Source organism: Urocampus carinirostris, chromosome 15 (assembly GCF_059441175.1).
Source record: "Urocampus carinirostris isolate Australia breed hairy pipefish chromosome 15, RoL_Ucar_1.0, whole genome shotgun sequence".
NCBI classification, from domain to species: Eukaryota; Metazoa; Chordata; class Actinopteri; order Syngnathiformes; family Syngnathidae; genus Urocampus; species Urocampus carinirostris.
Window position 1 is genome coordinate 37,897,440 of NC_142363.1, and position 144,179 is coordinate 38,041,618.

At 42.8% G+C, this 144,179-nt stretch overlaps 1 protein-coding gene and 1 long non-coding RNA gene across 2 annotated transcripts; one reads left to right on the forward strand and one right to left on the reverse strand.

The window, feature by feature from the left end:
* The first annotated feature begins 2,522 nt into the window (after positions 1 to 2,522).
* Positions 2,523 to 92,326, forward strand: LOC148352362 (uncharacterized). Its single transcript, XR_015852847.1, has 4 exons — positions 2,523 to 2,854; positions 5,143 to 5,271; positions 12,435 to 12,593; positions 92,251 to 92,326. It is a non-coding gene; the product is annotated as an uncharacterized LOC148352362 (long non-coding RNA).
* LOC148352363 (heparan-sulfate 6-O-sulfotransferase 1-A-like) lies at positions 5,431 to 88,666 on the reverse strand. The gene is made up of 4 exons (XM_088354155.1): positions 87,918 to 88,666; positions 12,417 to 12,639; positions 11,153 to 11,401; positions 5,431 to 9,379 (listed from the first exon to the last, which is right to left on the reverse strand). The coding sequence occupies exons 1-4, from the start codon at positions 88,430 to 88,432 to the stop codon at positions 9,098 to 9,100; spliced, it is 1,269 nt and encodes a 422-aa protein (XP_088210281.1). The 5' UTR covers positions 88,433 to 88,666; the 3' UTR covers positions 5,431 to 9,097.
* Positions 92,327 to 144,179: the final 51,853 nt, after the last annotated feature.

Below are 144,179 nucleotides of genomic sequence, written 5' to 3' on the forward strand. Positions count from 1 at the left end.
GTCGTCAGAAGTCAACGGAGCCTCCTCTCACTTTGTATTTTCCCTCAGCCCGGTATCCAAAACGTATTAAGCCGTCACGGAACCACGTTGCGAGAAACGGGGCAGAAGAAACACGACCGCGGAAGCGGCTTCACTCGCGAGTGCGGTGAAATCGCCGCCGCCGCCTCGTCTCTCATCCATTTTGCACGCGGCTCGATTCCTGCACGTGTTTTAAAAGCTTTTTCCCCCGCGTCTGCTCGACGTCGGCCGAGCTGCGCCGATGTCGGCGTGACGCGCGAGTTACAAATGCCGGCCGAGCGCTAAACCTGTCGCACGCACGCGAGAGTCGTTATCTGGTACTGTGAGCGCGAAAAAAGAAAATGAGAGGTGCGTCGTCTGGCAAATGAAATCAAGGAAATGAGGTGGAAAATATTGGCAGGATTTTCACTTTCGACCCCCGATTGTTTGAGTAATGTTGGCCTAAAATTCCAATCCGAGACGTACCCAAAAGTGCATTGAATGCCGGTCTTGAACAGGTTTAGAGAATATGGACGCTTTTGGTCTCTTTTGCAAGATAACACTCTGAAGTTCTGTCTGAAACTGGAATCATCACTGCGAGCGCTACTTACATGAAATCATCCGAGTGGGAAAGTTTTTCTTCTCGCCTGAATTTTGTTTGCAATGATATGCCTGCAGACGGGTGTGGCATGGAAAACAGCGGAGACGATAGCTTAAAGCCTTACCTGGTACCTTGACAAATTTGATCACAGTCTGAAAATCTAAACCTTGTATTTTACACATTTTCCCAAGGGTTTCCAAAAGTGGAGACAGCTACTTTACTACACTCAAACATTTGCAAATGTGTATTTGACTTTGGGCGTTTTTTAGCCATCGTGAAAGAATTGTAAATGTTTGACTTCTGGTGCGTGTCATAATGGAGCCTAAATATGAATCACATATTGCCTTGTGCGTATAATTTTCGGATCCGTTTGGAATACACCACCGGAAAATGCCCTAAAGTTATGTTGGAAATTTCATCGGCTAACCGGATTAATCAGATTTCTATTTATCTGTTGGCATTATGGTGTGTTTTGGTGTCAATATCCGACACTGATGGATTCTCTGAATTGTCTTTGATGCAACGAAGATGTTTTCGTGGACACTCGAAGAAGACAGCCAGGGGACGTTAAGGTGGCTCTCTAGTTTTGTGAATCTTGTTTCAGACTGGTCAGAATGTTTCTCTGATGAGTATATTTTGAAATGATATCTCGAATTCCAAGAGTTTGCACTTTCCAATGATATGTGGCGTGACGTATTTCAGTGACTGGTGACATCCTACAGACACGGATTTGTTTATCAAAAGTACAGCGGAACGTTAAGGGTTTAAATCTCTTCCATTTACTGTACACAACATTTAGTTTTTTCCATAGCATTTTTGTGAGACCCTAGGACAGGGGTGGGCAAACTAAAGCCCGAGGGCCACATGCATCTGGCCCGCCAGCCAGAGTCAAAATATGACAATATTAACAAAGGAAATAAAATACTACTAATAGAAAAACTGTTTTTAATGCCAATTTGTCCCATTTTACCCTTAAAAAATGACTAAACAGAAATACTAAAAAACATGGTATTTAATCGCTATAAAACTTAATATCAGTGTTAAAAACAGGGTCCTGATATATTAATTTGCTTTCATTCTGATACATACTGACAGTACTGAAATACCCCCCCAAAAAAACTACTATGGTACAGTATGTTTTTTTTTTTTTATATATAAAAATCTCATTCCCCCTCCCTCTGCATCCACCTGTCACACCACACGACCAGCTCAAGTCACATCACACTTCAGGTAAATTGAGGACAAAAAAAAAAAAAAACTTTGAATCCATATATATGTATATCTTACGCATGTAGTACTAACTATTGTGTTATTTTAATGTTTTTATTTGGGGTAATGGAAGTCCGGAAAGCATGAGCTAAGCATTTGCATTGATTTCTATTCGTCAGTTTCAAATGAATCCCCACTATTCAAAACATATTGATGACGCATCTTAGGGTTAAAAAAATAACTCAAATGTAAAAACGTACTCATGATTTAAGTCGACTTGATATTGAATCGGCGAAGACATTTGAAGTCCGTGCTAAACAGCTAAGTTAATGATCCCATTTGCATCTACACTTTTGCGATTCTTTTCTCTCAAATGAAAATAAATTGACGATTATTCAACAACAACAACAAAATCTAGCCCTAAACTCTTAAAGGGATTATATGATATTATTATATTACAACTCGTACAAACCAGGGCCATTTTATAGAAAAGGTTGTAAACAAGCGTAGCCTGGACTAAAATTGATATTGAGCGCCAAAAAGATCACATTTTTGTCATTTTTAATTGGAATAAATGTTTGTCATATGTGTATATATTACGATATATTTGGAGCAAAATTCAAGAGTATTTTTCTTTTTCTCGACCTAACGTGTATATCGCTGTCAATCATGTGTCAGGTTTCCCGGTTAACCAATCAGATGCCGGGAGGCGTTCCCGTAAATCGTATGTTCGAGTCACTAGTAATTAGGCAACTGGTGCTTAGACACAAGCATTTTCATAATGTGGTAAAAAAAAAAATCTAAAACATGACGAAAGAGAGTTTTTGAGTAAGTGAGGTACTTTTTGTGTAACAAATATGAATACTTCACAGTTTCATTTCTTTGAGTTTAGTCTGACCAAAGACGCTAATAGCGATTAGCATGCTAACGCTAACCCGCTACCCTTGGGTTATGAAGTCATGAAGATGAGAAACGGATTTTCAATTAAAGAGAGACTTTCGATTCGCAGTGGACTGAAGAAAACACCTTTGGAACTTTCATCGCCAGGTAATTATTTTTAACAATTATTTTAGCTCATTATTTCCCCCCAGTAGTTTAACTTGGCTTTATCCAACATGGTGTAATAGTGCCACCTAGTGTTAATCTGTCAACTGCTTTTAAAACTGTATTGACAGATGTGATTGTGATTGAAGACTTGAATCTCGTTAATACGGGTGCTTGAAATCCTTGAAGATGCTTAAATTTAATGTTGTGTTTTGAAATATTGAAAAGTGCTTGAATTTTGAGCAAAGTGCTTGCAAATGCTTGAACTCGTGTTTTTGAACAAGTCTACTTAACCCTTGCGTTGACCTTATTTTAAGGATCAACTTTGTACTTTTTTAAACAGCTTACAGATGTGCTTAAAAACACTATTTTTTTCTACTTTTACGACCAATCTAGGAAAAGTCATTACATGTAACGATAATGAAATATCATTAAAAAAAAATCCTGGGTTTTTAACAACTTAGAGGTGGGTCATTTTGACCCGAAGACAGCAGGAGGGTTAAAATGACGCCAACGCCGCTCTCTGGTGCACTTCTTCCCTCGTGATAAACTGCAGCTGGCATTAGTTTGTATGACATTGTCCAAAGAAGCGCATGCTAAGCCTAAATATGGCACTAAAATGTGAAATAGTACAAGGATGACCTATCAATTATGGACATTTATTATGGGTCATTGGAAAAATGAAAGTAGCATTTCCCAGTTGTGAATTGTAATGGAAGGAACTTCCTGCAACTGAAAATGTAAGCGTCATAATACTGTCATGTTTACCCGACACCTGTATGGGGAGAGATTTACTCTAGATCTAAAAAACATTTGTCTTGATAAATGCACACACAGGATTAAAATAGCATATGTAAATTGCTGATTTTTTTCCTTTCAATGATACTGAAGAAATTGGAAAATAGTCTTCCTTTAAGATTGCTTGAATATGTCCATGAAATAAGAGTACGAACCCTGTACTTATTTCTATCTGCTTTTGACATATTGCCATGTACTTTCAATTAAGATCTGTTTGTTGTGAAAATGATCCTTATGTGAGCAACACGATTGACTTAAATAGAATAAACAAAAAGTGATGCCGATTCACTTTTGTCATTAAATTGGGATTCCCCCCCAAAAAAATCTTCAAGTGAAGCAAATTTCTTGCAATAATCATTAACTTTGATAAGGGTTTTTTGTTTTTACGAACCACCAATGTGACTGCTTATACAGACAAAAAATGATTCTGGGGACTTTTTAAACATTTAGAAAGAGTTGTAAATGTTTGACTTCCGCGTCCCTATCCCTATTGCGGATACTTGCGCATAATAATAGTGCGTAAAATGAATCACCAGTGACGTTGCGCACATTTATTTTGGGGTATATTTTGAATGTACTTCGTACATCTGCGTTTCATTCTATTCAGAATTTCACTGTCTAATCAATGTGTCAATCATCATTTGAATCGGTCACTACTGGCTTATGGTATTCGAAGCTAAAGGAGGGGATATCCGATTTATCAATACTGCCCACCTTAGGCTAATGCGAGCTGGGGAGCAAGAAATAAAGCCTGCGATTGGTCGAGAGTAGTGTCACTCATAAGGTCAGAGGCCAACTCAATTTTATAAGTCTGCTTATTTGTAAATGGGAATTATAGGGCAAAAGGGACTGATTGCAACAAGGAACATCCAACCGTGCGTTTTTTTTTTTGTCTGGAGCGTTTCGGGGTTACCTATTAAATTGTCGCTCCTCTCTTGTATTGTATCGTCCCGGCTATTCCCCCAAAAAAGTATGTCTTTTTTGTTGTATTTCAAATTTTGTACATGAAGGTTTGCAATTACTAAAGTGGAAAAATGCAATGAAATGGAGATGCGTCAACTGAAATACCAGCGACGGTATGTCAATGAACATGTGCTATCGTAAATAACCTATAGTGAGTTAGTGACGAAGAAAATAAAGTATTTGTGTGTAAAATCCAAAAATGTGGGCACTAAAATGTGAAATGGTTTAAGTTATGGCCATTTATAATGGGCCGTGCAAAAACTGAAGGTAGCATTTCCCAGTTGTGAATTGGAATGAAAAGCAATATGACATGACAGAGAGCAATGATATTTTACATTTTTATTTGTTAAATATCGGACCTTATTTTCTGCCTTCAAGTGAAATGTACACTACTTTGATTTTAATTTAATTTAATAGATTTTTTGGTACAATTCAAAAATATATATTTTTGTATAAATGGAATGTGCAAAGAAATGCATTAACATTTTTTTTAAATGCCCAATAACAGGCCTACATTCTTTTTTCCTCAGACCGGGTGGAAACATATGTTGGCCTGGAGAGGACTGGGGGCCACCAGGCTGTACTTGCCCAAGACACACCAGAGAAAATGGTGCCTCCATCACCTGTGTGCTCAAGGATCCAACCAACCAATTGCTGAGGTATGTGATTGCAGACTGGTTTGTATTTTTGATTTTATTGTATTTACCATTCCAATATTATTTTTCCTCCTCAAATTTTTGAATCCATGTGGCCCGCATATGAAAAATGTAACCGACCCTACGATAGACTGTAAGGACACCCCAAAAATCACTCCCAAATTATATAGAAATATCATCTTTTAATGGGTGACTTGTTGATTCACGGACACAATCAGAAAATAATCAGAGGCGGGCAAGAAACAAAGTCTCAAATCACAGAAATATCTATTTTTGTATATCTTTATAAAAAATACATTATTCGAGTAAAGTTCATTTGGGATTTTTATTTTTTGCTATTAGCAGTTTGGGATCACACTGATCCATGCTACCGTTAGAATTAGCCCATTTCCGACAAATCGACGGAGCCATAATTGTGAAAGATGTCTTCGTTCAACCTCATGATTCCTTTTTGGCGCCTCTGGTCGCAACAAAAAGCATTTTAATTCATTGTGATAAAACCTGCTTTCATCTCAAAATACAGTTGTGTGTTTAGCACAAATTATAATAAATATAAAAAAAATTATACAAAAACTTCAAGAAAACGTCATTTAAAAAACAAATTTCAAGTCTAGGTTGGGTTTTGAATGCATTTATCAATCACAATTTAATTTGTCTAAATACACGCCGAAAATGAATAAATGTAGAATTATTAGTCTGTTTAATTATTGGTAATTATTTTATGCCGTACCCCCAAAAACTTTTCTAGAGCTTCTGAAATCATTTGAAATGTGGGACAGTTCAAATTTGCTTCCCGGTCGTAGATTGAATTCATTTCGATTATTTGATCCAAAGGTTAAAACCGAGCTATAATCGTTCTTTTGCTACATTGAAAATCTACATTGTACAATCCCATCAAAACCCAACCCAGTCATTTTTTTAAGACTGAACTCATTGGGGTGTCAAAAGAGTGATTTGGTCGCTACGGCAACAAGGTGGATGAAACAACGAAAAATGTCATGAAAGTCCTCGCTCATTCGGTCAACTATTTACAAAGGCAGACTTGACATTATTTACACACACTACATACAGTGAGCAGTAAAAACAAAACCATTTGAATGCAGAATGTCCCAAAACAAACGTTCTCATTTCTTGAACTCAACCAATCCATTTGATTTTCATGGCAATGATTCTCAATTCAGCATTTGCATAATCCTATGTCCAGTTTTTTCAAATATTTTCTGAGGTACTCGGTTATCCTCACGCAGCGCTTTGTGTATAAGACTCACAAGATGGTGCTACGAGCTAATAGCTTCTACCAAGTTTAGCCTGGGTTGTTCTACCGTTCTACCGAGAGGCTTCAGGGTTCTGTTTGGAACAATAATGTACTCATCAAATGAAACGATGTATTTGCTGCAACTTAAAGGACAATTCAATTCAACGATGAATACATTGGCTAATTAGAGTCTGAAATCCAGAACCAACAGGCTCAAGGATAGCTTCTTCCATCAGGCTGTCAGGATTCTCTCCCTGGACTACTCCTTCCCAACACTCTGCCTTCTGCCAAATCAATCCTAATCTGCTCTATTTAGATATCGCCTTATACTTCACTTTAACCTCTCTGTATTTTATATGCATGCTTTTTTTGGCCTTGTTGTTGTTCGTATTGTCTTATTGCATGTTTACACGTGGGTAAAGTTGAAAATCGTTGAAATGGCGCCATCAAACTATTTTTCTATCAGACTGTTCATTAGCTTCCTAATCAAAAAGTTGACTTTTATTGGTGCATAGTGGCATTTTTGGGTCAACAAATTTAAAGAAACGCGTCAGAAGGGAATCCAGATGGTTAAAGAGATCCCTTGAAATCATTTTAATCACGTTTGCTGCAAAATGTTGGGAATCACCGAGCTAGCGCAATAACATCGAATCGGGACGCGGTGCTCTCGGCGGGGACGCGCAAATGGCCCACACGCCGCACCTTGCGCCCATTTCCCTCTTTGTGTGCCTCAGCCGCCGCTTTCATGCCCCCCGGCCGCCCACCCGACGGGTGCGAGCCCTGCTAATTGGCTGTCAAAAGCCTGCAGGTGAGAACTGGCGCCCGCAACTGCGCCAGGGAAGGCTTCGCTTCAGCTAACTCTGACTGACGCCAACTAAAAAAGAAACCAAAGAAAAGACATGCCAGAATATATTGTCTTGTTCCATAAATTGACGCCGTTCAGATCCCGTTTGTGGTATTTTTGCGCCAGTAGGATGATTAGGATCGACTCTCGTGAGGGCAAACGCTGTACTGGTTGACACGAGCATGCTACTAGAAGTGGCGAGAACATTTTGTTTGTAGTACAGGGGTGCTCCTTATGCAGATCAAATCTATTCCGTGCCTTGTATTTGTTGCAGCACGCAGCCATCCAGTGGTTAAACGCAGCATGAACATCAACGCCGCACATGCGGCGCAGTAACGAATCGGAGACCTTCAAATGTTGAATTATAAATGTTTTTCGACGGAAACTTTTGAGGATTATTTGATGAAGATTTCACATTATATGTAATGAATACATTGTATTTCAATATTGTAAAATGTATGACATTGGAGTTTATCCTTACGCCTTACAAAAATAAATCAGGTACAGTATGTTAAAATCAATTCACCAAACTGCAGTACGCCATTACTTATCATTTTTTGCACGTTTAGACAAAAACATATAAATAAGGTATTGGGTTGATATTTATTAAAATTGGACTATTGTATTATGTACTTTTGGTTAGTTGTATTTATTTAAGCGTGGAATGAGAAATATGGTCAGTAATCCATTCCTCCAATCTTTATCTGTTTTTGTTCTTGTTGTCGTAAAAGAATGTACTAAAAACCCTCGGTACATTTGAAAATACTATTTTTTGTAAGTCGCTGGTATGCTAAAAAAACATGAGCACCCCTGCGCTACTAGCACTTGTAGCACTCAACTATCAACTAATAGAAGTTTTATTCACTATGTAGGCATCGGGATTTCCTCGGTATCAATCCTCAGATTCATGCACTAGTTTACATTTCTATCGCGCTCGTCGAAATGTTTGTTTTTGTTTGCGGTCCTCGTTAAGGCGCTTTTCATTTCATGCTAAACGGTAGAGCCCCCGGATAGGGTCTCCTGCCCTGCGGTATTTTCACTTAAAGGTGTGGAAGAGGCTGTTTTTTCAGCCCCTCTTTAAGGCATTTTCCTCACTATACCACATAAACAAAACAGTATTTTGTGTGTACAAAACCTTATCCCCCTCTATATGGCAATTTTGTCTTGCAAAAAAAAGGCCTGAATGGATTCGCGTCATATCCTGGAGATCTTCTGTACTATTGCTACCATACGAGCAAAATATGAAGTAAGATTGTTTCATATCCGTTCGTGCAAACGAGTGTATCCTTGAACCTCTTGTCAAATCTATTAATACCAAAGAATACAGGATTTAATCGTGTATTTGTGCAATTAAACGATCTGTATTTTGGACATTGCATGAGGTCAATTTTCACCCGGCTTCAGATGGGTCAGGAAACAAAACAAAACAAAAAAAACTTCAGGCAGTCACGTTGGTCTCAGTGTTATCATACATTTGCTTTAAAAAAAGAAACGGAATAAAAAGGACACCAAAAAAGTTCCGACGGTCCCGAGTCGTAGGAAGTAGACGGATCCTCCGCCGTCCGAACGATTCACACATTCCAGGAAGAAAAAGTTCCGAGACGGCGCGTTTAAAAATAAGGGCGAGCGCCAGCCGGTCCCCGGTTGTCATAGCGACCGCTCAGCCCAATCCTTTTCCTTTTTTTCCGTCCGGAAAGGGTCACTTGAAATGCAAGAGCGGTCTCGGCCGGCTACCAGCGGTTGATAATCTGGCTCATGTAGTCCTCGGTAGGGAGCCGGCTTCCCCCCGTCCCGGCCGCCTCCGTCCTGTCCTCCTCCGGGTCGTCGGGCTCCCGGCCCGGGGCCCGACGCGCCGGGGGCCACGATCCGGGACGGCCCTGCTGCATGTGGTTCTTGAGGCGTTGCGAGCGGCGCTCCTGCTGCCGGGTGTACTGGTAGCGCTGCTGAAAAAGATCCCGGGCGTAGTCGTAGAGATCCATGTCCAGCTCGTTCAGCTCCTCGATGCGCTGGACCTGCCGAAAAAAACCACGATTTTTATTCACTTTTGGTATTTTGACCATTAACGTCCGACAAATGTTTCATGATTTCGTGTCCGTCACAAAACGCACGAGGTTGAAGCCCCAGTGTGTCATATTTCACCACCAGATGGCACTGTATTGTTTTATGTTTTATATGAGCACAGCGTAGCAGAAAGATGCCAAAAAACAGAGCAGGTACCTTGGGTAAAAGAACCTATGATTATTTTAAAAATAAAAATGAACTTTGGTTTGGTAATTCATGTACTTTTTCCTAATGTTCAAATCAATGTATTTTTGTACTTCTGGGAGACACTTAATATTACACATTGTCCCTTAATAAACTGGGAGCTTATATTACCTTGCTTTCATTTCAATCTAAAAAGAAAACAATACTGTAAAGATAATAAAAAATACTACTGCAGTAATGCTATCATTCAAACTACTACAGTAACATTACCCCATAAACACAACGACAGTAATATTACAGAAATACTAAAGAAAAACGATAAAAATGCTTCTATGGAAACACTACGGGAAGAAAGCTACAGAAATACTCATAAAATCCCACTACAGTAGAGAAATATTACTACAGAAAAACGACAAAATTCTACTTGCAGAAGTATTACGACACAAAAACTGCAAAAATACAACTGCGTTCATTCTACAAAAGTTCTACTGTCTAAATACTACAAAAGTACTGAAGTAGTACTGCAATAATGAAATGAAATGAAATGAAATGATCTCCATTTCTATAGCGCTTTTTAAGTCAATGACCTCCCAAAGCGCTTCACATTTCCCAATAGCGGCCGTGATCTGTGCAGCAATGTAAGGCGCTAACCTGCTTATTGGGGGTATTGGGGGTTCAGTATCGGACCCAAGGACACTTCGACATGTAATACGGACAAGCCGGGATTCCAACTGGGATCCCTTAATCCTAAAACGATTAAGCTACTGAGCTACTGCCGCATAAAATGTACTATGCATATACTACAGAAAATACCCCAAAAATACGGCTACGGAAAGGCTATGAAAATACTACAGCAGACATACTACGAAAATACTACAGAATGACAACAAAAATCCAACTTGAAAAAATACTATAAAAAATAAAACTACAGTAATACTACAAAACTAAATATCAAACAATGTCCTTCCAACAGGGTCCTAACACATTGTTTTGCTTTAATTGTGATTGTTTCCAAACCAATTTGATGAAACTATCCACCCATCCATCCATTATCTGCACTGCTTATCCTCATTAGGGCCGCGGGGGCGCCGGAGCCCATCCCGGCTGTCTTCGGGCAGTGGGCAGGGGACACCCTGAACTGCTTGCCAGCCAATCGCAGGGCACACAGGGACAGGCAATTCGTTCGTTCATTCACACCTAAGGACAATTTGGAGCGGCCAATTCACCTCTTTGGAAAGTGGGAGGAAACTCACGCAAGCACGGGGAGAACATGCAAACTCCACACAGGAGGTTCAATCTCATGACCTCAGAACTGTGCTGCACACGCGCTAACCACTGTCCCACCGTGCTGCCCTTGATGAAACTAATCTATTTCAAAAGAAATATAACCTGTAGATGTCTGCATGTATTTTGAACCCAATGGGGGCCCCGACTACAATGAGTTGCCCGCCACTTCTTTAGCAGCTAACATGATATTTTTGGTGGTATCTTTTCGCCCAATCGTTATCCCCTCGACGAAATGCAGAACAGAGAATGTTTTTTTTCTGTTTTTCTATTCCTCCGAATGACGCCGTCCTCACCGTGGCGTTGTCCAGGTCCACGCCGGCGGCACGCGTGCTGTTGTACTGCACGAAGGGCCGAATGAAGCGCAGACGGAAGGTGCGCTCGAAGAGGAACTGGGTTTTTCTCTGGTACTCCGTCAGGCCGAAGAAAGCCATGTCGCGGAGGTTCTTCTTGGCCGAGTCCAGGAGGAGCTGGGCCCGACGCTTCTCCGGGACCGTGGACATGTTGTAGCAGCCCACCAGGCTCAGGTCCGCCAGCATGCGCACCTGAAGCGCAAAAATACCATCCAAATTGCATCCAATACGAAAGGAAGAAGAACAGAATGTGTATCGTTGAATAAATATTCTATTGATATCTTTGAAAATGATTGAAGAAAATTATTTTTTTCGGGTGAGTTAACATGGGAAATAAATATCAATAAAATAAAACAAAATTGCACAATTTATGGCAATGCCGATTCATCAAAAATGTCAGTTTTTTTAAAATACATATAAGATATAAATCATTTCATAAACAATGGCGCTATTTGCTACCGAGAAGATATTTTGTCAGAGTACTGAGTGTTGTGATAGATAAGTGTGCCGGTCGGCTGCAAAAATGGTCGTATGTGTCGCCAGACCCTGGATAAAAATAAATAAATAGCATCAGAAAAAAAAATTGCATTTGCTGGAAAAAATGAGAATCTGCTGGCTGTTGTCGTAAATATTGGTGGATTACATTGACTGAGTGCCGCCTGCGATACAATGTCTCACCCCATCTTCCTCAGTACTCTCAATGGGCTTCACCCACAACCCCTCCAACGGTTTCATCCCTCACAAGACAGTATTTAGTTCATACATCTCAAGTCGTTCTCCTTTAACCTGTGTCCAGTTATAACAGGTGTGCCCCAGGGCTCTGTCCTGGGGCCTCCCCTCTTCTTAACCTACTGCCATATCTTCTGTAAATTTTAACATCTCTTTCCACTGCTTTATAGCTAACACCCAACTTTTCCTATCCGGCAAACCCTTTGTTGTAGTTATTGTCTGTTTTTAATGATGTCGCTGTTTTTATTCTGTGTAGAGCGACCTTGGATGTCCTAAAAGATGCTTTGAAAAGAAATATTATTATTATTGCTGTGCTGACTGGCTGCCGCAATTGTCGTACGCATTGTCAAGCTGCTACATGCTGCTGTGCTAGACATCGAAAAATGAGCATCTGCTGATGAAAAATGGAGGATTTTCTGGCGTAAATCTGATGTTACTTGTATTGTTTTTGTGCATTTCTCCTCACGCGAAGCCTGACCTGTCTGTTGTTGGCCAGGTTGTAGGGGCAGTCCATGAACTGCTGCAGGGTGCAGCCCGACCAATCGGAGCCTTCGTAACAGGAAGGCAGCTCCTCCGGCGTCGGAGTGCGCCCGTCGCACATGTGCAACGAGGTTTTCCAGGTGGCCCCCCGTTGGACGTGACGCCATTCGCTCAGGTAACGAGAAACCGGGTCCCGTAGCAGTGTGATGTAATAGAACTTCCTGCAAAACAAGACATGACAACGTGAGCAGATAACCTTCAAAAGGGAACAGTTTAATCAATAAGAGGGTAAAAGTCAGTATTCAAACGAGCGCTAAAAAATAAAATGCTTCGCAGTCCTGCTTCTTGCCAGGAGGTGGCGCCAAGGGATCTTTTGGCCAACGTTGTGTAATATGTGATGATGCATCAAATAAATGAGAGCTTCAGGCAGGAAAATAAAGCGAGAGGGGCAAAATTTGGCAGGGAAAGCCTCAGTCGTCCAATCAAAAATGAGAAAAGGAGATAAAACTGCTGGCACGATCACATTTTTCTAGCTCCAAAAGAGTCGGGTCGGCCCCACCAGGGGAGATGACTCATCCTGCATGCAACGCTGACTTCTCTTTTCGAGGAGCTGTGCTTTTGTGTGCTCACGTACAAAAAAAATAATAATAATTTGATTCCAAACCGAATAGAATGCATCCTCTAATGGTCACCTATTTGATTCCGTTTTCTTTATTACACAAAAACTACGGGCAGCCGTCAGGAACCTAAAGCCCTTTTCACGCGTACACATCGCTCGGAGTTACAAATATACTCAAGCAATACACACAGCAATTATGATAAGCGCAGAGTCAAGTCAAGACCTGTTTATTTGTTTGGTCCTTAATCACAAAGAGTCTCAAAGGGCTGCACAAATCAAAGACTATTGCAAACCACAGACTATTATGACACCATCCCCTGATCTAGAACCTACATCAGAGCAAGGGAAAACTCAAAAACCTCAAGTCAGGTTATATTTATTTGTTTGGCCCTTAATCACAAAGAGTCTCCAAGGGCTGCACAGAGCACAGATGATTGCAAAGCACAGACTATTATGACACCATCACCCGATCTAAAATCGACATGAGGGCAAATAATACACAGATATTGTCAACATCAAATTTTGGTTATTCATATGGTATAGAATAGAAGTGTTTTAAGCTTAGATTGAAACATTTCCACTGAGGTTGAAGATCGGATCTCAGGGGGAAGAGCATTCCACAGCACCGGGGCCCCCAATGGAAAACACTGTCGGATTTCTTCTTGGCTCTTGGGACACTAATAGACCGGCATTTTCAGAGCGAAGGCTCCGGGCCGAAACATAGAACATATACTTTTTTATATGTACCTTATTTTGTTTTCATGGCACTATTGATACAATGCACTATTCTTTTTTATTGCACTTTTATTAGAACTTCGACCAATCTCCAAAAAACATGTTGCAATTATTATTTTTTTGCCTATTTATCGTGTTAGTCTATTATCTTTTTTCGTCTTCAAAGTCCTTATAAGACGTTTTACCCGAGAGGGTCATGTCTAATCTTATTACATAAAATGTTTCATAACGTTGATATCAATGACAGTAAAGGCAATACTATACATCTATCCATCCATTATCTGCAGTGCTTATCCTCAGTAGGGTTGCGGGGGTGTTGGAGCCCATCCCAGCTAGGGACAATGCCCCTAAAGACATAGCTATATACTTTGTCATTCAGTGAATGATGAAGCCCTCAAGATTTCAGGACACCTAACAGAAGTTTTAAACTCCATCCATCTATTCATTATCTGCACCCGGTGCGCACATAGCGCTAATAGTATGAACTGTTCGGTGCAGTATTTTGTGACACTTCTACAAATGAAGTCTGCTTGCACCTTCTTTTGAAACCACTATTCATACAAAATGAAGGTCAAAAAAAACTTAAGTAATTGTGTAAAGGAGACGAGTTATTTGTGGATATAGGACACAGGCTCCCGCATTATTCTTATTTCGTTAGTTTTATCCAAACATTTATTGTCACAAAGTGAAATAAAATGAGATTTTGTCTGGAGAGCGGGTAGGGTGGTTTTGCTCAATTTTGCCTTTAAAATATATTTTTCTCTCAAAAAATGCAAATATCATCTTTATATGATTCTTTGGGTCAAAAAGGTTCCCGACCCCTGGCCTAGGGAATAAATAAATGTAAAAAAATTTTAATTAAGAAAATGCAATGCTACACACATACTTTAATCCATGAAAATTGTTTTCATGATTTCTTTTTATCATATGCCGATGTTCGTCCGAAAAGGACGCAAGATGATGACATGTATTAAAGTCATATTTCTGGTTAAGTAGCAGTTAGCTGCATAAGCAAAATAGCGTTGATTTGTTAATAACCCAGATCATGAAGGACTCCAGATTGTGATCCCCCAAAATGATTTTGAGTTCCTGGTCTAGATTTAACCGCAAAAACAAAATAAAATCTGTTAACGGGGTCGCTAGCTGTATTAGTAAATAGCATCATGCGAGTAGTGATTACTAATCAGTTTAGTGGCTGCTGCCCGAGTTACAGACAACGAGTAATAATGCAATCATTGTTAACACTGTTGATAATTGTTAATGCTAGTAAGTGTGTTATTTTTTATGGTGAATCATCACTCTAAGTATTTTTTTCAAACGCTGTCCAGAAAGTAGATGCATTTCCGAAAGTTTTTGCAAGATTGGGCTCCAAAATTCGAAAGCTCGTCAAATCATCAGTTGTAGTATTGCTGTAGTTTTTGGTAGTATTTCTGTTGTAGTATTTTGCAGTATTTCTTTAGCATTTTTGTCATACAACTGTACTTGTATTTTTGGAGTCCGCCATACTAATTCTGCACTCGTATTTTTTTATTATAGTATGACTATAGTGGTGTTTTTTCGTATTAATGTAGAAGTATTTTTAAAGTACTCAGTTGTGTTTTTGTACTGCTGCTGAAGTATTTGTAGTATTTCCCTAGTAGTATTTTGTTGTATTTCTTTAGCATTTTTGCAATATTACTGTACTTGTATTTTTGTGTGTTGTAATATTTCTGGAGTAGCATTTTTGTAGTATTTCTGACGACTGTCTTTCCACGGCTGAGTTTTTGCCTTCCTGTCCTGGATACGTCTCCTATATTCGCAGTAGGAAATAGCATCACTTTGGTTGCTAGTTTGGCTTTAGTCACTAGCTTTCACTTCAGCAGTCATCGCAAATACATTTGACAGCTATTGCCCGTGTCACAGACCTTAAGAGTAATAATGCTAGCTTTGTGTGCACAGGGCATAGCTACTATTGCTAGTTTTTGATTTCTTTTGCCTTGATGCATGCTAAATCACGCAAATCTCAATGACATGTTTTGTAATTAAACCTCGCCTAGAAAGTGTATACATTTCCTAAATTTTCATATATATATTTTTGGGGGTAAAACATGAAGGATGGACATAAGGTCTTGCAAACAATGTTTTTCAAGTTGGCAAGGTAAAATGGTCTCAAATGTGCTCCAATGTTTTTCTATTTGTATATCTATATATTAATAATGCGTGTCTTTATTCTTTTGTTGATAGTCTAAAAAAGAAAGATGTTCTTAATCAGCCATGTTTTAGTAAAATAATCCAGATTGTAATTTGATTTTGAAAACAAATCAAGATATGATTCTTTGGTGGACAAAGAGGTTTTTTTGACTAGACGGCAAAACGGGTAGAAATAAAGCTGTCTTTTCAAATAAAGACTAATCGTACAAGATTCTTTTTTTTCTGGGTGAACTCCCGACTCAAAACCCGCCCCAAATCCCATCGATCTCTTCTTTATGTTTCCTGCTGACGCCGGGGGAAGAAGGGCGCATTAAAACGGGAGCCGCCCGCATTGTTGGGATTCCTCCGATGACATTATCACCGTTCCTAATGTTCCCCCGAGTCTGGAGCGTGCACGTGAGAGCGTGCACGTGAGAGCGTGCCCATTAAATCAGCGATGACATTTCCCTTCCCGTTCCCAGCCTGCATACCCCTGCAGAAAGGCTCTGCGGAAGGGGGAGGGGGTCGTTGGTGAAAAGAATCGGGATCTCGCTTCCGTCAGCAGAGAGACTTTTTTGTACATATTAGCTTTCTACACCTACTGAAAAATTTGATGTCGAAAAAGTGTGAGTGAGAATATTCTTCCCGGTGGGAATAAATTCCCCGGTCTGAAGCGGCATCAAGGAAAACACGAAGGAGGCGGAGAAGGCAGTCCTGAGAGTCGCAAAGGATTAGTTGTAAAAAGCGCCCGACGCACCAAGCTCTCTCCTCTTGTGGTTTCAAGTTGGGCTTCATCAGCGCCTGCCCAAACCACCAAAATGACTCTCCACCGCACGCTTGCCCCTTCGGGCGTCGGCTCCTGTCCAGATACGGAAGATCCCGGGATACGACACCAATCCCTTCCGAGTTGGGGATCGCCAAAGTGAAATTGTTGTACAGCGGGGGATAGTAACCTCAAGTGATGCAAACTGATATCTTCTGGACCTCCAGTACCCCAAATTAAAGAAATGATAGTCCATACTAATTATGTGTCATATAGGTGCATTTGATGAAACATTATAAATAGATATACATGTAAAGGAAGAATAACATTTTTTTCAAGTGACGTGACTTGAGCTGGTACAGTGGAGTCTGTGGGTGGATGCGGAAGAGGGAATAGATGCTGGATTAAAAATGAAACTTATTTAAACCTTCCGCTTGTGAGGATTGTCATGCCTTAAGAAGACTTTCTCACTTTGATCGCTTTTTTATTTTAACTTATTGTCCCGGTGATCGACTGGTTACGGCCATACGAACAGCGAACCGGCTTTTTTATACCACCTCAACCGATGGCAGACCTATTTTCAAACAATTTAAATAGATTTAATGTTGTGCATTTTCGGGCATGCAAAATGATATGTCGGAGGGGCGAAAAAAAACGTTTTATTCTACGCCATAAAGTGAAAATGGCGCTGTATCTCAGAGGTCTACTGTGCTGTTACGATGCCGCGACCTTGTGCAAATGAGGCAAATTGTGGCATTAGCATTCTAGCTTTTTTTTTTTTAATACTTCATTTTAGTGGCATCCGAACGCAATTCTCTTCTCCCCTCTTATGAGCTGGACATAAAAAAAGCTGGTCTGCACGGTGAATAAAGGTTTTATGGGGGTGACTGTTAGAGGCTGGCAAATAATTAGCTGGATATTATTTCCAGTGGGAAATGTTTAATGACAATGCACAATAAGCAGGGAGGGATGTCTGCAAAAATCCCCCTCATTTTAATAGCTCAACTAAAAAAAATACAATATTTCGACAAAGAGCGATAACGACCTTCTCCAAAAACCGTAAAATCTCCACATTCTAGAATTGGTGTTTTGAGGAGATATCTTGGGCAATAAATGAGTGACTGACAAGATATTAACACGATTATCGATGGAGGCGTTTCATCCACCGAAGCCTTTGTATTCGCCTATAGAGCCCGCACGATAGCGGCAAAATTCCACAGGACAAAGGACCTTGACCAAATGATTTGAAAACAATTGTGGACTCTAATGGCATTAAGTCATTTAAATCAACAATGAAGCAGAGGTTCCCAAAGTCGACCCGGGCTCAGACCCCTCTAAGTCGTTAAGAAGGTCGCGGACCCCCAAGCTCAACTCTCGCCGATAATGTAGAGCTGGATGCGGCGACTTCACCTCTTCACTGACATTCGAGTTGACACTTTAAAACGACGCGACCACAGTCAGAATCAAGTCCACTCCTGCCTCTTGTGCCACGCCTCTTCTTTCTCTCTTTCAACTAAACTACCGGCACCGTAGGGCTGGTCAGCGGCGCTGTCCGAATCACTCATCTGGGCTGGGTTCAGCAAAGGGTAGCTAAAATGAGAGACATGGCAGGATAGAGGAAAAATCTTTTTTTCAAGTACTTCAGAAAAATATTTTCTTACTACTCCACTTCTTCGCGCAGACCCCCTGGAAACACGTGCCTAATAGATTTACTACTCTCAATTCTAAACCCATGTGATGTAAAGACAGTCAATAAAATCATCATTAATGAAAAATAAACACTCCATTTACTTTTAAAGGACACTAGTCCAAAATTATATTATAAAGGTATACTAGAGTATTCTCTTGATTTTTGTGGATAATCTGTTCCCTAACCCTCCTGCTATCTATACATACATTTTCCCTATTCCCAGACATCTTAATGCTGCAAAGCACCGTGGGACTTGTAGTATGAACAAAAAGATGAATAGATGAATGATACACGCTAACTCTGGCTTACAATCCCAAAAGCCTTGTGTAATTGGTAGATTTCTCCGGGAAATTTCTGTTTTATTTTCTGCTCCGTAGACGAGAACGCAACAGTTGTTTACATCCATATATAGTGTGAGTCTATGCTTCTGGGAATCTTCATATGCTCGTAAACAGACGGGACGCAGCCACGGAGCTCACTTTGGAAGCAAACTTGCACGGTACGTTGTTGATTTTGGTGACATAAATGAAATCATCCTTTTATCAATGTCAGAAGTGAAATGCGCAAATGTCTTTTCCCGTAACGATGTCACTCGTTTTGGTATCGAGGTTATTTGTTATGTTACGGCTCCTGCATGCAAACGCCACGTATATGGAGTGATTCCAACGATGTGAGTCTTGTCAACGATGAATATCGCAGTCAATTTGAAGAGGTAAAATCCCAAATCGAATAAGATCATCTAGACCGCACGAGTCAACGTCTCGCCTTCGGACTCCGCATGAATAAATGTAAACATCGGCGGTCGAGGAGAAGGAAACTGTCGGCGCCGTCCGATAACGAGCACGGAGACGGACGGGTATCGACACCTCGGCCTCCGCCGACTCCGGGGTCGTCTTTTCTTCCCGGCGAGTCGATCGATGCCGGCCTCGGGGCGTAGACGACTCCCTCGCTTCACTTTTTTTTTGTCCGTCTTAAAGACACGGAGCAAAGGAAAGGCCGGGGGCAACGGCGAGTATCTGCCGTACACATGTCGGTGTTTCCTTTCCAGTGCAACGATCGCGGTCCTGACCATCGCACAGCTTTTCCAAAGTTTCATGACAATTACAGTTGGGAAATCACGCCCAAAACAAAGTATTCATTTTGTAGATCTGAACCTTAAGTCCCTCACATTTATGCACAACATCGCCATCAAATGCGATCTGATATTTCTTATAATCACACAAAAAGTTTTTGCTCTAACTAAAAGCACCCAAACATTGTTAGGTTTCCATATCATAGTGACGATGACTGAAAGGAGAGGAATAAGTAACTTAACATGATCCGATCGTTGTCAAAAACCACTCGGATGAAAAGAAATTGTGTCTTAAAGTAAAAATGGGCAGAGATCTATTGGTTTCCATATTTTTATGAGGATCGCATGCAAACAATGAGAGAAGGGGAAGAAACGAATGAAAAACAAAAAACCCAACATGGGGTTTGATGGGCTGGTATGGTCAGTTCTGGACTTGATTTTGTCTACAATTGGCCGTCTAAAATTAGGTTGTGTTGCGTGTCCAATGTGGACCGTCCATCCATTATCTGCACCGCTTATCCTCAGTAGGGTCGCGGGGGTGCCGGAGCCCATCCCAGCTATCTTCGGGCAGTGGGCAAGGGACAACCTTAACTGGTTGCCAGCCAGTCGCAGGGCTCACAGGGACAGACGATTCACCTAGGGACAATTTGGACCAATTAACCTAACATGCATGTTTTTGGAATGTGGGAAGAAACCGGAGCTCCCAGAGGAAACCCATGCAAGCACGGGGAGAACATGCAAACTCCACACAGGAGGTTTGATCTCATGACCTCAGAACTGTGCCGCACATGTGCGAACCACTGCGCCGCCATGGTGCCAATGTGGACCATATTTAGTCCAAATCTACTTGCTTATATTTTTAACTAGTCTTTTTTTCACTAGTCGAATCTAGTCTCCGTTTTTTGAACTGATCCCATTTGATCCAATCCAGTCCAAATATAGTCGTCCTTATTTTTAACTAGTCCAATTTGATCCAAATTTAGTCCAAATATAGTCGATTATGTTTTCAACCTGTCCAATTTGGTTCAAACATAGTTGCTTTTGTTTTTGATTAGCTGAATTTGGTCCAGTTCAAGTCCAAATCGAGTTGTTATTTTTAGTTTGTCCAATTTGATCCAAATGTAGTCGAAATATAGTATATTTCTACGAGTTCAAATTGGGCCAAATCAGTAGCTCAGGAGGTAGAGCGCTCGTCTTGAGATCAAGGGATCCCAGTTCGAATCCCGGCTTGTCCGGGTTACGTGTCGAAGTGTCCTTGAGTAAGACACTGAACCCCCAATACCCCCAATATGCAGGTTAGCGCCATACATGGCTGCACAGATCACGGCCGCTATTGGGAAATGTGTAGCGCAATGGAAAGCGCTTTGGGAAGTCATTGACTTGAAAAGCACTGTATAAATGCAGATCATTTCATTTTCATTTATCAAGTCCCAACCGAGTCACCGTGGTTTTTAAGAGTCCAAACTGGTCCAAATCTAGTCCAAATATAATATACAACTTTATTTATATCTGTACATTCAAGGAAACTGTGGGGGTCAGATGCATCGACATTTCGTTCTGTATACACGTGTACTAGAATGACAATAAAGTAGATCTGAATCTGAATATAACTTATCCAATTGGGTCCAAATGAATCCAAATATAATCACTATTGTTATATTAACGATTCTGTTAAAATCTCGTCCAAATCTAGTTGCCTTTCTTTTAAGTCAAGTCCTGTTTATTTGTGATGCTCTTAATCACAAAGAGTCTCAGAGGGCTGCACCGACTATTATGACAGTATCCCCTGATCTAAAACCTACATGAGGGCAAGGAAAAACTCAAAAAGCTCAACATGAGGAAAATGGAGAAACCTTGAGAAGGGACTGCACGTGAGGTCATCCCCTTCCAGGATGACCAGGCCAAAACACCGATATTGTCATCCAATTTGACCCAAATCTAGTCACTGTTATTTAAACTCGACGAATAATGCTCAATTCTCATCTGTTGTTCTTTGACTCGTCCAATTCGGTTCAAATGCAGTCCAAATTCAATCACTATTGTTTTGAACTCATCAAATGCGGCTCGAATGTCATAGAAAAAAATGCAATAACGGATCAATGTTTTCTTTTGTCCAATCGGGTTTCATCCGAGTCAAACTATCTTTGTTAATTGGCCTTCGTCCGACTGTGAGAAAAAACAATTTTTAAGACGGAGAACCCATTTGAGCAGCGATTAAACTGCTTTTGAAAAGGCATTCGGGTCTTTTCATGGTTTTTGGAGTTTTTTTTTTTCCCGTTTTTAGACGTCCTTTAAAGGAGAAATGAAACGGCAAAGAGGGGGAAGTGGCGAGGAAGGTTGGCCACAGCTCGGGGCCGTTGAAGTCGGGCTGAAAGAGGGGCTAATGAGGAGGATATCGGGGGCCGGGAGACCCCCCTCCCCTTCAATACGGAGGCGCTTTTTCACACACACACACCTGCATCTCCTCAGGCGCCGCTTAAAATGCCAGACACCCGTTTTCTGGCTAATCACAAGAGCGCAGTGTGTCTCGCCCGAGGGGGGCGTGAAGTCCCGCTGATAACCGACGCATATAGAAATTAAAAAAGCAGGCGCGCAATTTTGCGGGGACTCCCCCGTGGCGAGCCTTTCCACTGACCGGCACGCCGGACAATCGCGGGGAAAAAGTGTGAAGCGCGAGACGGCTTTTGTACGCTCGCCTCTCTGCGGAGCGGCCGAGTCGGATTTAGGCTGGCGGGAGGGATGGCCGCGAACGGGGAAACCGCCTTCCCGGAGCATCCTTCAAACGGACATCTTTGAAGATTCCTAAGACCGTGTCGTTAACCGAGCGAGCTGGCAGAAAACTAAAGGGAAAGAAAGATCTGCCGTGTCTGATACTCTTGCTCATTTGAAATAGTCAAGTCCCATTTCTTTCCCTTAATCACAAAAAGATCTCAAAGGACTGCACAGGATTACAATGACACCATGACCTGATCTTAAAGCAACATGCGGGCAAGGAACAACTCAAAACCTCAGCGTGAGGAAAAAGAGAACTTTGAGATTAAATATGATTTAATACTTTTTCCACAATTTTTATTTCAATTGCTTATGTATGTACTTATTTGAGATATTTTCATTTTTAATCATATTCATTGTAAAGATTTTTTATTCTTCACTCATTTTTTGTTTTATATGCAGCAGTCTATATATATATATATATATATATATATATATATATATATATATCCATCCATCCATTATTCGCACTGCTTATCCTCAGTAGGGTCGCAAGGGTGCCTGAGCCCATCCCAGCTATCTTCGGGCAGTGGGCTAGGAACAATTTGGACCGGTTATTCGAGCTGACATGCATGTTTTTGGAATGTGGGAGGAAACTGGAGTGCCCGGAGGAAACCCATGCCAGCACAGGGAGAACATGCAAACTCCATACAGGGGGTTCGATCCCATGCCTGCAGAACTGTGCCCCACACGTGCTAACCACTGTTCCGCTGTGCTGCCCCTATATATATATATATATATAATATATATATATATATATATATATATATATACACAGTGGGACCTCGGTTATTGCGGTTAATGGGGACCAAAACCAACCGCGAAAAGTGCAAATCTGCGAAGTAGCGACGCCCCTTCAAAAATGGTTAATAAAAAATAAATCAATATTTTATCTTATTATTATTTTTTTAGGCCTGCGAAGCTCTGAACCAGCGAACGTCAAACCGCAAAGTAGCAAGGTCCCACTGAATACACACACCCATACACCTTTTTTAAGTATTAGTTTTTCAAATATTTTTGTAGCTACTTATTTTATGTGTTTTCATTTATTTTTTTGAATATAATTTAATATCAATTGGTACGTTGTATTATTTTATTTTCTATGTCTTTCATTTATATATATATATATATATATATATATATATACACTTGTACTTAAAACAATACGTGCCTGTGCCTTTATATCTGGATCTTTTTTTCACAAAACAATTTGAGTTGAGGTTATATAACAGATCTGGGAGTTTTTAAAAGAGATGAACCTTAAAAGTCTTCCCATTTTACATGAAAGGTATTGAGTACAGGCACCATAGAAAATGTTAAGAACTGTGATAAAGTTCTTAACAGTTCTTCCCCAAAGTCGCAACAATTCTCAGGTCTTCGGTTAGACAATCTAGAAACCTCGTTTACCGTTTATTCCTCGGTAAAAATGTCGCTACGTCCATTTTATAAGGTCGGTGTTCCGAGGGCAAGCCCCGAAGCGCTTCATTTCCCCGGGACAATTAAAAGCGGTCCCGTTAAGACGAGAAACGGACAAAGGCGCTTTGTGAAAAGCCAAATATTGTGCGGCGGTCGCCACGACACTTTGAGAATGGAAAACCGCCACTGTGTCGCGTGCAAGCCGGCGCCGCTGAAAGGAGCTCCTTGTCTGGTGAGCTGCAAACCGACTCTTCCGTTCTGCCCGAGCCGCAATGCCTCGTTTGTCCCGGCTGGTGAGACCCGGACGCGTAAAATGCGGTGTTGCTTTGAGCCAGAAGCTATAATAGTCGCCACCTCCACAATGCACATTGAAACCTCTTATATTTTGGACAACATAATGCCATGTTTGTTCTGCCCCAACACCTGACACCGAGAATGCAGTTTCGCCTGAAGCTAGAGGTAGAAGCTGCGACTAAAGTAGTCACTAACTCTGCAATGCTACTCGAAGCCTCCATCATTTGACAATTTCAAAAACCGAATGCGTTTGTTCCCACCCCGATCCTCCGACACAGAGAAGCTCCGGGTGCGACCAACAAACCGCGAGCTCCTCGACAAACCTTGTCGAGTTGGAGAACCCAATGCCTTGTTTGTTTCTCCCTTCAACGCCTGACCCAGAACAGTAGTTTTACTTTCGGCGCAACTAAAATAGTCAAAAACATCCCGTTGAACCTCGAAGGCTCTCGTATTGGGGAGTTTGGGGAACCCGGAGCCTTATTTATCCCGTCCGGAGCTCCTTACTTAGGGGCCGGTCACACAGCCGTTTGCGGCTGAATCACGGCTAAAATTTTGCGTTTTTTTTTTGCCCGTGGTTGCCCGGGATGGAAAATGCGCAAATTTGGCCAACCCGCTGTTCATCTGTGGTATGGCCGGAAAAAAGACGCCGGCGACTGTTCCGCTTCCTCATCGCGTCATTTCTGCGTCATTTTCTCGTGTGGACCACAGGTATAAAAGCTCCCGAGCCGGTGTTGTGCCCAAATCCGACTCCTACGCAACAGGCTCACCCCCCCACCCCCTCGCGTGAATGCGCATTCTGCTGCGATCGCTTTTGACTTTTTCATCCGCGTTAACAAACTCATTTTGTAGAATACGATCGCACTTTATTGTTTAAATTAGGGGAGATTGTTCTATCTTCTTTATTCATTATTCATTATCGATCAGTTCATAATACGTTACAAAGCTCAGGGGCCGGGACTCTTACGGGGTTTTGGGGTTTTTAAGGGTTATTGATCTATCTTCGTTATTCATTATCCATTATCCGTTATCGGTCAGTTCATAATACGCTACAAAGCCTAGGAGCCGGGACACTTACTCTCAGCCAAAAGGCCAAGCTAAGGTCCTAGCCCTAAAGCCTTGCTGCGATCATTGCGAATGCACCGTTCCCGGAGGTACTGCAATACCGGGCCGATGCGTGGAGTGGACAGAGCAAGCTCTTACTCTCAACTAAAAGGCTAAGCTAAGGTCCCAGACTTAAAGTTTTGCTGCGAATGCACCGAAAGATTTATTCGAAATGAAGAGAAACTACGCTGACGGGGATCCATGTTCACCCCCTTGACGTCACGATGACGTGTGCTCGGCATTCGCGCTGTTTATACGCGGAGAAAGGCGTTTGACTGTCACACGCGTAACACGCTAATTTCACGTAATAACACCGCGATACAGGCGCAGAACATGCTATTACCATGCTCCACCCACGATTACCCGCTGAAATTTCCCATCCTACCCATGTGTAAGTACGCCCTGGCCGCGGCCAGAGCACGTCGTTTCGCGTCATTTCTGCGTCATGACCTCGTGTTGACCACGTGTGCGGCACGCGGTTTAACACGTGCTCAAACTTTTGAGCAGCTCAAAAGTTTTGAACGCGGCCGACCACGTGAAAATTTCCGACCGCGAGTAAAGCACAGCTCTATCTCGTCTATATGGCGGTTTCAAAAAGGTCCAATAGCGCCCAACGGCACCTGCTTCACGGCCAGAAATCTCTGGTCGTGGTTCAGCCTCAGTACGCTCGTGAAAGGCTGTGCACCCGCGCTCTGAAGAATTGAGCAGGGTAAAACATTTTCGCGCTGCCACCCGCGCGCGAATTTCCGAACTCGTGTTGAGCACCCGCTGTATCTCGTCTTAATGGCGATCTTAATGCGTCCAATGGCGTCCGCCTCATAGGCAGAAATTTCTGACCGTGATTCAGCCGCAAATGTCTGTGTGACCGGCCCCATAGAGACAGCAGTTTTGCTTTAAGCCAGTGATGGAAGCTGCAACTAAAACGGTCACAAATTCCACAATCTTTGCGCTTCGGACATTTGCCGAGTTGCCTCGTTTGTGTCGCCCCAATTCCCCACAACTTATCGGGGCCTGAGACAGAAAATTTGGCTGGAGGTGGCAGTTGCGACTAAAACAGTCCCAAACTTTGCAATGCATCTTGATTCCTCTAACATTTGGCGATTTGGAGGACTCAAAGCAGTTAAGACCAAGGTGGAGGTGCGACTAAAGTAGTCACATCCTCTGTTATGCATCTTGCAGGTTTAAATATTTAGCAGTTTGAAAAACCTAATGCCTTGTTTGTCCTGACTTAAGCAGCGGACGTAGGGACAGCAGTTTTGCTCTCAGAGCTTGCAGGTGCGACTTACTCGCCAACGGCGCCATTTTCCTTGAAGCCTCTGACATTTAGCATTTTTCTTTTTTGTGTCGTTTTGCTTAACTATAGCTCAGTGGTTCTCAAGTAGTTTGTCCTCGGGGAACCTTTTTTTTAACTTTCTCAAAATAAAGTGCATTTACACCTCCACTACACTAGGGCACAGTTCACTCTTATCCTCCACGCCCTTCATATAGCACAGAGTATAAGCATCGAGTATGAAGTATTGACACGAAGTGTAGCAGACACCCATTGAAGAAAATATTTAACACGCATGAGACAGGCAAAGAGAGACTGGGTAAAGAGACGAACAAAAGTCTCCTCCCGAGAGGAAGGATGGGGACGTTTTGACGACGCGTACGTAGCACTTCACTGTGACCATGGAGGGAGACGAGCAAAGACCGGTGGGCTTGCCTCGTTAAAATGTTGGCAGTGGACAGCACGAAGCCAAATCAACCTATTGAGTGATTTATATAGCGCCTGTGACAGAATATGCGGTCCGGCTTCAGACCAGAGGTGGCGTGAGCGACAAAAATGGTCTCGAACCCCGCAACGCGCCTTTCAACATTTTTCAGTTTGATGAACCGAGACGCGTACGGAACGCTTCGCACAGACGCTCGCCGTCGGCAGCTGCGGACGAAGTCCGGCGTGACGGACGCCGTTTCCCGGCGCATCTGTGACGGGCCAGAACAAACGCGTGCGGGAAAATAAAAAGCCGAGCGTGAGGAGAAAAAAAACGGTGAGCCGGCAAAAGAAAAAAAAAAAAGCAGCACCATCTGCCAGGTGCGACTAAAACACTCCCAGATTTAAAAGGCTGCTTTGAATTCTGCACGGACGGGGAAATGAGGAATGTTTAACCACCTGGGGAAGGGCGGAGTTTGGTGGTGGTCTCGCTCCAGAAAGGGATTAACAAAAGTGCATTTGATCAAAACGGGCATTTAGGCCTGGGCTGAGAGCGAGGATCGGAGAATATCTCCGTTTAGCCCGCCTTTCCATTCGAATCCCCCCCAATGGAATTTGTTTCCGTTTAAACCGGGGCTGTCCGAACTTTTCAGAAAGCGGGCCAGATCTGCTAAGCTGAAAATGTGCAAGAGCCTGGCATTCTTTGAACAGTCTTTCTGATCTCTGTCAAAGGTTTGCAGTGCTCGCCTTTGTAGCATTTTCATTTGCCTCGCAGAGTCGCGTGAAAAAGCACTGCTGTGCCGCTAAAACAGTCTCCGGTTGCTTCACCTTTGTCGGTGTTTGCTCACAGTTCGCTTTTTGTCGTCGGCATGTTTCGTCCGGAAGCGACTTTTTATAGTATATTCTTCAAAAACAGCCACGGTGTCTTGGCAATTTAGGCAAACGCAGTTGTTTTTGGATTTTGGTGTGATTGTCCCGGAAGCGGCGGCCCTCACAATCGACCTTCATTTTTTTACAGTCGCCGTGTCGGAAATGGGGTGGGCTCAAATTCTCACAGAAAGCCAATGGCAACGTGGCCAAAGGCCTACTGCCTACTGCCTTCATCTGGTAAAACGGTGATTTTTTTTCTTTTTGTGAAAATGTATTTAATACTGCGATCAACTGTAATGGCGGGCCACATATGATCAATTTTATGAGAGAGGTTGCGGGCCAGTAAAAATTGGATCACGGGCCACAACTGGCCCCCAGGCCGGACTTTGGACACGCCTGCTTTAAACAAAGAATGAAAAACAGCACTCCATTCGGATCACGCTAACCTTATATTGATGATCTCTTGTCCCGGGAAACGGTGAACCCCCTCACGGCTTTTTCACCTTACTATGTGGGGGGGGGGGATTCGCAAAAACTAACGTCAATTTGAAAAGAAAAGCCCTATATCTTTGGAAAATGATCTTTTATCTTTCCCCCGCCGCATTTATTTTTTTTGAACCAAAAGTAACCCAAAGTGGAGTGACTTATTTTGAACAAACTGCCCTTTTTAAGTTATTTTCGAAGGGAACAGTGTATTCTACCATTAAGATATCACTGAATTGTTTAAAGCAATCGGAAATGAGTGCTAAAAAGCACAAGAAAACAATACAAACTGTGACCAAAACGCAACATTTGCCTACTCATTTTTCATCCCCAGCCTTTTTGAGGATTTTGTCACCCATAGCAGGTAGACGGCGGACAATCATTTTGCTATAGGCGAGGCGCACGGTACGTCAAATAAATGCGCATTTCTCGACCCAAAAATATTTTTAAAAAATGCATAGTATTTGTGCCTATTTTCTACCTTATCCATACAGGTGCTCAAAAGCTTTGAGTCTTGTTAAAATGTTAATGCTGTTTCCAAGGGTTGAATAGGGTTTGTAAATGCTACAAATTGTTGTCATGTTTCTCAACAAGTCTACTTCAAAATCACGCCGACACTGCTCTCTGGTGCCTTCGCTTTGGAATTGCATTTCTTCTTCCCTCGTGATTAACGGTACCGGGCATGAGTTAGTACGGCATCGTCCTATGAAGCGTCATGCTGCACCTAAACGGGGCACTGTGAAGCGTGCAAGGATTACGTATCAATTCTGGACAGCGATGCAAAAAAACTAAGGTCGTGTTCACCAATGGTGAATAATAATGGGAAGATCTTCCTGCAACTGAAAATGGAAGCTCGATATTCCTGTCATTTTTACCCGACACCTATACGGGGAGGGATTTGTCTCGAAAACAAATATTTTCCCGATATGCTCAAGATCTAAAAATCATACGTCTTGATAAATCCACCGACAAGATTAGAAATTGCATATGTGCATTGACGATATCATTGCGGAGCTGCAAAAGACATGATTCACACAAGATTTTTCCGTTTTATGGTAACGGGGAAATGGAAAATGTGGACAAAATCAATATTTATATATTTTTTTGTTAATGAGGTTTTTTTCTACTCGCAGGTGCTAAATAATACTCTCTCAGCTTTGTGGTATTCCTTTTCTCTAAACAACCCATTATCGAACTAACCCAAGTCATGGATCGAGCCATGCTTAATGGGCTTATTTTTCACCTTTTTTTTGTGTTTTTTTACAAATGGACTTTTTTTCTCTCTGGCGAAAGGAAACCCAACGCGGTCACAAAAACAAAGAAAAATAGGAACGGAAACGTACGCTTTATGCGAAGCGGTCCAATTTCCCGGGTGGAGCCCCTTTCCTCGCCCGTTTTTGCATCCTGTTTTCCTTGACTGCCTCCCGCTGAGCAGCGACGCACGAGCGCTGCGGATTGTTTTTGAAGACCAAAAAATCTGCAAAAGCGCTCGGGCCTCCGTGGGGTCCTCCGCATATGGACGAGCATCCTCTGCGTATCCGAACACCCTCCTCGTTTTCGGCGCGCTGGAGCGAAACGTAGCCATCCTGCTGTCCAGGACTGGACCGGGAGAACTCCACTTACATTTAGTCAAAAACACGTCCATAAAAAGACATCAGGTGGATTTTTTGAAAGGGGGCACTTGACGGTGAACGAAATTGGAGATTTTCTATCGAATGTCTTGACTTAGATTCGAAATCACAGGTGTCAAAGAGGCGGCCCGCGGGCCAGATTAGGCCCGCTAAGGGATTGAATCCGGCCCGCGAGACAACACTCAGAGAAGCGCGAGAGAAAAACAAGCTGCAGGTTGAAATAGGTCCACTTGATGTTGCCAAATCCAGGTGCCTCAAACAAAGACACTCTGCTTGTATTTCTCTCTCTGTCTCTGTCTCTCTCTTACTACCCTTCGCGCTTTCTTTCTTCTTCTCCCTTTCTTTCCCCCTCTCTCATAACTTCTCTTTTTATCTCTTGTTTCTCACACTCTCTCCCTCTCTCTTTCTTTGTCTCACCCTCTCTCCTTTTCCCACCCTCTTTTATTTCTTTATCTTTCTTTTTCTTTCTCTTGAATCTACTAGTCCAGCTTATCATTAAGTGCGCCATGTCTCTCGTGCGGAGCAACAGACGTAGACCAGCGTAGTGGCCTTAGGGTTGAGTGCCCGCCCGCCGTGATACTGGGAGGTCACAGGTTCAAGCCTTGGCCAGATCACTGACCTACAATATTTTTGTGAGATTGCGCACATTTCCAACTATATGTTTCGCTTGTGCAGAAGAGAACACGAGACGTCACGTGCAATGCGTCCATTGTTTGCAGAAGTACTCACGGATGCTAGCGCTGTAGCGTATCTAGCAATTTGAAAGTTATTGGTTTCATGAAACGGTGTCAGTTTTCCATCCGGACCGGGACTACGGTGGCACAGAAACTTCTGTCAAATTATAATGAAGATATTGGTTTGTGGACGCTTGGGCTAAGGTGTCCGTTGTTCGCAAAAACCGGCGTCATTTCCGGGGAGCTGCACGGCACAGAAAGTGACTCTGAAAGTGAACCTTTTAACGGAGATTTGGCGAAACTGTTGAGGTCAGAAACGGAGGACGAGGATTTCGACGGTTTTGTTCATGGATTACCGGTAAAAAAAAATCAGAGTTTTGTACCAGCTTTCGTCTAAATTTTGTAATCAATACTTAAAAAAAACAAACTCAGTTTTGCTTCCGTTGTATTTTTCAATACGCACAGTTGTACGCTAGCCTGTGTCATTGAAACGCGGTCGCAACAGAGGAAACCCGATCGTGCGGTGCGCCTTGTGTTTATCTCGGATACAGAAATAGAACCGGCTACGGAGATGAAAGGACGGATTTGTGAACACGCATTTGGGTCCACGGTGCGATTTCAAAATGACAATTGTCTTCATATAGACGAGGCTACCGTTCCAAATTGGACCACAAGACCAGGGCAACTGACCAGTTGAGAAAAAAAAGATCCAGTTCCAGTAGGACATTCCTCCGCCTCAATGGCGTCGCGCTCGGTGATAAAAGTTTAATTATTTTCGGGTGGGAGTAGAAAATCCACTCGGGGATTATCAACCAGAGCGACAGCTGTTGAAGCAAGTAATACGGTTACCACGCCTTCCTCTTCGATCCGTGATGAAGACGAACACTTTCTTTCAGATGCTTTCTAGGCACGTTTTCGTTTGGTTCCTTCTTTAGTAAAAAGAAAATCACACAAACTACATTGAAATGGCAGTTGTACTACAGGTATTCAATCTTTTTTTGGGGGGGGGGAGTAGGGGGGGTCTTGTTTTTATCGCTATGTAGGTGAAAAAAACATTTCTATATGTCATTAGTCTCTCGTACATGTCACAAAGCAGAACCCAATCGCGTAACGCTACTCAGAGTTTATTGGGGAGAAGAGGAACGAGCGCACGCTCGATCCGGGGATCGTCGGTCGCGGAAGTCGACGGATCGGAACGAGGAAGTGGACAAAATCAAACGGATCGGGGTGAAAACAAAACAGGAGCAAAAACGGGGATTCGCAGGGCTTGACGTATCACAACCGAGTTTAGCGGGAGTTAAGCGGGAGTTTCGGCTCATCTTTCCCTTAGGAAAATAAAATGAAGCTTAGCAGCAACGCGTATATAGGATCAAGTTTGTGTTTGGTTCATGGAGTCAGACAACTCATTGGAACAATTTGGTACATTTATAATATGTTTTTTTTCCCCTAACACTTGGAACGAGCGTCATGAAAAATCTCCGTCGAGCGTTTTCGATTCACAGCCGTACCGGCACTTAGGAGTGAGCAGAGAGCAAGACGGTTGTTGACTTTGCCCTAAGATTCTTTTTCCTGCTTCCGTGGCATCGCTCCTGCTCACTTACACCATCAGAAGGCACGGGGGGAGAGAGAGGCTCAGCTTCATCTGAGCCTGAATACTCAGCCCGGCGAATAAATAGAAACGCGGTTACCGATATCCCTCAAATTCCCAAACATGGGTGCCGGGGTCGCCGTATCTCGGGCGTCTACCGTAGACGCCAGTATTTCAAGAGCGAGGTCTGCCGAAACGACATTTTTGAGCTTCGTCTCCCGAAAGAAAACGGGGCAGCCGTCCACAACTTCCTACTCGCAAAGGAAAAGGCCGGCCAATGCAAAGAACGCCATCTGGAAAGGGCGGAGGCAACCGGCCGGACCTTCCTTCTCCTTTTTCACTTCCCTCGACGATAACCTCCGAAGTCGACGGCGGCCGTTCTCTCCGACATCTGCCCCGCTCGCCGGAAGGACAAAAAAAAACAAATTCCGAGAACATTCCAGTCTCATTCATCACCCGCTCCGTGGACCTCGGGCCCCGGGCCTGGGACACCCTTGCCGTTCCCTCCCCAAAGTCACGGCCTCATTTGGTTCCTCCTAGGAAAATCACTCGTGCCGGAGTCTGAGAGTAATATGATGATGGCACTTGGGGTGGGGGGGGAGATGGGGGGGATCAGACCCCCCAAAATACCTCGCCTCTGTCGTGTCACAGAGAAAGAATGGAAAGGACGACTCCGTTTATGTCAAAGCGGTTTTTGGAGGCAATTTAGAATAGAATAGAATCTACCTTTATTGTCATTGTTACAAAATGGGTTGAACATAGGTTCACATGGGTTGTGACAACAAAATTGGACGTGACACTCCAGGTTCACTTTTAACAGTGAGGATGAAAGAAAACAAAGAAGATAAAGGTTATAATTTATGCAATATTTACACAATATTGCTCTATGTAGGAAAGGGCAAAGCCGACTTGACTTCCTCAGAAGGCTGGCCTCTTTCAAAATCTGCAAAAAGCTCCTGAAAATATTCTATGAGACAGTAGTGGCAAGCGCCCTCTTCTATGCGGCAGCGTGTCGGGGAGGCAGCGTCAAGAAGAAGGATGCCTCTCGTCTCAATAAACTGGCTAGGAAAGCGAGCTCAGTTGTGGGCAAAGAGCCGGACAGCCTAACAACAGTAGCTGAGAGACGAGCACTGAAAAAGCTGAGGTCGATCGTGGACGATCCATGGCATCCACTACACAGCATTATCTCCAGACAGAAGAGCAGTTTCAGCGACAGACTGCTGTCACTGTCTTGTACTACGGACAGACTGAAGAGATCTTTTCTTCCTCGTGCCATGAGGCTCTTTAACTCCACCCGGCAGAGTAAAGGCCCACATTAAACCACACCACCTACATTGGATATTACCGAATCTTACTGCAATATGTATTCTGTGTAGCACTATTTAGTTACTCTATATAACACGCTACAGTGGGCATTTGCACGTCACACTGGGTATTTGTATATTGTATTCTTTTGGCTTTATTATTGTATTGTTCTCAGCGAAAGGGATGCTGCTGGAAATGTGAATTTCCCAAAGCGGATGAATAAAGTATCTATCTATCTATCTATCTATCTGCAAGAAATGTGGGCAGCTAGGATGTTACATACAGTTTTGGGATGGTAATTTAGTTGAGTGAGCTGATTTGATTAGCTGATTTCACCCCAAAGCCCGCCCACCCGCCATGCCCGTGTGGGGGATGTCAAAAATGTGGGCCCCAGGCGGGATCAGGTCCGCTAACTGATGAAACCCGGCTCGCATGACTTAATTGAGACGTGCGGGAGAACTATGAGCTGCAATTTAAATATGTCCACTTGATGTTTCCAAAGTCAGAAGAAGACTCAAAACTGGAGCCATAGTTCTTTCGCTTTCTCTCTCAATCAGTCCCTTTTGGTAGAGCGCTCGTCTTGGGATCAAGAGGTGGCAGGTTCGATTCCCGGCTCCTCCGTGTTTTATGTTGAAGTGTCCTTGGGCAAGACACTGAATCGGCGCCTTGCATGGCTGACTCCCTATTGGTGTGTTTGAGTGTGTGTGAATGGGTAAGTGTGAAGCACATTGTAAAGCGCTTTGGGAGCTCTTCATTGACTTGAAAAGCGCTATAGAAATGCAGACCATTTAGCATTTTCTTTTTTCTCTCTAGCTCTGTCTTCCTCTCTGTTTTCTCTTCATTTATTTCTGTTGCTTATTTCGTTTTTCTCACATTATTTATCTTTCTCTCTTCTTTTACTTTGATTCTCTTTTTCTCTTTAACTCTGTCTCCCTCTCTTTTTCTCTCTCACTCGCTGTCTCTCTCTTTTCTCTCTCTCTTTCTATCAATTTAAATTTCTCTCCCACTCCTGTTGTCCCTTTTTCTTTGTATGCATTTCTTTTCCCCAATTCTCGCTCTCTTTCTCGTTCCCTTTCTTTCTCTCCCCGTCTCCCGGCTTATTCCCTAGCTTTCTCCATTTGGTCCTCTCCTTTTCTAGATTTCTTTCTTTCTCTCTTTCTCTCCTCCAGGCGTTGTTGTTTGGACTAAAGTAGCCGTGTGCGGAATTGTGCAGGGACGGATGAACGGCAACGAGAAATGTGGCGTTTTTCGGTATCGGCGCGATCCGCTTTCTCGCCCCCCGCCCGAGCCGAGCGCCCGCCGCTCTTTAAATCAGACGTCTTCTAATCGTCCCCGACTCGCCCGCTCTCCCGCAATCTGCCGCTCCGCATCGAGGCCGTAGAATTGACAAACGGCGCCCGTCGTCCCGGGGGGGTAATTGAGTGTTTATCGGGCGGGGGGGGCGGCGGACATTTTATCTCCATTATCTTCGCGTGTCCCGTAAGGTAGCGTCAAATATAAGCTATCGTACACATTAGACCACAGGTGTCAAACGGGCGGCCCGCGGGCCACATCAGACCCGTTAAGGGATTGAATCCGGCCTGCGAGACAACACCCAGAGAAGTGCAAGAGACAAACAAGCTGCAGGTTGAAATAGGTCCACTTCATGTTGCCAAAGCCAGGTGCCTCTCACAAAGACACTGTACTTGTATTTATTTCTCTCTCTCTCTTTTCCTCCATTATTCTCTCACTGTCTGTGTCTCGCTCTCTTTCACAGTCTGTGTCTCTTTCTCTTTCTTTGTTTCTCTGTCTCTTTCTCTGTGTCTTTTAACTTCTTTTGCTCCAACTTCCTTTTCTCTCTTTTCTCTTTCTCTCTTCATACCCATCGCGCTTTCTTTTCTCTTTTCTCTTCTTCCGTCTTTCTATTTCTCTTTGGATTTCTTTCTTCTTCTCCCTTTCTTTTCCCCCTCTCTCACGCTCTCTCTCTTTTTCTTTTTGTCCCGCCCTCTCTCCTTTTCCCTCCCTCTTTCTCTTATTTCTTTATCTGTTTTTCTTTCTCTTGAATCTACTCGTCCGGCCTCCGACAGAATGTTTGTTCTATGGTGTGCCCCCCCCCCCCGAGTTGAAATGAGTTTGACACCCCTGCAGTAGTCCCTTGGGATACGGTGACCCCGCTTTATGACATTTTCACTTTACCATGTGGAATAAAATAAGGGACCCCCATAACGGCATTTTTCCCCACTGTTTAACAACAAAATCTTTCCCGTGCCCAAAAACGCTGAATTGAATGCTCAACGTTGTATGCAATGAGATGAAACGCGGCACTTAAACGTGTCATAAAGACTTTGAAGAGCAAAAAGATAAAAGACTATCGGGAGAAATAGGCAAAACAGTGACTAGGTAGGTATAATGTTATGCCATAGAAATGAGTGCAATAAGGTTTAGCAGCATCAATCCAAATATGTCAGAAGGTACTGTTTTTTTCCAGACTCGCGTAAGTCATTTTGGATTAGAAGTCGCACCGGCCAAAAAAGGGAATAATTAAGAAGGTAAAAAAAACCACAAGGCGCACCTGAGTATAAGTCGCACCCTCGGCCGAACTATGAAAGGAACGTGCGACTTACAGTCCGGGAAATACAGTATATTTATGAACATTGAGAGAATAAATGAAGATTTACATGGAAAATTGTTTTCCGTCGATCGTGGAATTGCAGTAAATCGGTGCAGATCCGATATTTTGCAGACGGTTCGGCTAGATTCTATGTGAATTGACTAGAGGGCTCAATGTTTTTAGTAGACCTTTGTTTACTTTTGAAAACGTTTCTTTAAGCGACCTTAAATTGCAGCAAATAATCCTAATCTGCAGGGAAATGGGATGTTTTTGCACAAACGCCACCCGTATCCCGTCTCAGAAAGTCCGTCACACCGGACCTAGGCCACATTCGTCCGTGCTCCTAAATCCCACGGATATCTGGACTTTGGCGTGAACGCTCGAGGCGCATGCGACCCGCAGGTCATCGAGAGGCGGAGGATGCGAATGTGAAAACACGGAAAGTATTCGACGGAGGGTTAGGGAGGTTTTGGATCGGATTCATATTTTGGGGGACTACTACTAGCACAATCGCTTTTAAATGGCTAGATACGCAACCCTGTTAGCATCCGTGAGTACTTCTGCAAACAATGAGCGCTTTTTTCTACGCATGTGGGACACTCGTAGCGTTCACCGAGGAGATGGCATACGAGTCGCTTTGAAATGTGAAGGATCCCACAAAAACATCGGATTTCGCCCCAAAAATCGCAATTAAGATCTGCGGTGTGAACCTCGCCTGAGTGATGTTGTGTACGGAAAGCGGAAGAAATGACTCTAGCGCCGGGGTTATAATGAACATCTAATTGCCAAAGTAGAGCTCTTTTGTTGATTTTATTTTGGGATATACGCGGCAACCGAGCCAAAACAACTTTCCAAGATACCATAGCATTCCGGGAAAAAAAAAACCCATGTCAGATTCACGTTGATGTGTTGTGTCATGACCGGGGGCTGTTTTGGCGAGGAACGCCGTTACGCAACTCGTCTTTTCCCCGCTTTCGTCTACGAGACCTGGCCGTTTGAGACAATGTGACACCGACCCGGGTCTGAGAGGCCGGGTCGAATCGGGGTCGGGATCCCTTCCTCTCTAGACCTCTGTCCTTCGGCTTTTAATCTACCCTGCCCGACACGTATAATCCCTCCCCTGCGGTCCGGCGCCGATAGGTGGGGACGGGTCCGGATCAGACGGGATCAGACTGAATCATTCTGAGCCCTCGGTCGTCTGGAGAACCTTGAGAGGGGACTCGCTGCGCTCGCCGCAGGCGATCCCTTTCAGACACTCCCACCTCGAGAACTCGAAAATATAGCCAGCTCACAAAAACCAGGGCTCCAAATTGCTTATTAAAAAGCCAATGAAGTCAAAGTGACGGTGCATGGAGGTCAAAATACACAGGTTCCTCTGACCCTGTGTTCTAAATGCGGTATTTGGAAGTCAATGTCGAAGTAGAACCAAGTAAAGTCAGTAGAGTTTTTCGAGAACGGGCTTCTTCGGCTCGGCTGAACGAAAAAGAACTCAAATGCATCCTTCCATCATTCGGTTCAAGTCTTGGGATTCAAGAAATGCCGACCATTCCTTAGTTTCTATTTTCTTTTTCGCTCACAACTTTACTGTGCATATGACAATAAACACTTGGAATTGAGTTAATTTTAAAAATAGACACTCCATTGCATCCATTATCTGCACCGCTTATCACAGAAACATCGAGTTCAGTCTGAAACTAGATACAGGGGAAAATATATAGCCGGAGTAGCTCACCGAAGTTATTGTGTTCAATAATAATGTGCAACCACGGTCCTCATGTATCCGTGAGTGTAGTAAATCCAGGAGAATAAAATACTTACAAATACAGAAAAGTAAAAAAATGCTTTCTCTATGCCATCAACCCAACGTGTGATTCACATTTATCTTATTCGGCCAATTGCAGGCTTTGTTTTGCCGCTTTAGCCTATGCCAGCCTGTAAATGATAAAAAGGATCCGCCCCCTTTACCTCCGAATAACTTTAGCCAATAGTGATCGATTCAAATGATGATTGACACATTGGTTAGCCAATGAAACGCCGGTAAATAAATCCCAGCATACACCGCGGACTACTTGGGGTTCGGGGGAAAATCGAGTCGGCGGCTGCTGCATTAGTTGCAAGACTTTGCGACTTAATATTGATCCATAAATAAGGCGCACTGTATTATAAGGCGCATTATCAGCTTTTGAAAAAAATAAAGGCTTTTAGGTGCGCCTTATAGTGCGGAAAATACGGTAGTGAAACGCTGAGAAAAAAAAACAAAAAGAGAAAAAAAGAGCAGGAAAAATTCAGAAAAAAACAGAAAAAAAGAATAAAATAAAAGGAAAAAGAGAACAAAAAAGCAAGAAAAAAGTAACAGCTGGGAAAAAATTAACAATGATATTTTTTAAAAGGAATTTTAAAAAAGTAGAAAAAAACAGGGAAAAAGAAGAGAAAGTTTGTGTTTCATTTAAATAATTTCCGATGATATCAAGTCAATCTTGTTGCCAACATTGAACTTCCACTAATTAATGTAATTAAATACAGTGGTGTATGGTGCAACCGACTCAATAAGCCCCCCAAAATGTTAGTATGCGACAAAAGATACCAGGAGTAAAAGAAATGGAAATCTTGTGAAAGAATTGTCAAAACAAATGAGGTTTGTAGGCCATCGTACACGAGTCAATTCATTCAAAAGAGAAAAATCATTTTGCACTGCCGGAAACTCAGCAAAATGTAACGCGATGTCAAGTTTTTGATAATGATTTAGTCGCCACACTCGGGGTCGCCGTTGCTCACTGTTGTTTCGAGCGTCGCTCACCGACTTTGCGCGAACGCTCAGACCCGGGGAAGATTAGAGGGAACATTGGTCTGAACCGACATTCGCTCTATGGAGAGTTCTTGGGAAGTCGATCCGTTTTTAGCAAACTCAAAGACTATGTATATTCCCACTTCCGACTCGTAAGAAACTCATAAAAACCTAAAAACGGGAAATGTAAAAAAAAAGGTGTTAGAAGTGTAAAAAAAAAGGTGTTAGAAGTGTAAAAATCTGGGGAGCGCAACTGCCCCACTTTCTAGATAGATAGATAGATAGATAGATACTTTCTTCATCCGCTTTGGGAAATTCACATTTCCAGCAGCATCCCTTTCGCTGAGAACAATACAATAATAAAGCAAAAGGAATACAATATACAATTACCCAGTGTGACGTGCAAATGCCCACTGTTGCGTGAATATACGTATTTTTGCGAGTTGAAACCCATATCCATAGTCACGCAACCTCCCAGCAGACCAACTTCAACACAACTTCTTCGGCTTATTTTTTTTTAATCTTGATGAAAACGTAACTACGCAAATCAACGGAGTTCAATCTAGAATGAAATCATTTTCCATCCGCGGATCTGAGAAAGTTGCGGCGCCCGCCGTGTCTGTTGACAGAACAGACTGGACTCAAAGATCTGTTAAGGTCTGAATCAACACTTGCTTTATCCAGGGTTTGTGGGAACTTATCGCAGTTTTACAAAAGTCAAAGGCCAGTTATTTTCCCATTCCCAACACGTAAGAAACTCATAAACGCCTGAAACGGGAAACCAGAAAGAAGATTTTTAAAAAAATCTGGCAAGTACTACTGTCTACTTTCTAGCCAGGCGGCTTTAGAGCGGACTCACCTCGACAACATTTCTTGCAAATGGATGTTAGCTACCAAAATTTTCAATCTTAAAGAAAAAGAAACTACAGAAATCAACAGAAGGGAAAACTTCCTGCCAGTGACGAGGGAAATTAAGAATGAAATGATGTTACTTTGAATCGTAGAACTATTTTCTGTAGATTCAAGAAAAACGTCGTTTTTATGACTGACGTTGAGGGAACGGACGCGACCGAAAGACCCGTTAAGGTCCGAACCCACACTCGCTTTAACCAACCAAAGTTTTACAAACTCGGACACGTTTTTTTCAGACTTGTAAGAAACATACACATGAAAAACGCTGTCAAGTGCGACCGCCTCACTTGTCCTAGTCACGCCACATCACAGTAGACTAACATCAACACAACGTCTGGCTAATCAATGGACGGTATTTATTTTTTAAAGAATCTTCATGAAAACCGAGTGAAAACTTCATAGGGACGTCCAACATTTTCCCAATAGGGCAAAATAATTCCACCTTGTTCCGGACGATAAGGCTCACTGGATTACACATTGCACTCTTTCAAAAAAACGAGTTTTATGCACTGTATAAAGAGCACCCGACTATAAGGCAAACTAAAAGTACTCCGAGTTAGGGTCGCATAAAAAAGTCATATCACAGAATTATAATAAAATCTGGTTTCACCATTTAAATCAATCTATTAATTCACAAATGGCTAGTGTGTGTAGTAGCATGTCATTAAGTCAAGTCCTGTTTCTTTGTTTGGCCCTTAATCCCAAAGCGTCTCAAAGGGCTGCGCAGACCGTTATGACTACAGACTATTATGACACCATCCCCTGATCTAAAACCTACATGAGGGCAAGGAAAAACTCAAAAATCTCAACATGAGGAAAATGAAGCAACCCGGAGAAGGGACTGCGGATATCTTCTCGGCTCTTGGGATCAGCATTTTCAGAGCGAAGGCTCCGGAACGGGACATAGGGGGGAAATCAAATCTGAAATATATAAAGGGGCGAGTCCATGCATGATTTTGTATACTAGCAAGAGAACCTTCAAATCACAACTTAAGCGAACAGGGAGCCAATGCAGGTGAGCTCAAATCGGGGTCATGTGATCAAATGGACTTGTCTTAGTTAAAAGCCTGGCTGCAGCATTTTTGTACCCGCTGAAGGCTCTTGATTAAAATGATACCAAATGTATTTAGCAAATGTTTTGGTCTAAAAGGCGCGGTAGATTCTAAAGCCCATTTTTGGGATATTTTGGAGCGCTAAAAGTATGTCTTTACGGTTCCGTTACCAACTACTGGCCTGGAAAGTAAACTCCTTTTTTTTTTTTTTATATATGGATGTATTTTTTTCACATTGTCCTGCGCGTATTGTTGAATTTTTCAACATTTTGCATTCCTAGCTCTCATCTTTGCACCGGCAAATCTCCTTTTTCTCAAGTTTGAGCGGAGGCCCGATGAAATGGCCAACTATTTGGTGTGCGCTAAAGGCGCCGGTGCTAATTGCTTGTAAAGAGCAGCTTTTTTGGCGCAAAGCCCGCTTTGAGAAGGAGTCTCCTCCCAAATAGCAAAACCTGGCCTTCAGCGCGCGTGCCCGACTGCCGGATTCCCGGGAATGCGGAGCGATGGACGCAGAAGAAGCGGAAAGGAACGCGTGCAAAAACAATCTCCGGCGTCGAAAACGCAGCCAAGAATCCAAAACCTCGCCATGTCGACGGAGAGTCGCTCGAGTCGGGTTTATTTGTGGAGCCCTTAGGGGGATTAGAAAACACCGTCCATTTTTCAATCGGGCAAAGAATGTCAAGTCTTCCTCCTCACAATCATGCAGATATCTTTCCCGCGCTGGAGGACTTGAGAAATTCAATCTCAAACTCGAGCGATTGACCTCCTATCCCCGAGAGCGGTGACGTCACCGGATGACAACACCGTGTCCCGTTTCGTCCGGAGGGACGAAATCACGACCGACTCGTTTGGGCGTTTGCGTTGGCCGTGCTCCAAACATTTTTGCGTGCGTGGGTTTTATTTTTGTTGCTGTTTTCTTCCCTTTTTATCTTTTATAATTTTCCTTTCTTTTATTTATTTTTGTATGTGTTGTTTTGCTGTCAGTCCCCCCTCTCAAGGGATATGACCAAGGTAGATAGATGGATAGAACGAACATTGCGAACCGTACATTAAAATTCAAGCATTTTCAAGGATTTCGAGCACCCGTACGAACCCCCGGTATGAGAGTTTCAATGCGTCTTATACAATTGACCGGATAAGGCGTGAAATTTTCCACTTCTCGTGTCAAGATTATCCTCGTCTTCCGAGCGCCCCGTCGTCCGAGAGCGAGTCTTCGAGCCTCGCGGAACCGCAGGAAGTCGCTAGCCGGCCCCGGCCACCATCTCATTAAAGGCTTCCGTCCGCGTTATTCTTCCCGAGGAGCAGCGGGCGGCGTTGGGTATGATTCGATATTCCAGGCGTTACCTTCGGTCTCCCGCCAAGTAAGCGATTCACGCAGCCGACACGAGAGAACGGCTGGAGATTAGAGACGGACTGTAGAATCCTAATTCTCCTCTTCTAATGGCCTCCGGTGGAGGCAGAGTAATATGAAAGGGATTAAGGCCGGGATGAACGCGCAAGAGGCGGCCAGGAGAGCCGGCGATTACAATGAGGGCTTTGTTTCCCGCCGACGATCTGGCTTAGCGCTTGCTCTCGGATCTCTTACTCTTGCTCCGTCTCCGCCGCCGCCGTCTCCGCCCGAGGGGATGTCGGCGGAGCTGTTGAAGTCATTCCGTGATTTTTTGGTTACTTTTTGAGTGAGGTGCGGCTTATAAATGAGTCTGCCTACTCGTCCGTTTTTTACGGTACAGTAGAACGGCTATCAGCTAGTCTAGCACCAGATCCTGCAGGGTATATTCGACACAGAACCCAGGGACTCAATTTCAGGGTTCATACTTGAAATCCTTGAAAATGCTTTAGTGTTGGCTTTCCATGGTTTGGAAAGTGCGTGAATTTTGGGTGAATCGCTTGCAAACGCTTGAAATTGTTGCCACGTTTCTCAGCAGCATGTGCAAGCATGCACATGTTAGATTTGATTTTTATTCGTTAGTAAATAGACGGTTTTATGACAGCAATGAAAATAAATGAATTGGAACCCCTTTGTTTTAAGCACTAAATTTGGGCTGGCCAAGTAGAAAAATCAATAGAATTTGATAAATATCAGGATGAATAAAAAAAAAACTCCATGATAAATCAAAAGCAAGTACATAAACACGTAGACTACTATTGGAAGTTTGGCCCTGAGCTCTATACACATAAATATACGATGAAAAGTAGCTTTTTTTTAATGAGGGTAGACGCACCAAGGAAGACTGGGAACGAGAGTGGCACCGTTTCTCAGTAGTACTTTATTTAATTTTTTCATAGAATCATTTGTAACATTTTCTTTTGGCGGGCTGCATGAAAAAACTCGATGCGGGCCGCCGGCTGTAATTTAGCCGTCCCCGCTATAGATTTTGAAACGAGTGACATGACGATACACCGTCCATTAAGGGAAGAAGCATAAAACCAGTCTGCTGACACGCCTGCTCTGGTGGTTTTGCTTTGCCATTGCATTTCCTCATCCCTCGTGATTAATGACAACCGGCATTAGTTTGTATGGTGTTGTCATGCGAGGCTTCATTGAGCATGGTGTTCTGTTAGACAGCAGGGACAGATTAGGCAGGGCGCTCTCTTTTAGGTGGACGTGACTGCGATAGGCTGGCGTATGCTGTCAGTTAAACAAACCGAGAAGCATAGCGACCGCTCGCTTTAAGCGGCTCGTTACGCGAAGAAGAAATTCATCAATGAAACGGGACTCTGAGGAAAGTCAGAAGAGCGCAACAAAATAGTGATCACCAGGGTGGCTTTGTGGAATATTATCGCGTTCCAGAAGCAACAGCTAGGCTAACAACTCTCCTAAGCCACCTCTGAGGACCTTGTATCTTGCTAACGCCAGCTCCATTAGCCATTAAACGGCTGATCTGGGGCTACAATTTGTGGAAAAAGCCTCTGTTCATAAGGGTTTTATTATTATTTCGAGATCTGGCTCTGAATTGCTTTCTTACACTGAAAGGAGAAGACCTCCAAATTGGTTTTACTTTTGTTTAATGACCATAAAACCATTCGTTCAACCTCAATGTTATTATTTGTACATCTCTAGTTATTTTGTTCTAGTCGTAAACTCTCAGTCAATAACGACGTCATCTCGTGGTCAATTTGAGCCTTTGGGTGCTTTTGTGAAGGTCCGGTGATTTTTACTTTTGGCATGCGGTTCTGGTCCCACTGACCTCCAAAACCCATAGATTTGTGTATTAAATGCGTCTCTTCAGATCTCATTTTCAATCACCGATTCCTTCAAATAATCAATCGATCTCAAAACTCGCTACAACGATGACATCGGCAGAAAAGGCTCAAGGATGGCATTCAACACGCGGCGAAGCAACCGAGCGCCGACGACTCGGTGACGCTCACCGAGAAAAAGGAAGAGACAGTTTCTCGGCCGTCTCCGGGAAAGAAGTTGCTGAAAACGCCCCCGCCCTCCAAACAATGATTTCATTAGCCGATTTCATTAACAGATGAAGAAAGCTCCGTTTCCGCGCCGCCAATAGCGGCCAGCCTTCTTAATCGCTGCGGCGAGGCGAGGAGGCTTCACACCGCGTCGCTCGCTGCCCTACTTTAGCGCCCTAATATATTCTTTAACGCGTACACGATCACGCAACGGTCCCGGGCGATCTACGCAAAGCTGCCATCAAGCGCTAATAAACGAGCGCTAATAAACGAGAGGATCCGACTCCATCTGGCGGACGGACAGATACTTGATACTTTGTTCCAAGCGGTATATCTCTATTTGTGTATTTGTTTCCTACATTTGACGCTCGATAGACTTGCTTCTATTGTACTGTTTGGACCTCCAAAAACGTCTGCCGAAGCTATTTTTTTGGCATAGTTTTGAAGTCGAATAACCAAAGTTCAAGTTCGCTACACGTGCGATCGGAATATGTTCATAGTTGCAGAAATAATCCTTCTTTCTCGTTTCTCTAATCTCATCTGTCAATGGCGTTTCGACAAAATATCTTATATTTTCAAAAATTAGGAGGACAACTTTTTGGTTTGACGGGATTCATACGCAGCACGGCGGCGCAGTGGTTAGCGCGTGTGCAGCACAGTTCTGAGGTCATGGTTCAAATCCAGCGACCAACCTTCCTGTGTGGAGTTTGCACGATATATATAATGGTGGGCAGCACGGCGGTTTCCGGTTTCCTCCCACATTCCAAAGACATGCATTTCAGGTGAATTGGCCGGTCCAAATTGTCCCTAGGTGTGAATGAGCGAGCGAATTGTCTGTCCCTGTGGGCCCTGCACTGCCTGGCAAGCCGTTGAGGGTGCCCCCTCTGCCCACTGCCCGAAGACAGCCGGGATGGGCTCCGACACCCCCGCGACCCTACTGAGGATAAGCGCTGCAGATCATGGATGGATGGATGGAAGGATTCATAAGCCTTTTTCGTGGCCCAATTCAAGCACTTTCAAAGCCCATTTTGCAATTTCTCCAGTACCTTGCATCTTGGTGCACGTTTCAGGTGCGACGACGCTTCACTTGACAAAGCCATACAAACTAATGCAAGCTGTTGTTCATCGCGAGGGACAAAGAGATGCAATGGCCGAGCAAAGCTACCAGAGTAAAGTGTCTACATCTTTTTCGAGACTGCATCGAATGCGTGGTCCATCGAGTCAGAATGCAGAGAACGAGCGCTTCGCCTAAACGGAAGCAACTTTGAAACTTTGAAAACATTCAAATGCGAGGAGTCTAAGCATCCGTAAGAATCCCGGTTTAAAAATATCACGACTGGGATGTAGAAGACCACAGATATTAAGGATTTTCACGGTTATCGTTATCAGCATTTTTATACATTCGACCAGAAAAAAATATTCAGTTTCATGTGTCTCTCGCTCCTACTTCTCCTCTCCTCGCTTCCCACCGTGCTCCATCTGATTGGATAAGCGAATGTGGGCGGAGCCAATAATGCAGAACCACGAGAGTGCCCGCTCAGCTAACATCTCCCGACATGGTCGTGTCTGATAGAAAACCGTGTTTGTTTCATTGAGGTGCGTTGAGGTGGAGACTCATTTAAAAGGTCTTATCGTAAATTTTGTTTTTCAATGAAGTGTTTGTGGTCGAGAGCATAAAAAGTACGCTAAAGCGGAAGTGGCTGAGGAATTAGCTGCTAACATAACATGAGTCGATCTGGCTCTGAATCAGGAGTGTCCAGACTTTTTAATGACGCGGCTCTGTTGAAATTACAATGCACTTTTTGTTTGAAGTTCATTGAAGTTATGACTGTTGTATTTACATTTTTATTTATTTATTGTAAAAACATTCAGGGCGCTTTTTAAGACGGATTTATTACGAATCATCGGTAACGCCCCTGAAAAAACCCCCATCGGTCGACGTTTGGTTTTCGTAGGTAAAGCAAATTGAGCCAACTGAAATGGAATCGCTGAGAGGAGTTTGTCTTTAAAAGAGAGCAGGAAATTACTTTTTGGCGCATTAGTCATGAGCAACAAAAAAGACATTCCCGGGATACATTGACCCCAGCTTATGATATTTTCACTCTACACTGTAGAATGAGATGTTTGCCAAAGATATACCAAATGTCATTTTTTCCTGACGTGACTAATTCACATTTTTGCTCTTTTTGTGATTTCTTGTTTGAAGCGTCCGCTTCTATCTTCGGTGTTTTTCGTCCCGTTTGACAACGACACTTTGGATGACTTTCTATCCCATGGTTATGGCTTTTAACACACAAAAATGCGTTTATTGGAGGAATCGACTCCTTGCCTTGAAGAATTCTCGCGCCGGCGTGAAGAGGGGCCCTATCGTGGATGCAGAGCCGGAGCTAAGGCTAAGCGGCTAGCGGCGTTATAAGCCTTCGGTACCGCCCGTAATCGTGGTACGAAATAAGACCGACAAACTGGCTGCGCCGGTGAAAAACATCAAAGCGTACAGGGAGTGCCGTTTGCTGTGTTTTACGGAAACGTGGCTAGCATCCCGGACGCTAACGTGGAGCTACCCGACTTCGACGCTGTTAGGGCAGACAGAGACATGAAAGCCTGCGGGAAACAGAGAGGAGGCAGACTCGCTATCTACGTGAACAGGAGGCGGTGTCACCCTGGGGACAAAGATTTCCATCTGCCGCAGGGACGTCCAACTTTTGGCCTAGCGTGTGACGTCATCCACTCCGCTGTTGCTAAATGACAACACAGCACCCCGAGGCCATCCTGTTCATCTGTTATTAAACCAAAAAGGGATACTGCTGGAAGTGTGAATTTCCCTACGGGGATGAATCAAGTATCTGTCTATCTATCTGATGTTATCATATACATGCCTATTACACATCAGGGGTTTGAAACGCTTAACTTAATTAGCATAGGTTTCCTCCTCTGCGGCAATTCCACCTCAGAACTTGATTTGGGTCGCATCCCGGGGATCTACTGTACTTATTATTTCATAACGAATCGATAAAACAGATGGTTGATCGCTAACCGTGTAGAGGCAACGGGGAAAAGGGTTGACCCGTCCTCCATTTTTGCGTGTGTTGCGCTTCCAAGTCCTGGATTTTGTTTGTTCTCCGACAAAAGAAAGGAGCGCGTCCCCGTTAAATGAGCGAGTTTCATTCCATCGGCGTTCGTGATTATTTCATGCTTTCCTGAATATTTCATGAGGTGTGAGCGAGCGGGTGTGCGCTAGCGCGTTAGCGATCATAAAGTGCGTTTGCGCACCCGTGTCACGGCATGAAGTATTAAGTCGGCTCGGGGGCCCAGGGACCCCTGTCCGGGGTCTTTGTCTTCCTTTTTCGTGTCTCGTCTTTCCAGGATCCGCGTCTGGGGGGAGGCGTCGAGCCCCGCCGCGCCCTCGTGAGCATTGTCGGACGAGCGCTCCTGCAAAACCCCGATGAGTTGGTCATGACGCGGGAGGGATGGCTCTCGTCTAGGGGTGGAGCCCGAGCCTGAACGGGTTCGCGCCGGGCTTCAATCTCGCTGACTTTTTTTTTTTTAATTATCCGCCCGTCACACAGAGAAGCGGGCAAAAATCATCCTTCTTCCCCCGCGTTTGTACACCTTTTCCATGCCCAAATTCGAACACACTTTTTAAGGACTTTCAAAGCCAATTTTCAAATGTTTCCGATACCATTCATAGAAAAATTCCAGCACTGATCAAAAATACGAGAGCGTAAAGCTTTGTTTCAACCCCTCACTCTAGCCCCACCTTATTTCGGAACCCTTAAATTGGTTTCAAACCCTACGATGCAGCCCAAACTTTAGCTCCTAACCCTAGCCCTACACCGAATCCTAGCTGTAACCCGAGCCCTAACCCGGTTTCAAAGAGTAACGATGACTTCAAACCTACTTTGGAACCGTACACACAGTTTAGAACCCTAATATGGAGTTCAAACCGTAGTTGCCAACCCTACACCTAACTGTAGCTGTAACCCTAACCCCCAACCCAATTTCAGAACCCTAAATTCAGTTTCATACCCAAATACAGAGCCTAATTCTTTGTTTCTAACCCTAGCCCCAATCCCATTTTCAACCATGAAAAAAGTTTAAAACCCTTATTTGAAGCCCAACACCTAACACTAAAAAACATGTCAACAATTTCAAGCATTAGCAAGTGCTTCACCTTAAATGGAAGTATTTCTTAAACTTTGAAAACACAACATTAAAATGAAAGCATTTTCAAGGATTTCAAGCACCTGTTTCCTCCTACCAAGTCTTCAAAAATAAAATATGAAAATTTGCGTTCTCTTTGTCTCAGTATAGATAATATCTATATTTGGATCATTCCAACTCTTGTCGAGCGATGCTGGTGCTCTGCCGAAACGTCCTATTCTAGGACACTCTGAAAGCAAATATATCGAGGGTTGGCGTTGAAGGATTTTTTATTTTATTTAATTGACTATAAGGGATTTTACAAATGACAGTTATTGAATGCAGTGAAGATTTTTCACAGAGGAGGCTGAAGTTCAAGGACAAGTCGCGCCGTTCCGAGCGTGGCGTGTTTTGGCTGGGGAATGTGGATAGCGGGGCGCTGACGAGGGAATTAGGCCTCGTTTTGATAAACGCTTGGCATTGTTTGGAGCCGATACGAGTTTCCTTTAGACATGGCGGCGCCTCTCGGCGAGGAGGTGGTGAAGCTGGCACCTGACCCACCCATGGGGGAGGAGCCAATGCCCCAGCGTGTGAAAAAGACGGAAGAAGGAGAGACAGAAGAGTGATGGGAGATTGTGAGAGGGGGGCTCGACGAAAACGAATTAGACTAATTCGACAATAATTTGGCTAAATTCGATAGAATTCACTTAGTTAAATGCTTTAAGGAAATAAATCTGCCCCTGTGTGGAAACGCCTGTCTCTTGTCAATATTTTTCCCTAAATTAAGAAACGAGCATGCGTTGTTAGGAGAATGAAGTTTGCGTTTGGTCAATGGAGTCAGATAACTCATTCGAACAATTTAGTAAACGATACATTAGTAATATCGTTTTTTCCCCTAACAGCGTGCATAGGCCATTAACTTCAATAAAACGCAAGCTAAAACAATGTTTTGACGCACTGAAAGAGTCAAATAAGACCAATTGAAAACAAAAATCACTGAACGTATGGTTGCTTTTATAGGTGGGACGAAAAGTTTCACGTTTGCCGCGAAACCATTATCGGTAGGGCGTCTCGACGGGTAGGAAGGAATTTCTGAGCGCCGGCCGTCCCTACGCCTTTCCTTTTGTTCCGAGACGGCAAAAGACAAACAGGGAAAGAAGGTTTCTGCGCCCGAACAGGTGTCGGCCCGTAAATCTATCCACCTGTCGCTTTCCTTTCTCCTGGCTTTGTTTCTCTTATCTGGGTCATCCTTTCTTCTCTTTCCCGTGGAGAAAAAGGAAGGCTGGAAATAATGATGGCCGGCGGGGGGGGGGCGCCTCGGGATGTTTGACAAAGGGGGACCACAGGTGGCCCCGGCCCCCCATTAGCGGCAGGCGGGACCCTCCTTCCCTACCCTCTTTTCTACCCGTGCTATCCACCTGCCCACTTATGAGCCCGTTAATATCAAAGGTGATATTCTGACCAATTCAAATTCAGTTCTCATCCATGAAGAAATGGCATCAAAAGCAGGATTATACAGGTTTTTATTTTCAAATCAAAACCCCAAAATCCTGGCCCGAGGACCAATTTTTCCTCACCGTAGCATTTGCAGTCGACTGTGAGTGCTCAAAAATGTCTGTGTCCGAAAATAAACGGGACCAAATACGACATTTCCCACAATCCAAGTCAACGAGCAAGGACACCCAATGCTAGCGATAATGTTGTTATTATTTGTAGGTCTATAAATGTTTTTTGTTACGGGCTTATACTCCGAGTCTGCAATGATGTCATCTCGAGGAGAAGTTTAACCCTATCGGGGTTTTTATGTAAGTGCGACGCTATTTCGTGGATTTTCACTTTTCGTGCGAGAATGATTTAAAGGATGACGATTATTATCTTGAAAATGTTGGACAGAATTTTGTTATTTAGTTTATAACATTATATATGCGTCGCTCAATCCGTGAATTCAGCTATTAAAAATATTGTCTGATTAATCCGTCTGTCATTTTTACAGTTTATATTTAATCTGCAGTCGCCGTCTCCTCCTCCTTTGGCATCCACCCTCTACTCCACTCGACCAGCTCAAGTCACGCCACAAAAAATTAACATTTTGTTTGTCCTTTGTATATATATTTAGATTGTTACGTCATCTCATACAAGAAGTACTTACTATATACTGTTGGTTTGATTTTGTGTTTTTATCGAGGTGTGCCGGTCTAAATACAGAAAAAAAGCTTTGGGCACCTCTAACCTAAATTCTTAGCGAGCAGGGATTTTGTTCCTTACAGGCAAAGAAGAGATAACGTCCGTGCTTGTGCAAGCTTATCAACAAAAACATCCGCATAAAAGGTCACTGAATGAGGAGCAGCACGAAGGCAAGAGAAAGGACAAATACCGGCAAAGGTTCCGCAAGGCCGAGTTCGGAAAAAAACGGTGACCTTCGACCCCCGAACTGGCTTTTAGCAAATCCGCACCCAAAAAAAAAGTCTTACCTGTTGCGAGGCCAGGTCGGAGAGAAGAGCGTGGGCGGAGGGCGACCATGAAAAGAGAAAGAGAGAGAAAACATGAAGGGTAAATAACAAGGCACGCTGATGAGGGGGCGTCCGAAACATCTCCCCAGTAAAAGCTTGCCTTTTTAAATGCGAATCGGAGGAGGGGCTAGCGGATTCCGAACGGACCGGAAATGCTAAATATCGGTCCGTACCGCTAATGGACGCCCTCTCCAGAGATGCGCTTTCATTTTGAAATCTCGCTAAAATAAGAAAAGTGACGTCTAAAGTTTTTTATAAGTCATTTAGTCATCATAAGATCATTTCTTTCTCATGCCACGAGGCTCTTTAACTCCACCCGGGGGGTTAAAGCCCACATGAAGCCCCACCCTTACATTTGCATATTTCCCTATTCTTATGACAGTGGGTATTTTCCGTAGCACTATTTAAATACTCTTTATCGACACGTTATATCGGGGAATTTCTGAATTACATTTCTTTTATTTTATCATTATTTTATTTTTCAACACATGGATACTGTTGGAGGTGTGAATTTCCTGACTGTTTTGAATAAAGTATCTATCTATGGTGTTTATCTATTTCTCTTTATCTATCTCTCATTCTCTACTTATCTTTATATTTATCTCTATATCTCTCTATCTATCTATGGTATTTATCCATCTCTCTTTCTCTACCTATCTCTCTCTCTTTCTCTATATCTATCTTCTTGATTCCTTTTTTACTAATGGGGGCAGAAATATTTCTTAAAACAAGCTTGACTTTCTACGAACGGGGCAGGATTTTGTTGTTCAAATTGGGATTCGGATTCCTATTTCAGTGCAGCGTCGGCAGCTGAAAAGACCGTGACGCGCAGGGAGCCATTTTGTGACGGCGTGCCAAAATCTATAAAAAAAAAAACCCTTAAAAGTGTGGAGTGGGCGGCAGTGTTGTCGCTGGTGATGACGGCTTGACAGCTCATTAGAAATGAACGAGAGCTCCGGGGAAAAGGAGACAAACACGCAGACGTAAAAAAAAAAAAAAAAACGGACGGACAGGTAGGAGACGAAGACGAGACGGGAGAGGGACTCCCGAATGTCCTTAATTGGTCCGGTTCGCAATCCGATTGGCTTACCCAAACCTAATCGGAATTGCCATCGTCTTTATTGTCGTTGGTATCAAACATTGTGCGCAAGGAGATGAGACGTGGCAGTCCGGGGTAAAACATGTCAAATAGAGCCTTCCTGGAAAGTCGAGATCAAAAACTATAAGGATGACTAGGCCTAAGAAATTATATTGACATGGTGCTTAGAAAAGCCATGAAGAATAGTGCTTTTTAACAAGGGTGAAAAGTGAATAACATTTAGAAGCAACACTTCACAAGGTGTGCATCTTTTATATTTTTTTCAGTTTCATTTGGCAACAACAAAGATATGGGGGGGGATTTGCCGCAGGATATTTGAGCAATTTGGTGCGTTCGCTTTGGGAATAAGCCGTCTCTGAGCCCGTTTGTCTTAGTTTTGAGGGAGCTGTCGTGAAAGAGGCGGCGGCCGGGGATGGGAATTGGCCTTCGTCATGTCGACGGCTCTGCTACGGTATCGCAAGCCGGCACCGTCTTCGGGACCGGGCCGAGAGCAGCCGATGATCTTTTGGGCTGTGTCGATGATCTTTAACACCTGCGTCAAACTTACGTGGCCCGCCAGACCGTGCGGGAAGAAGCACAACGGCCTGCAGTTTTAAATATGTCCGCCGGATGTCGCCAAAGCCAGGCGTCACACCGACGCTACCGTTAATCGACCAGAAAACATCGATGTTATTAAAATAAACCTCATAGACGCGCTGAGTAAAGCAATATGGAAAATACAAAATTAAAAAAAAATATCACCTGGGTGTCCCACTACGTATTATTGGAGCACTAGCTGGCACTGTATCGTCTAGTGCGAATGAAAACCAATGTTGTAGAGCACAGCGTAGCAGCAAGTTACCGGACAAACATGGCCTCAACCTTTGGCAGGGATTTCACTATGTCAAAGATTTTTCAACTTAATGATTTTTTAAAATCAAAATTAAAGGTATGTTTTCCTATTACTCAAATCGATGTGTTTTTTTTGTACCTCCAGGGGGCATTCGACATGAAACACTGTTCCTTAAAGAAGCTTCAGCTCTGGCTTATAAAAGGTATGGAAGTTAACAGTGAGGTTCCCGTATTCAGGCAAAAATGTTCACAAAGAAAAGAAGAGCAGTAAGACTTCTAGACCATCCAATCAATCCTTTATGATTAAAATCAATCGTTGAAGTCGATAAAGACTACAAAAGATGAAGTGGAGGGGAGAAAACCCCTCAAGAATCGTTATTTCATCAAAACTGACATCCCGGGATCAAAATGGAATTGCGAGCCTCCAAAAAGACGCCCGACCCAGCAGCGGAGACGCATTGGTTTACCAGTCCGACCCCTGTCAGAATTGTTTTTCCGGCATGTGGCCCAGTTTGACACCACTGGGCTAAATAGTGAGAGAAATCGTTTGTTAATGTTTGGGCCTGGAACATAATGCAGAGTATTTTGTGAATTCAAAAACAAATCAAGTTTCCTGCTCGCTGAGAATGATTTGGAACATGACCCCTGTGAAAAACAAGGTATTTAAGTCATGCTAGCAGCTATTGCCACTAAAACAGGGGTCTTCTACCTTTTTCAAGCCTCAAGCTACTTTTTCTTAGTAATTAGCGAAAGGGGTCCCCAGTGTGATCGCATTTTTATATGGCAACTTCGCCAAATAGCTTGCTAAATAGCTAAAAAGGTAGCCTGATAGGAAGCTAAAAAGGTAAACGGGTTAAAAAAACTAGAGGTGAGCTAGATAGCCAACTAAGAGTAAAAATTCAACTTTTTGGCCGGATAGTACGTTTAAAAAGCTAGATAGATAGCTAGAAAGCAGGCCAAAATTGAGCTCGATGACTAGAAAAAAAAGTAAAATGTTAGCTAGAAACAATGCAAAATTTTTTTTTTTAAAAAGCTAGCTCGATAGCTTGCAAAATAGTTAGCTAGATAGCTCTCAACAGGCAGATAACTACAAGGGAGCTCGATAGCTAACTAAAAAAGTAGCTGGATAGAAAGCTAAAAACAAAGGCTAGATATCAAACTAGAAAGGAGGCCCAAATTGAGCTTGATAACGAGCAAAAACTGTCAAATGTTAGCAGATAGCATTCAAAAAATGTAAAATGCTAGCTAGATAGCTATCTAAAAAGGTAGCCAGGTCGCTAGCTGAAAAAAACTGCGCATTATTCTCTCATTTGCTTTATAAAAGCCATACATTGGAATAGTTTGTTGTACTTCCTGTCAAATCAATCAATAAATGAATACATACGTTGGTTTAATACCCGAATCGATTCTCCTGGTATTATCTCAATTGCAAAAATAATAATTATCAATACTTGTGTAGATTTTTTTGTCCACGAACTGGAGCTCATTTATTTGAATTTCGAACAACGTATCATGTTATCACCGGGTTAATGATTAAATATAGCTTTCGATAAACTCGGTCAATAAAGAAAAAATCATTTTACTGGAAAATTACAATGACCCGGCACTGGTGAGCAATTCCAACGGGGCAGTTGGAACTCCTGTACTCTTGCTAGGGTTTTTGCACGAATGCCGATTTGAAAGTAATCCTTGTCCAAGAAAGTACATTTTTCTCAAATGTTTCGTAAAAACGGAATTGTGCTAACGAGTCCCGTTTGTTTTCAACCCATCCTAATAAGGAATTTTTGCCACACGGTTTCCTTTCATGCCGAGACAAAGGTCTCGGCACCGAAGCCTTTTCATCTCTAGAAAGAATTCAAGGTAAGACACGTAGCCGCGGCGGGAAATGTCAAAACGGGAGAGACGGCTGTTCCCCCGAGACGCCGCTAGCGCTAAGCTGTCAGGAAGCAGATTTTCTACCCGTTAGCAGCGCGAGGTTAGCATACGCTGGGGCGGGGCCGGGCGGGGCGGGGGGCTTTTATTCTCTCCGTCCCGGCATTCCCGAGGTTGGCTCGGCGCTTCAAAATCCTACTTGTTGTGAAGAGGGATTCCTTCATATTTATCACATCTATTTTACAAATATTCTAGATAGAGATAGTTTATTCATCCGGGTAGGAAAATTCACACTTCCAGCAGTATCCTTGTGTTGAAAATAAAATAATAATAAAAGAAATAAAATACAGAAATACCCAATATAACGTGTTGAGTTGGGTTACATGTGGGCTTTTACTCCCCTGGGTGGAGTTCAAGAGCCTCATGGCGTGAGGAAGAAATGATCTCCTCAGACTGTCCGTCTAGTACCACTCTTAAGTGCCACACGATGCACGCTTTACCATTTTTGTTGGTTGGTTCATATTTTTGGCACACCGGCTCACAATTTAACAAAAAATAGCAGCCATTGATTTTGGAGTGACTGCTAATACAAAAGTCACTATACGCTTAGCTCAAAGATAATACTGTGTGAAAAGGCAGAACCTTTAGCTTGCAAAAAGGTCAAATATTTCCCCATTTTGATGATTCTTTTTTCTCCATGCGAAAAAAGTATGCTTAAAATAACCAAAATTTTCTGATAAATTGCTTTGTTTATTTCAAGCTTTATATATAGTATATATATATACTGTACATAAAGCAGTTGATTTGATGACCGGCATATATTTGGCCACTTCTAAATGTTTGTTAAGCTTCAAATATGTCAACTTGAGCTGAAATTGAAGGGAAATGAATTGATTGACATTGTGTGTATGAGCAGCTAAGAGTCTACTTTGAAATATTTGTAGTACGTACGCTGCCCTACTTACGAACCACGATGGTTCGTAAGTTGAATTTGTCGGTAAGTTGCTTCAGTGCTATATTTTGTATGTTTAAGCTTTGTCTAAGTAACTTGTATTGTTTTGTACTAAAACATAAACATTTCATAAAATAATATGCTCTCTAAAGATGAATAAAGTTTACCTCGGAAGAGGAGCTTCAAGAGGTCCTCTTCCGTGTTAGAGAGTGGCCGAAAAAAAGCCATGCGCCCGTTTTCTCAACCGCATCAAGCTTTCTTATTCCACTTTCATTTCAAAAGAAACGGCTCACCTATTCCTCATACTTTACACCAACCGTAATAAATGGACGCGCGCAATATTAAAGAATAAAAACGTTTTCAGCGCGCTAGCGATACAGTACACATTGTTATGTTTACACGCGAAGCAGGAAGTAGAAGCCGGATTTCTTCTTCAAGGTGGATGCTGGGTGACCTCTCACAGCGCCGCTACGGTAATATCCTCTACTCGGAAAAAGGGGCACGCGATACGAAATCGAACTTACGGCAATGTCCGGGGATTTTTCGACATCCGGAAAAAAATGTTCCTGTCTACCTTTTTTCGTAAGTCGAACGGTCCTAAGAACCGTAACCGTATTGAATACAAATTCTGATTCGCCGATGTTATTCTCGGTTTCTTTTTTCATTTTTATTTTTGAAGTATTCATTTTGTTTTTTGCCCCCGTTTTTTAATTTTTCCTCTTTTTCGTAGTTTTTAAATGGATCTTTTTTTCCCCTTTTCAGTTCTTATTTCTGGAACCATTCGTACAATATAGACTTTGTTTCCCTCCCCGATTTTTTTCCCCCTTTTCGCGTTGGACCCCTTTGTAAATATTGACGGAAACAATAAACACTTGTTTTTTTTCTGGCACGGAACAGAACAAACACACAAGAAGCTTTCTTGTTTTGCCCCGAATAAACCAAAACAGGTCGAGTTTTCCCGATTAATAGCGCGGCGGGCCATTATTTATGACACCCCGTTGGTCTTTCTCGGGCCTTCTAGAAGGCATAATTGAAAGAGAACGCCAGAAAGCGGGGCGGGCCCCGTTTTCCCCAAGCTAGAAAGAAAAGTTCATTTTTCCCTGAAAGCTTCACACGCACGGTGTCGGTATATTTGAGGCGTTTTGACTTTATGCCTGTTGTGTGATCTAAAAAGGCCTTTGTCTGCGTGCCAAAGCCCCCCCGAAACCCCCCGCTTGTGAAGGCTGTGGGAAAAAAAGGCCTTCCAAACAGAATTGTTATTGCCCGAAGCATCAATTCACGACGGAAAAGAGGACGACTGCGACCAGATCCACTTCTTGTGAATGTAGTTACGGCGTGAAATCGGATGTTTCAGCGTTTTCTCCGTAAAGATTTTTGACCTCTTTAACATGACTTTCTTTTATCCAATTTCTCTTTTTCGCTTATAATTACGCGTAGATCTCGTTTATCCTGGAATTCCTCGTCGAATCTCATTGCAAACACTGTTCACGACGTTGTTACCCATGAAAAACAAGGTTGGTCTATTTTATTCGTAGTGCAGCGGTTGGCACATAGGCCCGACACACCGACGGTCCCCGGTTCGAGATCGGGTGGGAAACGTAGGTTGGCCTGGAAAGGATTGGGCGCCACCAGGCTGTACTTGCCCTAGACCAGGGGTGTCAAACTCAATGATACGGAGGGCCAGAACTCCAAGCACACCTTTGGTCGCGGGCCGAACAGGATCACTATTTATTGAATATACTCAAACTTTTCTTTAAAAATAAATAAATAAATATGAATTTTAAACAGTCAGGAATATGAATCCAGAATAAACAAACATAAACATGAAATCAATTAAAAATGGTTGCTCTCCATAAAAAGATCTCCTGTCATAACTATGAAAATAAAAATATGAAAAAAAACGGAAAATAGAAATAAAATGTGTGTTTTTTACTTTGGGAATTTGCTTTAGTGATAAACATCTTCATAGTCTTCTTGAACTCTTCAACATTCTGTATCTTTTCTCTGGGTTTTTCAGCTGACTCTGAAGTGTTGTCTTGCCGTGCCGTTTGACATGAAATTCCTTAACGACGGCCACAAATAAGACACACGGGTGTACCGGCAATGTCCGTTAACATCATTTTCTCGGCCATTGTGGTTTTTCGTATCCGAGTATATTTGGAAAGTCATCAGGATTTCATAGACCCGGGCCATTATAGTAGATGTATAGAAAAGGATTTCACGGGCCGGATGTGATTGTACGCCGGGCCGGATGTGGCCCGCGGGCCGTGAGTTTGACACCTGTGCCCTAAAGGCACCACAGGATACGGTGCCCCTAAGACCCCGGTGATAATAGGGTCCAACCGACCGCCCCACCCCTATTATCTACAAATTATTTGGAGTTCCCAAAAACTAGGAAATTGGATCTCGGTAACGTCTGGAAATAATCCACCTCATATCGAATGCTATCCTGCCATTGGTTCTCGTCGCGGCATCATGAAAATGCCAATCTCCTGTTGTCTAAACGAACTCCCACAATGCCTTTCTCTTCTTTCGGTTCAGAATTTTGTGCGCGATGCAATGTTGTCTTTTTGTACTGTATCCATGAGATATGAGTCCCAAGTCCCATGCCAAAGGGAGAAGTAAAACATGATAACCATGAAAAAGAAGCTTGCAATCATCAAGAAATACGAAGAAGGCACACGAGTCATTACTTGCGGTATAAAATAAGACTGACCGAGTGATGATCGGGACAATTAAGAATGAGAAAGCCGTTTAAGAAGGCAATGAAAGCAATAACAATCCTGACAATCCCTGTCCTTGTAGGCTGGGTTTCCTCCCACAGCGGCAAAGAATAACACTTAGGCTCGTCCCTTAATGCAGTCTTCTACAAAAATTCCAATAGAAGAATGTCTAGATCTGGCACTCCATTTTCTGGGGGGAGTGGCTGGAGAGTGCCCACTTGCGCTTTATCAATCTCCACCTTAAATGTACATAGTGTCATGTTTGGTTCCTCCTAGTGGTACAAAAAAAAAAACATTCGTTTGAGGAAAGACAGATTTGAATAATAGGCAAACTTAAATAATGTAAGTTTTCCTTAATGAATATTAATAGGTGGAGAAATTTGTATTTCTTTTACATAGTGGAATCTATACCTAGTTGCGTTGCCGCGTTTGCCAGGTATCTTGCTGCTACGCTGTGTTCATTTGGCTCGTTTTCATTCCCATGAGACAACAGTGCCATCTTGCGGTCAAATTTCAGGCTGCACCGTGTACCTTTAAGGTGATTTGGTGAGAGTCTCCACAGACTCCGCCGCAATTCCGTAAGAGACACCCGCCAGGCGGTGGTAGAAACAGACTGAACCATTTCAAGGAAGTGGAGAGTTTCTCTCGTTGCATTGTTCACATTTTGTTTTACTGTCTTTATGACATTTGACATCATCTTTAAGCTTATCCTGTACTTTATTAAGAAAAACAGTCAAGATTTGTTAAAAAAAAAATGCTATCATTTTTGGGGTGCTTGGGTTGAATTTTCGGGTTATGGACCTGATTATTTAGGTTCCTTCGATCGGCTAGGTCTGACACTTGAGTGATGTTGTTCGTCCACCGTGCAAAACGGCTCCGGTACTTTTCCCAGATAACTCGAGCCGTCTCCCTTTGTCCTGACCGTCCTCCTCCTGTTCCGTCTCATGTTCACGTCCTCCTTTTGTCCGGCTACAGAGCCTTCCCGTAATCCTCACCTGCCTATTGTTGTCGGCTCGCCAGGTTTTGCAGCGTCCCACTCGTATTGACGCAACAGCTCGCTAGTTTTCAGGTCAACGGGAACGGCCGGTACGTTCCGAGCTCACAAAAGATGTTCTGTTTCCGAGAGATTTTCGGGCTTTTTTACGATACCGTTCCGATTCTCTCATCTCGGTAATAAATCGTCTCGTCGCGCTCCTTTTGAAATTCTGCCGGAGACGCGTCTCGCTCGGTGACTCGTTGAGCTCGAGAGCACGTTTGGAGGCTTGCTTTTTAGCAATAAAATTGCATAAAATCCCAAAAAGAATTTGGATCATGGATTTTTCCAAATCATGGAGACAAAATTGACAATAAAAAAGAAAATCCAAGACAATAATCACTGTTTTTTCACAGGGTTGCGTTCCAAAAAGCTATCAAAGTAGATAGATAGATAGATAGATACGTTATTCATCCCCGTAGGGAAATTGACACTTCCAGCAGTATCCTTGTGTTGTAAAATCAAATCATAAAATTAAAGATATAGAATACAAAAAATACCCAATATAACATGTTGATATAGAGTATTTAAATAGTGCTACATAAAATACACACCGTCATAAAAATAGGGCAATATGCAAATGCAGGGGTGGGGTTTCACGTGGGCTTTTACTCCCCCAGGTGGAGTTAAAGAACCTCATGGCATGAGGAAGAAATGATCTCAAGTAGGAAACTTTAATTATTTTTTTAAAGTAAAATAGAAGGCCTTGGTGGTCATTACGCAGTGTCATGAAATCCAAAGCTGCCCCAAAAAGTGCGCTTAATCCCATAGAATTTCAAAGTAGTACAAGTAGCAACATGCAAAGATATATATATCTCATCTCATCTCATCTCATTAGCCGTACCGCTTATCCTCATTAGGGTCGCGGGGGGGCTGGAGCCCATCCCAGCCATCTTCGGGCAGTGGGCAGGGGACACCCTGAACTGGTTGCCAGCCAATTGCAGGGCACACGGGGACAGACAACTCATTCGCTCATTCCCACCTAGGGACAATTTGGACCGGCCAATTCACCTGAAATGCATGTTTTTGGAATGTGGGAGGAAACCAGAGTGCCCGGAGGAAACCCACGCAAGCACGGGGAGAACATACAAACTCCGCACAGAAAGTCTGGAGCTGGATTTGAACCCACGACAGGTTCCCATGACATGAACTGTGCCGCACAAGCGCTAACCACTGCGCCGCCATGCTGCCCGTAGATATATATATATATATATATATATATATATATATATCTCAATGTACACAACACGAGACCGGACACAATATAAAAACTCAGCGATCGATGAGAAAAATTGCTTATTGACAGTACATATACAGATGACTTGAAGTGATCCTGGCATCCAAACCAAAGCACAAACCCAACTGAAGTATTTGTTCGACAAATAAAAGTACTGTACTTTAGAACGTTTTTTTGTAAACAAAAAACAAAAAATACTGTCAAACGATTGCACTACTGATGAAGGACACGATCCACTTCAGTGCTATTTCCTTGCCATTTTGTGGATGACAAAAATGTGGCGCGAAGAGAAGATTTCAAACAAAAATACAACGTATCTTATTTGTAAACATTTTGTTTTTACAAATAACTTTGGTACTGTCACTTTAAAACGAATCTTGGTTCTAAGAAATGGGATCGATGGAGCGACTAAAGCAGATTTCTATCGGGAACCCCATTGAGACAAAACTTTCAATTTCACTCAAAAGGGTGAATGAAGTACTTTTCTTATGACGGTATGTTGCTAGTTTTGTTTTTTTGTCAGGCCGTCGTCCAAAATAATTCTTCACCTTTCGTCCACTTCACATGATATTTGCTTGCCATCATAAGCAGCGTTCCTACAGCTTAAGGCAAGTACAATTCAAGACTTTTTGAAAAACAAATGTCTGTTTTATTTCGAAAGGACATTTCCATCTGGAAAACATAGACACGGAAAACAAAACATAAAAAGGATGTTTAGAGTACATGGCGGATCCCCAGTCAAAACTGCCGGATAACTACTAATTCCATGGAACTCTCCTTTTACATTCATGAAGCATTTTGATGGTGATGCCTGAAAAATCCCTTTTTGACAAATACCAACCTTATTAAGACTTTCTAAAATTGGATTGAAGACATTTTAATGCCAATGAAGGATTGCGGGAACCCTGAGACGGACGTTTAGGAAAACTGCTTTTACCGTCCTTAAGCATATGGTGAAGTCCAACTTTGTTGGCGTTAGAAAGCATCTTCCTCTGCCTTCACCGTGTTTTCTTATCGTGAAGGCTTTTAGAGAAACTTGAAATGGAATTAGATTTGCGTGTGCGTCATCAACTGTTTAGACCACAACAGTATTGACGCAAAGGCAGACGCAGGCTGAAACGAGGCGGGGCGACTGTTAAGCCGATCGGAACGCAGAACGCGGTGCACAATAGCAATGGCGCAAAACATACACCGGGATACATTGGGGGAATACTGTATGGAAAAGACATCAAAGAGACGTCGATATTTTGTCTTTTCGTCGGTTGAAAAGAGAAAGTGGAAAACAATTCTTGCGGGGGTTCAATTTGGAGCAGTCCAGACACGCTCTTAATTTGAGCTGTGAAGGTGTCAATGACTTGATGAAACACCCTCAGAGTCCGGGCCCTTTATTCACAAGTCCATTTTCCTGCTCTGTGCTAGGAACCTATTTGACCCAAAGAGCCATAAAAGAAAAAATATCGAATCAGAGAACACCTTACATTTAAGGACAAAACCACTTCCGGGACTTGCGGCGATGCCAAAGGGAGAAGCAATAGGATGGTAACCATGGAAACAAAGATTGAAAATAAATTGAAAAAAATATGAAGAGGCACTCCAAATCCTGACTTTGGCTAAGTTTCAGCGCCGTCATCAATCGACACTTAGGACTATGATTAAAAATACGCGATTGGGATGAGTTGGAATTGCCATCAGAAACAACGGCGTTTCCAAACAAACACGAAATAAAGAGTTAAAAGATAGATCAAAAGAATGTCAGGTAAATGATAAGAAATGTAGGAAAGAAGAAGAGATTAGCCAGTGAGCAAAGCTTTGGAACCCTTACTAGACGGCAATTTCACCGTGTGTTCTGGGAATCTGGACTTGGGTCCGAAACCTTAAAGTCTCCGTCTTTGGTCTGATTCGAGCTCAGAAAGTCTGTTTTTCGTCTTCCTCCTTTCCCAATTCTTATCTGAAGACTTGACACGATGCTAAAGGGAGAAGCAATAGCTCTATGGGAATTTTACTTCAGAAGAGACTCATGTTAAACCCCGGGGCGGTTTCAAAGTCTCCGTCCGTGGTCCGACTTCAAGCGAGAAAGTCCCGGGTTGGTCTCAATCTCGACGGGTTTCGACCCTCCTTTTGAGAATCTCGGTCTCGAGTGATCCGAGCTTTTCGGGTTTTTAGCCTTTGAGGGACTTAACCCCGCCGCGCATCGGTCACGTCAAATTCCTCATCCGGTCTTCTCCTTTTTGTGACTCTCGCCGACGCCGTCGAGAGCGGACCTTCTTGGGTTTTTCTCCCGCCCCCCTTTTCAGGCACTCAGACCCCCTGGCCAGTGTTTTAATACACTCCATCTCAATCCCCTCCCTCTCTTTTAGCCTCCGACGAGTGACCGATGAATAAAGTGGCGCTTTGAAGTCAAGAGTCGAGGCCCGAGCGGTCAAGCGTTAAGAGACAAAAGACGGAGAAAGGACAGAAAGGGACGCCAACGGGGGGTCTCCGCAAGAGAACCCGGCAAACACAAAGTGGGCCGGAACGCCGGGAGGAGGAAAGAGCACGTTTTGCATGAGCGCCTCGGAGTTTTTGCATCGTAGCGCTCGACGTGCAAAAAGGGGTTGGGGGGCAGCTCGTGTTTTTTTTTTTTTAAAGGGACCCTCGATGGTCGGAAGGGACCGCCCGGAGCTTTTTGGCTTTTGAGGGTTTTGGCATGGTCCCCCCTCCCCTGCAGTTCTTTGGCTGTGTTTTGAAACTAAAGCAATGCATCTTCATCACTTTTGTCTTTTCTAATGAATGAGGACGTTCTCGTGCGCCGAAGAATTCAAACGGAAAGGGAATATTGGATTTCTGGAGCAATCGGAAAGAAACGGCGAGAGAAAAAACGAGTAACCCTTTTTTTTTGGCATTTGGGAGTCATCTGATTACAGATGTCGTTTCTGCAGAGTTATTTCATACAAATTCTACAGAAAAACAAGCGTGCGCCATTGCCGTGTCCCGTCCTTTTAAAAGTGATGCTCGTAAGTGGCTTGCCAGAAGTGAGGATTTACAATACATATGGATGGATGGATACAACTGTTATGTCAGTGGTCACCAACCTTTTTGAAAACAAAAACTCATCGTGTTACTACCATGCTTATGACCATGTTGTCATGTGTTTAGAAATTGGAGTTGAAATAGGCTTGGTCAACCTCTACATCAACATGCCAGTAAATTTCCTCGTAAATCTCAATGACCAACCACGAGCTGTTTTCTAAATCTGTCTGCGGGCCACTCAGGGGTTCTTGGGAGGCTAGTTCAAGGTTCCGGACAACACGTCGGAGACCCCTGCAATATATATAGATACACCTACAACAAAGGGGGCAGAGATGTGCTCGTATGTGGCTAACCAAGGGTATAGACTTACAACGGTGGCCTTATAAATAAATAGACTGGTGGCGTTTTCACGTCAGGGTGGCAAATAAAAGGGAAATTTGGCATAAAATTCAACTAATACGCAAAGCTTTTTGGAGCGAGTAACCCGCAGTCGACGTAGATCATTGGCCTCTGTACTACCAGTCCCAGAGGATATTACTGTAGTGCTTCTTTACACCGTGTGGTGGCGCTGTGAGAGGTCACCCTAGCATCCACCCTGAAGAAGAAATCTGGCTTCTACTTCCTGGTTCGTGTGCAAACATAACAACGTGTACTGTATCGCTAGCGCGCTAAGACATTTTTATGTTTGAATATCTTGTGCATCCGTTCAATAGGGTTGGTGTAAAAAAAGAGACCAGCGGTTTCTTTTAAGGAGGACCTCTTGAAGCACATCTTCCCAAAGTAAGTCTAACTTGACTTTATTGATCTTTATAGAGCATATTATTGAATGAAATGCCTATTGTTTAGTGCAAAACAATACAGGTTACATACACAAGCCTTAAACATACCTATATAAACCTGAAACATACCTCAAACCTACAAAATATAGCACTTACGTCTAATATATCGGTTCCCCGTTTGAAGCACTTCATTTGATGATTTGATGATATTGTTTTTGTGCATTCTGTTAGTATCATTTTTGTCGTATTTTTGAGGCATATCTGTAGAAGTATTTTTGTAGGTTTGTTTCATTATAAAGCAAAATAATAAATCGGCCCCCTGTTTTAAACATTTAAGTTGATATTTTGTTTTTTAGGATGATTGTAGTTTTATTTTTGTAATATTTCTTTAATAAGATTTTGGCAGTCGTTTTGTAGTACTGTTTATGTAGTATTACTGTATTTGTAATATATCCGTAGTAGGACTTTTGTAACATTTCCGTTGAAGATCGTTTGCGGAATGAAAAGATCTCAAATAAGGGGAACGGCGGCCGCACAAGACATTGGATGACTCCGAACAGCAAAATTGCATTTTCGGTTTTGGACGAAAACAAAAACAGAAAATAGACAACGACGTCGCGTCTGACGTGAAGCGAGCCGTAGGAAGCCGGCTTTCACTCGGGGGATGACTTTGTGCGCGACCAAGCTGCTTATTTATTGTTTTGCATACGAAAAGGAAGGAAATGGAGGAAGCTGTCGACACCGACAATATATTTTCCCAAAAGTTGGCTCGCCCCCGTGTTACCACATTGTTTTTTGAGCCGCTAGCTGAACTTTACGTCATGTTTACAAGCTAGCACTACAGAGAAGACTCACTCCAGTTGATTTGTTTCGATATCTACAGTATATGCATACTTTGTGTCTAGAAAGGGGGATGACCACTTGTGAGGTCCCTTCTCAAGGTTTCTCTTTTTCCTCACGCTGAGGTTTTGAGTTGTTCCTTGCCCGCATGTTGCTTTAAGATCAGGTCATGGTGTCATTGTAATCCTGTGCAGTCCTTTGAGACATTTTTGTGATCAAGGGCGTCATAAAAAAATTTGACTTGACGTGTGAACAAAAAAACAAATAGCAAAACATTTTTATTTATGTGTGAATTTTTTTTGGTCCACAAAAAAAGAAATCATCCAAAATAGAAACAAACCCACTTTACAAAACCTTGTCAACAAATGTTTTTTTTTGGGTTAAGTTTTGGAATTTGCTGAATATTCCCAATATAAAAATGATATATGCTCAAGTCAAGTCAAGTCAAGTCATCTTTATTTGTATAGCCCTAAATCACGAAGAGTCTCAAAGGGCTTTGTCCCTCAGGTAGAGTTAAACATGATTTGATTAGTGTCTTGATTTATTTAGAGTTGTTTTGATGAGATTGGCATTGGTTTCATCATCAAACAGTCAAACACGACACAGTTAGAACTCTTATGCCAATGTTGTCAACGGTGTCATGTTTAATATTTAGGATCTAAGAAATGCAACACGTTTTTTATAAAAGCGGTCTTGGCGCCCTCTGCCGAACCAAAGCGGTACTACAAATCCCAGCGTGACAACGGAACAACGCGCGCTCTGATTTGCATGGATTTAACGTACTCGGTCGCTCGTGAATCACTTCGTACGGTGAATGTCGCGAGTCGCCGACGCTTTTAATCATCGAGTTTCGTCGATGAGTTGTTGCGGCCCTAATCGTTTGCGTCCCCGCTGTCACGCAGCGACGGCGCTCTCCCAGGAATGCAGACGCTAGCGTCGACATGTTTTGACGGGCGAAATCGTGAATGATCCCGTCGCGCCTTCCTCGGGGGCCGGACAAGACCGGGCAGGCGGGCAAAACCCTTAGCGAATTCCATCATCGGATGTCGACCGGGGGAAAAAAACAAGGTCCCGTTGTCCTATCAAGATCCCCGATGGACAATCCACATCTAATCCCGAAAGATTCCTACGCTCTGGATGGATCTCGGGGACCCGGCCTGCCGTTTATCAAAAGAGTTAAGCGCTTTGTGCATTTTTCCCCAAGAAAAAAAAAGCTCAGCGCTTTGTTTTTCTCTCGCTCCATAATAGCAAATCCACGGCGCGCGTGCAAATCGGGCGGCCCGGCTACCGTTCCCAGATCAAACTTTTGCAGGTCAATAAAATGAGGAGGGGGGCTAAAAGATTGATTTGATTTCCTTCAAATCTGCTCAATCTGAAACTTCAGCAAGGCGTGAGCAAAACACATCCATTTTTCTGTATTCATAAACAGAAATGCACAGACATTTATATGCAAGATTTATAGTCACTTTTATATCTGCCTATTAACGAATCAACAAAACAGCTCTCTAAAGAAGATGGAAAAATCTTTTTGTTGAAGGAACAGAAAAGGATTGACCCACAAATGTCCTTATATTCCCCACAATAGCCAAAAGTTTCTCCCAAATCCAAGACAGGGATTGTACAAACGATCCAACATTCTTTCCATTTTTTTCTCAATCGAGTCAAGTCCTCTTTTTTTGTTTGGTCCTTCATCACAAAGAGTCTCAAAGGCCTGCACAAATCAATGACGATCGCAAACTACAGACTATTATGACACCATCCCCCGATCTAGAGCCTACATCAGCCTACGATCTGAGAGTGCCGGTCTTCTGGTGATCCCAAGAGCAAAGAAGTGTTCTGCTGGTTGGAGAGCGTTCTCCATCCGGGCACCAGTGCTGTGGAACGCTCTTCCCCCTGAGATCCGATCTGCAACCTCAGTGGAAATGTTTCAATCTAAACTTAAAACTCACTTCTACTCCATAGCATATGAATAACCTACTCTTCTCGTCGGCTGAAAAATAGTCTGTGGAATATAGTGTAATCATCTGTGAAGCCCTTTGAGACTCTTCGTGATTTAGGGCGTCACAAATAAAAATGACTTGACTTGACTTGACTACATCAGAGCAAGGGAAAACTCAAAATCATGTTAAATCCAGTCAAGTCCTGTTTATTTGTTTGGTCCTTCATCACAAAAAGTCTCAAAGGGCTGCACAGATCAAAGACTATTGCCATCTACAGACCATTATGACAGCATCCCCTCATCTAAAACCTACATGAGGGCAAACAATACACATGTTATCAACACAAAATATAGATTATTCATATGCTATAGAGTGTGTTTTTAGCTTAGATTTCAACATTTCCACTGAGGTTGCAGATCCAATCTCAGGGGGAAGAGCACCAAGGCCCCCAATGGAAAACACTGTCTGATTTCTTCTTGGCTCTTGGGATCACTAATAGATTGGCATTTTTCAGAGCAAAGGCTCCAGACCGGAACATAGGGGGGAATTCAATCTGAAAGATATGAGGGAGCGAGTCCATGCATGGTTTGGTATAATACCAACAGAACCTTCAAATCACATCGACAATTACAATACCTTCCATTGCCAATATTTTGAAAATGGATTAAAAGTACAAATAGTGTAAACAATACCGTATAAAAACCTTTACAAGTATACATAATAGAATAGGACAACTACTGTTTTTCAACCAAAGTCCAGATGGTCAAACCAAAAAAGTTTACAAAAACAATGGCAACAAGAAAGACTGTAAGTATGCCTTATAATCCAGTGTACCTTCAGAGAGGTGAGGTTTTTGAGTTTTTCCTTGCCATCATGTAGGTTGTAGATCAGGGGGTGGTGTCATAATAGTCTGTAGTTTGCAATAGTCTGTGCAGCCCTTTGAGACCTTTGTGATTAAGGGCCAAACAAATAAACAGGACTTGACTTGACTTGAAATCTTCAGCTAACAGGGAGCCATTGCAGGTGAGCTCAAATCAGGGTCATGTGATCAAACTTTCTCGTCTTAGTTAAAAGCCTGGTTGCGGAATTTTGTACCCGCTGAAGGCTCTTGATTTCTGGACTTGGGGGGACCGGAGAGTAGTGCATTAGCTGCACGAGATGTCACAACATTCATTTGGACAGGTAACTTAAAATTAGTTTTACCTGGTTATATCAGTATCAGAAATTATTTTCCCCCCATTTTATTAACACTCCACTTATTGAAACATGAATATTTTGTTTGTTTGTTTGTTTGTTTGTACATGATTCAAATTGAATCTTTTCTTCCGGCGCCGTCACGAATGGCAGCCACTCCAGCAGCTCCCGTGTTATTTTCGATTGTTCTCGATTGTTCTCAGCTCAGGGATGCTGCTGGAAATGTGAATTTCCCTTCGGGGATGAACAAAGTATCTATCTATCTATCTACAGTCATCGAGACGGGAAGTAACAAACGCGTGAATTCTAATCCCCGCCTCCAACTGGGTCCGCATGGGGTGATTTTTAGCAACGTTGCGAAGATGGAAGAAAGCGGTTCTATTCATATTCCTAACGTGGGTTTGAAAGGACGGATCGGGGTCAAATAGGACAGCTCATTTTTTGACGGAGTCACTCTGGGTGATATTACATTTGTCAATGTTCAGAGCCGTTTTTGAGAACAAGTCACGGCATTTAGATGGACCAATAACTACCATTTCCGTCTTTTCAGGGTTGAGGCGCACCATCCTGTAGAAGTTCTTCACCATGTAGCGACACCAAGCGCTAAATCCAAACCAGAACTACCAGAACCAAATACAATAGGCCGCTAAAGACCATCTTTCTGTTTTTTTTATTCGAAATCCCCATCGCGTAAAAGCCCGTCATGATCTCATTTATCATGGCCCAATCTTAGCGAAAATAGGGACTCGAACTAAAGGAGATCTCAGGAACCCTCAATGCTTCGAGATAACAATCAGGGTATCATATTGATGTGAATGAATGAATGAAAACTTCATTCGAACATTAAAATAAAAACAGAACCAAAACAAGAACTCAACATCAAAATAATGTTACATAACATGTTCGAAGCAGATTCTTCTATTTCCTCCCCCTTCATCTTCCCTATGAAATACACCAATGATATAACAACAATAGTAATAATATCAATAATAACAGTTATGATATAACAATAGCAACAATAACAACAAAGTTAACCATAGTTGTAAACGCAATATTTCCCATCTCACTCCAACCCCATTTTCTTTATCTCTGTATTCCGCCAGGAATGTTTTTTTGTATTTAGATTTGAAGACGTGAATAGATGGACATTGTTTGATCTCGTCTTGTAATTTGTTCCAAAGTTTGACGCCGCACACAGACACACACATACTTTTCCTGCTGGTTCTCACCTTTGGGATTATGAATTGACTACAATATGGCAGAGACGATTCACTGAATTTTTAGATCCCGATCTCGGTGAAGTTCTTATGCCGAGGACCACGGAGACGAATTTGCGTTCCTTCTCTTTCTTTTCGACATCGCGATCTTGTTGAATCCCTTCGTGATCTAACCTGGTTATCTCGCCCACCCCTATTGCCCATCTCATGGAAACGGGAATTGACGACTTTCCATCTCCCGCACAAATATTGAGCATATTTCTCAAGTAGGCTATTTATGTAGATTTGTCGACTCCCCGAAGGTCGCCGTATCGGATTCGTCCGGGCAAATCAAAAAACCAGGCGTCGAGGGCCCGCGGGAAAAGTCGGCGCCCCGGCTCATCTCGGCCTCGCGTCGGATCGGATCGCGGGCCGATAAAATGGCTTCCTGCCGCGCGGCTTCCTCTCTCCGGAAGAGGAAGAGGAAGGAAGAGGACGGACGCCGGCAACCCGAAACGACGGCGCTTAAAAAAGAAAGGGAGAAAGAAGGCAGGAAACAAAAGGACGCCCGGGTTCGGGGGTGCCCGACTCGTTTGAGCTCGTCGGGCACCTTATAGAACATTCTCGCGGGGGCCGGACTTGTAAAGTAAAGAGAGAGAGAGAGAGAGAAAGCAAAACAGAAGAAAAGATGAGAAAGGGAGTGAAAGAAAAGAAAAAAGGATGGATATAAATGAACAGAGTGAGGAAAAAAGAAAAAAGAAAAAGAACAATGAATGGAATGAGACAAAAAGCAGACAAGAAAGAGATAGACAAAAAGAGAGAAAAAAATAAGAAAAGGAGAGCAAACGAAAGATTGAATAAGAGAAAAAAAAGAGTCAGAGAGAGAAAAGGGAAATAAAAAGAGAAATAAAAAAAATGAGAGGAAAGATAGATTTTAAAAAAAGATAGGACAATGGATAGAATAAGATAAAATAAAGAGAAAGCTAGACAAAGAGAGAAAGAGAAAAGGATTCAGGGCGGCAGTAGCTCAGGAAGTAGAGCGATCGTTTTAGGATGAAGGGATCCCAGTTCGAATCCCGGCTCGTCCGTGTTACATGTAGAAGTGTCCTTGGGTAAGACATTGAACCCCCAATTACCCCCAATAAGCAAGTTAGCGCCTTACATGGCTGCACAGATCACGGCAGCTATTGGGAAATGTGAAGCACACTGTAAAGCGCTTTGGGAAGTCATTGACTTGAAAAGCGCTAGAGAAATGCAGATCATTTCATTTCATTTCATCAGAGAAAGAGATCAAATGAGAGAAAAAGAAAGTAAGAGCGACCAAGAGAAAAAAGAAAAGGAGGGAAGTGAGCGAAAGAAAGAAATACTCTTACAGTTCCACATGACCTTCGCGAGGAGACCTATTTGAAACCGCAGCTCATTTTTGTCTCGCGCTCCTCCGACCGTGTTAAAACCCTCGGCGGGCCCCATCCGGCACGCGAGCCGCGCGTTAAAGTAAAGGTCGAGGGCCGAAAGAGAAAAACGCAGGGATGAAAAACGGGAGGCGGAGGGGCCCCTTGGCAAAGATCCAATGTCAGGTGAGGAGGCCGATCGGACGCTATGAATAGCCAAAGTGGATTAGCCTTAACAACTTTACTCCGGCCTCCCCTTAATCACTCTCACCGTCCGCTACCGCAAACCTAGCGTAGAGGAACAGAACAAGGAAGGAAGTTTACCGGGACCTTCGGAATTCAAAGACATCGGCGCCACCCTAACACGTGCGAGCGCATGTTGAAACTTCACAAAGATCTAAATGAACAAAACGTGAAAATTGGAATTGACTCGCAACACGTTCGATCAGCCACCGGCATTAGAAGAAAAAAACAATAAGACACGACGAAAATTAAATGCAGGAACGCATACTGGTTCGAAGTGGAAAAAAAACATGAAAGGAAGACAACACACGATATGTTGAAACAAAATGAATAAAAAAAAAGAAATGCGAGACAATATTTTGAAACACCCTTTTCTTTGTCCCGCTTCCTTTCAGCTATTGTTATCATTTAAGTTATATTTACATGGAATTTAGCTGCTTGAAATAAAGGAAACAAATACATGAAAAACAAGAAAGCAGGCAGGATATTTTGGTCAACCGACTCGCCGAAACTACACAAAACATGAAAGAAGGAGCTGGGATGTGCTGAAAAACAAAGGGGGAGCTAACGGAGCAAAACTTGATAGCAAGAGGACACGGGAAAAACGTATTGGATAGCCGGTGTTGGAATGTGATGGTCTAATCTACATCACATTCCAACACCGAGCGCCTCTAACAGAACAAAACGTGAGTAAAGAAACATTCCCAAGCATGGAGAGTGTGTCATAATGTCCGACACACTCGTTACCTATAACGAAACAAAACATGAAAGGTGACTGCCCCCAGAAAAAAAAAAGATCCCGCAACTAGGACAGAACTGCATCATTAAGATTAGCGGAACAAAACAAGAAAGGTATTGAACTGAAGGAACTTTTACTTTAGGGTGTACTCACTTTTGTTGCCGGGGTTTTGGCTAAGAATGGCTATATTTGGAGGGGAAGCATAAATTGACACCGCTATAAGAGCTTTACACTTTTTCTAGTGTCGTTCAATGAAACATGAGGATGAAATCTCTGCAGAAATGCGAGGGCTGCACTCACTTGTGTGAGATACCGTATCTTGATTGTTCAGTGCAAGGATGGGAGCCATCCCCTGACAACTTTATCTTCAGTCGTCGCCATCGACGAGTCGTGACGGAGCGCTACGGCTTTTTCCATCGATCGGCAAGACTCGGACGACACGGAGCCGGGGTCGAACCCCGGACCGCCGTACGTGAGCCGAGACGATTTTTCTATCGGCGGTCACGAGCGGGCGCGACGCTTCCGACGGGATCAGCCGCTATGGATTAGGCTAGGCTAGCACCGAAAAGGGACTTTCTCTAAAAGGGCTCACGGGTACGGCCGCCCGACGCTCGGAGAAGCGGACGAGGGGCTATTCGTCAGACAAGAGGCCGGCAACGGCGGGCTCGGGCCTTCCCGGCGTCCTCCGTTTTTCCTGAAAGTCTTTGGCTAGCCTCGGCCGTAGCGCCGCCTTCCTTCCTCGTTAGCGTCTTCAAAGTCGGAAAGAGACGCGGGCGCTATTTATAGTATCCGTCCGTTTAAGATAGCCCTGGACGGACCAGGGGGTTTGACGTTCGCGTCCTCCACGCTTTGTCAAGAATATGTATCACGGATAGTCACAAGCGATCTTTGCACGCGTGGCCAAATTCGAGCCCTTTTTGAAGCACTTTTAAAGCCTTCCCTTTCCAATTCACAGAAGAAATCTGGTGGGAAACATGGATTTTGCACACATTTGCATTGGGATTTTGAATGTTGCATAAGTATTCATCAAGACATATGATTTTTAGATCTTGAGTAAATCTCCAATTGATTTCTAGTTCCTAACAATACAGTAGCTCAGGAGGTAGAGCGCTCGTCTTGGGATCAAGGGATCCCGGTTCGAATCCCGGCTCGTCCGTGTTACATGTCGAAGTGTCCTTGGGTAAGACACTGAACCCCTAATACCCCAATAAGCAGGTTAGCACCATTTCAGGTATTTAAAAGCCCTTCGCGCAAAATTCTAGCACTTTTTATTCCTTGAAAACGCAATGAAATTCAAGCATTCTCAAGGATTTCAAGGCTTGTACAAACCCTGTATAAGGAGGACCTATTTAACTCCAAATTGGCCAGAAATTTGAAACAATGCACATTTTATCCTGGAAAATTGAAAATGAATCATTAATATTAAAGTATACTGAATACGGAAGCTGTTCCGCCTTTTATGAACATATAGAGTGGCCTTTCCTCCTTCCACCTTTTTTCTTTCCTCTTTTACATTTTTTTTCTTTGCAAAACTCTGCTGAAAAAATGAGAAGAAAATTGTTGCACTATTGCCCATTTTGAGTCTTCGTGGTTTACATTCTTCCTTCTTCGTTTTTGGTTGACCGATACAAAACAGCGACCTCCGGCGGTCAAATTCTACTCCGTTGTCCTCGATAGTAGGAACAATTTGTTTGGGGAAAAAAAAACCTTTGTGGCTCAGCGTGATCGGGGCGTAATGTCTTGAATCGATGTCGAAATGTATTCGGTTCGATTCTTTTTGCCGCCAAGATTTTTCGACACAGTAAGACGCCGATCGGTTCCTTTTCCATAGTAACACGTCGGTAAATCTGACCCGGCTTTCGGGAGACTTTCGTTTGTCTCTTTATCCCCGTTTAGCTTCTCGTGCCCGTTAAATATCGTTGGGATAGTTTAAATTCTGAAGGGTCTTCTCCACTCGGTGTTCACACTTCCCACTCTGTGCAGAGCGCCGAGGCTCAACGGAAAGAAAACGTCTTCACTGCGAGCGCACACTCTGCCGATGAGAGCGCTACGGCCCCCTAGTGTAGTGGGGGCGCAATTCTAGCCCGCTGTTGGAGAACCGCCGCTGTAGACCCGGCCTCGGTGCTGAACTACAGATCAGGAACCATCGTGCAAAATACAGACGTGATTCCGTAGAATTTTTGGGGGGTTAAAAAGTGGGGGATTTCACAGAGGCCCCCTGGAGTCAAGGAGGCTCACTGCGCTTGGCCACGAGTGTCGCCTTGGCCCTTTGTTGAGAAAAGAACTGTGTTGACGTGAAAGGCAAAGCCAAGGACCGCCCGCCTCCCGTCTTACCGCCCGCCTCCCCGTTTTCTTGCCCGCCTCCCCGTCTTCCCGCTTGCCTCTCGTCTTCCCGCCCGTCTGTCGCTTCGGGCCAGCGTTGACGAGCGACGACGTCGCCGCTTCGTCTCCCGGAGTTCAACTCCGGTTCAGGCTGCGCGAGGCGCAGACTGGCATTTGGGAACGCCCGCCTGTCGCGGAGGGAGGCCTCGGCCAACATTCCGGGCTTTATTCCCGCTCAAAAGTCATTCTATTGTAACCCGGGATGATTACAATTTAGGCCAGGGCTGAAGAACTAGCTCCGTTAATTCAGGCTAAGGATAAGAGTGCACCGTGTTCCGCGTTCTGATTGGCTAAACCAAGAAAGACGCTTTCTATCGCCAACAAAGCGGGATCGCTCCAATCGCCAAACCTGCTCGGGAGCCACGTGCGGGTCTTTGGCGCTCCCCAGTGGCTCACTGGCGCTTTTTCAAAAATGTTTGATTTCTGTGAGTCACATCCGGAAAGTAAATAACAAGAACTTGATGGCGATGAAGTCTCGTGTAAAGTGAAGAAGCTTGGGTCCTTAAGAGTTGTGCAATCAAACAGCTCAATTATTTTTAAAACTTTATTTTCACATTATTGGAGTTATTTGTATAAAAAATGTTGATAAAGCACACATTACTTTTATTTGTAAGTATGTTTTTTTTCTTGGCGTATTTTCACGTTTCGTAAGTGGGGGAGGGGGGGTGATCCCATCATTTAGGGATTATTGTATAGCTTTACCTTTAAACAATTTTTTTACTCAAATATTTTCCGCTCTTATTCTGGGATTATGACTCCTCCAACATAAAGGAGTATGTATATCCTCTTTCAGTTGGCTTCTTTCAAGTTTTCTACATCATTAGCGGCCTTCCGATATTGGTGTTATTTTGATTTGAACCTTTTTTTTTGATGGTTTCAAAAAAGGGTCGGGGCAAGAGTTACAAATTAAGGATTCAGCTTCTTATACGGGTATTCAACTGAAAAGGGTCGGGGCTAGAGTTAGGAATTCGAGTTAAAGCTCCATATTAGGTTTATAAACTGGATGTAGGATTCTGAATTTGTTTAGAGATAGGGTTAGGGTTTGAAACAGGGTTAGGGTTACAGTTTGGGTTAGGTTTGGGAACTAGGGTTTCAGCTCCATCTTAACTGAATGAAGGGTTCCAAAATGTATTTCGAGCTGGGATGACGATTTGAAACCGGGTTAGGTGTACAACTAGGGTTAGGAGCTTTGCTTTGGGCTGTAAGTTAGGGTTTGAAACTGATTTTAGGCTTCCAAAATCAGTTAGGGTTTGAGACTAAGGCTAAGGTTCCTGTTCTTTTGACCGGCACTGGACTTTCTCTGTTAATGCTACTGGTAAAAATGGAAAATTTGGCTTTTCGTTTCCCTGTATTAACGACAAAGACGTCGTCTGTTCCGTGTAAACGTCGTCAATGCTAAGGTTGGATACGGGGACAAAGGTCCCGATACGGTGATAGAACTCCAATCTTTTTCGTGTCCTGACTCGTCCGCCTTGTACTGACAAAACTTTGATGGCTTTTGGATGACATCGTTCTTTAAGTCTACACAGTATTCTCTCGGCTTAGCCCCCATTGATTAGCCCGGACCGATGAGCGGGAATTTCTATAATAAGGAACCGGGAAGGAACCGGGAGCGCGAGGATCAGAAGCCTTATCTCGGCCGAACGCCCGCAAAAACCAGGTGAAGTCCGCCAAAGCGGACCGTCCCGACCCCGCCGCGCCCGCCGGAAGACGGCCAAGTCGGGGGGAACGCCGGCGGGATCGGCGGAGCTAAAGCGGCTTTGGTCCCGCTAGCGTCTGCGCGGCTAATCTGATCGGATTAACGGCGGCCGGCTCGAATGCGTAGGAGCGAATACGCGCACGCGCGTGACACGCCAAGCCGAGAGTTTCCGGGAGCGGATCCGGATTCCGGGGATGTGCGGAAAACGGCCGGACGACACGCGCCGACGTTCGCTCGCCCGCAGACGCCTAGAAAAACCTACTCTCGCGTAGAAAGGCGCGTTGGTACGCACGAAAGATGCAAATACGCGTCCAGAAAGATGCAAAATCGCTCACACGCCAATATCCTCTCATGTAAAAACCTATCCACCAACGGGAACACACGGTCACGTGAAGGCACCAAACCTCTCACAGACAAACATACACTCACAAATGCATTTTTGTGCAAACACACATGCAAAAACGCACTTATGCAAAAACACGTTCACACAAACATACTCTCATGCGAACACACTGACATGCAAACTCACATACAAACACTTGTGTAAAAACATGTTCAACATCTCATATAATCACGTCAAATCACTCGCATACCAATATACATTCACAAATGTACTCATACGTTGACCCACGCGCACACACATTCTATCACTCAAACGCACTCTCATGCAAACATGTTCACCAACCCACTCTCACGTTAACATAACAAATCACTTCCGTACACACAATTCCCAAATGCAGGCCCGTACTTATCTAAGTGAACATGATTTTTATGAGTGTGTGTGTTTCTGTTTGTATTTGTGTGAGAGTATGAGAGAGGGTGTTTGTGTATGTGAGAGTGTGTTTATACATGTATGAACATGTTTTGTATATGTGAGATAAGGTGTGTGGGAGCATGTGTTAGAGATTGTGTGTGAGAGTGCCTTTGTGAATTTATGTTTGAGTGATTTGGTTTTTGTGTGAGAGGATGCTTATTTATGTTTATGAACATGTTTTTGCATGAGAGCGCGTTTGTGAATGTTTGTGTGTGAGCGAGTTGGTGCGTTCATGTACGTTTGTTTTCACGAGAGTGTGTTCGGACGTGTCTTTGCATGCGTGTGCATGTGTCTAGTGATTGGAATAGTTTATGCGAGAGTAGGTTTATAGATGTGTTAACATGTTTTTGCATGAGAGTGTTTGTGTGTAATAATGTGTTTTTGTGCGCGTGTCAACATGTGTTGGCGTGTCAAAGTGTGTATGTGTGTGTGAGTGCGTTTGTGAACGGTTTATGTAACTTTGTTTTTACATGAGTGTATTTGTGTGCGAGTGTGTTTTTGCATGCGTGCGAGTGTGTCGCTGTGTGTTTATAATCTCACACGCCAACACATATTCACACATTCTAACTTAAAACACATTCGCACCCATATACAAACACACTCTCACATACATCCAAACGCACCCTCTCCTACACGCAGAGACAAGCTCTCATGTAAAACATATTCACTCACCATCATACACTTTATGACTGCACACAAAAAGATTCTCAGACATTCTCACATCTATACAAGCCTTCACGCAAGCACTCTCACGTTCAAAAATGTAGTCACATCAACATACTCTAGCGTACACACTCACTCTCCTACTCTCTCATGCAAATCATGTTAACTCATATACACAAACACACATGCTAACACATATTCACCCACACTTTCTCACATACAGGGAAACACTCTCACCTGCAAAAGAAAAACCACATTCAGTTCATCACACATGCATACACCCACTCACGCAAACATTCTCTCACACAAACACCGGCAAAAAGCACACTCTTGAGGCCGCAACAACTCATCGATAACGACGACGATCTTATTCGGCGCCGACGCGTATAATAACGGATTCCCGGTATCACCTGGTTCATGAGCCGCTAAGTGAGTTAAATCAATGCAAATAAGATGGCATGCTGAGAGTTGTAGTACCGCCTCGGTCTGGCAGAGACCGAGGCGGTACTACAACTCTCAGCATGTACGATAAGTCGGAATGCGATAGGATCTTTCGGACAAGGTGGATACGTTTGAATGTTTCGGTTGTTTATTGTCAAGTTAATAGTCAAGCGCTTGTATTTTTTGCCCGATATTTGAATAAACAGGAAGATACGTCTGTAAGGAATCCGAGGCGTGGAAAAAATAATGGCGGCCCCGCTCTCTCGCCAAGACCCTTTCTCACTCCGGCTTCCAAAAAGGCGCGGAGACCCTCTCTCTCTCTCTCACGCGCAGCGGCGGTTATTTGCGGGCAGGATCCCAAAGGGCCCCATTGAAAGAAGACCGATGGCCGCCGCTCGACAAGCGTGTTAATGGCGCGGCCCCCTCCCCGACGACCCCGGCAAAACCTTTTCACCCCTCCGCCTTTAATCTTCCGTCATCTGCCGACAGCCCCGTCCCTCGTCCGCGTTTCCCCGTCCCTCGCCCGCCTCCCGATCCTTCGTTAGGAGCCAATCGCTGGTCCCTTAGGCCGGGCGCTCCTTTTGGAAATTGCCGCCGGACACAAGATGGCGCTTCCCGGTAAGGCTGTGGGCAAACTATGGCCCGCGGGACACGTACGGCCCGTCGGGCTTTTTCGTCCGGCTCGCCAAACCAAAACGATCAAGATATATTAATAAAATATATATATAAGGGTGGGCAGCACGGCGGTGCAGTGGTTAGCGCGTGTGCGTCACAGTTCTAAGGTCATAAGATCAAACCTTCCTGTGTGGAGTTTGCATGATCTCCCCGTGCTTGCGTGGGTTTCCTCCGGGCACTCCGGTTTCCTCCCACTTTCCAAAAACATGCACGTCAGCTCGAATGGCCTGTCCAAATTGTCCCAAGGCGTGAATAAGAGAGTTGTCTGTCTCTGTGTGCCCTGCCTGAAGATAGCTGGGATGGGCTCCGGCACCCCCGCGACCCTACTGAGGATAAGCGCTGCAGATGATGGATGGATGGATGGATGGATATATAATGGTAAATAAAGAACTACTCATTCAAATTGAAAGTGATTTCTCGCCATCACCCTTGCCCCCGTTCAGCTTTTATGTATCTACAAAATACTTTGGTCCTTCGTCACCGGGAACGAAGATATTATTTGGCTTTCATTCCGAAAAGGAAATCAATACTATCGGAATGCTACAAAACACTTCTAAAGTAATACTATAATACAAAAAAAAATACTACAATAATACAACCGTCGTAATATTACAAACATACCGCAGAAATACAACAGTAGAAATACTACAAAAATATTACAGAAATACTACAAGAATACTGTTATGACTATACTTTGCAAAACACTACAAAACTAATGGTGTAAAATAAAATGAGTACAACTCAAATACCACAAAAATACTCCAACAATAATACAGAAATACTACAAGAATACAGCTAGGGAAACGCTTCTACAAAATACTACAACATCAAAACGACAGTAATACTATAAAACAATATTACGACAGAGATATGACAAAAGTACGACTTCAGAGATATTATGACAGAAATACGACAACTATAGTAATACTACAAAATACTCATTATACCACAAGAGTCTATGATTGAAATATTACTAAAACATTACAGAAATGCTACATAAATACAACTACAGTAATAGTGCAACAATACTACGATGGCAATATTTCAAAAATAGTATGACAGAAATACGACAAAAGGACTACATTAATAGTACTAAAAATTCTTATACTACTAGAGGAATACTACAAGAATACTACGATGCAACTACTTCCAAAATACTACTAAAGAAATATGAAATAAGGACTACAAAATACTACATATATACAGCAACTGAAAATATGTTATAGAAATACTACAAAATACGACATATTTACAGCCAAAAGAAAAGATACTACACGGGAAGAAACGGGAAAGGAAACAGGGGAAAAAAAACAAGCTCACGGACATAAAGGCAGCGTGCGGAAAACGGGCCTGCTGTTGGATGAGAGAGCGACACCGGCGTAGAGGGAAGGAGGCGGATCCGGAGATAGAGAGAGATGGAGACGCAAAGGAGGAAAACGAGCCAGGAAAGCACAGATGGGACCGAGGAACGCTTTGGCTCCGGAGTAACGTCCAGCTTCGCGGTTTCGGGATCTGGATTTGGAGTCGTTCCTAAAGATGTCATTTGGAGCCGGGAGGTAGTAGCATCGGGGCTGCGCCATTTAAGGGAAAGGACTCGGTATTGCGATATTCGCTTTGAAAAGGGAAGTGGATTTTCTGGGCTATTTTCATTTTTCTGGGAGTACTTAACCGTCGGATGCAGTCGAGTCCCATTTATTGGTGACCCCCCCCCCCCTGACGTCTCTTAGCACCGCACAGCCCAAAATGACACCGTACCCTGATCCGAAAGCGACATGCAGGAGAGGGAAAATCTCAAAACCTCAACGAGAGGGACGTAAGAAACCTTGAATATGGTCATTCCCCCTCTCCAGGATGAGCAGAGTGCCATAGATTGAAAAACAATCTGCAAAATACCAATGTTTAGTTTTTTTCAGATTGTGATCCAATTTGACGATGTACCAAGTAAGGTTCCGAGCTATTGTCCTAGCTAAGATGCCCACGCTACACTCATCTGCAAGCATTTAAATGCAATGGAAACCCAAGCGGCATCCACCCGCTACCCCACTCAACCAGCTCAAATCCTGTCACACCAAAGGGAAATAGTTTTTTTTTTATAATGTTGTTTAATCACATGCACATACACTTAATATATTTACTACATGGGTGTGTGGATGGATTTATCCCCTAACCCTACAGGTCCTGTGGTGTGTCTTGGGCAAGTGCAGCCTGGTGGCGCCCATCCCTCCCCAGGCCCAAAAACCGGTCTCGAACTGGGGACCTTGTTATATTATCTTGGTTTATAAGCATAGTTTTCTTTCCCTGACTATAGAAGAATGGACTCAAAGTCGATTGTAATACTCCAATGAGAGTTTTCTTTTCAAATCATTTTTCTCCTTTTTAATCCTCTTTTTTGAAGATGATTTCAATCCTTTTTGTTTTGACGTAGATCCCCAAGAAGACATTGAAGAGCAAGGTGCTAAAAAGCAAGCGAACACGCACACGCTAAATGCAGGGTCCCGGTCCCGATTGCAATTCTTCCCCGTCTAGAAAGAGAGAAAGAGACGAGAAATCCATAAATAATAAAAGCCTTAAAGGTCATCGATGTAACGAGCGGAAGACGCCGCCGGTCGATGGCGGCGCCGCGCGATCTGGAAAATGTCACCGCTAGCGTCTCCGGCCGTCGCTCCGAGGGCGACCGCTCGCCGAGCCCGAATAGAACGTTCCGGGCGGCCGCGGCTTCCGAAAATCGGGACGAAAGGAGAAACGCGTCGGGGAGCTCGACAAAGCTAAACGCTAAACTATGGCAGACGGGCTTGTTTCAAGATAAGCTGAGCTCCGATGTTAGCATCCGTGTTTGCTTAGCGTTCGCAAGCGCTAAACGAGCTCAATTCAGAAGTACCCCGCTTGCTCTGGACAAATACAGGAAGGGAGCCTCGATACAAGAGCTCGTGTTTTGTGAGCAAGGGCTAAAGCTACGCTAGGTAAAAGCTAAACTATTTCACTAGCTTTAGACAAACGGGAAGGCGACCGGCCGTGATTTAAGATGAGCAGACGTCGAAAACCCGAAGCTCTGGCCGGCGGCCCGGAAGCTAAATGCTTTGTTCTGTAAATTGAATTCAAAAATCAGAATCCGTGTTTGATTAGCATCGGCTACAGCTAATCTGGATAAATGCTAATTGGCTTCGCTTACTCCTGACAAATAAGACGGCAGCCGGTCTTGATACAAGATTATCGGAGCTCAAAAACCAGAATCATTGTTTGTTTGTTAGCATCGATTAGAACTGAACGAGCTGTTACATAACTTTGCTTGCTCTAGACATACAAGATGGCAGACCTTTTTATTAGCAGAGCTTGGAAATCAGTGTCATATTTTGGTTAGCATGCTAAGCTATTTCACTTGCTTTAGACAAACAAGAAGGCAGCCAGATGAGCATCAAAACCCAAGATCTGTGTTTGACTAGCATTAGCTCAAAATTGACTACACTGTTCTGTTCTATACAAAGGGGAAGGTCAAGTCAAGTCCTGTTTATTTGTTTGGCCCTTCATCACAAGGAGTCTCAAAGGGCTGCACAGACCACAGACTATTGCAAACCACAGACTATTATGACAGCATCCCCTGATCTAAAACCGACATGAGGGCAAGGAAAAAGTCAAAAAGCTCAACATGAGGAAAATGAAGCAACCTGAAGGGAGCCAATCTGGATTCAAGATGATCCAAACTTGAAAATCAGGACAGTCTTGTAATGAATGAAAACCCAAAGTCCTCTGAATGGTGTTTGATGGAGGTTGCGGTCTCACTTTTTGTGGGTGGCATTGCATTTTCCAAATAAGAATATGATTTTTGTGAGAATTGGATGAAAGCCAATTTATTGGTGTGGAATATTACATCATCACTCGATTCGAAAACCAGGCAGCGCTTATCCTCAGTAGGGTCGCGGGGGTGCCGGAGCCCACCCCAGCCGCCTTTGGGCAGTGGGCAGGGGACACCCTCGACCGCTTGCCAGCCAATCGCAGGGCACACAGGGACAGACAACACACTCGCTTAGTCACACCTAGGGACAATTTTGGAGCGGCCAATTCATCTGAAATGCATGTCTTTGGAATGTGCGAGGAAACCGGAGCGCGCGGAGGAAACCAACGCAAGCACGGGGAGGACATGCAAACCCTGCACAGGAGGTTCGATCTTCAGTAGATTGCGATTGCATAAAAACGCCAAAAACAAGAAAAATACAGTCCGCTGCAGCTCACTTGCCAATGACCTGTATTTTCTTAATTTTTTTTGTAAAGAAAGAAAGAAGCCGTCCCCTGCGTCCGTGCCAAGCCGGCCGGCGTCCGCGCCATTCCCGAACAGTTTGGCGTCTAATGGACAGCGACAGCCGGACGAGAAGGCCGCCTCGGCGGAAAAAAAGCCCAGCGGTGCGGCGTTTCTCCGCGTCGCTGGCGGTTAATGAGGCGGACGCCGCTCGCTCGCCGCAAACGGGAAGAAAGTAAGCCTACTTCCCCGCCCGCCCATTTATCCGCGTTTGACGCCGAGGCGGAAAAAGCGCGCGGCTCGGTTTGACCTTCACGCCGGACGACCTCGCTACGATAAGAGACAAAACTGGCGGGTGAGGTGCCACGCGTTTGACCTTCATATTGGGTCGGCTTTTTCAAAACGTGGAAGAGACGACACTTTGCAAGCTACGTTTGTCACCAGCCGGAAACGGAAACGGGACCCGATAGCGTTCGGTGACTTTTTCGGACCGGATTCGGTTCCCGTTCAACGGATGGTATCTCGAAGGGACCGGACAACATTTTGGTCCCCGAGACCTTGACTGACTTGATCTATTCGAGGCCGCGTTTCGCAACGTGTGACTTCTGAGAAACGTCGACGCATCAACATGTGAAATTGTCGACTTGGCAAAAAAAAAAATGTGAGAGAAAAAAAAGAGGAAGCCAGAGGGCCGCCGTCCCGACGTCAGCGTCTTCCGGATCCCGAGTGGATATATAGTCTCAGAGTCCTTTTTTTTGTTTGAAAATAAAATTAAAAAATGAACTCCCTACCTCGTTGGCAGGAATTTTGACCCATTTTTCCAAAGAAACCAATAAAAAGCCAAACAATCTTCTCAGGCAGACGGTCGATCTATTTTTGTTGATTTGAAAAGACATTTTCTACCCGCAAGAGTTGAAAAATATTTTTAAAAAGCATAACATGTGTTTGTTTTGCGTGATAAAAACAACGTCACCTTCCTTAAAACAAGAAGTATCTCACATCGAGTCCAGAGGGGCGTGTCATCGGAGAACAGCTGGCAGGTCCATTTATTTGCTTGGTCGGGTTGTTTGGATCCCTTAACCATTAGGGTGGTAGGGGCACCGTTTCCTGTGGTGTGTCATGGGCAGGTACAGCCTGGTGGCGCCCATCCCTATCCAGGCCAACTTTATACTACGTCAATTATAACCTTATCTTCTTTGTTTTCTTTTATCCTCCCTGTCAAATGTGAACCTGGAGTGCCACGTCCAATTTCCTTGTCACAGTATGTTCAACCCATTTTCTAACAATGACAATAAAGGTAGATTCTGTTCTATGTCTCAAACCAGGGACCTATCACGTGTTAGGCAAATCTGCTAACCACCAACTCATCAAAAAGGTTTTCGTGGCCAAGACCATTGGATCCTCACACACCGCAACTTCCCTTCTTTAAAGGGACAGTGTGTATTATTTAGCGCCTCTTAGTGGTGAAAAAAAAAATCATTCCCTGAAAAAGGCCCTACATGGATTCAAGTCATCGGCTAACTTGAACTATTCAATCGATGTGCATTTTCTACAAAACTCTTGGGTCAAGAAATCTGCATTTCTTTTTGGACATGAGCTTTACTTCGAAGGAGCTCAAAAAATGGCCAGCCGTCTTTCTGCTCCGGGTACCCGAAAACCCCCAAATCTCGAAAGCGTGGAAAGAAAATGGGGGCTTTTGAGTCACTTTGTGTCTCCGTACTTTGTATTTGTCCTTATGCTTTTTAGCACGCGTTTTGGTCGACCTACACAATACAGCGATGCTATTATACAAATAGTGCACGCTGCCCCTTTAAGCGACGTACCCCTCGAGTATCGTGTTTTGCGTCATGTGGCCCGAATCGGTGCAATAGCCGGCGTGTTGAACAAAATATAGTCTATGGTCATTGTTTTATCGTAGTCATCGTTTTAAGTCAAAGGAAATAGATTTAAAATACTTTGTTAGTATTTTTGTAGTCGTTCTAGTGTGTTTTGAAAAACAAAAGGACAATGCTTGGCAGTAAAGAACATTTTTTAGGACTTGTGCTTTATTTACTATTGTATATATTTTTATGAGGGGATGCTGGCAAAATAGTCTGTAGTTTGCAATCATCCGTGGTCTCTTTGTGAGACTCTTTGTGATGAAGGGCCAAACCAATAAACAGGACTTGACTTGACTACTTCTTCTTCAGGTCCCTAAAACGCAGACTTGCGGTCTCAGAGACAGTTTCTACCCTTAAGAAGCACACATCGTATGAAAACTGTTTATTTCTATTGTAATTTCTCACTCTTATTATGGAAATATGTCGCCTCTCGTGCCGTTGCGCTATTTTTCCGACGCACTTCCAACGTGGGCCCTACTCTAATGTATTTTTGGGTACTGTATTTATTGGCTATGGGTAGCGGGGCTTTGCACCGATGCTAAATGTCGAAGCAAAAACATAACCGTGGAAACTAAGCCGGCACGGCCGGAACCCAGTCTTTTTCAATCGTCGTACCGTGCGTAGGAAACGATCCGATCGGTGTGCCTGTGCGGTCGAGCGACCTTTCATTTGGATTCGCCATTTCCCGAGATGCACGGACGGGTGTTGTCCGGCGGGATTTTCTCGGACGAAAGAAACTGAAATGTCACTTTGCGATCCCGAGAACAGATTCAAGTCACGTATCGGTGGTCGGTTGTATTCTAAATGAGTAAAATTTTGTCAGGTCCTATTTTCTTTAGCAATGTCCAATTCGCACGTTTGTGTCCTATGGTCTCAGGAACCTAATCATATTCGTTTTATTTAGCGTTCTACTGCTGCTAACGAGCATTTTCTTTGTTTTCAGGGATAACAAATGTGTCCTTGATTTTAATTCATTATACGCACGTCCCTAAAAAATGGAAAGACGTTTCTGTATGGATTCGTGATTCTGCTGACTGAGCGCTGTGCATTAATTGGTTTTATACAAGACATTTTGATTTCATAGCATCTGTTGGAGCTAAGATGGCAAGACGCTAAACTACTCGTCTATTATTGTCTATAGGGAGGTGATTCAAATCTTCAAGACGCGGCAATCTTTGCCATTTTTAAAATCAGTTATCCTTTGAATCAACTGTCACCTCTCTTCTGCATCCACCCGCTACTCTGCTCTACCAGGCCAAGTTACTTCACATCAAAAGTAAATCAAATGTCATTTTCTTTGATTTATTTTTATCCGGCCGGGGTACTGGGTGGGTCCCAAAGACATGACCTCCGTATGAGCATAGATTCCCATCCTTTGCTATACGGCAATTTCACTTCGCGACCCGAGAACAGATTCATGTCGTATTTCGGGGGATCTACGATACTTTTGTATTAAGGTCCAATAAAAGATGTCTTTTTCGTTGTACCCCATTTCCTTGTGTTATCATTTGCTACACAATGAAATCAACTTCACGCTAAATTTTGGAAAAAAATAATCCGATGAGTCGACGAACGGTCTCACTAGTCAGTGACTAGTCAACTATTAAAATAGTCTTGCAGCTCTCGTGCATAGCGTGCCCCGCCCGCCAACGAGCGTGGGGTGCCTTTAAGAGCCCCCGCTGAAAAAGTCTTTTGCATGTGAAGGGGCCATTATCAAACAATCACACCTCATTGTTCTCTTGAATGTATCCCAACAATCATCTGTTTTTTATCTGGAAGGGCTCAAAGTCTCTCAGTCAATTAGAATCATTGAATAAATGCAATTACTGTTGTTATTTTGCCATCCCATTTTGGAATTGATTACGCTTGAAGCTTTTGCTTTGCTACATTTACAGGCCAAGTCGAGTTGAATTTAAGGTTGGTGTTTAGGGTTAGTACAAGGGGTTCGGAACGGGTGTCGGGCTTTGGTGCTAAGATTAGGCTCGGAGCGAGGGTTTAAGGGTAAAGGATTTTATACATTTGACTATAAAAGGATTTTATACATTTGACTCAGTCTAAGGCAATAAAGATATTCACCGACTGGGCTTTAGTTCAATGACAGGGCAGGCTGTTCGAAATGCATCCTATTTTGTCTAGCAAATTTTGATAACAGGACTCGTGGATTTGCCGACGCAGTACGACAGGCTTTGTTTTGGGAAGCCAAACATGTGTTGTGAGATCGTGGGGCGCAAACGACGGCTTGGCACGCCCATGGGAGGAGCCGAGACGCCTTCTTGAGGGGAGGCGTGGGCCGATAACAGAAAGCTAAAGGACTTCAGAAGAAGGCTTCACAACACTCCAACGTCACTTCGGCCGTCTCCTGTTTTACACTTCGTTCTGATGTTGCTCCCGTGTGAAACGTCGGCTTTCCCGATCATTTTTCTCTCGAGAAACGAGCGTGCATAAATTGTTGGGTGAATGTAGGTCGTGTTTGGTTAATGGAGTGAATTCGAACAATTTGGTAAACGCTACATTTTCATAGTTCATTCTTGACAAGGGTTAGGATAGGGATTTGATGTTTAGGGTTTAGGAAGTTTAGGGTTCAGCCTTGGGGCTGAGTGAGGGGTTTATGTTTAGAAAGGGTGGTTACGGGTGGTGCTGGGGTTAGGGCTATGCTTACGCAACGCCATTACCTATTTCGTTTTGGGCTCATCTGATGAATTCTTTTTTCCGTTGTTAACGTTACTGGCGGTCAAAAGCAGTGCTTCGCGTCCATTTTTGAGCGCGCTCATGTCGGATCTCGTGCGTGACGTACGTTTCTGCTGCGTGTTTATGTACTCGCTGGTTATTATATTAGGATATCGTTGACTGTTTATTTGTGTTGTACTTCCAGTGTCGGATCAATCGGTTGCTAGTGAGGTGCACTATAGATTACAAGGTGACACACCCACCTGTCTGTTCTTCTCCATTGACTAGAGAATTTTGTATTCTTTGACGCACCACAAGTTTTTTTCAAAGAAACGGAAACATTGACCTTCACTGGTCACGAGTTACTTTAGAGTGAATTAGTTACTTATGGAGGTTGTAGTACCTGTAACTAATTACTTTGTCAAGCAATGTGCTCAACGCTGCTCACAACATATTTTTTAATAATCATTTTTCCAACCTTCCACCGAAACCAAGACAGAACCTTGGGGTGTTTGAACATCTTTTGTCGTCTTTCCAATACTTTTCTCACTTTTCATCCAAACGAAGATGAACACGGTGTCGGAATGTTATTTTAACACCAAAATGTTTTTTTCTAACGTCTTGAGAAGACGTTTTCCTCGCTCGCATTTCTCTAACCCAAGCGCATTTCCACCGGGCTCTTAGCGCGTCTCCTCACCTGAGGTTCTTCTGCTGCTTGCTCTCCTTCCTGTTGAGGACGCCCGGCACGCAGTTGGTGAGTTCGGTCCAGTCGGCGTGCAAACCGCAGCTCCAGCCGGTGGAGAAGCGCGAGAAGAGCCAAGTCTCCTTGCGATTGGGTCGGTAACACGTACACTTCTTCTGGCCGGGCCGGCAATCGCAGGGAAGCTCCAGCCGAACGTTCTGCACCAGGTGCCTCCCGAAGGTGGTCCCGCCCGTTTTCTGGATGTGCAGAAAGACGATGACGTCCTCGCCCTTGATCTGGAAGTCCACGCTCCGCTGCAGGTCCCGGAGCGGGAAGTAGAACTTGTTGACGTAGTGCGGGTCCGGCGTGGGGAAGATGTCGGCGTCCCGCTGCTCCTCCTCCTCCTCGGCCCAATAGCCGTGCGGCGAGCCCAGGTGCAGCACGCCGGGGGCCACGTACTGGTAAAGGATCAGCATGAAGCAAAGGGAAACCAGGACGACCAGTAAGAATTTGCTGCTCCTTTCCACCATGGTGCTGCTGGCCGTGGAACGGGGGGGCTAGCATTGCCCGGCGAGCGAGGAGCTCCGCTTCTGCATGGCACCGCCGCCGCCGCGGTGGCTGGTTCGCCTCCTCACCCGAACGGGCTCATCGTAAGCGCCGTCGCAAAGTCCGAATCGGGGAAAAGAAAAAAAAATGGCCAAATAGAAGAAGGAGCGGAGATCGCGGAGGACTTTGCTCCTCGCGTCACCATGGAGCTGTGGAGTGCCCGGATGGAGACTGGAGTCGCCGCGCCCCCCTTCCTCTTTCTCTCCCCCTCTCGCTCGACCCCACGAGCGTTCTCTGATTTCATTGGCTCGCGAGAAGACCGCCTCTTTTCATAAGCGAACAATAGTGATGGGATTTTCGGCTCTTTATCGAGGAACGGCTCTTTCGGCTCAGCTCACTAATGAGTCGACTCTCAGAACCATTTTATTGTTTTTAGCGGTACGTAACCTATAATAATGGAACAATATGCACAATATGAATCGATATTTTAAAAAATGAATTAGGAAATCTCCTGATTTGATGACGGGAATTCTGGCTCTTTTCCAAGAACTGGCTCTTTTGTCCCCCGTACGGCTTTTTAGACCTTTTTGTTGCTTTAGCAACAATAATGCAACACTATGCACAGAATGAATCAATTATTTAAAAAAAAGAAAATAATTATACATTCGATATTTCCTGTTGGCGCTATCTGTGTATTCCATGTTATTGCCACATCCGTTGCAGCCTGATCATGAATCTCAATTCTCAAGCTTTCTTCATTTTCCATATGTTGAGGTTTTGGAGTTTTCCCTTGCCCTCATGTAGGTTTTGGATCAGGGGATGGTGTAATATTAATCCGTGCTGTATGCAGCCCTTTGAGACTCCTTTTGATGAAGGTTGTCACAAATAAACATGACTTGACCTGAAATGACTCATTTGATGGTGGGCTTTTCTTGACATCTGTTTTCAGGGTTTCGTCTTACTAAAAAAGCTTATTTTCAGCCCTCGAGCAACTCTTTGAACGTTTTCTTGCTTTCAGCAGTATGTTACGAGTAATAATGAAACATCATGCACCAAATGAATCAGTAATAGAAAAAAAGAACCATACAATCTACTCGTTTGGTGATGGGAATGTTGGCTCTTTTTTTTTAGAACCGGCTCTTTCGGGTCAACTCACAAAAGAGCCGGCTCTTTCGACTCCCAAACGGCTCTTTAAACCACGATGCACAACATTCTACACCAAATGAATCTTAGACCTTACTTACATTCTTCTTTGGTTTTAGACTTTCTGAAAATACGGCATTTTAATGACAGTTTTACAGTCTTTGTTTGAATCATTTCTGTTTGAGAATTTATCCCAACACACTTCTTTTAGAGACCATTTTAGAGACGCTACTTGAATTGACTTCATTTTAAAAAAAGTATGAAAGACTGGATACGAATTGACTTTATTTTAGAAAGTGTTTCAGATCCTTTATTTGAATGTTCTTCATTTTAGAGACTTTTTTGAATTGACGTCATTTTTCGAGACTGTCACCTTGAGTTTGTGTTGTGGAAATACCTCCCAATTAGAATTGTGTCCCTTGCCCGGGGCAGCCATTTTTTGCGCCTTTTTTCGTGAAACCACAAAAGTGTCTCTGAATCTTTAACACCTCAGGTGTTGTTGTTTTTTTGGTATTTTTGGCTGGGGTTGACGCTCCCTAACGAGGTGATTTGTTCAAAAGAAACGGACGGCGGCGGCGGCGGCGGCTCGGCCTCGGAGCTACGTTAGGGAAACGGCGGCTAACGTTTCATCGCTAGCACTTTGTTATTGGCGCATCAGGACGTTTTTGGCGCTCGGGGGCGCCGACTCTCTGGGTGCTATATTTACAAACGCTATCTGTCTTTCTTTGCCCATTTTGTGCTTCAAATGAAGGATAAGCGCGCTAATCGATTAGCGGATTCGTTGCGTAGAATTGATGAATCGTGTCTTGAAGCGTACGCTCGTGTCGTCGTTGTTTTATTTTTTTCTTGTCAGCGCTCGACTTGAAATAGAATAACGGCGCCTTCGGAGAAAAGTTCAACTCTTATCGCACTCCTATGCCAAATCCTGCTTACATAATTCGATATCAATTTGTCCGGGCGCAGTTTTTTTTTTTTTACTTATCGAAATAAGTTGAAACGGTTTGAAAAGTTTTTTTTGAACTTTTACCTGGAGAAAAAAAATGAAATTATTAATTGTACTTTTTTGGAATAAATTCATTGATTTAAATATCTTTTATTTAAGAGTAACGCTACCGCTCAATGGAAAGTCACTAGCATTAGCGGTTTGCAGCGGTATGCACAATGCGAGCATTTTTAGTTCAGATACGTAAAATAGCGTTAGATGCTAAGTTTTTTAGTATTAACTGCTAAAAGTGATGTTGACAGCTCATGGAAAGACACCATTATTAGCGCCTACCGTCTTTGGCAACAATGCTAACTCTACCGCTTGTAGTTAAAATCAGTAAACGGGCACCTGCGTTATTTAGTATTACGTTTTAAAAGTGGATGCTCCCTGCTAATGGGAAGACATTAGCGGCTAGGCATTGTATCCACATGGCAAGCGTTAGAATCAGTTGAGCTAAAATATTTAGCATTGACTGCTATAAGCGATGCTACAGTGTAATAGAAAAACACTGGTACTAGCAGTTAGTGGTTGTGTCCTCAACGCTAGCATTAGCATAAGTAGTTAAGCTTGGTCAACAGACAGCTAAGTATTTTAGTATCAACTGCTAAAAGTGATGCTATGAAATCCTGGAAATACACTATCATTAGCAGTTGGCATCCGTGTCCACAACGCTAACTTTAGTGTTAGCGGTTAAAATGTGTAAATGGGCCGCTAAGTCATTTAGCATTTACTGCTAAAAGTGATGATACCAAATCATGAAAAGAAAGTAACATTAGCGGTTAGCGCCTAAGTTTGCAATCATATCTTTGCATGATTAGTTCAAATCTGCTGGTTAGCTTTAGCTGCTAAGTTATGTAGTATCGACTGCTCAAAGTGATGCTACCCGATAAAGCGAAGCTAGCCTCCGAGGCTAGCGTCTATGTTAGCGTCAATAGCGCTCAAGCCAGGCCCGGGACTGCTGGTAGAAAATAGCTCGAACGATCTCTAAAATATTCAGGAGATCCCAACGTTGTCCTTGACTTATTATGGCTTATTTGTAGGCGCTCAAAAGCCTCATCCTAGACGTAAAGCCTTCCTGTTTTGCTGCGTGACGGCTCGCTAGCTCCTCTGCGGCGCTCGTTTGTTTGTTGTGAGTCAACAAACGAATCAGCGCTCTGTTTTCATCAGCCGGGAAATGAAATTCCCCGAAGCTTCAAACGTCAATATTTTCAGAAGATGCCGTTTTCACGAGCGGCGTCAGCGGCTCAGGAGGTAGAGCGCTCGTCTAGGGATCAAAAACGTCGCAGGTTCGATTCCCGCTTCCTCGGGGTTAAATGTTGGAATGTGCGGTGTGAATGGGTACTGCTTAGAGCCCAAACTCGGGGATTGTTCAACTGCAGTTTACATTTGTGTTTCCATTTTTGATGGACATTTCTGCAACCGTAATCAGCTTTTTGATAGTAAAGTGGGAAGGCTAAAACGATACAAGTCCTGGTTCTGGCTAAGTTTATTGTTATAATAGTAACAACAAAGAAACCCTATTTTTAGGGTTACAATTTCTACAACTATGATTATAAGCTTGATTATCACCCGCTAGCAAAGTGGGCATCGGTTACCCTAGATGTGAAAAATGTTAAAAAAAAAGAAGATAAAAAAGAAGCTGACCCTGGACTTTTGGTTTTACTGACTCTGCAGTTTTTCCGGAAAGACATTCCACTCTGCCAGGCCAGAACGACATTGAATATCAACGTCGTCTTTTCAAGGCAGTCAGGTAGGACTGCACTTCTGGTGTTGATGTTTTTTTAAAAACATTCTATTCTCTTAGAAAAAGTTTGGCTAGGATCACAACCTTTGACAAGCAATCAGATAGGACACTCTACAGGTGAAATTGCCTATAAAAACTGACTCAACACTTGCTTTTGCTGACTCAGCAGTTTTCCCAGAAAGACATTCATCTCATGTATGCCAAAACAACATTCAATTTCAACATAATGTCTTTCAGACAGTTAGAAGGGTTGACTTTTTGATACAAAAAAAACCTGTCAAAAAGGTGGACTCAACATTTTCAGTTTTGCTGACTTTTTGATTTTTTTTTCTCCTAAAAAGACATTCCACTCTTTCAGATGTTTCTTTTCACATGTGTCTTAGAAAAAGGAAATGCCACCCAAAATGCTTTCACGTCTCAACGCGGGTCACAACCATTTGTTATGAGCTACTTTTCTTTATTAAAAACAATGCTAATCCTGGTTCCGGCAACCGTTTCCCATGAAAATGGCATGAAAAAGAAGGTTTCGAATTTCTACAATTGTAACTATTAACGTCATGTTTCTTGGCGGTCTGACGCGACGGACCGCGCAATAAATTGAGAAAAAACGAAAAAGGGCACAAAAATGAGGCCGACGCGCCCGCTCTTGTGGCTCGTCATTACGGCGTCGTGTCAAGCTTCAGCGCCTCCTGCTGGTCGCACCCAAGAGGACAGCTCCATTTAGAAAACCGGCTCTTTTGGCTCGGGTCACCGAGAAGAGCCAGATCTTTTGACTCCCTAACGGCTCTTCAGATTTTTTCACTTTGAAATGAGAAAACATCATGCAGCAAATCTTTTAGCAATTAGTAAAGTCCTCATTGAGGCAAACTATTTCCCGTTCTCGGGTTTGCTTTTGAACTTTGCACAAGTTCGTTTCCCGAACGTCCCCTCGGGTGGACCCCGACCCTCCCCCGCTCTCCCCCCCGTGTTGGTTTACGTAACGTAGCCCGGGACATTCCTCGGTGTTTGCGTAGCCGTGGTGTACTTTCCTAATCCCGATTTGTTATTCTCCCGGCGACAGACGTGAACTTTGAACCTGTAACTTTCGTGGAGTTTTACCTTTCGTTTGAAAAACGTTCTACTTCGCTAATGACGAAGGTCCGCTGTAATGAAAAGAGCGGGCCCTAGCTAGAGCTGTTTACTGTTAGCCAACTGCTGAGGCAATGTTGATTTTTCTTTTATGTAAAGCGATTTACACGGATCGCAGTTGGGCAGCACTGTGAAAATAGCACCTTCAAAGGGGGTATATTGTGGAAAATGGACGATTTCCAAAAGAGATCATAGTACACTAAGTGAGATTTGATTTTTCTATATCGATTCTTGCGGTATTATGCAGGCTCCATTCATTTGTTGTAAAAAGGATTGGATCTTGTAGAGACTTTCATGGATTGTAGTTGGGCAGCTATACAAAAAGGGGGTATATTGTGGAAAATTGTTTTGTTAAAGATGACTAGTATACCAGGAGAAATTGGGTTTTCTTTGTTGATTCTAGGTAGACTTTATGCTGGGTAGAAAAATGTGTTTTGGATGATAAAATTGGGTTTACACGGATCAAAGTTGGGCAGCTATGTGGAAATACCAAAATGAAAGGGGGTATATTATGAAAAATGGATCATTTCCAAGGGTTTATATTATAGAAATGTATTTTAAAACATTTTTTGTATCTTCAGATCAATGTATTTTTCTTTATCAAACACGAGGTAGGATGATGCAAGCCCCATTCATTTGTTGTCAAAACCTTTGCATTTTGAATTGGTTTTCATTCATCACAATCTTCACTTTAAAGGGGGTATATTATGGAAAAATCACTACTTAAGTATACTAAGAGAAAATGAATGTTCCAATTTATTTTTGGGGGGGGTTATGCAAGCTCTATGAATGTTATTGTAAATCATTTTTTTATGGATCATTGTCGGCCGGCTAATTGAAAAATTAACTTAGGTTGTATTGTGTGTGTTTTTTTAAGCAGATAGTATATTAATAAAAATATGATTTTTGGTCAAGATTTTGTACATTTGATGAACGTGTTGTAAAAACCCGTGGACGTTGATTTGGTTTTCATAGAGCAAAATACACATTTCAAAGGGGGTATATTGTGGAAAATGGATTATTGTTCAAGATGATTCTTGTATACTAGGATTTTTTTCTTTTTGAGGGCATCCTGCAGGCTGGATGATTTGTTGTTTCCGATGTTTAATTGTTTATCGTAGATGGAACTTTAAAAGGGGTATATGATGGAACAAATCTTTCACAACTACTGTAGTATACATAAAGACTTGATCTTCATTGGTTTTTGGGGAGATCCGACACGCTAGATTGAATTGTTGTTTCGAGATTTCGATGTTAAATTGGTTTATGTAGATGGTAGTTGTGCTGCTATACCAAAATACCTCAATTTAAGCGGAGTATACAATACAAAATTGTTTTACTTTTTTCAAAGAAGAGTCGTGTATACTAAGTTAATGATTTTGTTTATTTGATATTTGCATGGGTGGTTTTGGAGTTTCTGGTCCCTGGAGAACGTGTTTCAAAAGTTTGTCGGAGCAATATTGCAATCTTGATTTTTTTTTACCAGGTCATTTTTTTTTAGAAATATTCAGCATGAAAGACGAATGCCACCTCGTGGCAGAAAATCAACTATGTTTGTGTACTTTGCTTGAAGTAACGTGTTTTTACACCGAAAACCCGGAAAAAAAACCCTGTTTAATTTAGCATTCATTCACAAGTTGGAAATAAACTCAATAAAGAAGGAAAATAAATGTGATATTTACAAACATATTGTGGCGTATGTGTTACAACTTTAGTTATGAAAGAGCTTAAAGTTACCACTTTAAAATCAAAAGATTACTCTAGAAGTATCTATTTAGATTTCCAGATACGGAAAAAAATGTCTTTCAAACAAAATTGTAATCATAAAAGAATATGGTTAAACGAGAGTTTCCGTGATACGTCTGTATTTACAAATTTGTCATTTCCAAACAGATGGAGCGAAGCAATCCGCGAAGGAGATCTCATTTTTTCCGATTCGGTCCGTCGGAAAAGGAATAGATGAATACGACAATAGATGAAATCCCGGGACCGCTTAAGCCCCGCCCCCTCGCTGCCGTCTTTCCCTAAGTATAAGCAGATTAAAGTTAACCATCTAAAGTCAATTCAATTTCTAATCATCTTAACTCGGCGCTAACGGGAAATCCCGTCCGTCGCAGGACCAAAACTTTGTAAATTCCGGGATTGGAAAACCAGCGATTATAATTATCCTTATGAAAAAGGAACGGACCCGGTGAGTTTGTCCAACAAGCGACAAAAATATTTTCACGGCGAGTCGTTTCGGCGTCGTCGCGGTCTTCGAAGGGTCGGAGTAACGTCGTTTCTGACAAATTCCTTCCCGTCCTGATGAATCTGTCGCAACCGAGGCAGGATACCGGGCGCGGCCGAGGGGCTTTCTTCTCGCGTCCGAGACGGGAAACTAGGAGCGGCCGAGGGTCTTTCTCGACATCGCAGAGACAGGAAACCGGGAGCGCTGAGGGGGTTTTCTCCTTGCTGTTGAGGCAGGATAGCAGGGGCAGCCGAGGGGCTTTCTCCTTGCTGTTGAGACAGGAAACGGAGAGCAGCCTTGGGGCTTTCACATCATTGCAGAGACAAAAAGACAGGAGCGGTTGAAAGGCTTTTTTCCTCGCCGCCGAGACAGGAAATCGAAATCTGCTGCGGGGACGGGGATGGGGAAGCTTCTTTCCTTCGGTGTTTGTGTCATTTGGTTTTGGTCGTGGACCCGTATGGGGGGGTAGGCAGGTTTTTTTTTAAATACGGATGATATTTAAAAACAAAAGTTGCAAACAAACAAGTTGGCACTAAACTACGAAGGAAAGGTCGAAACGAGGAACAAAGAAACAAACCTGATGCAGCCGACAGGAAATGAAAATGTCCATTTAAAGGGAAAGGTGTGTGGTGATTGGACACACCTGCGCCCAGTTCCAAATCCAGCTGGCGCCCTCTAGTGGAAGGAGGCCTCTTAGACCTAACACTTGATTCGAATTGATGTGGTTTTACAGTTTTATAATAATAATAATAATAATTTCCTTTGTATTGTCATTCTTTGTAACAATATGACGACGAACATCATTTTAGAGACTTTCTTTGAATCCGTTGAATGGGAGAGATTGTTTCGTTTGGTAGACTAGACTTCCATTTTTACTGTCGTTGGAATGCATTTATTAACTTGGCTTTTTCTTGCAAGTTTGGAAAGTTTCAGAGGTTTTCTTTGAACAGACTTTACTTTTAGGAGCAATCGTTTGCATTTCTTCCTCTTCAAAAACTTTCTTAGCTTTGACTTCATTTTGGAAACAATTTGAGAGACTTTGTCGGAGTTCCTTCCATTTGAGTTTTGAAATTGTCTTCATTTTAAAGACGAAAGCAATTTAAAAACGAGAGAGATAGGGAGACAGAGAAGAAGAATATTTATAAATACACCAAACGGTATACATATGTCTTGACATTATTTTTCGTATTTTGCTATAAACGTTCCCAAATCCCTGCGGCTTCAAAAAGTTCTGTTTCGTATGAGTATGTATGATCTGCAAACTGACATTAGCTGCTAAGGAATTCAGTAGAACTGCTAAAAGTCTCATTCTCGACTAATGAAAAGACACTAGCATTAGCAGCTAGTGAATGTATCTGCCATGCTACTACTAGCTTTAACAGTGAAGCTTCCTAAGCAGGTATTTGTTGATTTAACCTTAACAGCTAAAAGTCATGCTACAGGTTCATGGAAAGACACACGCCTTAGCGGATAGCGGCTGTGTCCACCATTTTTTTGCTAGTTACCAAGCTACATTTAGCCCTCCTTTCTAGCTCGCTATCTTGTTTTGTTTTTAGCTTTCTGTCTTGCTATTTAGATGGCTTTTTAGTATTTTAGCTGTCTTTTTAAGCCTTTTCTAATTTTCCTAGCTAACTATCAAGCTACCTTTTTAGTTATTTAGCAAACTATCTGGCTAGGTTGCTATTGTAGCAATTGGTGGATATTCCCGCTTCAAGGTGACGGAAATGAACGGTGGCCCGTGCCGTCCTTGGAGACATTTTACGAACAAGGACGAAGAAATGGGACTGGACCCAAAACGGAAGACAATTTGCCTCATCGGTACGCCGTTCGTCCTTTGTAACGATTTCTCCCGAAATTGAGACGGGACGGCTCGACGTCTTCCCCTTTTTTCCGGCCGCAGGATTCCGTCCGGCTCAGCGTTTTCCTCCTTTTTCTAATTATCCGGTTTGCCCTTCCTTCCTTCCGATAAATAATTACAATAAAGGCCATCGATCACGCCAGCAGTTTGGGGGAGGGGGCCAGGGGGGGCAGTCATTGAAAAGCCCAGAAAAAGTCCAATACCCTCAGGCATCTAAATACGATGTGGGAAATGGATTGAAACATTTTCTTATTAGCAATAGCGCTAACTGAAAATATGCTTCAATTATATTAAAACCCCGTTATGTCACTAAGAATAGAAAAGCTAGCATGCCTCCTGACATGAATACAAACTGGTTAGCATTAGCAACTAGCAGCCAGGTCCACCATGCTAGCATTCGGGGGCTAGAAATGATTCCTTTTTAGCAATAGCGCTAACTTCTCAGCAAGAGAATATGCTTCAATGATATCAAAACCCCGTTATGTCACTAACAATAGAAAAACTAGCATGCCTGACATGTTAGCATTAGCAACGAGCAGCTGGGTCCACCGTGCTAGCATTCGGGGGATAGAAATGATTCCTTATTAGCAATAATGCTAACTTCTAAAAGTTTTTTTATGTTTCAATTGTTTTAAAACTGGTTATTTCACTAGCAAATGAAAAGCTAGCATTTAAAAAATACTAAAAGGAAAAGCGAGCGTGCCAAAATTAAACTCAACCTAGTTAGCATTAGCAACCAATGTTCAGATAAAGTACAATACCCTCAGGCATCTAAATACAATGCTTCAATTTCATTGAAACCGAATATGTCTCTAACAATAGAAAAGCTAGCAAGAAACAAAAGCTAGCATGCCTGACAAGAATAAAAACATGTTAGCATTCGCAACTCGCGGCTCAGTCTACAATGCTAACGTTACGGGAGATTGAAACGATTGTTTATCGTCAATAACGTTAACTTCTGAGAAAAAAATATGTTTCGATGATGTTTAAAGCGCTCATTTTCATAATAAGAGAAAAGTTCGTACGAAGAAAATCTAGAACACGGGTACAGCGTAGCGGTTAAAGTTACCCTCCAAACTGATGCTATCGCTAATGCGGCGAGCAGCAGTCGGGTTAGCAAAATAAAGTGGGAAATCCGGGCCAGGAATTGCGGAATCTCACCCCGGATAGAAAAATGAGGCATTCGAAAAAACGATGCTAATCACGAATTTACGAGTAAATAGGTTAGGCCCGCCACGTGCGGACCCAAACGAGCGAGAATCCCTCATGCGTGCTAATTAGCGCACACCTGCCCATGCTAACGCCAGTCTGAAAACCTCAGGCGACCCCGCAGATCGAAACTGGCCCCATGCCGAGGGGAGCGCAAGAGAAAAACGAGCTGCGGTTTGAGATACGTCCACTTGATGTCCGCAAGGCCAGGTGCCACTTGCAAGGCAACTTCAGCTGTATTTCTCTCTCTCTCTCTCTCTCTCTCTCTCTCTCTCTCTCTCTCTCCCTTAGTTTTTCTTTCTTTTTTCTCTTCCCCCCTCATTTTTTCTAGATAATCAAATAACAAATCTTAAAAAGGTCATCAACAAAGCCCAGAAAATCACAGGTTGCTCTCTGCCAGACTGATGAATTGAAATGGAATGGGGGGGGGGGGGGGCGTAGTCATCAACACAGCCCAGAAAATAAAAGATCAACACGTTCTTATCAGCTTTGTACGAACGTCGGCCTCAAGATGGCCTCACAGCAGTTCTTGTCCTACAAAGCTAGCTCGGATAGTTAGCGTGACAAGCGGGTTGCAACCCGAAGCTGGCAGAACAAGCAAGGGGAAGGGGATTGGGGGAAAGGGGGCGCTCGCTTTGTTGCACAAAAGATCCCTATGTTGTTTTTTCATCTTCAAAAGGATCCAGTCCGGTTTTGTTGCCTTGTAGCGAGAAACAGGAGCCCCTGAAGTCGCTTTATCAAACATACCCCACGAGAGAGAGAGAGAATGGACCTCACCGTGACAAATTCGATTCCCGCCACGATTGATAAGGAAGTTTCGCGTGGAAGACGCCACAACTCAAAGAGAAACCATCACCGCCTCAAAGACGGCAGACAATTCGGCCATATTTGCCACGTTCCCCCCCAAAAAAGAAACAAATCCAACGCGCCTTCACGTTTTATCGACGTGAGATCGGATTCATCCGGGCTCGCTCGCGCGCGTGCCATTACCAACGGCGGACACGAGCGTTCCCCGCGCTCCAAATATGGCCGCCGTGTCGAGAGAAATGAGAGCAGGAAAATCTGGCGGGAGGAAAACTGGAAAAAAGAGATAGACCTAACCCTAATCCTAACCCTTTGAGTATCGCTTCCTTCATGATAAATGCTAGACACAATACGAGGCCGTGTCCATTCAATTTGTCCGGGAATCCGAGAGCACCGCCTTCTGGCCAAATAGGTAAGCACCGAATTAGAGTCTGATTTCAATTAAAGCAATGAATCTACGTAAACGGGTTGTCCGTGCTGGAAAACCCTCCAATATGGCGGATATAAAACGACTCGCAAAGAGGAATGGGCCAAAATTCCTCCACAAGGTTTTACCAATTATCGCAGACATTTGATTTCTGTTATCGCTACCAGGGGTGACCCGACTCACTATTAGCTGCAGGGGGCAAATCCTTTTTCACATGGGGCTATTTAGGTTTTCAATTTTTTGCTCTCTTGATAAATGGAATCTGGTTTTGAAAGGTGGAATTTGGGATTTTCTTGGTTTGTCTGAATCCATTTTGAATGATAAACACCGAAATCAGGACCGGGGTCAATATTTTTTCTCGGCACTGTATCTAAAAGTGTTGTAAACGCCACACGGGGCCGACGCCCACCTAATTTAACGAGCGCGTTAGAAAATTCCCACCCTTCGCTAATAGCCCGCCCGATGTTAGCTAGCAGCGGCGCCACCCGGTCTTCTGGACGACTTCCCTCAGGAAAACTCCAGATGCTAACCTACAAGCCGGCAGAGATGAGGCAGGTGCCGTGTCGGCAAGATGGCCGACTCCAGTGTGAGTTGGAGTGAACCATTTCAGACGAACAGCTGCCACCGCTTGAGACCTTAGCTTGGTTTGTAGCCGCTCTCATGAATTCAAAGACTTCCTGGTCTTGGCTTCTCTTCCAAAAGTCCTCCTGTGGGGTGCGTCCTGCGATCACTCTGCTCCATTTGTAGCCTTTAAAAGGATTTCATAGATCCTGGGTAGGATCCCGAGGTCCGTCCTGCAACCACTTGAGACGTTAGCTTCGTTTGTGGCCGTTCAAACCAATTCAAAGACTTTCCTGTCCTGGATTCTGGTTTGGAGAAGACCCTGTGGTGCGTGCTGCGACCACTTGAGTCATTAGTGGCCACTCAAGCCATTTTCAAGACTTTCTAGTCTTGGGTTTTGGTCCGAGAAAGGTCCTGCAGTGTGTCCTGTCATCCGCGAGCCGGTAGCTCGTGGAAAAGATCCTGGAAAAGATCCTGTGCTTTTTTTCTGAAATCACTTTGGAGTTCTTCGCTTTATTTGTAAGCCTCTCAAATGATTCCTAAGAGTTACTAGTCCTGGCTTCTCATCTGGTCCTCAACCAACTGAGTCTGTCTCTCAAGTGTATCTTCTCCAGAATAGGTACTTATCCGGACTCCCAACCACGAAGAGTCCGCCCAGTCAACTTCATATTTGGAAAGGGATCTTGGGCTGTTCCTCAAACAAGTATTTCTTCTCTGAAGTGGGCATTAACCAGGAACCCCAACGAGGAAAGGGTCCAAGAGTCCATCCAATCAAATGAAGCTGGATCTACCAGTTAAGATCTTGCGCTGTTCCTCAATTAACAGAGTCTGTCTCTCAAGTGTTTTCTCTTCAATGTGGGAACGAACCAAAATGCCCAACAAGGAAAGAGTCAAGGAATCCTTCTAATCAACTTCTGGATCTTTCAAAAGAGAGATCTTGCTTTGTTCCTCAATCAATTGACTCCGTTTCTCAAGTGTTTCCTTTCTTAAGTGGGTACTCAGCAGGTCCCTTAACTAGGAAGGGGTCCAAGAGTCCCGAAGACCAAACTTTTGGATCTTCCGGCTGCTTTCCATCTGAACTTGGCCACCGTTTAAAACTCGGCCTTTTAAAAGACCAAGGTAGAAGTTCAGATGAGGATTCCATAACCTGGCACGGTCATCGTCCCGGAAGAAGATCTTCTGAGGGCTTCCTCCCATCGCTGGTCACATATCGGCCGATCGCTCCCCACCGATGTTCCCCGACGCCGGAGTTGTTTGTCTTCACGGCATCGGGCGGCGACGAGGCCGAATAACATCGGGGACGATCGGAATATCGATGGCGCTCCCTTCTTTTGCTCCCGACGTTTTTTTTGGTTCCTGGGCGAGCGAGTCTGATAAAGCCAGTGCCGCTGACGGCTTTTTTTCCCATCTTCATTGATTTGGAGCGACTCGGTGGCCTTAAAGGTCCGATCTCGATCCGTTCCGATTATTATTTGTCCGCCGAATGCTGCGCCCGCCCAACATTTTGTCACTCTTGTGCTAGCTCGCGAGCTCGCTCGCCCGCTCGCTAGCGCACGTCTACCTGTGCCGATTAAAATGCAGGGTCCAAAACCAAATGACAGGAGGGGAAAAAAACAGCGTTCTAGTTGAAAATGTCATCCAATCCAATGGAATGTAAAAAATTGCCCGAAAACTTCACTCTACAATACAATAAAACAAGAAAGTCATCTTTCTTGCCTTTTTTTCTCTTTTCTATTTTTGGATTTTCTTCTGCTTTCCCCCCTCTTTTTTTTCTGTTTTTTGCTTTTCCTTCTTTTTTACCTTTTTTTTCATTTTCCTCTTTTCCCTTTCCTCCTCTCTCTTTGCCTCTTCCCCTGTTCTTGCTTTTTTCATTTTTTTCCCCCTTTTTTAACTTCTTTGTCTTTCACCCTTTTTGATTTGGTTTCTCTTCATTACCCTTTTCTGTTTTTCCTATTCTACATATACATATTTTTTAAATCTTTTTTTGTCCTTTTTATCATTTTCTAATTTGTTTTCTTTCATTTTCCCCCTTTCTGTTTTTTCCTATATTTCACAGTTTCTTTTTTTCCATTTCATTTTTCCCCTTTATCCCTTTTATCTTTTTCCTTGTATTCCCTGCCCTTTATCTCCATTTCTCCTTAAGTTTTCATTATTTTCTGATTTTAAAAAAGTCAAACTCCTTTTTGATCACCCCCAATTTCTTCTCATTTTGGTTATAACTTTTCTCGTACGTTTTCCTTTTTTTTTCCGGATAAAATAAGAAACAATCGCGAATCCTAGATTAAGCTTTTTTTTGGGTCGTGAAGGTCTTGTGGTCAACTTTTGGCCCCGGTCCTGTGAATTACGGGACGGCCTCCGAGTTGCGCTGTGGTCAGCTTCTTTCAAAGGCGGATTTTGTGATCTTCCCTTTTGTTTTTTTCCCACCCCGATTGTTTTGCTAGCCCGCTGGGCTGATCTTTGCTAACTCCGCCATGTTTTTGTGCGCGTCAGACTCCGGATCGGGTTCCACGCGGGTCGTTTTCGACACTCGCAGTAAGGATAACGAAGGCATTTTTGGGAAAACGCTTTCCTCCGGATGGCATTTTTTGCAGCGTGCCATTGACAATGAATGTATACGTCACCCGCTGGTAGACAAAGCGTTTTTTTTTTTTTTTTCAAAATAAAATGAGAAAATCAATCCTCAAAAGAAGCCACACGAAGGCATCTGGCCCGACCGGGACGAGCTACTTTTGAATTACGCTCCATCGGGCTTTCGTAGTCAGAAAAACGGCCGCCGAACAGTTGGACGTCTTCGTTACGGATTTCTAAACCTAAAAAGAGCTTTGTGAAATAGGACGTGTCTTTTGGCTCATCATTTGGATTCATAGTCTTTGATTGAAACAAATACCCCGGACGTAAAAGAGCAGCAGACCTTATTTCTTACACAGACAGAAAAAAATGAAATCTGAAAAAGCCGCTTTTTTTTTTTTCAAGCTCTGGCGGGACCGATCCGGCCCGCCTGCCGCAGGACGGCCACCCTCCGTATACGGGAAGAGCCGAGGGGTCCTCGAATGAAGTTTTTTCTCCTTGGCGGAAAAAGCCCGCGTGAAGGGGTATTTTTAGCTTAAAGTTGTGGAGGAGTTCCTCGACGAGGGTCGGCTCGCTACCCCGAACCGGGGAAAATCTCAGTTTCCATGGCAACGGGCTCTCATCTCTCTATCGGGCCCGGAATATACACGGGCGCTCTCCGGGGTCTTCGTCGCGCGCTTGTTAGAGACGGATAAAGAAGACGTCTTCTTCGTCCCCTTGTCTTTTTCAAAACGTTTCCGCTTTTTTGGAAGTAACTCGTTCGATTTTTGTCACCGTTGCCACGGCGCCCAATCGGCCCCGCCCACGGACACCAGCTCGTCGACAGATTGCTCCCTTAGACAACTTAAACGCTGTCCTGTGAGTCGCGTTTTGTCAGAGCGTCTGCGAAACTTTTGACTTTAATTCATGAATTGCGACTCTCACAACCTGAAAGATCAAGTCAGGTAGACATACTCTACTATACTTCAAGTATTTTGTTCCCCACAAAATTCAATTGCAAAAACGAGTTTCACTCTTTGGAACAAATGACAATCTCTCGTCCGACAACTGCTCAAGTAGACATATGCTACCGTACTTCAAGTATGTTTACACAACAAAAGTCAACGGTTCAACGATATAAAGCGCGTTTAACACTGCAAGTGTAAGATCAATAAATTCAACTCTCACAACCTGAGACAACTGGTCAAGTAGAAATAGGCAACTCTCCTTGGAATGTTATGTTCACAACAAAAGTCAACTCCAGTCCCTCTCGCTCCCTCTTTCCCTCCCGATCTCCCTCTCTGTCTACGATAGATGACCAGACTTCTCTCACTGGGAGAAAACAGCAGTTTAAAGACACGAATCCTACCTTAGTGTTCCCAAACGTGATGCTAAGTATTGGGAATTGAATAGCGCTCTTACTCTTGATATTGCGCTAGGACTTTTCTCCGCCTTGTTCTTGTTAGCGTGTCGTTAGTGTATAAACGTGGCAAAAGGCTGACCAGGGATGTCCCGCTTATCTATGCTGATTTCTACTAGTCCCGACTTTGGCGTCACGGAGCGTTTTCCAAACCGTTCCGGCTCCGATCGGCCAAGTAGAAAACCGTCTGCATCCGCGCGTCGATTCGCGTGCGAGCGTTAAACAACTCCGTGACTTTTTTGTCAGCGGAACGGAAAAAAAAGCAACATCTTCACCTGGCCGGAGGTCCCTTCCCGCTCAAAAGCTTAATTAATCACGGGGACGAGGCCGGAACGAGAGCCGGGTCCGCCGAGCGTGAAATTACCTTTCGCCGGCTGAGCTCCGTCGCCCATAAAGTGCCGTCCTGGCAGCCCCGCTCCGTTCCTTTTTTTTTTTTCTTCTATGGCAACGGGCCGGACGGACGAAAGACCTCGGATCGGGGAACAGCCGAAGAAGAAAAAACGGAGGGACGGGAAAGGAGCGAGTCCCGACGAGGAGCCGGTCGTGACGTTGCTGAAAATTGGACCCGAATTATGGGAGCTTGAGACCGGACAACTGACTCGAGTCCGAGATTTCAAGAACCTCATAGAGGGTCAAGACCAAAACAAACATAAAGTGACGGACTTCAAAGGAATACTTGAAGAAATTGAGATGGAGTTTGAGAACACAACTTCCATAAAACAGACTTGAAACCAAGAATTTTGTCACGGACCGGGAACGGAAACGGGACCCAATTGCGTTTGTTTGACTCAGCTTTAATTAGAAGGAGGAAAGGACTCGCACCCACGATCCGACGAGCGTCAGTCACGGGAACACAGAGGTGGCACTTCCATGTCGAGCGAAAGTAGTCGTAGGCGGCGGGAAAACGGGTCGATGGCCGGGACAGAAGAGCAAAAACATAAACGGGTCCAAGTTTTCGGGGCGGCAGTAGCTCAGGAGGTAGAGCGCTCGTCTCGGGATCAAGGGATCCCGGTTCGAATCCCGGCTTGTCCGTGTTACGTGTCGAAGTGTCCTTGGGTAAGACACTGAACCTCCAATACCCCCAATAAGCAGGTTAGCGTCTTACATGGCTTCAATACAAGGCTGGAAATGTGAAGCACATTGTAAAGCACTTTGGAAAGTCATTGACTTGAAAAGTGCTAGAGAAATGTAGATCATTTCATTATTTCATTTCATTTTAGATAGTTGAGATCTTGACTTCGATGGAATCTTCTGACTTTGTACCAAGACTTCAAGAACTTCAAATAGTATGGAGACCGTTCCTTCCACAAGAAGCCGTCTGAAACCAAGAATTCAAGAGTCTTAGATGGTTGAGATCTTGACTTTGATGGAATGTTCTGACTGTACCAAGTCTTCAAGAGCTTGAGATAGTGTTGAGACTGCCAAAAAAGCCTAATACCGAGACTTCAAGAGCTTTAGAAAAAAACGGACTTCCCTAGGGTGATAGACTTGAAACCGAGACTTTGAGCGCTTGAAACAGAGTTAGTACCGTGACTTCTACAAATGTGAGACCTGAAAGCGAGTTTTCAAGAGCTTAAGATTTCAGAACACAACTTCTTCAGGGACAGGCTTGAAAGTCAGACTTCGGGAGCTTGAGCACGACTTGTAGATGAGGACATACTGGAAACTCGGATTTGAAGAGCAATGGACTCAAACTCAGAGATTCTTTTGCATGTATAGTGAGTCAAAAGCACCGAAAGAATATCAGCAGTGAGGATAAACCCCTGGGCTGCTTCCTGTTAGCATTTAGCTCTGCCACGGATCCCTTTTGAACTTGAACGTGATTCAGCGTGAAAACCCTAACCCCCCCTTTGAGCGCCTAGCTCCCTCCAGTATCCGCCGTCTCCGGACTTAACCCGCCCGACGGCGCGGAGACCTTCTGTTTGCGGAGGGAGAAGAAGGACGCTCGTCGATGTTATTTCCTAGAAACCGCCCGCGCCTCGGTTTCGTCCTCGCCTTCACTTTTTTTCAGGGCCACGTTTCGGAGTGGATGCGACACTCGAACCGTCTCTACTTCTTTCTAAATCTGAATTTGTGCCTCCGTACGGGACTTATAGGTTCTGAAAAAGCCGACCGCGAGATGGTGAAAATCGACTCCGTTGTACTTTAGGCCTCCGCGAGTGTCTTTAGCTCAGTTTTGTCTCAAGTCCCGCCCCATAAATCCCAACAAAATCCGTAAACACCCGCTTCCGTGGGGTCTTTCGTGCTCTCTGCTCGCCAATAATTACACTATTCAGATATTGGGAAAATTCGGGTTCATTTGTTTTGTTTAGGGATAATGATATATTGCTACTAATCCAAATCAAATCCATTCATTCGCGAAATAAATAATAATGCTAAAAAACCTCTCTCCGCAGAAGTACAAATAATGGCATTTTACGAATAACTCCCAAAACATCTCACAATATTTCACATTACTATTAAATAAATCAAAAACAATCAAAACATGTTTTTATGACATAAAACCATATTTCATTTTTTAAAAAGCCATTCAAAATGTATCCTCCAAAAGCAAATTAAAATCAATATTTAATAATACCATTGTCAAAATAATACATCACATTTTATAGCAAACAACATTTCAAAATAGTTTTGTCGTTTAAAAACCTTTTGATAAATACAGAACACTCAGAATACATTAGAATATTTCCGCTGTACAAAAAAAAGGATACTGATCATTTTACGACTTGAATTGATATTTTGTCATAAAAACATGATACTGTCATATTTTAGAATGAAAAACACATATCAAATATACATTTTTATCATTTCAAGAACAAGGAATCCCCCGATATAAAATTCAACTAAGAATATGATGCGTTCTGTTTGGAAACCCAACTTTAAATGACACATTTGATTTCAAAATTGGAATAAAATGTATATACACGCCTCTGCGAAGGGCTGGCAAGCGGTCGAGGGTGTCCCCTGCCCGCTGCCCGAAGACGGCCGGGATGGGCTCCGGCACCCCCGCGACCCGACTGAGGAGAAGCGCTGCAGAAAATGGATGGATGGATCAATATACATTTGTACACACAAATATTCTTAACACGATATTGTGTCGTTTTTGTAATCTTCTCCAAATGTGGCCGCATGTTTTTCGCTTCGGCCACAAATTCTGGGCAGGAAGTGGCGACGACACGAGCCCTTTGGAGCGCGATGGCGCTCAAAGATTGCGATGTTAGCAAAGCGTTTGGGAGACATTTGTTTCTCTTTCCCCGCTCCGTCCCGCGGGAAGCGGCCCACATCCTTCGTTTGCTTTCCCGAACGCGTCACCCAAAACAAATCTTTGTTTGGTTCCGAAGGTAGGCCGCGCTCCCGCTGGCTTTCCTAGGAAATCTCAAAGGAGGGGCACCGAAAAACAACACCAGAGATTGTTTTGTCGGCGTCGAGGGAGGACATCGCCGAGCCCTTAGCGTTCCCGTCCGATCCGCGTCCGAGACGTACCCAAAGTCGATTGAACGCGAATGCGTATTTTACCTCGGCTATTTTTTAGACATCGCGAAAGAGTCGTAAATGCTCGACTTCTCTTTCCGAGAGCCAAATCCACGATTGCGCGCGCTTGAGCAAAATCGTGGCACGTCAAACTGATAAAATGCACGCCGATGATAAAATGCAAAACAAATGTCACTATTTACATTTTTAATTGAACTGATTTTGACACGGATCTGAGAAACACAGCAAAATTTCAATGAAAAGAATGAAAACATAAAGCGAAAGATCAGCAGTCTCTAAGATGGAACGCACTTTGCTTCGGAGCAATCGATACGGTTAAAACCAGTCCAAAACGGCCGCCTTGTTTTGCATTTTATACGTCGAGCGCTTTCTTCTTTTGTCCTCCGCATCGAACTCAATCATAGAGCCTTTCCCGGGTTTCTAAACCATTGTGAATTCAAGCTGCGTGTGCTATATCGAGGCAGAACGGCAGAATTTGTGTCGGTTTACACTAAAAGATCGTAGCAACGTGGCAAAATAGGACGCGCTGCAGCAAGACGACAACTTTATTTTACTCATCAAAGGCAACAAAAACAAAATATGTTCTTTTGATCCGCGCTTGATTTCTTCCTTTGAAGGGACTGGAACAATCCACCTTGAAAGTGCTTGAAAAGTGCTTCCGTTGGGCCACTCACAAAACGTATACTCGAAATGAGGTCTGGTTGGCCGCAATTGGCCTGCGGGCTTTGAGTTCGAGACCCTCTGAGTCGAATGTGACCACTAATGCTAACGTGAGCTAACATCGAGCGAGCTCAGCGGCTTTTTTTTTTTATTATGGGACGAGTCGATGCGGCGCTCGAGACGGACGCTTACCCGCGCACTTACTCGCCGAGCGCCAAAACGCCGACTCGGGGACAAGAAAAAAAGTGCCTAGCGCTCACTCGCTAATGGACGCCTCTTCGGTCATGGATTAGCCACCAGGAAGCAGTATCTGTGGTTTATAGCTTGATGCTAACATGTCATGGGAAATCCCATAAAAGTGCTAATGGAAATAGCATCGGAACGGACGCTCACTTGCTAATGGTCGCGTCTACGGTCATTGATTAGCTACCCGGAAGTAATTAATGTGGTTTATAGCTTGATGCTAGCTTAGGTAGCTCGATGCTAACATATCATAGGAAATCCATCAAAAGTGCGACCGGAATTAGCATTGGAATTGAGGCACACCGGCGGATGGATGGATCTTTAGCAAAGGAGCGTAGAACGAGGTTCCCGGGTTGCCTTTGTTTTAATGGGAGTTCAGAGAGCAAGGAATTTAAAAAAAGTGGAATCATACGTCATCGTGTATTCTTTTAGTCGCTGTGATTTTTTTTTTTTTCATGTCTACTTTATTCCGTCGCTGAACTATTAGTTCCACAATGGCCTTTATTTTGGGGGGAGTCCGGAGACCAAGGAATTGAAATAATCAAAACGCAAGGAATCTTTGGGGCGTTACGTGTTCCGTTTACATCTAAACGAAGCGAAGGAGCATTGGACAAGGTTCTTTGGTTGCTTTAGCGGGTTTTTTTTGGGGAGTCCAGAGAGCAAGGAATCGAAATCATTGAAACCCAAGGATTTGGACTCAAACGAACTTTTTATCGGGGTGCTATGTCTTCTATTTCTCTCTATACTAAACAAACAAGGTCGCCTCGATCGTTTTTGGGGAGTTCGGAAAGTAAGGAATCGAAAGGAGATTATTTGTACACAAACGAGCCTCTTATTCCGGCGCTGTTTACTATTGAGGTCCAAGCTAAGCAAACGGGCGTAGGAAGAAGGTCCTAGGCTCCTCGGTTGCCTCCGTTCTCATGGGGAGTCCGGAGAGCAAGGAACTGAAATCATCAAAAGCGGGGGAATTTTACACAAATTTGTGGGGCGCAATGTTTTTATTGAGGTCTACTTTAAAGGTTCCTGAGTTCTCGGGTCTCTTTTGCCGTCCCCTCCGTTGTTTATGCATGTATCTCTCGAGTAGCGGGGATTACGGCGGCCACAAGGGCACTCGAACGCGTCTCGTATCGAGCGGAATGTAAATACGGCCACTCCGCCGTCCTTTCTTGTCAATCCGCCGGAGCAGAAGTGTTTTTTTTCTCTCGAGAGTACTGATCGAGCGGCTTCGTCCCAAGATGGCGGTGGCGGGGGAGTCATAAGAAATACCTCAGGAGCTGAAAACCAAAGATGATGACATTGATTTCATCCTTTTATGTCAGAAGCCGTTTCGTGGTGACGATAATCCAGCCCATAAACAGACGGCGACAAAAGAGGAACATTTGAGTCAAACGTTTGTTACCAGGTCAACATTTTCTATTGCGCTAACAAAAATAAAACATTGGCCGCCTTTCTCTTAATACTTTGCTATATTTTGGGGTTTGTCCCTAGAAGTCGGAAACAGAAATATTTGCCCGTTCTCCTTTACGAAACAGCTCGAGTCCTTTAAGGTTTGGAGGCGGTCGTTTGCACACAGCATTTTTCGGACTTTCCATAAATTCTCTATAGTATTGTGGTCTGGACTCTAGCTCCACTATTCTAACACATTTATATCGTGAGTTTGAAACCGTTGCAATGTCCTGAGTCTCTTGCAGACAAAATCATTTGAAGAGCGTGACGCTGCCACCACCATGTTTAACAATGTGGATGATTTCAGGGCAATGTTACTCTTACGCCAAACGTAACGCTTTGCCCAAAAAGTTCCATTTTGGTCTCATCCGACCACAGCACCTTGGTCCACGTGTTATTTGTGTCTCCCATGCGGGGGCCTTTCTTCATGGTTTTCTTTCAGAAAGGGCTTTCTTTTTGCCACCCTTCCAAAAAAGGCAGATTTATGGAGAGTACGACTCACAATTCCTTTGCTGACCTTTTCTACAACTATATCCCGGACCTGCTTGTTGAGTTCTTTGGTCTTCATAAAGCCGTCTGTTCTCCGGTGTCTCCTTTCACAGACATCTGAGCCCATCGCAAATCAGTTATTTTTCAGAGTTTCCCACACGTAGGAAGAATCTGGCGGGCTGCCAGGGTTTATTAGTCCCGCCAGAGTCTCATCAACTTGGATTCAAAATTGTAATCGTATTTCCAAATATATATAAATGCAACGTTGATCAAAATAGCTTTTCGATTTACGTGGTGGTGTGCATCTGAGCGTCGTACGTCTGTCAAAATATGCAAAGAAGACGTCGGGTCGTCGCCGTCTTTCTCCGACACGGCTGGGGAAAAGTGACGGACGTCGCGTTTTCCCCGAGTTGAACATTTTCCAAAAAAAAAGCTTTAGCGCGGAGCGTTTTTGCGCAGAAAAATGTGGGGATGCCATTGCCAGCAATAGGGAAAATTGGTTTTGTGCAGGAACATTTTTGGCGGACATCTTTGGCCCTAACTGTAGCCCGTGAATCGCGCATTACAATCACCTCCCGTACACCATCGAAGAAGAACCGGCATCCGGTCATAGCGGCGATCACGAAAGCGGAAGTACGGATATTTCGTTCTGTAATCGACTCACGATTTCATCCCACTTGAAACTCGTATCGATAATTTGTTCCGTCGACACGCTTATACCTTGAAATAGTACGACATTGGCATCAGAAGAAACAGCAGTTATTTTTGGTCGAACTTGATGAGAAGCGGATTTTTTTGGCACGAAACGCTCGTCTCGTTAGCCGTGCTTTGTTTTGCGTGTCGTTGCCTTTCATAACCGGTGGATTCAGGTTTCAATGGTTTTATCGGAGATCAATCTTCTTGATTCTGCTGTAAAATGCAGCAGATCCATACGTTTGAATTAGAAATGTATTAGAAATGTACAGCGTTACACCCAATGTAACATTTTGCTATAGATAAATAGTGCTACATAAAAAACACACTGTCACAAAAATAGGGTCATATGCTGTTGTGGAGGTGGGGTTTCATGTGGGCTTTTACTCCCCCCAGGTGGAGTTAAAGAGCCTCATGGCATGAGGAAGAAATGATCTCCCCAGTCTGTCTGTGGAACTTATGTAGTTTTGGAAGCGATGTAATTTACCCAGATTTGGAAAGTCCGGTCTAGTCAACGGATCAAGCTCTAGAACATTTCCAACGTGGAGGCTTTAAGAAGGATTTCCCGCATTCTAATTCGATGTCTTTTTCATACGTGAAATCCTCGGATTCGACGTAAACGCGCTCCCGGACTCGGGTCTCGTCCGTCTTCCGCGCGGCGGCCGTGACAGAAGCTAAATTGGACTCATCCGTCCGTCTGTCAGCGGCAAAGGTCATCGGCAGGTTCGCCGGGGAGAACGGCTCCGGATCGAGGACGCGAACGGGAGATAATGACCGCGTGACCTCGCGCTCTTCGGACCGACAAATCATTTCCAAAGCGGTAGCCGATCGGGAGAAGCGTTCCCTATTTCGACTTGAGCACAACTCCAGCTACACGCTAGCGACGCGCTCATACGGATGAGAAAGTCCTTTTGGGGTAATCCAGGGAGTAAGGAATTGAAGTCATTACCCAAGGAAACAAAAGAACATCCCCGTTTCCCTAAAAGTGAGAAATGTCAGGCTTTTTTTCGAGGTCCCGTTCCGGCTCTTTTAACAAACCCCAAAAACATGCTCGCGCTAAAAATAGCCTCCGACTCGCTTTGGCTAATCCTGCTAGCATATGATTTTTACATCTGATCTACTATCTAAAGTAGCGAGGTCCCACTGTATTGCAAAACCTATTCCAGCGACGTATTGGATGAATGATTCCGTAAGTCACGATCTGGACGGTGTTTAACTTGGTCAAACTTGGGAATTTCCCTGCGGGGAGGAATAAAGTATACATCTATCTATCTAGACATCTAGACATCTAGACATCTATCTATTTACCTAGACATCTATCTATCTATCTATCTATCTATCTATCTATCTATCTATCTATCTATCTCTAACATTAGCCATACGCTAATGTGCTTTTAAAAAAAAGTCCTAAATCCTGCCCATTATAACCTTTTGGGGGAATCCGGAGAGCAAGGAATTGAAATCATCGGTATGAAATGATTTACAAACCGATTTACCCACAATTTCCTCGCTTCACTTTCACTGGAAATGTTTCTCAAACGAATTTGAACAAAATACATCGATACAACGTCGCGTGGTAAGAAAAAAAATATTTTCCGTTTCATATTTTCCGAAGGCGGGTTTATTCGCCGTCCGTGTCTCGTTTTTTCCGACGTCTGTTCGGGGTTCCTTAAACAAACCCCAAAAAACTACAAACGCTACAAAAACAGCCCGCGGCTAGCCGCGGCTAAGCCGGAGCCGTCCTGCTAGCGCCTGATAAAACGTTGACTCCGCCTCCTCGGCAAACGGGATCGACGGGGTGGCTAGGAGTTCTTCGATTTGGGGTAATTGCGTTTCGGGGACCCCCGAAAAAGCCCGTCCCTGCCGGTAGACTCCGTGATTTTCTACCACTTCCTCCTTGATACCGGCACGCTAGCTCCGACCCAGGGGTGGTCAATTTGAGGTCGGGGGCCACGTGAGGTTCAAAAAGATGGCCACCGATCTATTTTCTCATCAATCGATATACACGCATGCTCGTTTGATTTCTTTTTGTTTCTAGATTCCTTTCATCCAATTGGTTTTGAAACACTCCCAATTAAAGCAAAACAATATATTCCATTCCTAAGCTTTGTAGTGGTATTTTTGCTGTATTTTCTTAGTATTTCCATTGTCCTGTTTTCATGGTAGTATCTACACTATTTCTGTCCTATTTTTGTATGATTTCAATATCACATTTTTGTCGCATAACTCAACATTACCGAGGTTGTATTTTTTTAGTATTTCCGTCATAACATCGCTGTAGTTATATGCTGGTCATACGGTATTACTGTAGTGGTATTTTCCTTGTATTTACGTAGAAGTATTTTGAAATTATTCCAGAATAGTAGTCTTGTAGTTTTTTTGTAGTATTCTCCAGTATTTCTTTAGTATTTATTTTTATAATGCTCCTGTCGTTTTATATCTGTAGTATTTCTATTGTATTTCTTTAGTCATTCCATAGTACATTTTGTGGTACATTTTGTGGTAGTTTATGGTAGTACTGCAGCTGTATTTATGTAGTATTTTTGTAGTATTTATTTAGTATTTTTATAAGGTTAATGTAGTTTTATTTCTTTAGTATTTTTAAAATATTTTTGTAGTAGACCCATCGTACATTTTTGCGGTATATCCTTACTATTTTATCGTAGTGCTCTTGTTGTATTTTTGTAGTCTTTCTGTTGTAATATTTCTGTAGAAGTATTTTTGTACTATAGTTATAGTGGTTATAGTGGTTGTGGTTGTATTTGTGGAGTATTTTTGTAATATTTCTGCATTTTTATTCTTGTTGTATTTCTTTGGTCTTTTGTCATTATATTTTCGTAGTTTTTATGTTGTAATACTTCTGTAGTAGTATTTTTATAATTCAATATGACTGCAGAAGTATTTTTGTAGTATTTCCGTCGTACTTTAGTCTTTTCTTAATGAAAGGAAAATATTAGATGAGGTCCCCGTTTTCAACGACTAAATGTGTTCCTTAGTTTTGTTGTATTTCTGTAGTAGTATTTTGTTGTACGCAAGAGTACAATGAGGACAAAGTAGGCGGCGGCAGAAAAAAGTCTTTTTATTCTAGTCATTTCTTGACTATTTGAGATCGTTTTGGTTCGGCTGGATGAAAACGCTCGGCGGTCGGTAGTTTGCGCTAAGCGATACCCCCGCTTTCCCAACAGGTCCCTCGGGGGTCTTTTGCCCCTCGGTCGCCATCTGTTGCCGACTGTTTGCTATGCAAAGGTCCTACCGGCGCTCCGACGCCGCTCTCGTACGTGCCTCCCTTTGATCGGCCGCGTCTTTGCTCCCGGCTTGGTCTTTCCCGGGGAAGGTTCGCTCGTCCCGTATGCGTGGCCATCTCCCATTTGCGGATGGGCTCCCGCCCTCGCTCTCTTCTCGGGCCACGTTTGTCCGGTCCAAAGCCGGGACTCGCCGACTCGGGCGCGATCCCGTTATCGCTCGCTCGGAGAGGTGAGCGGGGAGTCCTTCATCGAAAGGGAAGAGAAAGATAAACGAGAGCGAGCGGGAAGGGGAAGGGGGAGTCGCGGGAAGCCCTCGGTCGCGTTCTGGACTCTTATGTTCTGTTGTTTTGGTTGCTTCGTTCGGTGCTGTTTTCTGCCTACCCTTGTGCCATTTGACACGGGAGCGGTGCCCTCGGTCTCCTCTTGGCTAACATTCGTCTCCTCGAGAGCTCCGACTCGCCGACTCGGGCCCTAATGAACTCCATTATTACCCGACACCCGAGAGCCCTTTCTGTGTGACGTATTGAAGCAGAATGGCAGAATTCATGTCAGTTTATAGCAGCCCGTGGAAAGAAAAAGATGGTAGATCGTAGACAGGAACAGCTCCAAAATCGCACAAATTGTGTGATAGCGGCAAGATAAGTCATTTGATTTGCTGGCGGATTTTTTCCTATCAAGGTACTGGAAAAGTTGAAAAATTGGGCTTGAAAGTGCTTCAAAAGTGCTTGAATTTGACCATGAAAAGCACTCGGGCCTTTTTCTGCCGTCCCGCTCGTTTGTCCCGTTCCGTCGGCTGAGAAGACTCGGCCCCTCGCTTTTGTTAGTGTGACCGACGATGCGTTCGGGGTCCGATCACCTCGGCCTGTTTTTCTTTCCTGGTTGTTAGGCCGAACGGGGAGCCGCTCTGCATCGGCGAAATCGTTTCAGCGTTTTGTTTTTTATGGCCGGGTGGCGCTATTTGCCCGCTCGGATCTCTTCGCCGCCCCTCAAAATCTTAATTAAGGTTCGCTCGATACCGTTTACGGCCGACGTTCGAAGTTCCCTCCGTTATTCACGACATTAGCGAAGACTGAAATGAAAAGCGGGGGTGGGCAAACACGGTCCGCGGGTCGCACGCGGCCCGATAGACTTTTTCATTTGGCCGACCAAATAATAACACGTATATAGGATGATAAATTCAAAACTACTGAAATCGTTTTTCTGGGTGCCAGGTGCCCTTTTTTTCCCAGTGTCCTTTTGTGTGTCTACAAGAAAAATACTATGACAGGAATACTACCAAATTACGACCAACCTAAACATCTATTTTTGTGCCTAAAACAAGGACAAATAGTGGCTTTTCATTCTGAAAAGAAAAAATACCACTGGAATACTTTAACAATAATATAATACAAAAACGGTCCCGCAAACATTTTACAACAGAAACGCTCCAAAAATACAACCACAGAAATACTACAAAAGTACTACAGGAATACTGCAAAAATACGACGGTGAAAATACTACAATGGAAATACTACAAAAATACTACTTCAGTAATATTCTAATACCAAAATAGTAGTTCAGAAATATTGCGCCAGAAATATTACCAAACAAACCTACAGAAATATTGCTACAGGATTACCACAAAACACAATGACAGTAACACTACAAAAATACTTCTAAATACTACATTGTCAGACCGTAAAAATACTACAAAAATACTAAAATCAGCTACAGTTACACTAAAAAACTACCAAATTTAGTGCTTAAAACTGGGACCTTCTATATTATTTAGTCTCAATGGTGAGTATTTCAAAACCAAGTGGATTCAACTAAAATATTTAAAACAAATATAAATACGTACACAATGTCGGTGTCTTCGTATATATTTCCTCGTAAATGACAAAATTGGATATGTCTTCTGGATGAGCCCCTTGGCCATTTTTTAAATCCTGACTCCAAATAGTGGCTGAACCCCTTCCCACAATGCCCTTTTTCCTTTTGCATTCTGTTCAGTATTCTATTGTATAGCTATGGGTCCCAGAGCCGCAGCGATGCTAAAGGGAGACGCAAAAACGTGAACAATTTAAACGTAGCGCGCAAAGAATGCATAGGAATTTCTAACCTTGCCACATATCGTGGCAGTAACCAATCGACAATAGGTTAAGTCAAGTCGAGTGCTGTTGATTTGTTTGGCCCCGAATCACGAGAAGTCTCAAAGGGCTGCACAGACTATTGCAAACCACAGACTATTATGACACCATCCCCTCATCTGAAACCTACATGAGGGCAAGGAAAAATTCAAAAACCTCAACACGAGGAAAATGCAGAAACCTTCAGAAGCCATTTGAAACAAAGACATAATTTGCCGCCATGAAAATTGTCACGAGTTGAAGATTTGAAATAATTTTAGTTTTTAATCTGCCGTCATCTTCTTCTCCCTAGGTGCATCCACCCGCTACTCCACTATACCAGCTCAGGTCACATCACACCAAAGGTAAAGCAAATTTCATATATCTCTTTCATATTATTGTTTAGTCAGTGATAGCAAATACTACACATCTTTTGCAGTTTACTTCATCAACTTAGAGCAAATTCCATAAAACGAATCTTGTATAAAACATCGAGGAAAAAAAAAAACAAGCCATGCCCTTTTCGACATTGTCGATTGTTCCTTCATGGTGGACGAGTGCCACCTGCTGGCCACTTGCTCTCACAGCAGGTTCGACTTGCAATTTCTTCCGGTCTAAGAAGCACTTTCCATTGAAAAACGGCGCTTTCAAAAGGCGACTAGGACCAAATGACAAATCTGAATATTCCAACAAGTAGTACTCATTATATATTTATTGTCTTTTATTCTTATCTAACTTCATTTTCTCTGAGTAATTAACCCGCTGAATAAGAGCGGGATAATTCATCAAACGCGAATAATAAGGATTAGCCGCTAATCGAGCGCTAGGATTCTCCGGCGTTATTTTAACTTTTAATTCCGATTTTTTTTCTCTCACGCGGGGAAAGGATGCGTTCGAGTTCATCCGAGGGAGTCGGAAACCCAGCTCGTTACAAAGCGGCTTAACCGGCTCTTCGTTTGTCTGGTTTTCCTCTCGCGGGTTATCGAACAGTCGCCGCCGCGACGGGATTTCAAGAATGAGTGAAAGGACGTGAGAACGAATTAGCATTTGTCCTTGCGAGGTGCACGATTTGAACGAAATTATGGATCTCAATGGGACACTCGTTCCATTGTATTTTAGAAGATGGTCCTCCTTCCACAAGGGGGCAGCGCTGCTCTCCGCTTCCCTAAATGAGCTTTCTGCGGTTTTGTCCTCGGAAATTGGATTTTACGAAACCGAAACGACGGTTTTCTTTTGTACAAAAATGAAAATCTGTATCGTTTGTCTTTATTAGAAATAGAAGAAGAAATGATGAGCCGCAGTTGTTCTTCTTTTATGGTGCTTGGTATTGTGGCCCGTTCAAACACAATGATTTTTCTTGGTAAAAATTGGCCCGAAAAGGTTTCTATTGGTCAAAGTCTCCGGGCTTTGTAAATATATTGACGTCCGTTCAAAATCCATTTAAAAAAAAAAGAAGAAGTCTTTCTTTGCTCTAATGTCTTCTTTAAGTAAAGGTATGTAGCCTAGATGGTAGGGCGCCCGCTTTGAGACTGGGAGGTCGCTGGTTCGAGCCTCGGCCGAGTCATACCTAAGACTTACAACATTGTCTTTGGGTTGTACTCACTTTTGTTGCCAGGGGTTTAGTTATTGATGTGTTTTGAGTTTTTTTTTTCAAATTTTCATTTCATCGTGTCAAAGCCATGTTTCTAAAGTGTTGTTCCATGAAACATTATCACCAGCTCGGTAGCCTAGATGGTAGGGCGCCCGCTCCGAGACCGGGAGGTCGCCGGTTCAAGCCTCGGCCGAGTCATACCTAAGACTTACAACATTGGTACTCGTTGCCTCCCTGCTTGGCGCTCGGCATTAAGGGTTGAAAATGGGGGGTTTGCTCACCTAATGACTCCTAACACAGCAGTTGGCTCTAAAATGGCTGCGCCCTGTTTGGCTGCGGCTGCATCGGCTCGCTACAGTTTAGCTGTACGGGTCAGGTGGACCCACATTTCCTTCTGTGAGAATTGTTACAAAGAATGACAATAAAAGTAAATTCTATTAAAAAAAAAATATATGAGGAAATCTCTGTAGAAATGCAAGGGGTCTACACACTTTTGTGGCATACTGTGTGGAGTTTGTATGTTCTCCCTGTGCTTGCGTGGGTTTCCTCCAAGCACTCTGGTTTCCTCCCACATTCTATAAACATGCATTTTAGGTGAAATGGCTGGTCTGAATTGTCCCTAGGTGTGAATGAGCGAACAAATTGTCTGTCCCCTGTTTGTGAATGGCTGGCAAGCAGTTCAGGGTGTCCACCCTGCTCACTGCCCAAAGTTAGCCGGGATGGGCTCCAGCACCCCCGCGACCCTACTGAGGATAAGCGCTGCAGATCATGGATGGACAAGTGGAGTACGGCACATGAAAACGCTCCTTCGCAAGTTGGACGGAGATTCTTTTCCACAATAAAATCTTCATGAGTGTTAGGAAGGAGGAATTCATTACATATGACTTTTTCTTTTTTTTCATTTTCATTTCGTTTCATTTTCTCTCCATCCAGCAAAGGAAAGATAATGAAGTGTGGGAAAGACAGGAGAAGATAGAGGAGGAGAAAGAGAAAGAAAGCTTCATTAAAAAGGGACTCTCGGCGGGATTAGGACTTTGTTCCCCGTCCTGGCTTTGACCTTCAGACACGGCAGAATCTGGCTTTGGGTTTTCTCACCTGCCCGAAGCCTTCGCTCCCCGTCAAAATTGTCTTTTGAGGCATATGCGGCAGATTAACCTGAAGGAAAGAAAAAAAATGGAACCCCCAAAGTCAGATGGGTTGTAGGGCCACCCTTTCCTGTTGTGTTTTGGGCAAACGCAGCCCGGTGGCGCCCATTCCTCTATACAAATACAAAAATAGATACTCAATAAATATCAAATAATGAAGAGATAGATAAATTGATATATGAAAATGATTCAAATCTCAAAATTAAACAAATACATGCAAATAAATATAAAAATATGAGCAGATAAATAGATACATGTAAAGATAAATAGATTCATCCAAAAATGAAAGCGATCACTACAAAATATGATGAATATACAAATAAACTGACAAATTTAAAAAAAAAGGGTATTTACGTAATGTATTGAGTGTAATCTTGAAAAAAGAAGTCATTTCAAGAAACCAAATAAATAAAGATAAAAAAATAAAATAAATGGATAATAAATAAAAATGAATAGATATGTATAAACAATTAGAGGAATAAAAATAAATTGATGGATAAAAATAGAAATAAATAAATAAAACAAAACACACACACACACACACACACACACATATATATATATATATATATATATATATATATATATATATATATAAATTAAGCAAAATGTAAGATAAATTGATAGATACAAAGAGAAATTAATTAATAAATGATTAGATATAATATACATAAATAGAATAAATACATATATGAAAAAAGAAGGGTAGCACAGCGGCGCAGTGGTTAGCGCGTGTGCGGCACAGTTCTAAGGTCTTGGGAACCTCCTGTGTGGGTACAAATCCAGCTACCAGCCTACCTGTGCGGAGTTTGTATGTTCTCCCCGTGCTTGCGTGGGTTTCCTCCGGGCACTCCGGTTTCCTCCCACATTCCAAAAACATGCGTTTCAGGTGGATTGGCCGGTCCAAATTGTCCCTAGGTGTGAATGAGCGAGCGTGTTGTCTGTCCCCGTGTTCCCTGCAATTGGCTGGCAAGCAGTTGAGGGTGTCCCCTGCCCACTGCCCGAAGATAGCTGGGACGGGCTCCAGCACCCCCGCGACCCTACTGAGGATAAGCGCTGCAGCTAATGAGATGAGATGAGATGAGATGAAAAAAGAAATGAAAAAATATCTCTATTTTAAGGTGACTTTTTAGTTTTTTACATTTATGGAATGTTTACAATTCAAAAAAATGTTGTCCTGTGGGGGGAAAAACATATTTCAATTTCTTGGAAACATTTTTTATTTTTATCAAATGACAGAAAGAAATGCTTTCATTATTTTTCATTCGGAATGAACCTTTTCTTTGTTTTTCTTTTGAAATCATTGTTTATGAATTGATCGGAAGCAGCTCTCTGGTATGCTGAAATCATTTCATTTGCATCAATAAATGATACAAATATTTTGGGGAGTAGAAGGATTCCCCAAAAAATCTTGCAGTATCCTGCTCGATCAAAAAAAGGATGCTGGAACCAATTTAGAGAGGGATCTTCTAAAAAACCCTGCCCAAAAATATCAATCCAAAAAACAAAACCTCAGCAGTCGATTGAATGATTGAACGCACTCTGCTTCGGAGCCATCAGTAGCATTAAAATCGGTCGGAAATAGGATCATTTCTCTGCTCTCTATACATACAATACTTTCTTTTTTGTCTATTTGTGTTGACCTCACCTTTATAACCTAACCCTGTTTGGAATCAAGTGTGACCTATCGAAGCTGCTGTGCATGGATGAGGCAGAATGGCAGAATTCATGTCAGTTTACAGAGATAAGAACAGCTCAAGATAGTATTTGCTAGCAGCAAGATAGCGACTTTATTTGAGTCAAAATCAACAAAAAATAGGTTGTCTTGGTCAGCGCTGGAGTTCCTCCTTTGAAGGAACTGGGAAAATGGTAAAATTGACCTTGAAATTGCTTGAAAAGTGCTTGAATTTCTCCGTAGAAAAGCTGAAGGAGCCCCGTTTCCGTCCCCGCGGTCGTGTCTCCGTTCGGCCTCCTGACCTCCCTCATCCCGGTCCTTTGAGGAAGTCTGATGAAAAGAAGGCGCCATTTTTTTGATCTCATCACATCTCTTTCACTAGCCTTCACCTCTGCCCTCTTGCTGCTTTCCGATGGCCAAAAAACAATTTAGCGGCTTCCCGTTTCCCTTATCCTTTGTGCGTGAAGCAGCATGCGGCTCATCATCCGAAGGCCGCCGTTGCAATTTTCGCAGGTCAAATGTTAAAACGCTTAGAATTTTTTCCCCTTTTTAAAGCATTACATTTCATTTCCTTTCCCTCGTGAACAAAACACAGATATATAATAAAACGTGAAACATCTCCCTTCAAAAAGCAGAATCATTTTCGATTGGGGATTTTTTTTCTCGTCATACTCTTGAAAATCCTTGAAATGATCGGCAATACTGTTGTAGTCGCGAGTCCAAATTGTCACAGTGGAATACCGATAACAGATACCGGTCTTGCCATGAAAACGAGGTCTCGGCTCGAGCCTTTATCCTCCGTTTCCGTTCAAAGTCGGGTGGAGGCATAGAGCGTCAAAGAAAGATTGTCTTTCAGGCCAGACGTATCACTCCAACGTACGTCGACGACCGATAACTACTTACCGATTTTTTGGGCGGCCCCTTGCGGTTTATTGTGAGTAAGATCTTGGTCGGATACAAAATACCAGCCTTTTCTCACAAAACAGGAGATAGGTGTAAAAATATAGAATCAAAGAACGATCGTCTTCGAGTCGGTACGAGTCAACATACTCGACCGAAGACTAATTAGCGTTTTTGGCGGCCCCTTGTGTTTAATTTGAAAAAGTTCTAGGTCGAAGCGGAAGATTCTGTAGCGGTTGGAGGTTGGTTGGATTGCTTACCATATTTTGTGGTGTGTCTTTGGCAGAGACAGCCTGGTGGCACCCATCCCTCTTTAGGCCAACATATGTGTCCACCCAGTCTCGAACCGGGGACCTTAGGTGTGTTAGGCGAATGTGCTAAACACTGCTCACACTGCTCTAAAAGCCTGATTTTCGAATAAATAAAATATTTCAAGGATCAGTAGTTACTCCATAGTGTGTCAGAATGATATTTATATCCTAAAACACCAAAACAGTTTGTTTTGGAATCTTTTTTTGGGGTTGTCTTTTGTCAGATAAAGGATCCCCTCTGGGAAGGGTCACCACATGGCTGGGCCCCTGAAGATAACAGCTGATGGAGAAATAGGGAAGGAGAGACGGACCGTGCAGGCCTCGTGTGCACTAAGCTCCCTCACTGAGGGGCCACGGCCTTCTTTTTTTCCATTGGTCTAGGGGGCAAAGGCCAGCCAGGGCCCCCCTTTGGGCTCGCTGTCCAGGAAGAAAGAGAAAGAGCGTTCCCGCCTGCTCTTTTAAAAGCATTAGTCACTGGAGGCGTGTCCAATGATCGGTTGACGCTTTTCAAAAAGAAAGTTCTCCGATTGCTCGATTGATTAATAATAGAAGAAATTGCATTAGGACACGCAATTAAATCAATGTCCTGCATGAAACATGGCACACATGTGCAAATCATTTCTTTTTGGATTCCAAATGACCACTTTGGGGTTTCCAATCTTGATGACACTGCAAGGGAGTCTGGTCACTTCCAGTGAATGAAGGGACCCTGGTCTGCCCTGCTCTTGTCTGCTCTCTAGGAAAAAGGAAAGGTCCTGTGAAGGAATGGCGGGCCTTTCCAGGTTCTCCCTTGTTTTGGCAGAATTTGCGCTTGGAAATAGCGAGGGGATAATACAAACTTTGATTAAAAGCTGCCTGTAGACGTAGAGCATCAAAGAGTCACCATTTAGAACAAAACTCCCGGGTTTGAATTTAGCATACAGTAATGCTATTCTGTCTCTCAGTCCGACAGTCTTACTAATTTAGCGAGGACTTTGGTGGCCCCTCTTGTGGTCTATGGTTTATGACTTCCTCTCAATGCGCAATTGCGCAGGGTCCAAAACCGCTCAGCAGCATGACAAAATTGTCGCGTTTGTGTGTTCTTGGTGCCTTTGCGTCCTTCTTTCGTCCAATCGACGTATCGAGCGGCGCATAATGAGGAGGAAGCCGCCAACCTTCGGAGGTCAACACAAATTTTGTGCGGACAAAAGGCTTGGAGAAAAAACAGGCAAAAAACGAAAAAGTCTTTTTACCACCTGTAAGGACGGCAGATGAGTGCAGGGATAGAAAATCAGGAAAACGACGGACCAAATTGTCCTCGCTACTGCACAAATTTTGCTTTTACGTTACAAAAAAACCTGGAAAATCATCAAATCAATTTCTCAACTGGTACTCGATCACATCATCCAATTTTTGACAATACGTATTCTGATCTCAATAAATACACGCACTCCAAATATCATATCACTACTTTCGAATTTTATGACACGATCCGAATATCGACAATATTCTGAGCGCGATCCGACTCGTTTTAGTCCTAATGTGAGCATATTCAAAAAGGAGCGGATTTGCATTTCGTGACCTTCAGATTTCGACGTATAATCCGAATATCCACCATAATCTGATTTTAATCCGACTAAAATGCGTATTTTTAGGTTTCGTTAGATAAACAAAATATCAAAAATATTCCGGTTGTAAATTTACAGTCGGGATATGATCATTTCCGTCTATCATGAAATTGTCCTAATATCAGCATGAATGCCATCGCAATCCAACTGCTTGCAGGCCAAATACCAGCGGATGTCGTTATAAAGTTCAAATATTGACAACATTCTGATCGTCATCCGATTATTCACACTCATGATAAATAGGGGGAAAAAAATAGATTCAAAGAAGTATTCACCTCTAACATACAGTGTTCGCATCTAAATCAAAACCATACATATCTCGGATATTGCACTTTAAACCCGAAGAGTGCGCTTCAAAACCGTAACCGGTCGACACATCAACTCATTAGCTTCCGTTTGCACGATATCGTGGAAATGAAGTCAAATCGTAAATCAGATGAAAATTACAACGTAAAAGCATTTAAAAGTACAAAAATAAGATCGCATCAAATGAAAACACTTCTTCTGCATTAGGAAAATAAAATAAAATACTTCCACTGCGGGCAGCACGGCGGCGCAGTGGTTAGCGCGTGTGCGGCACAGTTCTGAGGTCATGAGATGGACCCTCCTGTGTGGAGTTTGCTTTTTCTCCCCGTGCTCGCGTGGGTTTCCTCCGGGCACTCCGCTTTCCTGCCACGTTCCAAAAAAACACGCATGTCAGGTTCATTGGCCGCTCCAAATTGTCCCTAAGTGTGAATGAGTGAGCGAGTTGTCTGTCTCTGTGGCAAGCAGTTGAGGGTGTCCCCTGCCCACTGCCTGAAGATAGCTGGGATGGGCTCCGGCACCCCCGCGACCCTACTGAGGATAAGCAAATGGATAGACTTCCCCTGCAACAACAGCTTAGAACCAAAAGTCATAAACATTTCAAATAAAAACTGTAAACAACCGGGATATTGCACTTTAAACTGGGTATGGCATTTAAAACCAAGATGAACCACTTTAAAAAACGGGGTATGGAACCTAAAACTGGGGTTTTGCGCTCAAAACCAAGGAATGGCACTCAGAACCGGAATATGAAATAACCGATATTTCCTTCAAATATCAATCGTCGAGGCTTTTTTTTGCGATCTTCATGCGCTCATCAGCCCTCCTCACTCGCTCACCGTGCGGCCCCCGGGGGATACCACCTTTGTGCAAGCCAAGAAAAAGGGCTCTCCAAATGAAAACCGAGACGATTAGAACGGGCCCACCGAGGCCGTTTTTCTCTAATCGACGGCGACATGCGTGATGTGCCCCCCTCCCTCGCCTTCGACCCCCTCCCACTTTATTTTGAAAGGGCCCCGTCAAAAAAATTAGCCACGGCGTTTACTTTCATGCTTTTTATTTTTAGCCGCGAGCCGGGATAGAAAATTCTGGCAAGGACGCTCGGAACGGATTCGGCTCCTCCTCGTGCGCAAGTTGTGCAATCGTTTTGGGAAACCGTTGATTTGTTTTTTTCTTTTTTTTTTGGAAGATATTGAAAACATTGATTTTGCTGCATTTTGGTGGGATTGAATTTTAAAGTCAAAGCAGCGCCGCAGTTGGATTGAAAATTCGGAAGGACTTCCGATTGGATTTGTTTTTTGGGGTTCTAGAACGGGAGTCTCCCTTCTCTCCAAGCCTTTCTTACTCATTAGCGCAACTGGCTAGCAGTTTGATAGGAATTTCCAAAATAGCAACTTGCTAAGTTGTTAGAAAAGGTGGCTTGAAAAAAATAAGCCAGAGCTAGATAGCTAACTGAAAGAGTAAAAAGCCAACCAAACAGCCCAACATTAAGCTAAAAAATGCTTGATGATGGCTAGCGAGAAAGGATGCCCACACTTCACTTGATATCTAGCAAAAAAACGAAATAAAATGTTATTTAAAATAGCTTGCAAAAATTGTAAAAAGCTAGCTAGATAGCTTTCTAACTAGCTAAAAATTTAGGAAAATAGCTAGCAACAAAGCTAAAAAGGTAGCCAGATAACTAGCTAATAAAAACTGCACATTATTTGTTCATCCGCTTTAAAAACCCATAAATTGGAAGTGAGCTTGTATTTCCGGTCAAATAAATAAATGAAAGGATGAATAAATACATTTGTTTAATACGCACAGCTTATCATTCTATCGTCTAAACGAATTGCTTGAATAAAAATGTTTGTCTATGAAGGGCATGAACTGTATTTTATGGATTTGAATTTCTAAAATAACAATTTATGAAATGAAATGAAATGATCTGCATTTATATAGCGCTTTTCAAATAAGTGACTTCCCAAAGCGCTTGTGCTTCACATTTCCCAATAGCGGCCGTGATCTGTGCAGCCATGTAAGGCGCTAACCTGCTTATTGGGGGTATTGGGGGTTCAGTGTCTTACCCAAGGACACTTCGGCATGTAACACGGACAAGCCGGGATTCCAACTGGGATCCCTTAATCCTAAAACGATCGCTCTACCTCCTGAGCTACTGCCGCCCCAATGATGATGTTATTACCATGTTTTTAACCGGTTCATCATTCAAAAAGAGAGTTTTTACTAGAAAATCCCAAAGAGGCGGCACTGATGAGCTATTTTCAGAACAGGTCCGCCGGCACATCAACTGTCCTGAGGGGGCGCCCTGGCGCCCGCTAGCACCATGTTGAGAAATATTGGATCTATTGGATTCGGGTTTTTTTTTCGGTCTGATTGGCCTGGATTTTATTCCGATATCGATTCGTAGAAATACAAAAATAAATAAATATATTCTTTTCTTAGTACAAAGGACTTCAAACTATCTGATCTAAAGTAAACATGTTTTTATTTATTTGAGATAGTACTACATTAGTATTAGATAGAGCGTACCACATTGCTGAATGTATTTCGAGGAGTAAACCTCAAAAGAAGAGCAATGAATAATCACTTTTACACAAGCTATACTTTCATTTTTCTCAATTACAGTCAAAGGTAGTTTTCATGAAAATGATGGGATACATCAAATATTTTTGCTGCGGCGACCGCATGACTAGCATTTGGGACTCCTCAATTATTTTGCATTATCTGCTCAAGTCCTGCTAGCGGTTAAAGAGAATATCCTTCATAACTGAATTGGAATGATGTGCTCAAGTGATGCTAGCGGCTAAAGCAAAGCTAGCCACTGATGTATTTTCCGTAGAGCTCCGCTTGAAAACGATTACGTCTGGGAGAGGCCTCCATTTTGAGAGAAAAACTGCTTTTTGAAATGTCATCTGTACAACTAGGAGGATTTTCAAACTCTTTTTTTATTCTCTTTTCTGAAGGATAACATCATTCACCGTTTTCCTCTTTTTGCGATAACGAGGTTATTTGTAATAACAAGTGCAGGTCGTCCCCTCCGGCTGCCCGACTATTTTTTGAAAGACCGTTCCCGCGAGCATTAAAACAGACGGACGCCAGAAAGATGGATGGCGGCCCTAATAATGGAGAGCGGGCGGTCAAAGGAGCAAGATCAGCGTTTTTTTCAAAATAAAATTTGTTCTTAAGATAATTTTGCATTACTCATTCAATTATATATATATATATATATATATATATATATATATATATATATATATATATATATATATATATATATATACACACACAGTGGAACCTGGGTTCTCGACCATAATCCGTTTCAGAACCCTGTTCGAAAACCGATTAGTTCGATCACCGAAATCATTTTTCCCATTAAAAATAATGTAAATCGTTTAATCTGTTCCAACACCCTGAATGTTTACCTTGAATGTTTAACGTAAACACAAAGCTAACCCAGGCTCATCGCATGTTCGCGTAAACGCAATCTTCCGTACGAAAGATGACGCTAACATGAACGTGTCAAAATTAAAAAAAAAAGGGTAAAGAAAAAGAATTATGAATAGGATTTCTTACCTTTGTGGTGCTCAGCAGAAGCCATGCTGTATGTATAGCAAGATCGGAAACTCGCACATCTTCTTCATATTTTGCTATTATTTCTTTCTTAAATGCAATAGTTGTACGCACTACTTTTCTTTTTTCAGCTGTAGCAACTTTGCTGCTTGCACTGACTTTCTTGGGAGGCCTAATTAGGGGCTAAAAGACTTCCTACACCTATATTAAAAGCAAAAGCAAAAGGAAGCACGTCCGCACGCGGTAACAGTCGGTCACAAAAAGAACGATTTCCACCCGTACGCCGCTCAGCATGGCACCCTAGTGTACGCACTCACGCATTACCGGCGTTCGAACTCCGATTTTGGACCGAACAGCGAAGCAAGAATTTTTTAAAAATCTTTGGTCGGACTCCCATTTGTTCGAACTGAGAGGCGTTCGAAAACCGAGGTTCCAGTGTATATATATATATATATATATATATATATATATATATATATATATATATGTAACGGGTGTAATAATAACTTTTGTTTTGTTGAAATACCTGCTAAAATATGTTTGTATAGTTTGTGTATAAGTGTCCTGCAATGACGAGTCCAACAGCGCCACCTGCCGGTATGGGGTAAGGTTTGGGTGAAAAACATCAAAGCGCACAGGGAGTGCTCTTTGCTGTGTTTTACGGAAACGTGGCTCACGTCTAGCATTCTGGACGCTAACGTGGAGTAACCCGGAGCTATCCGGAGCTACCTGGCTTCCGCGCTGTTAGGGACAGAGATACAAAAGCCTGCGGGAAGCGGAGAGGAGGCGGACTCGCTATCTACGTGAACAGGAGGTGGTGTAACCCTGGGCACAAAGACTTCCATCTGCTGCAGGGACGTCCAACTTTTGGCCTAGCTTGTGACGTCATCCACTCCGCTGTTGCTAAACGACAACACAGCACCCCGAGGTCATCCTGTTAATCTGTAAATAAACAACAAAAGGATAATGCTGGAAGTGTGAATTTCCCTACATGGATGAATAAAGTATCCATCTATCTATCTGATTTTATGACCAGAAGTCGGATATTGTTAGCAGTCTCCGGCGCTTGAAAAAAAAATAAAAAAAAATATATATATATATATATATCTATATATATATAGATATATTTTTATGTTTATTGTGCGGTCATCCCATTTTAACATGTATTTGTTTCATGTTCTGATGCTCTTTTATTATTTATTTAAAAACAATCATTTTTAGGGCTGGGAACGGATGAGTGCATTTCCATTCAAAAGGCGTCTCTACTTACGAATGTTTCAGGTTGGTCACAAAGCTACTCCTAGAAGCAATGCCATTTATAAGTAGAGGTCCCACTGAAATGCTATGAAGAATAGTGCATCCTAACAATAGTGCAATGAAAATAAGTAGAATAACTTTCACTCCAGTGCCACTTATATACGTTTTTTCCTTCTTAATAAAGCATTTTTGGGCCAGTGTGACTTATACCCCGGAGCGACTTATAGTCCAGAAGATACGCTCCTGTTTCTCCGAATGAGCCCGATTCTCAGCTGCCTTAGACTTAAGCGAACGCCCGCACCACTGAACCCTACGTGGCCCCACGACACCTATCTAACCTCGCGTCCCTTTGCTTCTACTCGCTTCCATTGGCTCCCCATGCCACATACAAACTTCTCATCCATTTTTAATCACGCCGGGAAAGGAGTTCAAGGCAAGAACAGGGTTGGGTGAAACGAGAGGAGGGGGCTCCCAAGATCTACGCCAGCTTGGGAATACGCTGTAAACAAACATGAAAGCGTTTGACACTTGTTGGGAAAAGCAGGTCGAATTTTTTGGGGGGAAAAATTGTCAAAAGATAGAAAGAAGTCAGCAAACGCGACCAAAAACATCATTTTGTAGCGAAAATATCCTTAAAGAGACCGCGTATTGACCGTTTTCTACCAATGTTGTAAAAAAAATCGTTGTTTTTTTGTGAAGAAGCAAAAAAACTTTTATGTCCAAACATTTTTGCTTAGGAATAAAAACAACTTTTCCGAAGGTTTTTTTTTTTTCTATAGGAGAAAAAAAACATTTGAATTTTAAAGGGATCTTTTTCCTCTCTAAAATTGCAAGAATCAACAGAGATAAAACCTATTTTTCTTCCTAAAGGAGAAAAAAGATTTGTTTCTTAAGGTGTTTCATGAGAGGAGGAAAAAAAAACACATTTTCTTTTTTTTTCATTCTTAAAAATGAAGATAAACAAGCTTTTTCTCTGAAGGAGAAGACCTTTTCATGACGTCATCCACCCAATACGGACGTACAATTTAGCCGATCCAAATGCAAGAGAAAAATCGGTGATGGCGAGACAGCACCCTAGATCTCCTTCTAAAGAAATCCCATTTTAATGCCGCCGAACAACAACATCTACGTGATGACGGGAGGACCGTGGTTTACATTCGCCGGCCATCGGAGAAAATTCCCCAGAGTTTTTTCTGGCCTTTTTCTCGCTTTTTAGTCTTGTGGGTTGCGGGCGTCCGGACTGGCGACGCGCTGCTGTTTTTGTTTGCGCGTAGGTTCTTCTTCAAGCGTCTCACGCTCTAACGCTCCCTCGAATCTCAGCTGGGCTTTCGGGCGGCTCCGAGCGTCGGTCTTATCGTCCGGAAAATCCTTCTCTCGCACGGCTAAAGGAACGCGCTCGTCGTCAACTCGCGTGACTTTCTTCGATTCCGCCCCCGCTCAAACGTTATTTACGTTTGTCGATCGACCGATAACGATATCGAAAGCTCATCATAGAAAAGCTCCGAGCATCCTTATGACCCGGCCTTGTCCCCCAGGTGCCCCGCCCGGCCTGCCTCCCCCACCGCCCCCCTACGAGCAAGTGTCGGGTCGCGTGAGGGTCAACTTCCAGTCAACAGTTCGGATTAAAATTTCACAAGAGGGACCCCCGCCCCCCCTCTGATGCATATTTCATCGGTCGCCTGGTGCAATCTATCTCCTTCTGGCTGCTGTCCTCACCTCCTTCCGGCTTGTTTACACTACAAAGGATATTTGCATTTTGGTTTCACCGACTCACTCAACACTGTCATGGGTGGATGGACAGACGGATGGATGGGCCGGAGTATAGAGGAATAGATGGAAAAATGGATGAACGAGTGGATGGATGAAAGGATTTAAGGACAAACGGGTGGATCGATGGATGGCTGGAGCAATGTACGGACTAACAGCTGCACGAATGGATGGGTGGATCTGATGGAAAGACAGATGGACGGCTACATGAATGGTTTCAATGACGAACGGGTGGATGGATGGATGGATGGATTGATTCCTGGATGGATTAATGGATAGATCTGGATGGATGGATGAATCTCAGTGATTATGGATGGACAGATGGATGGATCTGGATTGATGGATGGATGGGCAAATGGTGTCAATGATGGACGGATGTCTGGATCTGAATGGATGGATGGATATGAATGATTGGATGGAGGGTTTAATGATTGGATGGATGGATGAATGGAAGGTTTCATTTATGAATGGATGAATGGATGGATGGAGGAATAGCTGGACAGACAGCAGTATGGGTGTAGAAATGGACTGATTCATAGATTAGTCTGAATGTATAGACTGATCCAGATCCATCCCGGTGGATGGAAACACGGATGGAAAATGGTTTCACTGACGGACACACGTTTAGATTGATTTACGGCTGATGTGAATGGATGGATGAATCTCGACGGATATCGAAAAGCGGACGGATATATGGATGCGCGAATGGAAGGATGGAAAGATGAAGGGATGGATGAATGATTTCAATGAAGGACGGAGGTGGATGTATGGCCGTCGGGTGTGAAGTGACAAGAGGATTCAAGAACACACATTGACAGCGGCGACATTGTTGTCAGACCAAAGGAATCGATCGTCGAGAAGACGGATGGGGAGAGGTGTGTCACAACGTTTATTCATACGGTGCCGCCAGTCCCTGCAGGTTTTTGTCTCATTGATGTATTTTTGAATTTTAGATATGTAAAAACACGGAGTATGTCAAAATACCAGTCGGCATACGATTCAGATGAAGTGCGTTCTTGTGTGGTTTTCATATGGACAAAAAGAATATACTGCATTGCCCTTTAAATGAGGAAAATCAAATGCTAATGTGGGAAGAATGTACTTATTTACTGATTATTTGTTTCACAGATGTTTTTAAATAAGAAGTGGCCACCAGCCGTTGCCGCGGCAACCCAAATCATGCGTCTCCATCAATGAGTCTCCGAAGGAAACGTTCGTCATGGCGAGTGCGAGAAGCGACCAAGGTTAGCCGTCGGCCAAGATAGCGTCCGGCAGCCATGATTGGAGGCGTGTAATATGGCCTCTTTATCGGAGGTCAACGAGAAAAGTCGGGTGAAGGCCGGGGGAAAATGCCACCTCCTTTGGACCGCATCCATTTTTCTCTATGTCAAATTCAATACGATGATTTTAGGTGACCCTGGCACCATTTCAACTCGTTCTCTGCCATTGACACTGAATGATTCAATGCCACAGTTGAAGTCGAGTCATGTTTATTTGTTGGGCCCTTGATCACAAAGAGTCTCAAAGGGCTGACCACAGATGATTGCAAACTACAGACTATAATGACACCATCCCCTGATCTAAAAGCTATCATTAGCAGTATGTGAGTATATGAGTTGAAGAGTTTGGGTGAGTGCGGTGTGTCTTCAAATGGCAGCCCCAGGGCCATCATGGGCTCTTGTGTTTATTCGTTATTGTCACAACAAAGGTGGAATATTTGATCTTTTCATTTTTTTACCACGGATTTTATTCAAGTAAAAAACTGAAGAGGAAGAAAAAATGGTAAATTTTTCATTGACGGCATTGAAATGAAGTTGGAGATAGTTCTTAACAATTTAATCAGGTGTTAATTCTATCTCCAAACCCTAAACCTAACTCTAACCCCTAAACTCTAACCGCTATCCTGTAACCCTAAACCCGCTCACTTACACCTATCCCCTAAACCTGACCCTATCCTCTAAATTCCAAGCCATAGCCCGTAACCTAATCCTGAAAGCTAAGCCCTAAAGTCCACCCCCCCAACCCTTAACCCCTTATCGCTAACACCTAACTTCTAATCTCCAACACCTATCCCTAACCCTAATCGCTAACACCGTACCCCTAAACCTAACTCCTAACTCCAACCCGTAAACTCCAACCCCTCGCCCTGACCCTTAACCCTAACTCTGACTCTAAACGCTAGCAACTAGCCCAAACACTTTTGGCTAATGCCTTGTTTTATTGAAATTCCTGCTGAAATATGTTTATATAGTTTGTGGAAGTGTCCTGCAATGACGAGTCCAACAGCGCCACCTGCTGGCACGGGGTAAGGTTTAGTTTAGCCTCTGATTTGATGAACGGAAGGCGGATAGTGTTAGCAGTCTCCAACGCGCTGAATTTCAACAAAACAATAGTTATTATTATACCCGTTACATAAACATGTACATATGAGTCAATGATGCAGGAAAATAGATGATTTTATAGAGAAAAAAAGCGTAGTATAACTACAAATTCAAGAAAGTTTCGTAAAAAAACAAAGCCAAAACGTACAGTGTCCCTAAAACGGGCGTGTTCACTCCCGTTAGAAGGCAATAAGAAATAGTTCCCTAAAATGATCATACAACATTTGAATCAAATATTAAAATTGGATATGAACAATATTGTGGTAAATACGTCATCACAAAAGTCAAATATGCAGTCAAAAATGCATTTAATAATGATTAAAAAAAAACAAAAAACGAACTATAGTTCAATAAAATATTTGAATTCGGAAGAAATAGAGTATCCCTCCGCGTCGGCGGCGGGCTAATACAGACGGAGATGGTCTATGGTCGCCATCACATCGCGGGTGCCGTTCCGAGCACATTTTTGCACAAAATGTCAGTATTGTCTCTAAAAAAATCATTCTCACTCCTTCGGGTGCCGGTGTGATTCGTGAAGGACCTCAACAAGACGACTTAGGGTCAGTTTGTCAACTTCTTCCCCTCGTAGTTTGGGACGCCGTTGCTCAGACACAGTCATATCATGTTACTATCGTTGTTATATCAAGTAGAAACGGATGATGACATTTCGACAATCGTTTGAGGTTCACTTTTAATATTCGTCGTTTCTGTAGATGATAGTTTTCTATCGTCCTTGTTTTTTTTCTGTTGAAAAAGACCAGTTGAGCAGTTTTATGTAGTTCGGTGGCTCGGAGCGACAAAAGTCCGCCATTTCAGGTCCCTCTCGTAGTTTGCGTTTCAGTAAGACAATGCTGCTTCGAGAAACGGACGATAACATTTTCAACTCATGTGACATATACTTTTAATAGTTGACGCCTTTGTAAATTATATTAGTCTAACGTCGTCGTTCATTTTGTGTACATTTTTCAGTTGGGACGTTAATGTCAATGGCTTGACGCAACAGTTGACCGCCATTTCATATTCCTCTTGTAGTTTTTGACCATAACGTTGCTCACAAATGGAGGATAACATCGGCGGTCTATATTTTCCTTGGAAATGGGCCAATTGAGCAGAGGCGTGTTCAGGAGAGTGAGTGATTGCTATCGCGAGCTATCGCTAGCTTCTGAACGGCCAGTGATTATTGAGCGCTCGCGTGCCCGAGTAATCACGGGAGAAAGACCGCTTACTTTGATTTCCAACATGGCGTCGACAGTGCAGAAGATGGAGGATCTCACCCTGACGAGTGCTGTTGGCGATGTAATATATCGTCTTACATTGCCTGGTAATGTTTGTGAACAATGCAAGACAGGTATGACCCTTCCACTGCGTTTAGGATAACCTTAACTGTGTCGATATGCGAACTGTCGCTCATATCAGCCAACTCGCTCAAAGCAAGCTGTAGAACGAAATCCATTGTACTGTCGTCGGCCATTTTGGATCAGTAAGGCAATCACAGTGAGCGATTACAAAACGTTCAGCAGTGCGCGGCAAGCGATTATCAAGAGACTACATGTCTGATCACTCTCCTGAACACGCCTCTGAACACGCATCAGGTCATGTAAGTAGTATTTCCCTAGTGAATAACTAAGGAAGATGCTAAAGGATAATTTTTGGTGTTTAATTGGTACACAAACTAGTTTACAATCATTGCCTTTGTTTTTATATATCTTGAGTCTGTCTTACAGCCAATACATACAGTATTGTGTTGTTTTCTTTTAATAGTTTGTCACATAAGTGCCACGTTGTGTTTGTGAAGTTTACTTTGGCCTAATATGGTCAATTGCGATCATTCATCGTGTAGACCTCAGCATATCTTTGTCGTTTTTCTCCTGTAGTATTCCTGTGATATTTCTGCAACACTCATTTGGTAGTATCTCTGTATTTTTCTTATAGTAATTCTCTAGCAGTCTTTTGCTAAGTTTCTTATAGTATATCTGCAGTTCTATTTGTAGTACTCATGTGATGTTACTGCAGTTGTAATTTTGTAATATTTCTGTAGTAGGATTTTTGTAGTATTTCTGTACTATTTTTCTAGTATTTCAGCATCAGTGTTTTTGTAGGATTCTGTTAGTATTTCTGCCAAACTATTTATAGTCATTCAGTTTTATAGAACTAAGAAAGATGTGCTCAAATATGACACAATGTACCTTTTGTTTGTATGAAAAAGATCACATTTTCAATCACATCAAAGTTCCCTGTAGATTGTAAAAAAAGAAAGGCTATTACAATAGCATTTTAAAACGAAATATTCTTCTCATTTGTGCATTGTTTTCTTATTATTGATATGAAATGAATTAGAGAGCCGTTTGTAAGCTGAAAGAGCCGGCTCATTTTCCTGAGCCCGGCCAAATTATTTTATCCATCCGATCTAAGTGAACAAAGGGTAGTATTGATCGATACCGGTCCGATATCGATACTTTTTGCCCGTTACCGCCATCAACATTGAATGATTGAACCGTTCCCTCCGTGAATTAGATTGTAATTATGATAAACACAGCACAGAGATTATAAGCACAAAAAAAACTCATTTATTTGAATACTACATTGCAAGCTTTATGAAAAAAAAACAAAAACAAACTTTTGATGACAATTATTTCAGAACAACTCAAGAGAGACCTATACCTACCTACCTCGACCCGGATTCCTTGGAGCCAACAGGGGACATCACCTGATCGGTTCCACAACAAGGTGGCGCTACTCCAGGTAGGAATTGGATTCTTTCTTTCCTTCTGACTGTGGATTGCACAACACATGCTCGTGCATTGTCTAAGGTGAAGGGCATTGGAATTGTGTTTTTTCTTTTTATTTGAATGAGGGTTCGTACTAGCGCTTGAAATATTTGGAAAATGCTTGAATGTTACTGTTGTGTTTTCGTGGTTTGAAAGGCGCTTGCATTTTAGGTGATCAGGCGTGGGCAACTATCTGAAGTTGTATTTTTGCAGTTTTTGGGTCGTATTTCTTAAGTAGAATTTTCGTTGTAACGGTGGTTGTACTGTAGTTGTATTTTTGTAACATTTGTATTGTAATGTATTAGTAGTAGTTCTGTTGTAACATTTTTGTAGTGGTATTTTTTTCTAGTTATTCTGTAGTATTTCCGTCATAGTAGTTTGTAGTATTTCTATTGTATTTTTTATATTTTTTTCTGCAGTGTTTCTGTTTTTTTAGTAGTATAGTTGTTGTATTTCTTTCTTAATGTTTTCTCTCATAGTATTTTCTTAGTATTTCCATTGTGATATTTCTGTAGTAGTGTTTTTGTTTTTCAGTATTACTGTAGTGCTATTTTTGGTAGTGTTCCTGTAGTAGTCTCTTGTATTCTAGTATTTCTCTAGTGTAATCTGTAGTGTTTTCCCCACCCCTGATCTAGCGTATTGCTGAGCCGCTCTTCTGTTTTTGCGATTGGTGTCGCTTTAGCTCCCTCTTGTGGTCCCTTAAGTCAAGTGTCAGGCTTTTCAATGCATCCGCGTCTCATTTGTTGAACGGAAGTGCCATTTCCAGGTAAAGCAAAGTCGTCTTTGTCATTTGTATGTACATCAAAGTCTCAATGATGGATTTCAAGCACAAATTGCAGGCAAACTCTACAATTGTATGCATAAAAGTAGAACGAATACAAGCGCACTCTAAGTTCCGCAAAAATGATGATATGAATAGAATAGAATAGAATAGAATATACCTTTATTGTCATTGTTACAAAATGGGTTAACATATTGTGACAACGAAATTGGGCATGACACTCCAGTTTTACACATTCACAGTGAGGTATGAGCCAAGAAGATAAAGGAACAGAGAAGATAAGGTTATAAAACAAGGGGGATAAGGCTATAGTTATCATTGACATGGTATTTACACAAGAAATGTCGGCATGTGGGATGTTACATACAGTGTTGTCGTGATACCGTTGGTATCGTAAGGGTTGTGCAATATTGCATTTGGTGCAAAGTCATCATAGTGCAAAAAATAGTCAGCATATGCATTGGTGCAAACATAGACAACATAGTGCAGAAAAAAGGAAATGGTCAGACATTGTGCAAGGTGAGCAGTAAACGTAGTGCAGTCGACATGTGCAAGAACATAGACATTAGTACCATTATATTCGTATGAGGTAGTGTTGGCACAAGTTTTCAGGTTTTTTGTGCTGTGTCTGTTTTGAGCAGTGAACAAACATAGTGCAGACAGCATGTACGTGAGTACCATTTTACATTCGTGTGAGGTAGTTTTTTGCAACAGTTTTCAGTTTTTTTGTGCGGTGTCTGTTTAGGGTGGTAATGGCTGTGGGGAAGAAGCTGTCTCTGAGTCTGTTTGTTTTTGCTTTGTGTGACCTGTAGCGCTTGCCGGAAGGCAGCAGGTCGAAGAGGTGGTGGCCGGGGTGAGAAAAGTCCATGATGATGTTTTCTGCTCTGCTGAGGTAGCGAGAGCAGGCAATGTCCTCCAGACTGGGCAGAGAGCAGCCGACGATTCTCTGGGCTGGCACGTCCTGGTGGTCATTCTTGGTAATTGTAATGTTATTTTCTTTTGGTCCACTAGAGAGAGCAAACTTGAGCCTCTCTCCCGCCAAGGTGGCGCCATCTAGTGGGGATAAATGACCTTGCACAAGTGTCAGTTCTTAGGGCAGTTGTGGGCAAACTAGGGCAAAATTATTAGTAAACTAGATATCAAATTTAGTGCCTAAAATCAGGGACCTCATTTATTAATTGCATTTCATTTTGAGAAGAAAAAACACTCCTATAGCACAATACTTATACAAAATACCACTACCCAATATAATATAAAATATTACAGAAAGATGACAAAAATACGACAGAAATAATATTTTGGAGATACTTCTGCATAGATATTACAGAAGTTCAACTACAGTAATAATAAGAAATAATTAAACCAAAGATATTGTGAAGATGACTAAAACATTTTAAAAATACAACTACTGGGATCCTACAAAATACTACAGGTATAATACTAAAATTCACCTTTGAAAATGCTAAACTAACATTACATCAGAAATATAAGTATGAGTACAATAACATGAAACACTGAAGAAATACGACTATGTAAATACTATAGAAATGTGTTTACAGTTATACTACAAAACACCCCTCTAGTAATTCCCCAGTAAAAAAAAATACTGCTACAGAAATATTGCGACAGGAATACTACAGAAAATACTTCTACATGAATACTAGCGTTAGGTTTGAAATTCAAATTCAAGGGCTCATCATTTGAGAGGCGACGGAGAATTTCAAATGAGCAAAATTCAAACAACTCTTAAAGGCTTTTGTGTGTCTGTACGTTCTGTTAAACTCTGGAAGATTTTACGGCTGAAAGTGAAAACCAGTTCAAAAATAGTTGGTCTGGTTACATATGGCATTGAATGAACTTTTGTTGACTCTAGAATATACAGTATATCTGTTGTCTTTGTTGGTATATTGTTATGATGACATTGTCCATTTGTTCTCTTTGCCAGTGCTGCTCATGAATTCTGATAGCACTGCTACTATGCAATATATTCAGCGTAGTAAGACAGTTCTAAATGTATTCCTTCTGTTGGTAAACTGGTATTTGTTGTTTATAAGTTGCTTTTGAAGTGTAAAGCGTGTCTGGCGCCTCCTACGAATGGGAATTTGCTTTAACATTTGTATGTTTGAGATCACGGCTGGCATTTCTTGCGTTTTATTGCTCCCGCTCCCTTTCGGGCATTCTCTCGTGCATTGTCGTTATATTTGCAAGTGTACACAAAGAATGCCACTGCATGAAATCATTAATATGAATCGTTTTATGTATCTATATAAGTCAATAAAATACATAAGGGTTTTCTAAACATTCTATGTCATGGCGAAGACAACATGCAAGGTGTTAGCATAAGTCAATAGACAAGTAAAGGGTTAGCATGTCAAGTCAAAAGCGACACGTAAGGGTTTAGTATGTTGAGTTTAAAAAAAAACACCTAAGTTGTTAGCACGAGGCAAGACAAATATGGTCCAGTAAACCAAATAACACATTATGGGTTGGCATGTCAGGTGAAAAGTGACACGTAAAGGTTTATTATGCCAAGTCAGAAAACATGCATGGTGTTAGTATGCTGTCACAAAAAAACATGCAAGGAGTTTCTATGTCAGGTCGAAAAAACCCAACTCATTTTTTAGCACGAAACAAAAGACAAGTATAGGGTAAACGTGTCAGGTAAACAAAACGGCACATTGAAGGATCTATCTTTCTATCTACCTTGGTCATATCCCTCGACAGGGGTGACTGACAACAAGACAAAAACATACAAAAACAAAGATAATGAAAAAAGGGGAAAAGTAGCATAAAACACACACAAACATTGTTTGGGACCATGACCATGCATTTAAACAGCCAAACAAGTGAAGCACCTCAGCACCCAAGTCGGTCATGCTTTCGTCCCTCCAGGTGAAACGGGACACGAGAAACCGGCCGTGTCACTCGGGTCAGGGTGACACAACACACTCTTCTAAAATGTCGAAAAAACACAAAGGGGTTAGTATGTCGAAAATGTCGAAAAAACACGAAAGGGTTAGAATGTCGAAAATGTCAAAAAAAACACAAAGGGGTTAGTATGTTGAAAATGGCAAAAAAAACACAAAGGGGTTAGTATGTCAAAAAAATAGAAAAAACACAAAGGGGTTAGTATGTCAAAAATGTCGAAAAAACACAAAGGGGTTAGTATGTCGAAAATGTCAAACACAAAGGGGTTAGTATGACGAAAGTAGTGAAAAAACACAAAGGGGTTAGTATGTCAAAAAATGAGAAAAAACACAAAGGGGTTAGTATGTCGAAAATGTCAAAAAAACACAAAGGGGTTAGTATGTCGAAAATGGCGAGAAACACAAAGGGGTTAGTATGTCGAAAATGTCGAAAAAACACAAAGGGGTTAGTATGTCAAAAATTAAAAAAAAAACAAAGGAGTTAGTATGTCGAAAATGGCGAAAAAAACACAAAGGGGTTAGTATGTCAAAAAATTGGAAAAAACACAAAGGGGTTAGTATGTCAAAAAATTAGAAAAACAAATGTGTTAGTATGTCGAAAACGTTGAAAAAACACAAAGGGGCTAGTATTTCGAAAATGTCGAAAAAACACAAAGGGGTTAGTATGTCGAAAATGTCAAAAAAAACACAAAGGGGTTAGTATGTCGAAAATGGCGAAAAAACACAAAGTGGTTAGTATGTCAAAAAATTAGAAAAAGCACAAAGGGGTTAGTATGTCAAAAATGTTGAAAAAACACAAAGGTGTTAGTATGTCGAAAATGTTGAAAAAACACAAAGTGGTTAGTATGTCAAAAAACAAAAAAAAAAAACAAAGGAGTTAGTATGTCGAAAATGTCGAAAAAACAAAAATGGGTTAGTATGTCGAAAATGGCAAAAAAACACCAAGGGATTAGTATGTCAAAAATTAGAAAAAACACAAAGGGGTTAGTATGTCGAAAATGTTGAAAAAACACAAAGGGGTTAGTATGTCGAAAATGTCGAAAAAACACAAAGGGGTTAGTATGTCGTAAATGGCGAAAAAACACAAAGGGGTTAGTATGTCAAAAATTAGAAAAAAACACAAAGAGGTTAGTATGTCGAAAATGTCGAAAAAACAATGGGGTTTGTATGTCGTAAATGTCGAAAAAACACAAAGGGGTTAGTATCTCGAAAACGGCGATAAAACACAAAGGGGTTAGTATGTCGAAAATATCGAAAAAACACAAAGGGGTTAGTATGTCGAAAATGTTGAAAAAACACAAAGGGGTTAGTATGTCGAAAATGTCGAAAAAACACAAAGGGGTTAGTATGTCGAAAATGGCGAAAAAACACAAAGGGGTTTGTATGTCGAAAAATTAAAAAACACAAAGGGGTTTGTATGTCGAAAATGTCGAAAAAACACAAAGGGGTTAGTATGTCGTAAATGTCGAAAAAACACAAAGGGGTTAGTATGTCGAAAATGTCGAAAAAACACAATGGGGTTAGTATGTCAAAAATTAGAAAACACACAAAGGGGTTAGTATGTCGTAAATGTCGAAAAAACACAAAGGGGTTAGTATGTCGTAAATGTCGAAAAAACACAAAGGGGTTAGTATGTCGTAAATGGCGAAAAAACACAAAGGGGTTAGTATGTCAAAAATTAGAAAAAACACAAAGGGGTTAGTATGTCGAAAATGTCAAAAAAACACAAAGGGGGTTAGTATGTCGAAAATGTCAAAAAAACACAAAGGGGTTAGTATGTCAAAAATTAGAAAAAACACAAAGGGGTTAGTATGTCAAAAATTAGAAAAAACACAAAGGGGTTAGTATGTCGAAAATGTTGAAAAAACACAAAGGGGTTAGTATGTCGTAAATGGCGAAAAAACACAAAGGGGTTAGTATGTCGTAAATGGCGAAAAAACACAAAGGGGTTAGTATGTCAAAAATTAGAAAAAACACAAAGGGGTTAGTATGTCGAAAATGTCAAAAAAACACAAAGGGGGTTAGTATGTCGAAAATGTCAAAAAAACACAAAGGGGTTAGTATGTCGAAAATTAGAAAAAACACAAAGGGGTTAGTATGTCGAAAATGTTGAAAAAACACAAAGGGGTTAGTATGTCGAAAATGTCGAAAAAACACAAAGGGGTTAGTTAGTATGTCAAAAATGTTGAAAAAACACAAAGGTGTTAGTATGTCGAAAATGTTGAAAAAACACAAAGGGGTTTGGTATGTCGAAAATGGCGAAAAAACACAAAGGGGTTAGTAAGTCGTAAATGTCGAAAAAACACAAAGGGGTTAGTATGTCGAAAATGTCGAAAAAACACAAAGGGGTTAGTATGTCAAAAATTAGAAAACACACAAAGGGGTTAGTATGTCAAAAATGTTGAAAAAACACAAAGGTGTTAGTATGTCGAAAATGTTGAAAAAACACAAAGGGGTTTGGTAATTCGAAAATGGCGAAAAAACACAAAGGGGTTAGTAAGTCGTAAATGTCGAAAAAACACAAAGGGGTTAGTATGTCAAAAATTAGAAAAAACACAAAGGGGTTAGTATGTCGAAAATGTCGAAAAAACACAAAGGGGTTAGTATGTCGAAAATGTCGAAAAAACACAAAGGGGTTAGTATGTCGAAAATGTCGAAAAAACACAAAGGGGTTAGTATGTCAAAAATTAGAAAAAACACAAAGGGGTTAGTATGTCGAAAACGGCGATAAAACACAAAGGGGTTAGTATGTCGAAAATGTTGAAAAAACACAAAGGGGTTAGTATGTCGAAAATGTTGAAAAAACAAAGGGGTTAGTATGTCGAAAATGTCGAAAAAAACACAAAGGGGTTAGTATGTCGAAAATGGCGAAAAAACACAAAGGGGTTAGTATGTCGAAAAATTAAAAAACACAAAGGGGTTAGTATGTCGAAAATGTTGAAAAAACAAAGGAGTTTGTATGTCGAAAATGTCGAAAAAACACAAAGCGGTTAGTATGTCGTAAATGTCGAAAAAACACAAAGGGGTTAGTATGTCAAAAATTAGAAAAAACACAAAGGGGTTAGTATGTCGAAAACGGCGATAAAACACAAAGGGGTTAGTATGTCGAAAAATTAAAAAACACAAAGGGGTTAGTATGTCGTAAATGTCGAAAAAACACAAAGGGGTTAGTATGTCGTAAATGTCGAAAAAACACAAAGGGGTTAGTATGTCGAAAACGGCGATAAAACACAATGGGGTTAGTATGTCAAAAATTAGAAAACACACAAAGGGGTTAGTATGTCGTAAATGTCGAAAAAACACAAAGGGGTTAGTATGTCGTAAATGTCGAAAAAACACAAAGGGGTTAGTATGTCAAAAATTAGAAAAAACACAAAGGGGTTAGTATGTCGAAAATGTCGAAAAAACACAATGGGGTTAGTATGTCAAAAATTAGAAAACACACAAAGGGGTTAGTATGTCGAAAATGTCGAAAAAACACAATGGGGTTAGTATGTCAAAAATTAGAAAACACACAAAGGGGTTAGTATGTCGTAAATGTCGAAAAAACACAAAGGGGTTAGTATGTCGTAAATGTCGAAAAAACACAAAGGGGTTAGTATGTCAAAAATTAGAAAAAACACAAAGGGGTTAGTATGTCGAAAATGTCAAAAAAACACAAAGGGGTTAGTATGTCGAAAATGTCAAAAAAACACAAAGGGGTTAGTATGTCGAAAATTAGAAAAAACACAAAGGGGTTAGTATGTCGAAAATGTTGAAAAAACACAAAGGGGTTAGTATGTCGAAAATGTCGAAAAAACACAAAGGGGTTAGTTAGTATGTCAAAAATGTTGAAAAAACACAAAGGTGTTAGTATGTCGAAAATGTTGAAAAAACACAAAGGGGTTTGGTATGTCGAAAATGGCGAAAAAACAAAGGGGTTAGTAAGTCGTAAATGTCGAAAAAACACAAAGGGGTTAGTATGTCGAAAATGTCGAAAAAACACAAAGGGGTTAGTATGTCGAAAATGTCGAAAAAACACAAAGGGGTTAGTATGTCGTAAATGTCGAAAAAACACAAAGGGGTTAGTATGTCAAAAATTAGAAAAAACACAAAGGGGTTAGTATGTCGAAAACGGCGATAAAACACAAAGGGGTTAGTATGTCGAAAATGTTGAAAAAACACAAAGGGGTTAGTATGTCGAAAATGTTGAAAAAACAAAGGGGTTAGTATGTCGAAAATGGCGAAAAAACACAAAGGGGTTAGTATGTCGAAAAATTAAAAAACACAAAGGGGTTAGTATGTCAAAAATTAGAAAAAACACAAAGGGGTTAGTA

Excerpts from the sequence above, each read along its gene's own strand:
- LOC148352363 (XM_088354155.1), bottom strand. The coding sequence starts at position 88,432 with ATGGTGGAAAGGAGCAGCAAATTCTTACTGGTCGTCCTGGTTTCCCTT. Across the intron at positions 11,402-12,416 it reads ACCTGGCCAACAACAGACAG|GTGCGCATGCTGGCGGACCT; the intron begins GTCAGGCTTCGC and ends TTTGCGCTTCAG. Across the intron at positions 9,380-11,152 it reads TGGACCTGGACAACGCCACG|GTCCAGCGCATCGAGGAGCT; the intron begins GTGAGGACGGCG and ends TTTTTTCGGCAG.